The sequence below is a fragment of the Oncorhynchus mykiss genome, chromosome 5 (assembly GCF_013265735.2).
Source record: "Oncorhynchus mykiss isolate Arlee chromosome 5, USDA_OmykA_1.1, whole genome shotgun sequence".
NCBI classification, from domain to species: domain Eukaryota; kingdom Metazoa; phylum Chordata; class Actinopteri; order Salmoniformes; family Salmonidae; genus Oncorhynchus; species Oncorhynchus mykiss.
The window spans coordinates 28,358,592-28,489,420 of NC_048569.1; the positions used below are offsets into that span (position 1 = coordinate 28,358,592).

General features: G+C 42.4%; 9 protein-coding genes and 1 pseudogene across 13 annotated transcripts; 6 read left to right on the plus strand and 4 right to left on the minus strand.

Annotated features, from left to right (window-relative positions):
* Positions 1–1,887: 1,887 nt before the first annotated feature.
* Positions 1,888–4,312, minus strand: ndr1 (nodal-related 1). Its single transcript, XM_021602332.2, has 3 exons — positions 4,018–4,312; positions 2,717–3,483; positions 1,888–2,558 (listed from the first exon to the last, which is right to left on the minus strand). The coding sequence occupies exons 1-3, from the start codon at positions 4,310–4,312 to the stop codon at positions 2,406–2,408; spliced, it is 1,215 nt and encodes a 404-aa protein (XP_021458007.2). The 3' UTR covers positions 1,888–2,405.
* A 41,601-nt stretch (positions 4,313–45,913) lies between these two features.
* On the minus strand, positions 45,914–47,559 carry LOC110523544 (5-hydroxytryptamine receptor 1A-beta-like). Its single transcript, XM_021602333.2, has one exon. It carries the CDS (start codon positions 47,513–47,515, stop codon positions 46,238–46,240), a length of 1,278 nt encoding a protein of 425 aa, XP_021458008.2. The 5' UTR covers positions 47,516–47,559; the 3' UTR covers positions 45,914–46,237.
* Positions 47,560–48,132: 573 nt separating this feature from the next.
* On the plus strand, positions 48,133–57,817 carry rnf180 (ring finger protein 180). The gene is made up of 7 exons (XM_021602334.2): positions 48,133–48,269; positions 49,000–49,105; positions 50,895–50,993; positions 51,120–51,968; positions 56,238–56,451; positions 56,596–56,721; positions 56,994–57,817. The coding sequence occupies exons 2-7, from the start codon at positions 49,025–49,027 to the stop codon at positions 57,185–57,187; spliced, it is 1,563 nt and encodes a 520-aa protein (XP_021458009.2). The 5' UTR covers positions 48,133–48,269; positions 49,000–49,024; the 3' UTR covers positions 57,188–57,817.
* Positions 57,818–59,630: 1,813 nt separating this feature from the next.
* rgs7bpb (regulator of G protein signaling 7 binding protein b) lies at positions 59,631–65,356 on the plus strand. 2 transcript variants are annotated; one of them, XM_036977205.1, is made up of 7 exons: positions 59,631–60,481; positions 60,745–61,185; positions 61,681–61,853; positions 62,586–62,716; positions 64,004–64,148; positions 64,370–64,440; positions 64,541–65,356. In XM_036977205.1, exons 2-7 carry the CDS (start codon positions 61,036–61,038, stop codon positions 64,630–64,632), a joined length of 762 nt encoding a protein of 253 aa, XP_036833100.1. In that variant the 5' UTR covers positions 59,631–60,481; positions 60,745–61,035; the 3' UTR covers positions 64,633–65,356. The 2 variants fall into 2 exon arrangements, with proteins under 2 accessions (XP_036833100.1, XP_021458011.1); XM_021602336.2 differs by having other exon boundaries at positions 59,633–61,185; positions 61,726–61,853.
* A 7,098-nt stretch (positions 65,357–72,454) lies between these two features.
* c7b (complement component 7b) lies at positions 72,455–76,766 on the minus strand (the record flags this gene model as incomplete). The annotated part of the gene is given in 13 exon segments (NM_001124618.1): positions 72,455–72,859; positions 72,980–73,076; positions 73,213–73,401; positions 73,898–74,030; positions 74,149–74,236; positions 74,382–74,553; positions 74,736–74,964; positions 75,074–75,240; positions 75,460–75,573; positions 75,685–75,928; positions 76,031–76,159; positions 76,262–76,400; positions 76,609–76,766. Coding segments are annotated over 13 exon segments (2,163 nt in total), but the record flags the coding sequence as incomplete, so codon positions are not given.
* A 3,720-nt stretch (positions 76,767–80,486) lies between these two features.
* ghr1 (growth hormone receptor isoform 1) lies at positions 80,487–105,358 on the plus strand. 2 transcript variants are annotated; one of them, NM_001124535.1, is given in 9 exon segments: positions 80,487–80,748; positions 91,424–91,516; positions 97,815–97,956; positions 98,185–98,351; positions 99,062–99,240; positions 102,907–103,051; positions 103,168–103,258; positions 103,378–103,447; positions 103,614–105,354. In NM_001124535.1, coding segments are annotated over 8 exon segments (1,782 nt in total). In that variant the 5' UTR covers positions 80,487–80,748; positions 91,424–91,434; the 3' UTR covers positions 104,520–105,354.
* Positions 105,359–105,507: 149 nt separating this feature from the next.
* Positions 105,508–108,543, plus strand: LOC110523547 (coiled-coil domain-containing protein 152). Of its 3 annotated transcripts, none has more exons than XM_036976519.1 (8): positions 105,508–105,694; positions 106,027–106,132; positions 106,582–106,650; positions 106,783–106,847; positions 106,990–107,125; positions 107,468–107,595; positions 107,915–108,010; positions 108,173–108,543. In XM_036976519.1, exons 1-8 carry the CDS (start codon positions 105,632–105,634, stop codon positions 108,296–108,298), a joined length of 789 nt encoding a protein of 262 aa, XP_036832414.1. In that variant the 5' UTR covers positions 105,508–105,631; the 3' UTR covers positions 108,299–108,543. The 3 variants fall into 3 exon arrangements, with proteins under 3 accessions (XP_036832414.1, XP_021458012.1, XP_036832415.1); XM_021602337.2 differs by having other exon boundaries at positions 105,543–105,899; XM_036976520.1 differs by lacking the exon at positions 106,027–106,132 and having other exon boundaries at positions 105,544–105,694.
* A 6,412-nt stretch (positions 108,544–114,955) lies between these two features.
* Positions 114,956–116,947, plus strand: LOC110522905 (annotated as a pseudogene).
* A 1,191-nt stretch (positions 116,948–118,138) lies between these two features.
* On the minus strand, positions 118,139–119,773 carry gadd45gb.1 (growth arrest and DNA-damage-inducible, gamma b, tandem duplicate 1). Its single transcript, XM_021602339.2, has 3 exons — positions 119,533–119,773; positions 119,214–119,421; positions 118,139–119,096 (listed from the first exon to the last, which is right to left on the minus strand). The coding sequence occupies exons 1-3, from the start codon at positions 119,673–119,675 to the stop codon at positions 118,983–118,985; spliced, it is 465 nt and encodes a 154-aa protein (XP_021458014.1). The 5' UTR covers positions 119,676–119,773; the 3' UTR covers positions 118,139–118,982.
* Positions 119,774–122,840: 3,067 nt separating this feature from the next.
* Positions 122,841–124,794, plus strand: LOC110523549 (growth arrest and DNA damage-inducible protein GADD45 gamma-like). The gene is made up of 3 exons (XM_021602340.2): positions 122,841–123,390; positions 123,521–123,728; positions 123,846–124,794. Exons 1-3 carry the CDS (start codon positions 123,290–123,292, stop codon positions 123,957–123,959), a joined length of 423 nt encoding a protein of 140 aa, XP_021458015.2. The 5' UTR covers positions 122,841–123,289; the 3' UTR covers positions 123,960–124,794.
* The last annotated feature ends 6,035 nt before the right edge of the window (positions 124,795–130,829 follow it).

Sequence of the window (130,829 nt, forward strand, 5' to 3'; positions counted from 1 at the left end):
CACCAAGTCTAGGACCAAAAGGCTCCTTAACACCTTCTACCACCAAGTCATAATACTGCTAAAGAATTCATCAAATAGCCACCCAGACTATTTGCATTGACCCACACCTCCCACCCATTTTGTTTTTACACTGCTGCTACTCGCTGTTTATTATCTATGCATGGTCACTTAACCGGTACCCCTTGCATAAAGCGTCATTATTGTAATTTTATTGTGTTTTTTTTATTTTTTATTTATTTTTTACTTGATTTAATATTTTCTTAACTCTTTTTTCACAAAACTGCAGTTTTAGTTAAGGGCTTGTAAGTAAGCATTTAACGGTAAGGTGTTACAAATACAATTTGATTTGATCTGAGGTATGTGAAACTCAATTATAATAATAGTAAATACACTAATGTTATTATAAGAATACTCATTATTATATTAATAGGCCTAATTTAACATTATGTTCGGATCTTCTTCATCACCTCATTAGTAGGCATAGGCCAATGATAATGTAGGCCTATAATCTGTGTCAGCATGTATCCTTTCAGACATTTTCTTCAAAAAATGTAATGCAATGTTATGTATGCTTAATTAGCACCTTGTTTATCACTCTAAACTTCTATCCTATTTATATATTTTCTTCCACTGCCATTGACACACTATGGAAATATGTTGGCTTACTGTCAAGCACTTGGCTACCAAACAAACACTCAAAGTGCTAAAACCTTTCTCTGTGAACCTTTACAAGTTTCTGTATCCTGTTTAAGGCCCTATTTCAAGGTGAAAGACAACAGATATAAAGAATATAGCTCAGAGCATGGTCTCTAACCAATCCCCTTTCATTAGCAGGTTGTGGGAATGTTGGCACTTAACTCATCTGGCCACAAGCTGAACAGATAAATGGTGACTGGTTGTTGTAGCCTGACAGAGATCCAATGTGGGTCAGTAACACATTCACAGGTACACTGCTGCCATGACGTGAAACACAGAACCCTGTTTGTGATCTCTCTCACTGTCGATCGACCTCCACCAAACCCACCCAGGTACACAAAACATCTACGACCGGAAGTTCCTCCTGGAGTGTCAAACCTCCCCTCTGACATGCACCCCTCCCTGTCTTCCTGATATTCCAGGGGTAACCAAACCCCTCTCAAACAACACTGCGACTGACACAGCCCACCCCAAACAGACTCCCAACAACCACAATCCCCCAGCGGACAAGATCGCAGGTAAGAGTCTAAGGTTAGGTGTGAGTGTGTGTGTGATCAAAGGTTTATGAGATATTGTGTCATTTGTGATGAGTCTTTTCATCATGTTTTTGCTTTCATCTTGTTTTTGCAGGGGAGGATGCTCAATTTGAAATGGACATATAGCCATTTGATGGATCTGCTGGATCTGCAGCCTTGAGGATGACAATGAAAGAGGGACTCATGTTTAAACGGTCTTTTTGGAAACAGCACAGCATACTGAAATGAATGAGGACTGCATTATTGAAGTGCTGCATTATTATGTGCAGTCATAATTCTAATCGCTCAGGAAGAGAAAAAATGTACATACAATCTCTCCTCTATTGATTTAATATTATTTACTAATTGTTAGTCATTATCCTGTCTTAAAGATGAAACGTTTGAATGATATGTTTGAGTCTTCTCCAGTGGCATTTTGTAAGCATACTGTTCTCAGGCTTGTTCTTTGTCTGGTTCTTCGTTAAGTTGTATTCGTGTAATACGTTGCTGATTGTAAAACTAGGGCTACATTTTGCAGAATAATTTTTCTCCAGAGGAACTAATAAGAGACCAAACATACTTTTTACAATCCTTTTGTGTTACTATTAAATAAGATAAGAGTATGCAACTTTCAAAAAATACAAGTCCTGTGAAAACCATAGATGTAGACTGAAATAAATTGAGGATTTATTAAACAAAAGGTTCATGTGACATTTTACAGATATTTAGTCCTTTATGAAATAATACTTCTTGCATGAATATGTACTCTTTTTTTAAAACCATATGATTACCAAGTCACACAGTGGAATTAAAGCGCTCTAGGGGTCAGCATTGACAATGGCAACTTAAATTTGTCTCTATTGTCTCAATCAAGAGTCCTTATGCATAGTACATGTATGCAGTCAGGAGATCTCAGTTTAAAATCCTTTTGAGTGATTCTCTTGATCCTTTTCAGTGCTTGTGTTCAGAGTCTGCTTCAGTGTCCATCACATCCATATAGTTTAGCATGGCTGAAGGCAGCAGCTGCCCTACTAGAATAGCCATGAACTTTGAGTCTACACTCACAGAGTGAGCACACACATTTGCACCTCGACTGTCTTTGTGAGGCCTGTAGGCCAAGCAGAAACTGGTACAGAGTGATGTTCTCTGGGAAGGAAAGTGCCTATGGGGTGCTCATGTTGGCAGACACGCTGATCAGTGGCAGCCACACTCGTCCACCACCATGCCCTGAAAGTGCTGCATCAGCACCTCGCTGTTTTCGTAATACAACATGGACAGAGGGGCCAGGCGGGTGGGCACACAGGACGGGCACGGGACCCGGTCTGAGCGGTGAAGCTTCAGTAGACTCTGGAAAGAGAAGAAAAAGACATGTTAGTACAAGTGAACTCACACACAAACAGGAAATCATGCAATATTGTAATGGGAAACAAATCAATGGCACTATTTTAAATCTATTTCAAACATGTACATTTTCAGCAGTGATAATGTAATGTTGGTAGTCTTACCTGCATGTAAGCATGGTTGGTGGGGGTGACGGTCTCGTCCACTGGGGTAGGGCAGCTGCCCTCACAGCGGTAGGCGTTATAGCGCTTGGGGTAAAGAATCCACTCGCTCCAGCCTATCTGGTCAAAGTCCACCCACATGTCTACCTTCTTGCACAGCGGGCCCTTCCTCTCCTCCGTGTGGGCCATGCCAGGGGCCACCCCAGCCACTCCTGCTCTCTGGTGAAGCCTGTGCCTCTTCCTGCGCCGGGCTCCCTTTCCTCCCTCTACGCTGACAGCAGGGCCAGCTCCAGCTCGCTCCCGGTCCAGAGTGACGTACTTGGAATGTTCAGCGGTGCGGATGAGGGTGGGGGCCCTCTTCTTTGTCTGGTGCTTGGAGAAGACCACCATCATGACCCGGTCGGCTGTGGGGTGCAGGACACTCTCCAGACCCTTCTCTCTCTCTGCCCTTCCCTCTTCATGGCCAGGTGCAGAGCCTCCCTGGTGCAGCCAGTAGTAGCGGAGCAGGGTGGTGACGTTGAACACCCTCCAGTTGGATGTGGCAGTCAGGGAGCTGGGCTCTGCCCTCAGGCATCCCAGGAAGAGGCTCTCTGGGCATGGCGGGCTGGAGCAGCGGCCACTCTGGGAGTGGTACAAGTCCACAGTGACATGCTCAGAGGCAGAGAAGGTAGGCAGACGGATTCGCAGCTCGGAGCGCTTGATGTTGTCACTTGCAGAGATGGAGGATGCATCAAAGGTGACAGACCACCTCCCACCGCTCTGATGACAACCTGGAGAGATAACATAGAAAATATTTGAGCAAAGCAGACAGCAGACACAGATTATGAAAGTGTGCAAGCATGTCTCTCACCTCTGTGACTATCAGACTGTCCCATTCATTAAATCAATCACAGATAGTGTAAATTATTTTATTGTTGCCCACAGACAGCTTTCACACGCCATCTTTTGACATGCAATGAGCAGTTAGTAAAGTAGAATGTTGTTACTGTCGCATTGTGTATTGCTCCGTTCCTGACACACTTCTGACAGCCTGGGTCTAGTACGCGCTAAAGTGCCATAGCCTAGAGGCTCTTCACAATACGCATTGTATAAGGTTCCCATGCTAAAAAAAATTGCGAAGCACATAGGCGCAAAGTAATCCAAACGCGCTCTAGTAGCCTAAACATCACTCTTTATTGAATAAATGTAACTGAGAGTGAATTCGATTATTATAATGAACTAATGGTTAAAACATTACATTGCGTTTAATTAGTGTGCCCAATTGAATTGGTGCTTAAAAAGTGTTGCAAAATAAAGATACTCACTTTTGGCTACCAGACTGAGTACAGAGTCAGAATCGTGAAGACCGGAGATGTCCTCACTCTTGGTCGGGGCGGCGCTGACAGATGGCGGCGCCCTGAGTGTGTCTCCCTCCAGCAGAATCCGGTAGAGCTGCATCATGTAGAGTGGGAACCTGCTGGAGTGATGAACATGGTCCCTGTGACCTCCACTACTTCTGTGGAAGAAAGCCTCACGGTTCCCAGGGATATTCTCCGCTCCAACCACAGAGCACAAATCCACCAGAAGCACAGAAAATATAGCCTGGGTGAGTCCTTCCATAATTCGAAGTTAGTTAATCCAAGGTAGTATTCTCCTGTAAATCCAAATCAGTAAAGCTCTTGTGCTGAGACAGACAGGTGGGATAGAGCTCCTTCTCCCAGTTTGTCCAGTTGAGAACACCTCAGGTGAAATCAGCTGTCCGCTGGAGTAAGAACTATTATAACAACCCCGTGTCTTTCTTTGCATATTCTGTCATGCCACGGGTTTTTGAAGTGACGGCGTGATCAGCCGGAGAACAGACAGCTCAAAGGGTTAAAACTGTCCATGTGGTTGTGTATCGAAACCAACGGCTCTTTTGAGTGGGTAACGTGAAAACTTGAATACTTCTGCGTTGAGTGTTGTAAATTAGAGATCTCTCTGATAAGGAACCGCGACATTAAATTAAACAGATTAGAAATTGAACATTGCACTTTGATTAATGGGGACTAAACAACACGCGAGTTAATCACTCCATGCCACTTTTTTTTAGATGACGCGTCATAAAATAAAGTAATCTCTTTTTCACTGAGTTAGGAAATCGAGAAAACTGACAACAATTTACCCAACTTCTCTTTACGAAAATAAAATGTCAGGGCACAGAGTTATGGCCTACACTAGGCGTACAATACGATAGGCTAATTATAACCACAGTATTTATAACCTATTTTATCCCATCACAGATAAAATTGTATGGTCCTCGCATGACAATAAGACTGATCAGTGTTATCAACATTATAATCTGACTTTCACTGTAGCTTTCAGTTTTTCTTGCACGTTACAATGAAATGCGAGTGACAAAATGTAATTGGTCTATTTATTTTAGTAGGCTAGGTCTATTTAGTCTCATTGTGTTAGGTTATCTCTTGGCGCTTATCTTTATAGGCCTAGATGTGATTTGGCTATATGATTGATTCTCTCTGAAGAGGTACTACTAGCCTTACCACTCGTTTGGGGATTCGTTAGGCCGGAGCAAGGAGTCTGGGTAGCTAGGCAACTAGGCTATAGGGATCTACATTGACTGTACAGAAATCTTCATAGACCCTATCTAGCCTACTTATTTCTTAGATTAATCTGAAGAACGACACAACAAAGTATGCGAACTATTTGATGAAAAAAGGTGTGTAAGAACGATGGATGATATTTGGCCGGGCTTGCAATTTTATGTGCTTTCAAAAGATCTTCAAAAGATGCTTGAACTCGCCGACCATAAAAATAAATAAATCATTACGTAATTGCAACAACACTATGGTATATGCTAATTGTGCAGCGCTGATTGGGAAAAAACAACAATTAATTCAATAGCTGGTTAGGCTACATTTTATTTGTACTTAGTTTATTCAAAATGTATGCATTTCATGGATATAATGTCACCTTTAAAAATTATGTTTTATCCTTAACGTTTGGCATATAGTCCTGATAAAAAAAAATCATTAAAATTACAAATACATTTTTTATAGTTTATCTTGTGTTGGACTATATTTAATCAATGATCAAATCAACAATCTGCAATATGTGCTACTGTTCAGTGGACAATAAAAACTATTATTCATGGTCAATAAAAACAAATTCTAGGCCTAATTGTGATACAGGTATAGACGAGCCAAGGATACTTAATATGAGCTCAATAAATCATGGTAAATCAGTTTTGTGAGTTGTATGGTGAGAGGCTATTCTTTCACCCATAGGCCCACCTCACACACAGGCAGGCATACATGTAAACTACACCTTGATCTGAACGATTGTGGCATCTGATCCATCTATTATCAGATCTATCCAGCAGGGGGCAATGTGTGGCTATGAGTCAACAACAATCTAATGAGCAGTCAGCCACAGCCTGTATGTGTATTACTGCAGTCTGTGTGTGATGTTCTGTAATTTTGCACTCTTTTCTCCATAAACTGAAATCACAGTTCAGTTCATATTGGAATCGGGCTCGTGCGGTGGAGGAGCTCTTTGTTGGCTACACTCAACCTTGTCTCAGGGTAGTAGGTTGGTGGTTTTCTGCATATCCCTCTAGTGTTGGGGGGGGCTGTGCATTGGCAAAGTGGGTAGGGTTATATCCTGCCTGGTTGGCCCTTTCGAGGGTATCATCGGATGGGGCCACAGTGTCTCCCGACCCCTTCTGTCTCAGCCTCCAGTATCTATGCTGCAATAGTGTGTCGGGGGTCTAGAGTCAGTCTGTTATATCTGGTGTAATTCTCCTATCTTATCCGGTGTCCTGTGTGAATTTAAGTATGCTCCCTCTAATTCTCTCTCCCTCTCTCGGAGGACCTGAGCCCTAGGACCATGCCTCAGGATTACCTGGCCTGATGACTCCTTGCTGTCCCCAGTCCACCTGGTCGTGCTACTGTTCCAGTTTCAACTGTTCTGCCTGCGGCTATGGAATCCTGACCTGTTCACCGGACGTGCTACCTTGACCCAGACCTGCTGTTTTCTACTCTCACTCTCTACCGCACCTGCTTTCTCGAAACCTGAATGCTTGGCTATGAAAAGCCAACTGACATTTACTCCTGAGGTGCTGACCTGTTACACCCTACCACCACTGTTCGTCGGGGCATGGCCTCTACAAGGTGTCACGAGTTCCACAGGGATGCTGGTACATTTTCACTCTAATGCTTCCCACAGTTGTGTCAAGTTGCCTGGATGTCCTTTTGTTAGTTGACCATTCTTGATACACACAGGAAACTGTTGAGCATGAACACCCAGCGGCGTTGCAGTTCTTGACACAAACCGGTGCGCCTGGCACCTACTACCATACCCCGTTCAAAGGCACTTAAATATTTTGTCTTACCCATTCACCCTCTGAATGGCACCGCATACACAATTCGTGTCTCAATTGTCTCAAGGCTTAAAAATCCTTCTTTAACCTGTCTCCTCCCATTTATTTACCCTGATTGAAGTGTATTTAACAAGTGACATCAATAAGGGATCATGGCTTTAACCTGGATTCACCTGGTCAGTCTATGTCATGGAAAAAGCAGGTGTTCCTAATGTTTTGTACGCTCAGTGTATCATATTCATTACTATAATTAATTGTTCCTCTAGTGAATAACTGAGCTAATAAATATCACTAGGTGCCCCACTGTCACAGTTCTGTAGTGAGCTGAGATTACAGAGCTGAGACATGTTCACTACATGTACGTCCTCAACCCCAGAGAACAAACCCACTGGGCACACCACTTCATTTCAACATGGAGAATTGGGTAATATTTGGTTGGTACGTTGAATGAGATTACAACCTATTTTCACACACTCAAAAATAGTCAAAAGTTAGTTGAATTCCCAATGTGTTATCACTATGCTTTCAACTATCTAAAAAGCAAAAACAAATTCCAATAAAAAATGTGTCACGCCCTGACCTTAGAGATCCTTTTTATGTCTCTATTTGGTTTAGTCAGGGTGTGATTTGGGGTGGGTATTCTATGTTCTTTCATTCTATTATTTGTATTTCTATGTTTTGGCCTGGTAGGGTTTTCAATCAGGGACAGCTGTCTATCGTTGTCTCTGATTGGGAACCATACTTAGGCAGCCCTTTGACCCACCTGTCTTTGTGGGTAGTTAACTTTGTTTGTGGCACATAGCCCTTAAGTGACACGGTTGTTTTGTATTGTTTTTGTAGGTGTCATTTCTAATAAAAAGGAATATGTACGCTAACCACGCTGCACCTTGGTCCTCTTCTTCAGATGCCTGTGACACTGTCTGATTTTTGGTTTAGTTGTCACCTAAATGTGATATCACTGCACTTTCAACAATTTAAAAACACAACAATGTCAAAATCTGAATATAATGTTAGATATTTTGTTTATTTATACAATTGAATGTGTTATCACTGTGGTTCATCTAATAGCACAACCAAATGATCTGGATTGCAATTGAGATAATTTAGGTACAAGTGGTCAATGCCGTTTGAGATTCTACAAAGATTATTATAGCATTTGTGAAGATCTCCACAGACCCGCGACATTTGCAAGCTATGTTGAAAATGCACACTTTCAATGATTACATAAGACATTTATTGTTACAGTAACCTCAATGTGGCCAGGGATGTGTTACTCATTTGAAAGTTGAGTAAATACTGTTACATTAGTTTGTCAGATAGCCTTAACTTTAGGCGGACAGATAAATATCTAAAGCGAAGCAGGACGGGGCTTGGTTAAAAACCTGGATGGGAGACCAAAGAGTAGCTGTAGAAAGTTCAACTCTCCAGTCGGAGGTGCTGCCCTGCCTACTGTTTTTTTCTCATAGTGGATATTCCGTTGAAGATCTGACATTGTTTCAAAAGTACAAATTCAACATATTTTATACAAGGTTCGTCAATGTTGAAAATTGCTTACCATGGTGACATAATCCTGTCGTGTCACCATCAAAACAACAGTTTACATTGATGACTTTTATCAAATCCAATATATTTTCCATGTCACAATATATTGACAAATTACATTGAAACAACATTGATTTAACCAGTTTGTGCCCAGTGGGAAGTATCTTTCTTTGCCTCAGAAAAGTTCTCTGTATGCAGTTTGCAAGCAGAGTTCTGCAAGCTTTGCGAGACTCCCAGAAATGTTTCTGAAAGTTTTCTGAACTATTCCAGTCTTGTTAGTCCTGCCAATTGCCTTTACTTTTAATGAGTCAACAACCTTTTACGGCATCACCCATAATCCACAGCCCCCAGGCTGTACAATTTGCATTTATATTGATGCAAGGAATATGATGATTGTAGCAGTAGCATAGCTGATAGTGTCTGCAGTCTTGCCAAAGTCTGATAAGTGGTGTTTGGAGTGTCTTGGAGCTTCTTGGGGACACTGGTTGGAATCAAAACATGTTTTTCTCTCTTGTTGATCTATTTGGAGGGCTTTTGATGAAAATCTCATGGCCATTAGAGCAACCACGATCAGCCATGTGCTTAGTGTATCTCTTTCTAGACGGGCTAACAATGTTCTGAACAAACTAGTCTGACATGAGTCATGTTATGCCAATCTCGTTTATGCTTAACTTAGTCATATCCAGGCCCCCAGATATTAAATTATATGATGGTATGTCCGCATATCTGTGACATCACAGACTTTTTCACGAGACAGAGTAGTCAATACCATCTCGTCTCATTCATTTAATTTGTATTTTTTTCAAAGTGAGTAAGTTCAAATAAATTATTCCAACCAACCCTGCTTGGTGATCATTTATATTGGCTGTGTATTTATAGGAAAGGTTCCCAATAATAGACGAGGGGTCTATTGTAATTGTCCAGGTGGGTTGGACCTAGAGAGCAGAGACAGTTCAGAGAAAACACAGCGGGACTGTGTAAATCTCAAGGAGGAAATTGCAGGGAAAGGATATGTGTTAGAAACACTGTTTCACAGGAAATAGGTGTTTTTCTCTTTCAGTACATCCTGATTCATAGGGACCATCAGTATTGGTAAAAACAAGTATTTGACAGATGGTATTGTAAGGGAACTGTATAATTTCTTTGTATTCTTTTTAAATATATATTTCAAATTCAAAACAGATGAAAATGAATCATGTCTTTGTATATCATGCTGCTCTCCAAACTACTGCTGGTTAGAAGTTGATCCATAGTGGATCTATGGTAAAGCAGTCATATCTGTGCAGAGACGTTCTAATCTCCCTGGCACTGTCTGTATCAGGTCAGTCAAGATCATCACATGGATCATTAATACCTGCATTAAACAATGTTCTGATCTGGAGCCACAAGTTCCAGTGATATAGCCAAGCGGAGCAGGGGCACCTTAAGACCTGTCAACTCCTGATGAATTTGCTGCTGGGAAGGACTGGCCTGAGAGATACAGTGCCTTGCGAAAGTATTCGGCCCCCTTGAACTTTGCGACCGTTTGCCACATTTCAGGCTTCAAACATAAAGGTATAAAACTGTATTTTTTTGAGAAGAATCAACAACAAGTGGGACACAATCATGAAGTGGAACGACATTTATTGGATATTTCAAACTTTTTTAACAAATCAAAAACTGAAAAATTGGGCGTGCAAAATTATTCAGCCCCCTTAAGTTAATACTTTGTAGCGCCACCTTTTGCTGCGATTACAGCTGTAAGTCGCTTGGGGTATGTCTCTATCAGTTTTGCACATCGAGAGACTGACATTTTTTTCCCATTCCTCCTTGCAAAACAGCTCGAGCTCAGTGAGGTTGGATGGAGAGCATTTGTGAACAGCAGTTTTCAGTTCTTTCCACAGATTCTCGATTGGATTCAGGTCTGGACTTTGACTTGGCCATTCTAACACCTGGATATGTTTATTTTTGAACCATTCCATTGTAGATTTTGCTTTATGTTTTGGATCATTGTCTTGTTGGAAGACAAATCTCCGTCCCAGTCTCAGGTCTTTTGCAGACTCCATCAGGTTTTCTTCCAGAATGGTCCTGTATTTGGCTCCATCCATCTTCCCATCAATTTTAACCATCTTCCCTGTCCCTGCTGAAGAAAAGCAGGCCCAAACCATGATGCTGCCACCACCATGTTTGACAGTGGGGATGGTGTGTTCAGCTGTGTTGCTTTTACACCAAACATAACATTTTGCATTGTTGCCAAAAAGTTAAATTTTGGTTTCATCTGACCAGAGCACCTTCTTCCACATGTTTGGTGTGTCTCCCAGGTGGCTTGTGGCAAACTTTAAACAACACTTTTTATGGATATCTTTAAGAAATGGCTTTCTTCTTGCCACTCTTCCATAAAGGCCAGATTTGTGCAATATACGACTGATTGTTGTCCTATGGACAGAGTCTCCCACCTCAGCTGTAGATCTCTGCAGTTCATCCAGAGTGATCATGGGCCTCTTTGCTGCATCTCTGATCAGTCTTCTCCTTGCATGAGCTGAAAGTTTAGAGGGACGGCCAGGTCTTGGTAGATTTGCAGTGGTCTGATACTCCTTCCATTTCAATATTATCTCTTGCACAGTGCTCCTTGGGATGTTTAAAGCTTGGGAAATCTTTTTGTATCCAAATCCTTTGCTGCACTGAAAGTAAAGGGGCTGAATAATTTTGCACGCCCAATTTTTCAGTTTTTGATTTGTTAAAAAAGTTTGAAATATCCAATAAATGTCGTTCCACTTCATGATTGTGTCCCACTTGTTGTTGATTCTTCACAAAAAAATACAGTTTGATATCTTTATGTTTGAAGCCTGAAATGTGGCAAAAGGTCACAAAGTTCAAGGGGGCCGAATACTTTCGCAAGGCACTGTAGCTGCCTCTGATATTGCCTGTCACTGCGACCATGAGAGGGTCCTCTCTCACACCCTGGGGCACTCAGGCTGCCATCTGAGGGGACACTGTTGGAATGGTTGTTTATGAGAGGGATTTTGAGAACTGTAAGATTTGATGACATTTGATAAGGTCAAATTGTGTTGGTGCATCTTTTTGGACTTGTATGTGCAAGAATGTGGTCAGGTGCACATTAGTTTGTATTGTTGGGTTCTGAGAATATGAAAATATACCTATTCATGTCACTGATGGAGTGCTAAGGTTTAGAGGGTCTACACCAGAAGTTAAAGGTTCTAGGAGGAAGGTATATAGACTGTGCAACTGAGCTTGGAATGTGTTGAGTGCAGGGAAGCGATTACATGTGGCAGAAATTGATAAGGGGAGAGAGCCATGGATTAGTGATGGAGGGGGGTTGAGGTTAATGGAGAAAGAGAAGTTTATGGCCCATATCACTAGTGTCCTGCAGTAAAGAACACTGTTTGTACAGATGGGTAGGAGGAGACTCAGCCTAGGAGAAAGGGTTAAACATCAGTGCTTGTGTGAAATGTATTTTGTCTGAATCCAGCTGTATCGACCCTTTGGGAAGAATTAAACTTGGTCAAGCTTTTCTAGTGTCCGTGAGTAATTTACTCTGAAAATTAAAACCCAACAGTATGTACAGTTGAAGTCGGAAGTTTACATACACTTAGGTTGTAGTCATTAAAACTAGTTTTTCCAACCACTCCACAAATTTCTTGTTTACAAACTATAGTTTGGCAAGTTGGTTAGGACATCTACTTTCTGCATGACAAGTAATTTTACCAACAATTGTTACAGACAGATTGTTACAGACATTTATAATTCACTGTATCACAATTCCAGTGGGTCAGAAGTTTACATACACTAAGTTGACTGTGCCTTTAAACAGCTTTGAAAATTCCAGAAAATATGTCATGGCTTTAGAAGCTTCTGATAGGCTAATTGATGTCAATTGGAGGTGTACCTGTGGATGTTTTTAAACGCCTACCTGCAAACTCAGTGCCTCTTAGCTTGACATCATGGGAAAATCAAAAGAAATCAGCCAAGACCTCACAAAACAAATTGTAGACCTCCACAAGTCTGGTTCATCCAATTTCCAAACGCCTGAAGGTACCACGTTCATCTGTACAAACAATAGTACGCAAGTATAAACACCTTGGGACCACGCAGCCATCATACCACTCAGGAAGGAGACACGTTCTGTCTGCTAGAGATGAACGTACTTTGGTGCGAAAAGTGCAATCAATCCCAGAACAACAGCAAAGGACCTTGTGAAGATGCTGGAGGAAACAGGTACAAAGTATCTATATCCACAGTTAAACAAGTCCTACATTGACATAACCTGAAAGGCCGCTCAGCAAGGAAGAAGGCGTTGCTCCAAAACCGCCATAAAAAAAAGAGACTACGGTTTACAACTGCACATGGGGACAAAGATCATACTTTTTGAAGAAATGTCCTCTGGTCTGATGAAACAAAATAAGAACTGTTTGGCCATAATGACCATCGTTATGCTTGGAGGAAAAAGGGGGAGGCTTGCAAGCCGAAGAACTCCATCCCAACCGTGAAGCATGGGACTGGCAGAATCATGTTATGGGGTGCCTAGCTGCAGGAGGGACTGGTGCACTTCACAAAATAGATGGCATCATGAGGCAGGAAAATGATGTGGATATATTGAAAGAACATCTCAAGACATCAGTCAGGAAGTTAACGCTTGGTTGCAAATGGGTTTTCTAAATGGACAATGACCCAAAGCAAACTTCCAAAGTTGTGGCAAAATGGCTTCAGGACAACACAGTCAAGGTACTGGAGTGGCCATCACAAAGCCCTGACCTCAATCCTATAGAACATTTGTGGGCAGAACTGAAAAAGCATGTGCGAGCAAGAAGGCCTACAAACCTGACTCAGTTACACCCAAGTTAAACCATTTAAAGGCAATGCTACCAAATACTATTTGAGTGTATGTAAACTTCTGACCCACCAGGAATGTGATGAAAGAAATTAAACCTGAAATAAATAATTCTCTACTATTATTCTAACATTTCATATTCTTAAAATAAAGTGGTGATCCTTACAGGGAATTTTTACTAGGATTAAATATCAGGACTTGTGAAAAACTGAGTTTAAATGTATTTGGCTAAGGTGTATGTAAACTTCAGGCTTCAACTGTATGTGTGCGTCTCAGCTGTAGGTCTCACTCCAGTAGATTTTAATCTCTCACACTGAACCTTGATCTGACCACAACTGCCCACCCCTCCAGCACCACTGCAACACCCCTGGGCCCTCCTCTCTTTGCTTGTCAAAGTGATGGACATCCCTAAACATACACACTTTCAGCAAAACAGCTAACATGACTGCATCAGGCCAGCTGACCCTGGACAACCACACACCCATTATGGTTTAGCTCAACATCCACTTGATAATGCTTTCTCTCTCTTGTAGTATGGGTCTGATTGACATAATGGGAGCACACTCCCATGTGTCTGTGTTTTCAGACTCTTTTTAATGGCAGTTTGCAATGCAGACAGTACGGTATAGTCACCCTGGTAAACAAGCACCCCCACACCCTGGGATTCCCTCTTTGAATCTCTTTGATCTGACTTTCTAGTTGTAAGAGCTCTCATAATATGAGTCCTATCTGATTCCTGATTCTCAGCAGCACCTTTTGTAGATATCTCTCATTGAGATTTGAATCACTAGAGATGTTTGCCAATGGGTCGCTGTGCGCTGCACTGTGTTGTATGGACCAGAAAATATTAGTGATTTGATTTGGAAGATCTTCATTTACTTTATTTCCTATTCATCCACACCTGAGAATTTAGCTGATCTCCTACTATTTGTTTTGGGAGATGTAATGTCTGTTAAGGTGTCTTTCCTGTTGAATCTATGATGAAGAGCTCTGTGAGACTGTGTTAGGTTCATGTAACAGAGAGAACTGGTGGCTGACAGTGATACATGCATTTTCAAGACATCGCCATGGGAGACAGATGAACATGAATAAAAATGTCAGCGCTATGACATTTACGATGATGAGGATAGAGGATCTCACCTCTTCTACTCATCTATTTTTCAGTCGCTCAAAAAGGGAAAAAGATTTGTGACCTCCGAACTAGGAACTTCACAAGCCAAGGTTGAAAAAGATTGTTTGCTGTCAGTTGAAAAGGGGTCCGTGATGCGTATGTCTAGAAGTGTTGTTGAAAGTTTTTCTGTGTATGTCAATCTGGGTTATGTCTCAAGAGAGGTCAGTTGCACATTATTTTGAGGTTAGGCAAGGTACCCAATTTCAGTGCATTTATGGTGTAGACAAAGGCATGGTGTAGTTTTTGAAACACAAAAGATACACTATATATACGAAAGTATGTAGACACCCCTTCAAATTAGTGGATTCAGCTATTTCAGTCACACATTGCTGACAGGTGTATAAAATTGAGCACACAGCCATGCAATCTTCATAGACAAACATTGGTAGTAGAATGGCCTTCCTGAACAGCTCAGTGACTTTCAACGTGGCACCGTCATAGAATACCACCTTTCTAACAAGTCAGATCATCAAATTTCTTCATGCTAGATCTGCCACAGTCAACTGTAAGTGTTGTTATTGTGAAGTGGAAAGGTCTGGAAGTGTTAGGCCATAGAAGCTCACAGAATGGGACCGCTGAGTGCCGAAGCGCGTAGCGTGTAAAAATTGTCTGTCCTCGGTTGCAACACTCACTACCGAGTTCCGAACTGCCTCTAGAAGCAATGTCAGTACAATAACTGTTTGTCGGGAGCTTAATGAAATGGGATTTCATTGCCGAGAAGCAACACACAAACCTAAGATTACCGTGCACAATGCCAAGCATCGGCTAGAGTGGTGTGAAGTGGAGTGATGAATCACGTTTCACCATCTGGCAGTCCGACGGACTAATCTGGGTTTGGTGGATCCTAGAAGAACACTACCTGCCCCAATGCAAAACGGTATCTACTGGAAAGCCTTACCAGAAGAGTGGAGGCTGTTATAGGTGTATGCAACCATAATTTGCAGCCAGTCAAACTCCATTCAAGAACTGAACCAGAGTCAGGAATAGGCTTTCCACAAAGTTCCTCCAGTTTTACAGTTGAAACTGTTTAAAAATGCAATGCTTTACGAAGGTTTAACAAGAAGGATGGCAGAAGATAAACAGCAGTATTATGTCACTATTTTCCAACAATGAGGCCGAACTGCATAATTTCCTAATTCCTGTTTTACCACCAACAAAGAAGTAGCACAGCATGGTACATGTTAAGCTGCGGCTACACAAAACAGCCACTGGATGATGCCAAATCAAAAGGCGCTTGTCCAAAAGAATAGAAGGCAGAATACTCCCCATCTGGCTTCTGAAAGAGGCCACTATTAATTAATGTTACACACATACCTCAAAGACTAGCAACCTCTTAGTCTTCTTTGGCTAAAAGGAGTATGACCTCTGAGACGGGTCCCAGGAATTTATTGGTGGTCCCATGTGCAGTAATCTTGAGTTCCACTTTGCGCACCTGCACTGATGCCAACCTCTGCATTTGTTAATCTGGCCCGCCGTGTGTTCTGTGGGCACGTAGTGCCACTGCTCCGGGCGTGTTGATTGACAGATGCATTGGGCTCTTGCTGTGAACATACACATAGAAGAGTTTAGTCTCATTGTATATGTATCTATCCTATGACTACTTTACTGTCGCAGTAGAAGTTAACGTTGTTTGGTTTGAGGCCTATTTTGTCTAGGATGAGCTCTGCCATTTCTACTGCCAACACTGCTCCACATAGTTCCAGGTGGGGTATGGTAGGCTCCGATTGAGGAGTTAACTTGGCTTTTCCCAAAACCCACTTCACTTTGTCCGTATTCATCAGTGGCTGATTTACACAACTGCACCAATGGCTTTGTTGGAAGCATCTGAAAACACACATAACTCTGTGCGTTTCACCTTTGAGAGGGAGTTCTTAGTGTACTGTAGGTGCGTGGGATATGGAGCTACTTCAGATCCTGTAGTGAGTCCCTCTTCTTTTCTTTCAGATGAATGTAGCTTTGACATGGAGTGAGGAAGGAGGGCCGTCCATTCTCCAAAACGTTAGTTTTCAAGCTGTTCATGATTGGCTTGTGTGCGTTTTCCAGGCATACTTCGCCTACTAGGACCCAGCCTAAGTCGAGTCTCTGAGCAAAGGGGGCATTGTGTGGTCCATTGATTTGCTGTATCACTTTATGCACTCTGACAATTTCTTTCCCAAGCAACAGAAGGATCTAGGCACTTTGATCAAGCTCTGGAATCAAATTAAATCCAATTTTATTAGTCAAATATGCATGGTTAGCAGATGCGAGTGTAGTGAAATGCTTGTGCTTCTAGTTCCGACTATGCAGTAATATCTAACAAGTAATCTAACAAATTCACACCAACTACCTTACACACACAAATACGCACAAATGTAAAGGGCTGAATAAGAATATGTACATATAAATATATGGATGAGCGATGGCGTGAGGCATAGGCAAGATGCAGTAGATGATGTAGAATACAGTATATACGTACATGTACATATGGAATGAGTACTGTAGGATATGTAAACGTTATTAAAGTGGCATTATTTAAAGTAACTAGTGATACCTTTATTAAGTCTGTTTATTTAAGTGGACAGAGATTTTAGTTTGTATGTTGGCAGCAGCCTCTCTATGATAATGATGGCTGTTTAACAGTCTGATGGCCTTGAGATAGAAGCTCTTTTTCAGTCTCTCGGTCCCAGTTTTGATGCACCTGTACTGACCTCACCTTCTGGATGGTAGAGGGGTGAACAGGCAGTGGCTCGGGTGGTTGTTGTCCTTGATGATCTTTTTGGCCTTTCTGTGACATCGGTTGCTGTAGGTGTCCAGGAGGGCAGGTAGTTTGCCCCCAGTGATGCGTTGTGCAGACCTCACTACCCTCTGGAGAGCCTTACGGTTGAGGTCGGTGCAATTGCCGTACCAGGCGGTGATACAGCCAGACAGGATGCTCTCGATTGTGCATCTGTAAAAGTTTGAGAGTGTTTTAGAAGACAAGCCACATTTTTCAGCCTCCTGAGGTTAAAGAGGCGCTGTTGCACCTTCTTCACCACGCTGTCTGTGTGGGTGGACCTTTTCAGTTTGTCGGGGATGTGTACGCTGAGGAACTTAAAACTTTCCACCTTCTCCACTACTGTCCCGTCGATGTGGATGGGGGAGTGTTCCCTCTGCTGTTTCCTGAAGTCCACGATCATCCTGTTTGTTTTGTTGAGGGAGAGGTTATTATCCCGACACCACACTCCAAGTGCACTCATCTCCACCCTGTAGGCTGTCTCGTCGTTGTTGGTAATCAAGCCTACCGCTGTAGTGTCGTCTGCAGACTTGATGATTGAGTTGGAAACGTGCATGGCCACACAGTCATGGGTGAATAGGGAGTACAGGATAGGGCTGGGAATGCACCATTGTGGGGCTCCAGTGTTGAGGATCAGTGGGGTGGAGATGTTGTTTCCTATCTTCACTACCTGGGGGGCGGTCCGTCAGAAAGTCCAGGACCAAGTTGCACAGGGCGGAGTCGAGATCCAGTGTCTCAAGCTTAATGACGAGTTTGGAGGGTACTATGGTGTTAAATGCTGAGCTGTAGTCAATGAACAGCATTCTTACATAGGTATTCCTCTTGTCCAGATGGGATAGGGCAGTGTGCAGTGTGATGGCGATTGCATCGTTAGTGGACCTATTGGGGCAGTCGGCAAATTGGAGTAGGTCTAGGGTATCAGGTAGGGTGGACGTGATATGGTCCTTGACTAGTCTCTCAAAGCACTTCATGATACAGAAGTGAATGCAATGGGGTGATAGTCCTTTAATTCAGTTACCTTAGCTTTCTTGGGAACAGGAACAATGGTGGTCATCTTGAAGCATATGGGGACAACAGACTGGTATAGGGATTGGTTGAATATGTCCGTAAACACACCAGCCAGCTGGTCTGCGCATGCTCTGAGGACGCAGCTAGGTATGCCGTCTTGGCCAGCAGCCTTGCAAGGGTTAACACGTCTAAATGTTTTACACATGTTGTCCACGGAGAAGGACAACCCACAGGCTTTGGTAGTGGGCCGTGTCAGTGGCGCTGTATTGTCCTCAAAGCGAGCAAAGAAGTTGTTTAATTTGTTTGGGAGCAAGACATCGATGTCGGCGACTGGGCTGGTTTTCTTTTTGTAATCCATGATTGACTGTAGACCCTGCCACATACAGTTGAAGACGGATGTTTACATACACATAGGTTGGAGACATTAAAACACATTTTTCAAACACTCTACAAATTTCTTGTTAACAAACTATAGTTTGGCAAGTTGGTTAGGATATCTACTTTGTGCGTGACAAAAGTAATTTTCCAACAATTGTTTACAGACAGATTATTTCACTTATAATTCACTGTATCACAATTCCAGTGGGTCAGAAGTTTACATACACTAAGTTGACTGTGCCTTTAAACAGCTTGGAAAATTCCAGAAAATTATGTCATGGCTTTAGAAGCTTCTGATAGGCTAATTGACGTCATTTGAGTCAATTGGAGGTGTACCTGTGGATGTATTTCAAGGCCTACCTTCGAACTCAGTGCCTCTTTGCTTGACATCATGGGAAAATCAAAAGAAATCAGCCAATACCTCAGAAAAAAAATGGTAGACCTCCACAAGTCTGGTTCATCCTTGGGAGCAATTTCCAAATGTCTGGAGGTACCACGTTCATCTGTACAAACAATAGTACACAAGTATAAACACCATGGGACCACGCAGCCGTCATACCGCTCAGGAAGGAGACTCATTCTGTCTCCTAGAGATAAACGTACTTTGGTGTGAAAAGTGCAAATCAATCCCAGAACAGCAAAGGACCTTGTGGAGGAACAAAAGAAAAGTACAAAAGTAACTATATCCACAGTCAAACAAGTCCTATATCGACATAACCTGAAAGCCCATTCAGCAAGGAAGAAGCCACTGCTCCAATACTGCCATAAAAAAGCCAGACTACGGTTTGCAACTGCACAGGGGACAAAGATCGTACTTTTTGAAGAAATGTCCTCTGGTCTGATGAAACAAAAATATAACTGTTTGGCCATAATGACCATCGTTATGTTTGGAGGAAAAGGGGGAGGCTTGCAAGCCTCTCGGTCCCAGCTTTAATGCACCTGTACTGACCCCGCCTTTTGGATGATAGTGGGGTGAACAGGCAGTGGCTCAGGTGGTTGATGTCCTTGATGATCATTTTGGCCTTCGTATGGCATCGGGTGCTGTAGGTGTCCAGGAGGGTGGGATGTTTGTCCCCAGTAATGCGTTGGGCAGACCGCACCACCCTCTGGAGAGCTTTGCGGTTGTGGGAGGTGCAGTTTCCATACCAGGGGGTGATACAGCCTGACAGGATGCTCTCAATTGTGCATCTGTAAAAGTTTGTGAGGGTTTTAGGTGTTAAGCCAAATTTCTTCAGCCTCCTGAGGTTAAAGAGGCGCTGTTGCGCCTTCTTCACCACACTGTCTGTGTGGGTGGACCATTTCAGTTTGTTAGTGATGTGAACACCAAGGAACTTGAAGCTTTCCACCTTCTCCACTGCTATCCCATCGATGTAGATAGGGGGGTGCTCCCTCACTGTTTCCTGAAGTCCACCATCTTCTCCTTAGCTTTGTTGGTGTTGAGTGAGAGGTTATTTTCCTGGCATCACACTCCGAGAGCCCTCACATCCTCTCTGTAGGCTCTCATGGCTGGGTGGCCACAGACTTGAGGTGAGCGTGGTGAAGGGCCACCTCTGGGGTTGGTATTCCTGATCTGTTATTGAGGATCTCATTGCATTCGATGAGTGAAGGAAGGGCTAGGCTTACCCCTCCATTTACTGCCTTGATCTGGAAGCTGTCCGCCTTTCTTCCTGTTGTTTCCATGATGCCAGCGCAGGTCCTCAGTGAGTAGGCAGATGGGTTGCCCTGAATACTGAACAGATTGAAGAAGTCTGATCTTTCCAATGAGCAGTTGCTCTGGTCGTCTAGTATAAAGTACAGCTTGAAAGCGCTTTCACATTGCCCCTTGGGTTATACGCTCACTAGGCAAATCTTTGACCATGAACGGACCCTTACCACATGCCTCAGTACGTTGGGAGCTGATTGCCGGTGCATTGATTGGGTTTCCTTCCCCCTCCCTGCCATTCTCAGACTGGTCCAGGGGGCAGGGCCTGGATGCATTGTTGTGCTGTGCCATTAGCTTTCACACTCTTTGTATTTCAATGCTATGGTGCAGTCTTTTGCCAGGTGGGAGGATGAAGTACAGAAATTGAAGCATATTTCCTTCTCTTTGAGAAAGGCCTTGCACTCATCGATGAATCATTTGCATTTTCTGAGCAGATGTGGTTTATTGTGGATGGAGTAATCTCCTTTATTTTCTGTGGTTACTGTGTTGGGGTCAGCAGCGGTGGCAACGTCCGTTTTGTGTACAGATATAGGTGTTCTCGTGTTCCTCATGGCTGGGTACTTGCTTCTCGCAGGTCCACTGCCGCCACTATTAGAAGGCTCAGGTCGTTTCTAGTTCTTGCTTCATTGCATATGAACTTTGAAAAGAAGGAGAATGGAGGAAAGCACGGGTTGTTTTCGTTTTTGTACTTTGAACCATGGAAAATCCATCTTTCCTGAAGGCCGTGTGGCAGTTTTTCCACTATGGGGCTGATACCACGGGTGATGTCCAGGTCAGTTAGCGCATCTCCATCTTCTTTTGCAGACAGAACTTCCATCAGGAGATATCCAAGTTCTATTAGCTTGGAATAGTCTTTGCTAGAGATTCTGGGGAAGCTGTCCAACTTCTTAAAGAGTTCAGTTTCTATGACTACTGATGAGCCGTAACACTGCTTCAGTCTGTCCCAGTTCTTTTTCAGGGCTGCACGTTGACGTGCACTGAGCGGACCCTCTTTACATTGTGACGACTCCTTACCCAGCCATTTTGTTAGCAGATTCAGGTCCCTTGGTAGCATTGTTGAATGAGGAATGCCATGCCCTAAAGCTCTCAGGCTGGTCATCAAACTGTATGAGTCCTGTGTTTACCAACTCACGACGTGCTAGATATTTATCATGTTAGGAGCTTGAGTCTGGTCTCCTATAGCTGTGTTTTGCTTAGGGGTGTAGTAAATTCATTTGATTGGACATGATTTGGAAAGGTACACGGCTGTCTATATAAGGTCCCACAGTTGACAGTGCATGTCAGAGCAAAAACCAAGCCATGAGGTCAAAGGAATTGTCCTTAGAGCGCCAAGACAGGATCATGTCAAAGCACAGATCTGGGGAAGGGTACCAAAAAACCAGGAAGACTCTTCCTAGAGCTGGCCGTCCGGCCAAACTGAGCAATCAGGGGAGAAGGGCCTCGATCAGAGAGATGACCAAGAAGACGATGGTCACTCTGACAGAGCTCCAGAGTTCCTCTGTGGAAATGGGAGAACCTTCCAGAAGGACAAACATCTCTGCAGCACTCCACTAATCAGGTCATTGTGGTAGAGTGTCCAGACGGAAGCCACTCCCCAGTAAGAAACACATGACAGCCCTCTTGGAGTTTGCCAAAAGGCACCTAAAGACTCTCAGACCATGAGAAACAAGATTCTCTGGTCTGATGAAACCAAGATTAAACTCTCAGGTCTGAATACCAAGCGTCACATCTGGAGGAAACCTGGCACCATCCCTACGGTGAAGCATGGTGGTGGCAAAATCATGCTGTGGGGATGTTTTTCAGCTGCAGGGACTGGGACACTAGTCAGGATCGAGACAAAGATTAACGGAGCAAAGTACAGAGAGATCCTTGATGAAAACCTGCTCCAGAGCTCTCAGGACCTCAGACTGGGGGCGAAGGTTCACGGTCCAACAGGACAACATTCCTAAGCACACAGCGAAGACAACGCAGGAGTGGCTTCGGGACAGGTCTCTGAATGTCCTTCAGTGGCCCAGCCAGAACCCAGACTTAAACCTGATAGAACATCTCTGGAGAGACGTGAAAATAGCTATGCAGCAACGCTCCCCATCCAACCTGACAGAGCTTGAGTGGATCTGCAGAGAAGAATGGGAGAAACTCCCCAAATACAGGTGTGCCAAGCTTGTAGCTTCATACCGAAGAAGACTTGAGGTTACAATCACTGCCAAAGGTGCTTCAACAAAGTACTGAGTAAAGGGTCTGAATACAGTACTTATTAAGTTAATAAATTAGCAAACATTTCTAAAAAGCCATTTTTTTGCTTTGTCATTGATTGAAAAACAACAACATTTAATCACTTTTAGAATAAGGCTGTAACCTAACAAAAATGTGGAAAAAGTCAAGGGGTCTGAATACTTTCCGAAGGCACTCTACATCACTCCTTTCCAACAATGAGGCTGAACTGCATAATTTCCTATTTCCTGTTTTACCACCAACAAAGAAGTAGCACAGCATAGTGACAGGGGTGGGCAAATTGGGATTTTAAAATTCAACAGAGGGACACATTTTTGGGGGTGCAATTGTTTGTTAAAATCTATTAGCGGTGGCCTACCGAGTGGCGCAGCAGTCTAAGGCACTGTATCATAGTGCTTGAGTTGTCATTACAGACCCTGGTTCAATCCCAGGCTGTGTTACAGCTGGCCGTGACTGGGAGACCCATGAGGCGGTGCACAATTGGCCCAGCATCGTCCTGGTTAGGAGAGGATTTGGCAATCCCAGATTTCTTTGTCCCATCGCGCTCTAGCGACTCCTGTTGGGGGCCGAGGCATATGCATGCTGATGCGGTCGCCAGGTGTACAGTGTTTCCTCTGACACATTGGTTTAAGCAGGTGTTGTGTCAAGAAGCAGTGCGGCTTGGCTGTTTCGGGGGACGCGCGGCTCTCGACCTTTGCCTCTCCCGAGTCTGTACGGGAGTTGCAGCGATGGGTCAGTTACAGTGAGACTGTAACTACCAGTTGGATACCATGAAATTATGTCTCGCGGGCCAGATTGAAGTACTCAGCGGGCGTACTTTGCCCCCCTTTGCATAGTACGTTAGCTGCAGCTACACAAAACAGCCACTGGATGGCGCCAAATCAAAAGGCACTTGGCCAAAAGAATAAAACTCAGAATAATGCGCATGATTTTGGAATGAGATATTTGACGAGGAGGTGTACACGTACATTTGGTCATTAAGTATATCATAGATAAGACTAGCTTTACCTTAAGTACAGTACACTACTGGAAGAATGGACTGTGTAGTGAGGGGGATAGGTGGAACATCTAGTGAAACATCTAGTGGAACCTCTGGAGAAATCTCTCAGTATGTGTAACTTGTGACACTTTGTCTTTTGTGTGTATTTTGTATTTTTTTACAATATTTTATGTACACTCTGCTATTTCCCTGTTTTGCCTTCTTGCCAGGTCGCCCTCTCAAAAAGGTTTTGAACCTCATTGTATCTTACCTGGTTACCTTGCCTGTTTAAATAAAACATTACACAAACTACTACATGAATCATCACTTCGCACCTGTTTGTAAAAGCTTTGTATCTGAAGAGTGCCATATGAAGTGTAAACAGAGTAAGCATATATATCTTTGTATAACTAGGCAAGCCAGTTAAGAACAAATTCTTATTTTACAATGACAGTCTACCGGGGAACAGCAGGTTAACTAACTGCCTTGTTCAGGGACAGAACAGTCAGCTTGGGGATTTGATCCAACAACCTTTTGGTTATTGGCCCAATGCTCTAGGCTACCTGGCACCCCATATACTAGTAATCTAGAGTTCTAACCTCCTCTGAGCTTCTAAAGATGAAAGGACCCAGTCTATTTTCAAAACCAAGAGATTTATATTTCATTCAAACACTCTATCCAACCCAAATAGAGGAGCTTCCTTCTGAAAAATTGTCCCCTTCAGCAAACTTTATTTATCTGTTATTTGTTTAGGTATCTACAGCCTACCCTTTGTGGTGATCATCAAATACTATATATCCACATTCATTTTCTGTTTGTGTGTGTCTCTGTGTGTTCTGTATGTGTGTGTGTGTACAAGTGTGTTCGACAGAGAGATCGCCACAGAGCTTTGTCCCTCAATAAAATGACCAGCCACTGGGGCAGCACATCGTAAGACATTTCCAGTAGAGTAAAGTAACGATATAATATTATTTTTGTGTCATCTCATGGGCTTTTGATATCATTCACAGCATGCCTGATAATAATGACTTATGCAGTTAGAAAAATACAAATACTGTAGAGATGTAGGCCTAGACCTCAAATCTTGCCAGTGTTTGAAATGCATTATCATTTCCACAGACCTGTAAAACTCTTTAGGATTACTGGTGAGTCTATAAAATATTCAAACACCCCCTCATTTCCATATCCTGAGCAGAGGAGAAATTTCAAGTGACTTGGGCAACTTTGAGAGTAAAGTGAAGAGAAAATTTACCTGGAACAAAGGGGGTATATGAATTTGAAATGCTGAACGTAAAAAGTACTCCTCTCCAAGAAATCTTCCCATTGTCCCTCACCCATTGTCCCTCATTCTGTTGTCTGTCGACCACTGATCTTGGGTTGGTTGAGCCTCAGCTGTACAGTTCACGATGTATCCATTCACTCTGCCTTAAGCCTGTTACAATATCTCTCTTTGTGTGTATTTTCATTTTCTGAGTCGTGATTGTCTGCACTGTATTTCAATCTGCATGGTCCTTATTGATTGCTGACATATTTATTGTGACTCAAACCCATTTCTACCAGTTCACCACCCAACCACTGGGTAAGGAATTCCCTATGAATAGTTTATGCATGTTTATGCATGTGTATATGTACTGATAACTTCCTTTGATGATAAGCAGGCTAAAATCAATAAATTATGTCCCCTAACATGTTGTTCTTGGATGCTGCTCAGGCAAGCCAAAAGCTATTTCTTTTAGTCTTCATCACTCCGCTAATGACAGGAATAAAATGCCAAACAAACCTCTACAAACCTAATTAATATCTAACTGCATCTCAGCTTTCACTTAAGTAAGACTGCTAGCAGTGTGCTCATGTGCTTCTGATTTTCTCCATTGACAGCTCCTGACACCAGGGGTTTCTAATCTGCTCTGCTGTCAAACGCAAGTCAGAACCTGTGTAAACCATGATCCACATTGTCAGCAGTCAAAGAGAACATTTCCTCAGCTCTGCAGCACCTTTCTAAAATAGAACAATGAGTGCAAGCTTCCCTGTCTCTCTCAATCTCTCTGTCTCTCACTGTCACAGAGATGAGACTGTCTTAGGTGAGAATGGAGCATTAAGTTTCACACATTGATTTAATTGAGAGAACAGATTGTAGGTTTGTTACTTTTGTGTATTGATGTTGTGTGCATTTGCTCAATGAATAAACTATGAGAAATTGTGTTAACAGTCTACACACTCCCCTCTCTCTATCTCGGGCACACACACACACACACACACACACACACACACACACACACATTATTTCAGAAGACTATCATTACAGTACCTTCCAAGTAGCCAGACTCAGTCAGTGTTGGCGAGCAGTAAAAGGCCATGTCAGACACAATGATCAGCCTCTTCAGTGTCCTTTTCCTCCTTCTCCTGATTGCAGCTATCATGCTGGGCGGTGTGTGGGTGAGCTGCCGGACTCTCATCTCTTAAATTAGCATTTACCTGGGTTTATATTCAAACTGAAACTGCTTTGCTCCTGCATTCTGTTATAGCATATCTGTAGATAAAAGTAATGAGAACGAGGCTAGAATGAACTTGCTTCAGGTGTCTAAACATTTCTTATGGTAGGAACATTTAGGTTTTTGATGATGATGACTGGCATGTGGCAGGTCAGCGAGATGGACAGCCCAGGGGGTAAGAGTTCAGATGTCTAGTTTAATAGTTTAATCAGAAATACATTTTTTAAACTAAGGACAGAGGTGGATGAAGACCTGGTACCTGAGGGGAGAAGGGTCATGGGAAAGGAAAATCAATCATCATTCATGTGAGAGTGGATGTGACTTCCCTTCACGTCAGTCAACTGCACCCCAACAAACACACAGACGACCAGGGAGAGTGTGTGTGTGTGTGTGTGTGTGTTCCAGGTGAACACCTGCAGCTGCCAGCTGAGTTTTTGCAAAGTCGTTGTGACTGTATACTATCGGGATCTGTAGGGTTCATCATTTTAGAGATAATATGAAAGGCACAGCCTGATTTATGCAAATGTCATGTTTGTGCTTTCATTACTAATTTTGTTATGTGCCTTTGAAGTTTACTTATTCAGAGTGAGTATGCATTTATAGCTGTGTGTGTGTGCGTGTGTGTGTGTGTGCACGCGCACGCGGCGTGTGTGGGTGTGCATGTATGTCTGTGTGCGTGTGTGTGTTTGTGTAGATACAGGTGTCATGGTTGTCAGTCTCAGATCAGTGATAGGATCTGTCAGTTGTGATGACAGCCTAATTATCAGGCAGTGTAATGGTAAGAGTAGGTGAGTGCCTGTGGGTGTTACACAATGAAGCAGCGCAATCAGACCCAGAGGAATTATCAGTGATAACTGTCCATGGTAGCCATTGCAGTCTGGCAGCTCTTCAAACTCAACAAAGCTCACTAAAGCTTCAACAATTTGAATTACACCACAGGGGAAGAGATATGTCATCATTCTCCTGTTGCTTACTCATCTCAGAGAAAATTAGTTTCCTGTTCCTGGACACAGACAGCCTTTGACATTGACATCACTTTGTCTTTTTCAGTCACTCACACACTGTCAATCACTCAAACTTATTCATGGTGTATTTTGGGGGGAGATTTTCATGTAGTTTGTGGTCATTAGGGGCATTTATGATAGTTTGTGGTATTCTGTGGTGTTTTAAGGTATTTTGGGGGTGTTTTGGGGTAGTTTGTGATCGTCCAAACTTGAGCTAGGAGTGGCAGTCATGCCATCTCATTACCTGTAACAATGATATATCTCTGTCTTTCAGAAACAGGCCATCTGCTGAATCTTTCCAGACAATATAAAGGAACAAACTGTTCCACCCTGTCACCTCCCAACATTAAGAAATATCCTCTAGCTAACACAAAATACCCATGAGCCTCTGAATCCTTCCCTGGACTGCACTTTTGGATCGATAGAAAGTCTCTGTGGTATTAAAAGGTATATGCCAGTTTCAGTCCCAGATTAAAATAAATCTATACATTTTCAGTGTTTTTATGCTCTCTTCCCTCTATATTTACAAAGAAAGCTAGATCAATAGACACAATGGGTCAATGTTCTTGTTGTACTGTGACTCCGTTAGATAACAATGTTCTAGTTGTACTGTGACTCCGTTAGATAACAATGTTCTAGTTGTACTGTGACGCCGTTAGATAACAATGTTCTAGTTGTACTGTGACTCCATTAGATAACAATGTTCTAGTTGTACTGTGACTCCGTTAGATAACAATGTTCTTGTTGTACTGTGACTCCGTTAGATAGCAATGTTTGGGATTGTTTTATGGAGTGCTTTATTCTTTACTCATTACTCACAGTAACAATCTGTATTCTGTCCTGCTGATGAGACATTCATATAGCATTTGTTAATAAGATGTCAAACCTCCCTCTTGCATCATCATAATCCATTTTTTTGTTCATTGACCATCTGATTTTTCTCTCTCCTTGCAGCCCAAGATCCTTGAGTAAAGATACCACAAGTTGTTATATGAACGTACCATACTGAGAGATGTACACCTAGTACTGGGTCAAACACCCCTTTGCCACCAGAACAGCCTGAATTCTCCAGGGAATTCTACAAAGTGTCGGAAACGTTCCAAAGCGATGTTGGTCCATGCTGACGCAATGGCATCACTCAGTTGCTGTAGATTGGACGGCGATACATTCATGCTGTGAACAGCCCGTTCTCTCATCCCGAACATGCTCTATTGGGTTGAGGTCTGGGGACTGCACAGATCACTCACGTAAACTGAACTTTCTGTCATGTTCCAGGCAATGTTTTTTCACTCCTCAATTGTCTGGTGAGATCGTGTGTCCATTGGAGACACTCCTTATTTTTTAGCTGATAGGAATGGAACCCGCTGCGGTTGTCTGCTGCAATAACCGATCTGTAATCGAAAGGATCGAAAGTTGTGCATTCGGAGATTCCGTTCTGCACACCACTGTTGTACTGCAACGTTGTTGCTATTCTCCTTCGACCTCCCTCATCAACAAGCTGTTTTTTCGCCAACTAGGGCTGCCGCTGACTGGATGTTTTTTGTTTGTCGCACCATTATCGGTAAACCCTAGACTCTGTCATGCGTGAAAAGCCAAGGGGAGCAGCTGTTTCTGAGATACTGGATCCGGAGTGCCTGGCACAGATGATCATACCACGCTCAAAGTCACTTAGGTCTCTCGTTGTGCCCATTCTAAAGTTAAATTGAACAGTGAATATTTTTGCACGCCCAACACTGTATGTGCCCATTACAATCTATGCAAGAATCTGAATGCATGAGCTATCATGATTATCACGCAAAACATTTTATGATAGTGATATAGACCAGCTATATCTACTGTCTCCATTTCACTTTGGTCATTGTTGTGGGCCTGCCCTCCCCTCAACAGCCTCAAATAGGCTATTTCATGTGGGGGTGGGGTGGAGCGGTAGACACACGCATCTCGGCCATGCTCCCTCTAATCCACAATATGTATTAGCTGATAGGCTATTACATACAAACATACCCACAATGTATAGCCAACGTGTACTTTACACATTTCATTAAATTTGTATATATTGTTACTAAAAAATTAAAAAATCACAAATAATATTTTATATTATTAATTTCAAACAACGGCATTAGCATGAGAAGAACTTACCAGTCCAAAACGATGTCCTCTCCATTCAAAAAATATTCCTCCATTTGGGAATCAAAGCTATGCTAGCTAAATGAATCGTCCTCCAACAATCTCTGTCTCACTTTCCCGATCAATTTCTTCTAAAATTGTGTGTACATCTGTATATCTAGACTTAGATTTAGCTTTCCCTGACTTAGTCACCATACTGATTGATATATAAACAGCTGAAGATGCGCTTTACCAAAAAAGTGCTGTGCGTAACATGCGCTCCTTCCAGTATGAATCTTCAATGGCGAATGACCCTCTTTACGCCGGAGTTTACTACATGGGTTGGTCTTCCAACACATAACCATTACATATTGCCGTTTACCTCAGCTCATTGGCTATATACCCAGCTAGATTTCAAGACGATCAGTTGTCATTGGGTTAAAATAGTCAATCAACGAAACAGCGGTCATATCATTGGTGCACAATCATGTCATTACTTGTTGTCTTCAAATCGGTTTCTTTCAGTCAACACGTCGCGCGAAATGACCCATCAAGTTTGGTTGTGTTACAAACAAACCAGTTGAATGCAATAAAACCAAACATGACTGGAAAAGTCACGTTTAGTTGGTGTATTTACATGGAATGTGTCGTCGAAAATTGAATGAGACGGAATTCACGACACAAGCGGTTCACAAAATGTTTCATGTTAGGCTATAAAAATTGATTTTATCAAACAAAAGACCATTCATTGTGTAACAATGAGCATTGGGATTGCAAACAGAGGAAGATCGTCAAAGGTAAAGGTAAAAATTATTTTTTTTTGCAATTTGTGATTTTGTTATGCCTGTGCTGGTTGAAATAGTTTTTTTTTATCCTCAGATAATCGCATCGTATTCTTTCGCAGTAAATCCTTTTTTAAATCTGACAACGCAGTTGGATTAGCAAGATTCTAGGCTTTTGAAACATGTGAGACACTTGTATTTTCATGAATGTTTAATATGACTATTTATGTAGTGATCACCGTATGTTGTCGAATGTAATCCCGCTAACGGGTTCGGTGCGTAGAGAGGTTAAAGAATAACCAGGCATTATCTGCTGATGGGATGAGGTCAATGTCATTCCAGGATAACTTGGCCAGATCGATTAGAAAGGCCTGCTCGCAGAAGTGTTTTAGGGAGCGTTTGACGGTGATGAGGGGTGGTTGTTTGGTCGCAGACCCATCACGGATGCAGGCAATGAGGCAGTGATCACTGAGATCTTGATTGAAAACAGCAGAAGTGTATTTGGAGGGTGAGTTAGTTAGGATGATATCTATGAGGATTGTACCTGGTAGGTTCATTGATAATTTGTGTGAGATTGAGGGCATAAAGCTGAGATTGTAGGATGGCCGGGGTGTTAAGCATGCCCCAGTTTAGGTCACCTAGTAGCACTAGCTCAGAAGATAGATGGGGGGCAATCAATTCACATATGGTGTCGAGGGCACAGCTGGGGGCAGAGGTGTTTTTTTGCAAGTGACCACAGTGAGAGACTTGTTTCTGGAAAGGTGAATTTTTAGAAGTAGAAGCTCGAATTGTTTGGGTACAGACTTGGATAGTAATACAGAACTCTGCAGGCTATCTCTGCAGTAGATTGCAACTCCGCCCCCTTTGGCAGTTCTATCTTGGCGGAAAATGTTATGGTTAGGGATGGAGATTTCAGGGTTTTTGGTGTTTTTTCGAAGCCAGGGTTCAGACACGGCTAAGACATCCGGGTTGGCAGAGTGTGCTAAAGCAGTGAGTAAAAACAAACTCAGGGAGTAGGCTTCTAATGTTAGCATGCATGAAACCAAGGCTTTTACGGTTACAGAAGTCAATAAATGAGAGCACCTGGGGAGTGGGAGTGGAGCTAGGCACTGCAGGACCTAGATTAACCTCTACATCACCAGAGGAACAGAGGAGAAGTAGGATAAGGGTACGGCTAAAAGCTATACGAACTGGCCGTCTAGCACGTTCGGAGTTAAAGGAGCAGGTTTCTGGGCATGATAGCATAGATTCAAGGCATAGTGTACAGACTAAGGTAGGATGTGAGTACATTGGAGGTAAAGCTAGGCATTGAGTAATGATGAGAGAGATAAAGTCTCTAGAGACGTTTAGACGGCCAATTTTTCAGTTTTTGATTTGTTAAAAAAGTTTGAAATATCCAATAAATGTCGTTCCACTTCATGATTGTGTCCCACTTGTTGTTGATTCTTCACAAAAAAATACAGTTTTATATCTTTATGTTTGAAGCCTGAAATGTGGCAAAAGGTCGCAAAGTTCAAGGGGGCCGAATACTTTCGCAAGGCACTGTATGTGCCCATTACAATCTATGCAAGAATCTGAATGCATGAGCTATCATGATTATCACGCAAAACATTTTATGATAGTGATTTGATACAAATGGCATGTGCAGGCAGTCAATCACTTAACCTCGCACTCACACTGAGCAATTCAGTGATGTTGTTTATGTATGTAGCTAGTGAGATAAGCTGTAGCATTAGCAATGTCTTTCGAAAGGAGACAGCTTACAAATTAAATTCTGGAGATGTTTTAAAATTCTGACAATGAGTCTGAAAGTCAGGAATCAGATTCTGACAGTGACGAGCTGCCCCCCAGCCATTGAGAACCCTGAATCTGAGGACCCCCTTGTCCACTGACAAAGTCCCAGTTCCCTTTGAAAATGCTGGTGGTGATGGAGGCAGACCAACAGTGGATGAAGTACAGGAGTTCTGTGGTAGCTGGAAGGCTGACAGCCATTTCACCCCTCCTGGTCCTGCTGTTTGCTTTGATGAGTCCCAGTCTGGAGTGCAACGCCCCTCACCATTTCCATCTGAGGCAGAGTGCTTCAAGTTGTTTCTGACAGAGGAGCTGGTGGGAGACATAGCAGAGACCAATCACTATGCCTTGGAGCTACAGGAGAAGAGAGCCAGGAGTGGGGTGGAACAACCACAATTAGTGAAATGTATACCTTCCTGGTGACAGTCCTTCTCATGGGGATAGTAAAGAATAACTCCCTAAGAGAATACTGGAGCACAGATCCTGTGTTTGCAATTCCCTTCTTTGCCACTCTCTTTTCCCAAGACTGCTTCCTAGTTCTGCTGCAATGACTGCATTTCATCAACAATGCTACTGCCATCCTAAATGACCCATTACACAAAATAAGAAATGTCAACAGCTGGCAGTAAAGTGGCATGACAGCCATGTCCTCTCCACTGTCCATACAGCAACCATGTGGACCACCTGACGGGAGAGAGAAAAATCATACCAGACTGCGTGCTTGACTATATCCACTGCCCCCATTGAGGTTAAGGCAGACATGATAAACAGCTTTGTGGAATGCACTCAGAAAACAAGTGGTATAAGATTACGTTTTTCCATCTGATCAATGCAGCCCTTTGGACACATAGTTCACCGCCAACTAACCAGTTGAGATGATTACTGAACTAGGGATTTTTTTGTAATTGGACATACAGTTCACTTACAGAAACTGTTAACTTAATAAGGCACTTTGATAGAAACACAGCCTGGATTTGAACCAGGGTGTCTGTACTGACATCTCTAGCACTGAGATGCTAAGCCTTAGACAGCTGTGCCACTCAGAAGTCATAAAGCCAGGGTAGCTTCAAAATACAACAAGCCAATACTTGTGACGCGATTAGAATTGTTTTACAGAGCGAATAGAAGAATGTAGCTAGCTACATAAGCACGATTGAATATAACACCATAAAGGTTATGAAATGAGTAACATTACCTCACGTGTCCGCAGTTATAAGGAATATACACAAATATATTATGCTCCATACACAGTGAGCTACAGTATAACAAGACATACAGAAACTATTATAACGTAATAAAGCACTTACTTTGATAGAAATGTAGGCTGGATTTGAGCCTGGGTGTCTGTAGTGACACCTCTAGCACTGAGACGCTGTGCCTTCGACAGCTGCGCCACTTTTGAGTCATACGGCCAGGGTAGCTTCAAATTACAACACATGCTAATACTTCTGACGCAATTAGAATGGTTTTCCAGAGCTAATAGAAGAACGTAGCTAGCCACCTAAGCATTGAGTATAACACCATAAAGGTTATGAAACGAGTAACGTGTCCGCGGTTATCAGGAATATACACAAAAATATTATGCTACAGTAGAAACGACATGCAGAAACTATTATAACGTAATAAGTCACTTTGATAGAAACGCACACATTTCCAAAGTTATTATTGGCAATGAAAACAACTATGACTGCTATGTAGACAACAGACGGAAAATGTGAACACGTGTGTGCAGGACGGGAGATGAGCAAATGTCTGCAGACTTGAACTGCACAAACAATTGGGAAGTGTTTGGGGAATTTTGTCCGGGTCAGAAATGTCAATTTTTTAAAAATTGGTCCACAAAAGTAAAAAAAAAAAATATATATATATATTTATGTAAATGAATGAGGCAGAACACACCTCAATTCAAACTGTTCTTAGAAAATAAAAAAAACTTGTTAGAAAATAATTTGAGAAAACAGGCTGCGTACCTTGGTTTGAGGGCAGCGCGGATTAAATGTATTGTTGCGTAACAATCACATTCTTGAATGGAGAGAACGTTCTAACATCATGTGCATAAAAAAAACATTTTTTTTTAAAACACACTGGGGTGACAGTTAGAGATATTTGGAACTCACGCATGAAACTGTTAACTGTAGCTTCCGTTTTTTGAGGTAGTATTCTGTAACGTAGACACAGGCAGTCAGGAAGCAGGTGCAGTTAATAAGTTTAATAACAATGAACATGGGCCGATACAAACCAAGAGCAGCACATGGAAACAACCAATTCTACCTGCTGACTGATAACAAAAGAGTGCTAAATAAAGGTTTGGTAATAAAAGGAGTAATGAAGTACAGGTGTGACTGATGATGAGATGCAGGTGTGCATAATGATGGTTGCCAGGTGTGCGTAAAGATAGGTTGCCATGACTGGTGGTTAGTAGACTGGTGACATTGAACTGGAGCAGGGGTGGATGTGAAAATGGCACATACATGATATCTGAATATGTGAATTTGAGTTATTCATCATATGGTAGTGGTTGCATGGAGATTAGCCTACATCTAGTACAACCAATTGAGAGTTCAAAGAACCGTTTTCACTAATAGTCAAACTAAGACAATGACTTCTCTGGACATTGTTCTGTCACGATTCAGCAGTGTAGCGAATTTACATTTGGTTGAGTTTTCAACTAACGTGAATTCAACGTGAAATCAATAAAAAATGTCTCCATGTCATTGGATTTAGGTTAAAAGTTCGGTGAATAAAATATGAAATTCCCTTACGTTGATAACATTGATCAGTTTTTCATTGCAGATGGACATTTCAGCACATACTCAAACACTGGCCTTTGTCTCAGCATCAAGAATATAGAAATCTGCTCCGATTTTAGGAAGTTGATTAAAAGTTTGCATGAAGAGTCTGTGGCACTTATTAGACATTTTATTGGGACAACTGAAAGGCTTTTAGCCACCGTCTCGTCTTTGGGCTGAATCCAACGCAGCCTCACGACGACTGACGTGACAGTCAACATGCTGAGACTGAAAAAACTCCTCGCTCTCATCTCCTCGGATTTCATATTGCAGCTTTTTCTTCTCTTATTTAATGCCCTATACAGTGCGGTTTGATTCTGACTTATTAATGGACATGTTCACTATAGCTCGAGTATAGGAAAGGTCTGAACAGGAAATGAACTGTAGGATGTGGTGGAAACATAAAGACTAATAGAAGAGATGCTGAGATGATGCATGCTGTCTGGAGGGAGTTGGCTGTGTTTTAAGTAGGATAATATGCAATTGAATCTATTCCTTATTTCCTCTTGGATGTATCGAATCTGATTATTATCTGCACACACACACGCAGACAGACTGCTCTGACTGAATTTTGTGGACTGTGACTAAAGTGAGAAGGTGCCCTTTCTCACTGATGAGATGAATATGAATGAGCGAGAGGAGGAGAGGAGAAGAGGCAGCTGAGACATGACTCTGGACCCACTCCTTGACAAATCACGGAGGTCAAACACCCAGCCAGTGCTGACTCCATAGCCACAGTCACTGTGTGTGCGTGTGTGTGCGCGCGCATGCGTATGTGTGTGCACGTGCATGTGTGTGTGTGCGTGCGTGTGTTTGCCTATGTATGCATCTGTGTCTGTGTGTGTTCATTGAGAAGTAAAGTGGTCATCAGTTTTGTCCCTGTGGAGACATTTAACCAGCACAAACACACACACACATTTCCATCTAAGATTGCTGATTGCCACTAAATGTCTCAAATTGCACTCTCGTGTTCCTCTTGACTATCAAGTGTCTATTCTATATTCTCACCTTCCAGTGTTGGTCCTCATACTAGAATCAAAGCTGATTATTCATTGAAGGTGTATCTGCACAGCTAAAGTGACATACAGTACTTGGCTATATGCAGCTCACTCTACCAAGTTTCTTTAAAAATATTTGAATACAGTTTTGTATGTTTTTTTTGTTTCAAGCAGGAGTGGCCAACTCTGGTATTTGAGATCCACATGTTGTAAAGGATTTTGTAAAAGCCATATTAATGTAGTTTAGCTGTTTCATGACTGTATATCCGAGTGAGCGTTATTGCTTTGTCTGGATGGCTGCTGTCTTGTTTGGGGTTGTCAGGGTTTGGGCGGCTGGTGGTGGGTGGTTTGTGGTGGGTGGGTGGGTCATTGGGATGGAAGAATGTTAGATGGGGGCGCGTGCCCCCAGCCGGTGAGCAGTCAATGACTGTGTGAGGAATGTCTCCAGACAGCTGGGAAGCCGCTGGGCAGGCCATGGGTGCTCCTCTCATAACCTTGCTGTCCTGACTGCCTATCTGTTGTCTGTAAAGCTGATCTGACAGCACTTTGCTCCGAGCCCTGGGCCCACGTTTGAAAGCACAACCAGCAGGTCCCAGACAGACAAACAGCCTGCGGCTCCGGACAGAAGGACAGACAGACACACGTACAAATACACACACACAAACACACAGATAAATACATTTGTAAATACATTTCTAAAACCTGATTGTTAATAACCAAGGAAGGAATATTTTGTAAGGTATTTTAATGTCAGGGTTTTTAAATGTTCACTTTAATGTGCACTATAACCATCCTAAGTGAGACATACTGGGCATCCTCTGTTACATTGTCTCAGATTTTGATTGGTTTTTATGACATGCCACTGATTGACTGTGATGATGGTAAATCAATTAGGAACAATTGCAGTATGAGAATAAAAATTCACACTGCAAATTGAACATTCTAATTTACATGCTGCTTAATTAACTGATAGTTCAGACAGATTTACACAAATTAGTTTTGAAGGTTCTGTCAATCACAAGACAGACAGGCAGCAGGGTTTTGGCTGTCATCTAATTACAATACAGGTTGGAAGCCACTGTTTGCCATGATTTTGAGATAACACAACTTTTTAGAAAAGTTTAAATCAGATAAATCCTTGTAGATTACCTAAGAGACAGAGTGACAGACTTGTGTGGGTGTTCTCCCTTGTGATGAGTCCTTTGAGGATTGTGAAAAGGGATTATGGGGAGTTCACTGCTCTACTATCCACTCGCAGTCGAGAGGCTTTGAGATGTAATGTAGCTGAATTGCAATTGTCCATTTTTTGCTTAAATTTTGAATTCAAAATGGTTGCCTTAATCCATTTATTTTTGTTTTAAATTATGCTCTAAAAACATAAGTAATTTATAGGTCTACCTTTACTTCTTCCTTCTGTGAACTTTCTTTATCCTCCCTCGTCTTAAGAGAGAGAGACATTTAAAAATATCTTAAAGATATGTGGGTTTTTAGTAACGGAATTTTAAGGCACAAGGCTATGTTTCTTAAACTTACAGAAGGCAGAAAAATTATCAAATTTATTAGGCACACCCATCTAGAACCTCCCTTAGCCTCCAGAACAACCTGAATTCTCCATGGCAAGGAAACGTTGCTCAATTGGTATCACGGAACCTAATGTGTGCCAGGAAACATTCCCCACACCATTACACCATCGCCACCAGCCTGTACCGTTGACATGCAAGCTTCTGTTTGAAGATTAAAGAAATTAAAGCTGAAATAAATCATAAATCACATTCTTAAAATAAAGTGGTGATCCTAACTGACCTAAGACAAGGAATTTTTACTAAGATTAAATGTCAGGAATTGTGAAAAACTGAGTTTGAATATATTTGGCTAAGGTGTATGTAAACTTCAGACTTCAACTGTATGTGTCCCTTTCCTTGTGAGTGGTAGCTTTAGCACTTAGCCCAGCACATATATTTCCTGTATTCAATGGTTTTTGGTTTGAATGCATGCTTATATTCACTATGGGGACGACATTGTCTATGCACTTATTGATGAAACCTGTGACTGTTGTGGTAAACTCCTCAATGCTATTGGATGAATCCCAGAACATATCCCAGTTTGTACTAGCAAAATAGTCTTGTAACCTCGCGTCTGCTTCATCTGACCACTTCCCTATTGAGCGCATCACTGGTGCTTCCTGTTTGAGCTTTTGTTTGTAATTAGGAAGCAGGAGAATGGAGTCATGGTTAGATTTGCCGAAGGGAGGGCGAGGCAGGGTCTTGTATGCACATCTGTGTGTAGAATTAAAGTGGTCTAGAGTTTTTGCGCCCCTAGTGGCACAGGAGAGGTGTTTGTGTTTGTATTTGTATTCATTATGGATCCCCATTAGCTGCTGCCAAAGTAGCAGCTACTCTTCCTGGGGTTCAGCAATATTAAGGCAGTTTATACCATTTTAAAACATTACAATACATTCACAGATTTCACAACACTGTGTGCCCTCAGGCCCCTACTCCACCACTACCACATATCTACAGTACTAAATCTGTGTGTGTGTGTGTGTGTGTGTGTGTGTGTGTGTGTGTGTGTGTGTGTGTGTGTGTGTGTGTGTGTGTGTGTGTGTGTGTGTGTGTGTGTGTGTGTGTGTGTGTGTGTGTGTGTGTGTGTGTGTGTCACTGTTTGTGTTGCTTCACAGTCCCCACTGTTCCATAAGGTGTTTTTGTAAATCTAATTTTACTGCTTGCATCAGTTACTTGATGTGGAATAGAGTTCCATGTAGTCATGGCTCTATGCAGTACTGTGTGTCTCCCATAGTCTGTTCTGGACTTCTTGTGGCATGTCTTGTGGGGTATGCATGGGTGTCCGAGCTGTGTGCCAGTAGTTTAGACAGACAGCTCGGTGCATTCAACATGTCAATATCTCTCATAAAAAAAGTAGTGATGCAGTCAATCTCTCCTCCACTTTCAGCCAGGAGAGATTGACATGCATATTATTAATATTACTTCTCTGTGTACATCCGTTCTGCCCTGTTCTGAGCCAATTTGAATTTTCCTTAGTCCTTTTTTGTGTCACCTGGCCACACGACTGAACAGTAGTCAAGGTGCGACAAATCTAGGGCCTGTAGGACCTGCCTTGTTGGTGGTGTTGTTAAGAAGGCAGAGTATCGCTTTATTGTAGACAGACTTCTCCCCATCTTAGCTACTACTGTGTCCATATGTTTTGACAATGGCAGTTTACAGTCTAGTGTTACTAAGCAGTTTAGTCATCTCAACTTGCTCAATTTCCACATGATTTATTACAAGATTTAGTTGAGTTTTAGGGTTTAGTGAGTGTTTGGTTCCAAATACAATGCTTTAGGTTTTAGAAATATTTAGGGCTAACTTATTACTTGCCATCCACTCTGAAACTAACTGCAGCTCTTTGTTGAGTGTTGCAGTCATGTCAGTTGCTGCAGTAGCTGATGTGTATAGTGTTGAGTCATCCAGCATACATACAGTGCCTTGCGAAAGTATTCGGCCCCCTTGAACTTTGCGACCTTTTGCCACATTTCAGGCTTCAAACATAAAGAAATAAAACTGTATTTTTTTGTGAAGAATCAACAACAAGTGGGACACAATCATGAAGTGGAACAACATTTATTGGACATTTCAAACTTTTTTAACAAATCAAAAACTGAAAAATTGGACCTGATGGAGTCTGCAAAAGACCTGAGACTGGGACGGAGATTTGCCTTCCAACAAGACAATGATCCAAAACATAAAGCAAAATCTACAATGGAATGGTTAAAAAATAAACATATCCAGGTGTTAGAATGGCCAAGTCAAAGTCCAGACCTGAATCCAATCGAGAATCTGTGGAAAGAACTGAAAACTGCTGTTCACAAATGCTCTCCATCCAACCTCACTGAGCTCGAGCTGTTTTGCAAGGAGGAATGGGAAAACATTTCAGTCTCTCGATGTGCAAAACTGATAGAGACATACCCCAAGCGACTTACAGCTGTAATCGCAGCAAAAGGTGGCGCTACATAGTATTAACTTAAGGGGGCTGAATAATTTTGCACGCCCAATTTTTCAGTTTTTGATTTGTTAAAAAAGTTTGAAATATCCAATAAATGTTGTTCCACTTCATGATTGTGTCCCACTTGTTGTTGATTCTTCACAAAAAAATACAGTTTTATATCTTTATGTTTGAAACCTGAAATGTGGCAAAAGGTCGCAAAGTTCAAGGGGGCCGAATACTTTCGCAATGCACTGTAGATACTCTGGCTTTACCCAAAGTCAGTGGCATGTCGTTAGTAAAACATTTTAAAAAGCAATTGGTAGTGTTGGTAGAGGTGAGGTAGGAAGGTTTTAAGTCTCCCCAAGTTAAAATATCCACCCACCAGAAATGCTACCTCAGGATGTGGGGTTTCTTATTTGTTTATGGCCCCGTACAGTTGGCTGAGGGACAGAGTGGTGTTGGCTTGGGGTGGAATGTAGACAGCCAGGATGATTATGGATGAGAACTATCTTGGTAGATTAAAGGGTCTGCAGTTTACCATGAGGTACTCTATATCAGGTGAACAAATGCTCCATAAGGCACTGTTAACACTGATCCCAGAAGAAAGACACTCACTTAAATCCTGTCTTAAATCCTGTCTTTGTTTTAGTATGGTCAGGGCGTGGGTTGGGTGGGTTGTCTATGCTCGTTTTTCTATAATTTGGGATTTCTGTGTTCGGCCTAGTATGGTTCTCAATCAGAGGCAGCTGTCAATCATTGTCCCTGATTGAGAATCAAACTTAGGTAGCCTGGTTTCACTTTTGAGTTGTGGGTGTTTGTCTTCCATGTCAGTGTTTGTTACCACACGGGACTGTTTCGTTTATTGTTTTTTTCCAGTGTTCTGTTGTGTCTTGATTAAACATTATGGACACTTACCACGCTGCGCATTGGTCCTCCGATCCTTCTCGCTACTCCTCCTGAGAAGAGGAGGACGAGATCCGTTACAGACACCCTGGGTTCCCAAGGTGACAGGCTTTTCTGTGGCTTGGGGACACATATGAGCACTTTAAGAGGAATTTCCTGGGAGACAGAATTAACTCAGACCTTTGCTGCTGCCATGCAATATTAACTATATTTCATTGCTGGAGTCACATTATTTAAGACTGTTGGATCATTGTTCCAGGGGTCTGCTGGAGGAGCTGAAACATTTAAGTGACCAAAAAAAGTTGTTTAGAAAGGAGACGACAGAGACGACAGAACCAGAAACCATCTGGTTAGTCAGTGGGTGTGTGTATGTGCTTATGCATTATCTGTAATGAGATACGCAGCAATTTAACTTAATTACATTTGTTAAAAAACTGATTTGCGTATGTAGGTTCGTTGATGTTTTGATTAGGCTCTTTGACTGAATGATTATGGCAATTCAGTTGGTCCCTGCACTTACTATACTTTACACTAATTACCATACTGTAGCTTATCCTTAGTTTTAAGTTATAGTATGTACAGTCTGTACTAAAACTTAAATGACAGGTAAGCTACAGATAGCTTATCCCCTCATGTATTGCAACACATGAAAGAGTGACAGTACGCCTTTCTTAATACCTGGGAGACATTGGGTTAGTGTTTGTACTCCACTGTATGTGGGCAGAATTCCCTCAGTGCTGTTCAAATGTGAGCATCTTTTCAACTCTTATTTTTCATCGAGGCTTTTTCATCTTTCATCTGCTAGCCACAGGAGAGCCTCTCTGCTCTGCTTTCTTCTTAGTTAATGACTGGAGCGCCACTAATTTGTGACACATCAGAGTTTATCTCCACCTTCCCTTATTCAAATACTCTTAGATTTCTGTTATTATCAATTCATGGTTAGATCAGAATAGCCATCATAATTATTTGGCCTGTACAGAGAATTAAGTCAATGCCACAAGTCTAAATCCACATCTCCATCCATGGCTTAGGAATGGGCTGATTTTAGCAAGCTAGCTACTGCAGAACATCAAGACAAGCAGGCCAGAAACAGACACGTTTGTCTGACAATGATGACGTTTTGTTAAGAATGTGATTTGATTGGTGTGAAGCCAAATCCAAACTGTCCTCCGTCTGTGTTAATGATCCCTGTCTTATTGTGCTTGGAAGATGGGGGGTGAGGGACAAGTAACAAAATATGCAGTGTGTTGGCACGTTCCATATCCATCTGATAGAGAGATAGATAGATGGAGAGCCCACCTACAGGTATGTGCCTGTCCATCTGTTCATCTTCTGTCCCCTTATTCTGCACCTGCACCTTTTTCCTTTCTCTCCACTCTTTTGTGCTTTCTCCTTTTGCCCACCCCTTTCACGTTGTCCCCACCTTATCGTCCCTTTCCCAGTGCCCATCTTAAGGCCTGTATCGAAAGCAAATCCAACACACCCTTTTTCCACACGTGTGTATGTGTGTGCTTGTGTTTGTGTGTGTGTCCTCTTCTTCTCTTTCACTCTCTCTGATGTAATATATCTGTAGTCATCTTTAATCTTCCTGTCCCATTGTTCTCTATAGATTACAGGTGAGTGGGAGCAGCCCCTGCAGAATGACAGCAACTGCCAAAGGTACAAACAGCAACACTACAAACAATGAGCCTCTGTTTGATGTCAAGCATTCATCTGGTTCCTGCTCCTACAAATTGTAGCACTTGTGTGGGCTTAGAGAGAGAGAGAGAGAGAGAATCTCTCTTTTCCATCTATTCGTATGATGAGTAGCTCATGAATAGTTAATTTCATCATATACTTATGTTTTCATATACTGTAAAGAAAGGTGCTGTGACTAGCAAGCAGAGAACAAAACGGAAACCAGTTATTCAATGGGTTTATAGGTCTACTTGAAGGACTGTAAACTTAATGGTACAGACAGAAGAACACCAGGGGCTGTTCTTCACTTCCACGGAGGGAGCATGACTTTGCCACCAGTGCCCTCCACGTGTTCTCCAATCCACACAGTGATTTAGTGAGGAGTGCACTCTATATCCACTCACAGACCCAACAAGTGTCTCAACTGGAGATTGCATAGGAATCTGAAGGGCAGCCTCATGATTAATTCTCCATCATGGTTCTGTCTGTGTGAAACGATCTTCCGGCTATTTGCAACAGAAAGAGACCATTGTACAACCCACAAACACTGCTCATTGTTGGAAAATAAGAGGAGAATGAGTTAGATGTGACATGTTGATGGATGGTTGCGTGGAGGAGAGGGCCTTGGATATGGTTATATGGCCAGGAGATTTTCGATTCTTCTGATCAGAACAGGAACAATGTGGGCCCTCTGTTCCTCTTTATTCCTGTATTCTAGACGCCCTTTGATCAGATAATTGCCCCTCAGACCCGGAGTTTGAAGGCCCTGAGGGTCGCTGTGGCAACGTGGCTCACCGTCCTATGTTCCATTGAGTGGTCTTTAGTGGGCCCAGCTTGTGTGGGAAGGGGTGCTGTGTGTGCAGAAAGAAAAAGTGTGACAGGCTCCACGGGGCACACTGGTCAGTTTATATAGGTGGTTGCTTATAAACTCAGCAAAAAAAGAAACGGCCTCTCACTGTCAACTGAGTTTATTTTCAGCTAACTTAACGTGTAAATATTTGTATGAACATAACAAGATTCAACAACTGTAACATACACTGAACAAGTTCCACAGACATGTGACTAACAGAAATGGAGTAATGTCTCCCTGAACAAAGGGGGGGGCGGGGGGGGGGGGGGGGGGGGGGGGGTCAAAATCAAAAGTAACAGTCAGTATCAGATTTGCCAGTTCTTGCTGTGAGATGTTACCCCACTCTTCCACCAAGGCACCTGCAAGTTCCCGGACATTTCTGGGGGGAATGGCCCTAGCCCTCACCCTCCGATCCAACAGGTCCCTGACGTGCTCAATGGGATTGAGATTAGGGCTCTTTGCTGGCTATGGTAGAACACTGACATTCCTGTCTTGCAGGAAATGGCATTGTCATGCTGGAGGGTCATGTCAGGATGAGCCTGCAGGAAGGGTACCACATGAGGGAGGAGGATGTCTTCCCTGTAACGCACAGCGTTGAGATTGCCTGCAATGACCATAAGCTCAGTCCGATGATTCTGTGACACACCGCCTCAGACCATGACGGACCCTCCACCTCCAAATCGATCCCGCACCAGAGTACAGGCCTCGGTGTAACGCTCATTCCTTTGACGATAAACGCACAAAAATGTTTTACCTTAATTTAACCAGATAGGCTAGTTGAGAACAAGTTCTCATTTGCAACTGCGACCTGGCCAAGATAAAGCAAAGCAGTGTGACACAGACAACAACACCTATCCATCATCCCTGGTGAGACAAAACCTCGACTCGTCAGTGAAGAGCACTTTTTGCCAGTCCTGTCTGGTCCAGCGACGGTGGATTTGTGCCCATAGGCGACATTGTTGCTGGTGATGTCTGGTGAGGACCTGCCTTACAACAGGCCTATAAGCCCTCAGTCCAGCCTCTCTCAGCCTATTGCGGACAGTCTGAGCACTGATGGAGGGATTGGGCGTTTCTGGTGTAACTCCGGCAGTTGTTGTTGCCATCCTGTACCTGTTCCGCAGGTGTGATTTTTGAATGTACCGATCCTGTGCAGGTGTTGTTACACGTGGTCTGCCACTGCAAGGATGATCAGCTGTCCGTCCTGTCTCCCTGTAGTGCTGTCTTAGGCGTCTCACAGTACGGACATTGCAATTTATTGCCTTGGCCACATCTGCAGTCCTCATGCCTCCTTGCAGCATGCCTAAGGCATGTTCACACAGATGGGCAGGGACCCTGGGCATCTTTCTTTAGGTGTTTTTCAGAGTCAGTAGAAAGGCCTCTTTAGTGTCCTAAGTTTTCATAACTGTGACCTTAATTGCCTACCGTCTGTCAGCTGTTAGTGTCTTAACGACCGTTCCACGGGTGCATGTTCATTAATTGTTTATGGTTCATTGAACAACGGTGTTTAAACCCTTTACAATGAAGATCTGTGAAGTTATTTGGATTTTTACTAATTATCTTTGAAATACAGGGTCCTGAAAAAGGGACGTTTCTTTTTTTGCTGAGTTTATATGTCCTGTTTCACTGTATGTACAAGTGGGTAACCTGTACAAGTGTAAGGTTTGACATGTGTATTTTGCATATCCCAACTCCCCCTGAGACGCTCTTAAAGAGTGGGGTCACGACCATGGTGAAAGTTAGATCTGTATGTGGTAACAATACAGTTTCAGATTTAAAGTAAAGATAGGACAGTCTTGGGCAGAGTCTGTTGTATGAGTGGATTCCTTCAGCCTCTGGAGATTTGCTGAAAGTCACACAGAGGGATGTGTGTGTGTGTGTGTGTGTGTGTGTGTGTGTGTGTGTGTGTGTGTGTGTGTGTGTGTGTGTGTGTGTTTTGCACAGAGGAAAGCCCTGCTCTGAGTTGAATTGGTCTCTACTATGCTGTGCAAATATTTCATCTGTGTTGCTATGCTAATGCCCCACTACACACTATGCAATGACTCCCAGATGCAGAATGACACAATCACTCAAACTAGCATCTTGTTTTACAGCAGTGATCCGATCACAACCTACACATTGCACCATACTAGATATTTTCTCTTGCTCTCTCTCCCCCTCATCATTTATGTTTAGTGTTTGCACACACTCTTTCTCGATCTTTCTTTCTGTCTCTCTCTCTCTCGTGGACCGTGCAGGTGTAATGAATGAAAATATGTCCACCATTCATATTGGTGTGGCGCACACACACACACAAACACACGCATACACACACACACTTGCAAACATACAGTACAGTAGGGAATGGCTGTTGGTTTAAAGGTTGGTATTGTCGGGTTTTCAGCTTTGACTTATTGTGACTTGTTTTTAATTCATTTTTTTTAAATCCCTTAGTGACATGCCTCAATTGCAAAATACAATTTGGAATTCCTGAAATTATTGTATCTAGGATAGACTAAAAGCACAGGTCTGTGGTGGCTTTCAACATTACACTTTCAAATGTTTCCTTATCTGACCATGTACAATTTTGAACACGAGACCATCTTTGTGTGTGTAAGTAATTTGGGGATATAACAGTTGATTTCTGTGAGTAACTCATCCACCAGTCTGTTGTAAAATAATGTCTTCTTTGCTGGGGGCTGATTTGGGTATAATCCAAAACGTTATTATGGAAAAACGAATTATGCTTATTCTTCCATAATACTTTCCTTTGCTGTTAGATTTAGATTTGCCTCAACACAAAGACTATTTCTTCCTAAAATGCTATGGCAAATGCCCAAGAGGTAATATGAATCTCCAATTATGCACACATATCAACACAGTAGTACAGAAGTTTCTGAAATAGGACATTGTTTATTGAACACAACAAAGCATGTTTGACATGGGCATGAGTGGTCCGCTCTAACATCCAGCAATCTTGTTTATAAAGTTTCATAAAACTCCTGGTATAATAATACAAATGATTAATTATATAACAACACGTATAACAGTAATAATAATACAATTATTTTTATGAAACAACATTCCTATCAACTCTCCCACCTCTCAATAAATGTATATTTCACTGAGTGGTGGCACTGGAATGGTTGTAAGCTTTGTCTTCTACAAACTTCAGTCGGAAGTCCGCAGTCAAACGTTTTAGACCATACGAGGATGATGCTTATGCTTATGTTTTGAAGTAGTGACATTTTATTATTTTCTTAAAAGCACTTTGGAAGTCCTTGTTGAAGTATGCGTAAATTATGGGATTCAGTAGGGAGTTGGAATACCCGAGCCAGTTAATGACGTCCTCGAGCCACTTTGGCATTTGGCACGACTGGCAAAAGGGCATTACCAGGGCAACGATAAAGAAAGGCAACCAGCAAAATATAAAAGTGCCCATAATGATACCCAGCGTCTTTACCGTTTTGCGCTCTCTGGCCATGGCCATCTTTCTCTTTGCCTCCATGTTCTTATCGTGTCTGCTCTCAAAGAGCGGTTCAGATTTGGGGGTGTTGGGGAGTGGCAGGTTGTTTTTCGAGTTGCTGTGAACCTCGATGATCTCCAGCGACTCGCCTTCCTCCGCGTGCTTGACCGCGCCGTTTACGCACAGGGTCGGTTTGGGCTTCACGCTCCTCTTCCAGCTTTTACTCGGGTCCCCATTGGTCCTCTTGTGGAAAAGAGTGGTGGACAGTCCCAAACAAGAATCAGACACTTTCTTTTTATCTGTTTTACGCACGGTTCTCCTGATTCTAAACCTCGCGGCTTTGAATATCCGCCCATATAAGACCAACATGAGTATCAACGGAATGTAGAACGCGCCAAATGTTGAGTAGATTGTGTACCATGGGTCTCGACTAATAATGCATTGCTCGGGGTTTGCTATGTCCTCCGCCTTACTACTCGGCTGGGAACGCATGATCAACATGGGTGGAACAGAGATAGAGAACCCGACAAACCAAGTGACACTGATCAGAACCGCCGCTCTTCTGGGCGTCCTCTTCTTCATATACTCTATGGGTTCGGTAATGGCCCAGTACCTGTCCAAGGCGATGGCGCACAGGTGCAGAATGGATGATGTACAACATAACACATCTAAAGAGATAAAAATATCACACGGTACCTGTCCGAGAGCCCACCTGTTTAAGACTTGGTAAAGGGCAGCCATTGGCAACACCAGAACCGATACCATCAAGTCAGTCACGGCCAGAGACCCGATCAGATAGTTCCCTACATTCTGAAGATTTCTCTCCAGGGCGATAGCTGCAACCACACATGCGTTACCAAATACCGCACAGAGAATGAGCGCAGCCAGCAGAAAGGACGGGAAGATTTGGGAACTTAGTTTCACCTCCTCGGAATCAGCTGTCGAGGTTTCGTTTTGAAAATCAAATAGAAACCATGCGGCCGTCGAGTTGTTTCTTTCCTCCATGTTGATGAAAAAGGAAGCGCTCCTCAGTGACATTGTGTCATCTCCCGTGCCCAATAGAGCTCCACCCTTGGAGAGCGCGTTGTGATCTACAGCTGGACTCTGCGCTGCGCGCTCAGCATTGTATGCACTCTGTGCCGGTTGGTGACGACTGACGAGGGGGTTCATTTATACCAGTGATGGAAAATACGTCAGTTAGCTGTGAGATTGAAAGAGAGATGTTCTGTCCACACCAACAGTTGGACTCTCTGAGAGAGTGCGCGCAGTGAGATGCAGGTGCTATCATCCCTTTACCAACAGGATTTGATAGAGCACTAATAACAATTAATTGGCATAGAAACACACACACACACACACTCGTTTTCAATGTTTTTATTTGTATGATGCATTTATTATTCATTGTTTAGATATGAGCAATAGCCTAAATTATTATAGAAAACCACAGCTGTAACGGAAACCATAGGACTATGCCTGTCCTTTCTCAATTACGAAAATATTACAAACGAATCTGCCATTGCTGTTCTTGCTTTTAAAAAAAGATATGGAATCTGTTGAAGTTATTTCTCAGATCAGCACCATGGACAGCGTACCTCGCTGTGACCAGGTCTGATGCTGCCACCTGGCGTAGACCTACATGGCAGCGTGGATTACTTGTGAAGTTTGGTGCATCTGACGCTCCGTAACAAAAAGCAGTGACGTCATTGTCCTCTAACTTTCGGACAAATTTTTCTTCTATTAAATTGTTAATTAATCGTTTCGAAGGGAACGCATAGGAATTTGGAAATCCCAGGTAGGATATGTTACTTTTCAGTATGGCAATTGTTTCAAAAGCCATCGTCATAAACATTTGCATTTGTCAAAAAGAATGAACAGAAATGTTGAACTAGGAGCACACCGCCTCACGAGAGGAGAGGAGTTTCGTTATTAGATTTCTGCTTGCTAGATTCAGCTCAGCTGGCATGGCTAGTTTTGTATTTCACGCTATTAATAATAATCTTTGACATTTGAATGTTGCCTTTTTTATAGAATTGTTTATTTACGTAGTAAATAAAATACTATCTAAATAAAGCCTAAGTGTTTATTAGCTGTTATGTCATGAAATTGGCGTGACGCTGCTGAATAGGGCTATGGCCAAGCAAGGTTAGAGGAACTACATCCATGACCAAGGTTGAGTAGATAGGCCTACTGTCTCATTTTGGACTCTTAGTTGAATTGTTGTCAGTTATGTTAAAACGAAGGCTGTATACGAATATAGGTACACATACAGTAAACCGTTTTTCAGCAGTTTTTCTGAAAACCCAAGAGTCATTACCACATGGATCATATTGTGATTCAACCTCATTTGGGTTCATCTTCTAACAGTGCTTCAGAAAAATTCCCATTAGCCTTATCACCTGTGCTGAATGCATATCACATGTTGTGGTATCCTCTCCATGAGAGGAAATACATGCTCCCTGCCTATTTGTCTGTGTGTTGGCATTTAGCCTACTGTGCCCTCTTTTTCATTGATTCTGTGGCAGATGAGAACAGCAGAAATTGGTTTCTATGGACAACCCAGGGGCGGTGGCTATGCTCCGCTGCAGGAAGTGTCGTAAAGGCTTTGTAGACACAACATGCCTGCATCCGGTGAGTGACGGGGTTACTTTTCCAGCTAGTATAGTGTATGTAAAGCACATAGGAAAGCATTCTAGCTCTGACTCCCAAGGCAATATTTCAGAGGCTGTCCATCAAGCATCTCATGCTGTGTTCGCACAGGCAACCCAATTCTGATGTTTTCCACTAATTGGTATTTTGACCAATCACATCAGATCTTTTTCAGAGCTCATCTGAAGTAATCAAGAGAATTGGGCTGCCTGTCTAAACAAAGCCTCAGAGTAGGAATGCTGATCTTGGATAATTTCCCCCCAGTCCATGTAATCTTATTTATTGTCATCTAAAAGGCAAAACTGATCCTAAATCAGCACCCCTACTCTGAGACATTTCTTACACACAGCCCCCGAAGGGCCCTGCCTTAGACTGCAAAAACATCAAAGTAATCTTGAGTGTAGTAAAGGTCAGTGACTGCAGTCCAAACAATCCTGTCATGCCCTGTCATGTTCATGAAGTCATGACCTAACCTGGTGGAACAAGACGGTCCATAGCTCACATTCTGATTCGTGTTACTGTGACAGTGTTGCTTCCATCCTTCTCCTTGCCCCAACCAGGGTTGTAAAGAAGGAGTCGGCAACACATTTTATTTTGCCCCCCAAAGTTTTTAGAATGAAAAATGTATATATAAAAAAAATACTAAACCAACCAGGAATTCAACTAAAAGTCTGTTCCCAAGTGTTCCCACAAATACAAGATTCTCAATGAAATCAAGGTATGAAAGGATTGTTATTTTCAAATTCCATCTCTTTTTGAGTTTAGTTGTCAATATGCACTGTACAAGTTATCTTAATTATGTTCACCATCCTCTCTGACAAAAATCGTCCCGTAGCTGAATCTAGTTTCCTGCAGCTACTCTTCCTGGGGTCCACACAAAAGACAAAACATGAAATGCTACAAAACATCAAGAGACAATAACAACTCAAGGACATAACTACACGCATTTAAAATATGTACACTTTCATACACTAAGGCTACTGTACATCTGTAACGATTTTTGTTGGTGGAAGGAGAGGAGGACCAAAGTGCAGCATGGTACGTATCCATAATACTTTTCATCCAGAATGAATACACCAACAAAAACAACAAAAGATAAACAAACAGTTCTCACAGGTGCAACAAACACTAACCAGAAAATAACTACCCACAAATCATAGTGGGAAAACAGGCTGCCTAAGTGTGGTTCTCAATCAGAGGCAGCTGTCAATCGTTGTCTCTGATTGAGAACCATACTTAGGCAGCCTGTTTTCCCACTATGGGTTTTGGGTAGTTGTTTTCTGTCTTTGTATTCTGTACCAGACAGAACTGTTTCGGTCTCGTTCATTCTCTTTTGTTGTTTTTGTCATTCTGTGTTCAGTTCATTTCATTAAATTGACGATGAACACTTACCACGCTGCGTGTTGGTCCTATGATTCCTATTCCTCATCATCAGACGAGGAGGAGAGCCGTTACAACATCACTATAGACAACTATAGCTTTCACAACGCACAGTGCAGCTTTTACCTAAACTACTTAAGACACACTCATTCAACCAATTATACATTCACATTTACGCCGGCACATATACATTTCACTATTCTGCTTATGTGAAATAAACAAAACCGTGCATCAGACGGTGTTTCACCATAGGTCCTTCACTCCTGTTGAGTTCATAAAAGGAAAAGAGCAATGTTTCTTCAGTAGGGAGAGCCAGGCTGGTGTTATAACATATGGTTATGAGTTGACCCGGGTCTGTACTGGGTAAAGATGGTAGCTTATCTCCCTACAGATAGTGCCTGATGATGACACAACGGCAGCAGGTACATGCAGCGTCTGGCACATGAACGTTGATACACTGCCAGAGTGGATACTGACGTCAGTTCACCAGGTAAGGCTTAGTGTTTGTACAGGTGTGTGCTAGTGTTTGATTTGCACTGTGTTCTTTTGTAAATTTTGGATAAAAATTTAAGACAAGCCTATCAGTTATTTCTGTTCTAATGTCCTCTTTCTGCAGGCCCAGTGGACAGTGGGGAAGCTGAACTGTGAGAACTGTGGTGCTCGCCTGGGTGGCTTCAACTTTCTCAACAACACCAAATGCCCATGTGGTCAGGAGTCCACCGTGCACCTTAGCAAGAGTCGGGTTGACCAGGACCACAAACGCTACCTTCATGTGGTCAGACCGCAGACGACGAGAGGTAGGGGAGGACCGGGCTGCCTGAAGGGCGAGCCGGTGGGTTCTCACAGTGAGCAGTACAGGTCAGAGGTCGGGGAGGACTTTCTTGTTGGCTCACAGCTCTGCTGTACTTCTGTGTCCCGCCTTAACGCTGAGAGCCGACCAACCACAACACACCCAGATGCCTTTTTCCAGTTGGCTGACATCAGAGCCACCCAATCAGTTCCATTGAGCTCCCCCAGCATTGTTTCTCATACAAAGTTTGGTGCGAGGGGCAGGTTGGAACCCTCCTGTAGCTCTGGCTCCCAGACTGGCCCTGTTGAAGTGACTGAGGGAGAGGTGAGGACTGGGACAGAGCAGCTGCCCTATTCACCTGTTGTGTCCTACACCCCTCATCTATTTGCAACTAGTATTATTAGGTCACCTACCTGCCTATCACGTCTGACTAGAGAGTCCCCTGGTTCTCGTCTTCTCTCCCTGAGAGGGCCAGGTGTCTCCCACATCCCTGGAGAGCAGGAGGAGGCCGTGGAGGAGGAGAGAAGAGGAACCCCCACAGAGCTCCAGGCCCAGCTAGTAGCCAACAATGCTTCTCCAGCCCTACAAAGGTTCAGCAAGAAAGAGAAGAACCGGCTGAAGAGCCAGAGGAGGAAACAGAGGAAGAAAGAGCGCTGGCTCCACTCCCAGGAACAGGTGAGAATTGGTCATGGCCTCAATTGAGATCGGACGGTTATTTCCAGGTAGAGAGAAAGAGACATTTGCTTTGGCAATGTTAAAATATGTTTCCCATGCCAATAAAGCCATTGAATTGAGATAAGTGCCGGTAAGAAAGACATCTGGCTGTAACAGAAATGTCTAATGGAGTTATGCATGGTAAGTCAAACATTCATACAGTTTAGTTTGTCCAGTATTTTAGTTACATTGCATTTTTGTGAGATTATTCTTGACCATTTTGTTGAGCTGACAAGACGACCACAGTGGAGTCCCTGTGGTTGTTAGTCTGACACTGTTTACCACAAGCAGTTACAGTGGGGCAAAAAAACGATTTAGTCAGCCACCAATTGTGCAAGTTCTCCTACTTAAAAAGATGAGAGGTCTGTAATTTTCATCATAGGTACACTTCAACTATGACAGACAAAATGAGGGAAAAATTCCAGAAAATCACATTGTAGGATTTTTAATGAATTTATTTGCAAATTATGGTGGAAAATGCGTATTTGGTCAATAACAAACAAGCAAGATTTCTGGCTCTCACAGACCTGGAACTTCTTCTTTAACCTTTCTGATCTCCCCATCCCGGATCCGGGATCGTGAATACAGACTCAAGCTCATTACCATAACGCAACGTTAACTATTCATGAAAATCGCAAATGAAATAAATATGCTAGCTCTCAAGCTTAGCCTTTTGTTAACAACACTGTCATCTCAGATTTTCAAAATATGCTTCTCAACCATTGCAAAACAAGCATTTGTGTAACAGTATTGATGGCTAACGTAGCATTTAGCATTAGCATTCAGCTGGCAACATTTACACAAAAAAACAGAAAAGCATTCAAAAAAATAATTTACCTTTGAAGAACTTCAGATGTTTTCAATGAGGAGACTCTCAGATAGCAAATGTTCAGTTTTTCCTGAAAGATTATTTGTTTAGGACAAATCGCTCCGTTTTCTGCGTCACGTTTAGCTATGAAAAAACCCCTGTATCCAGGATTGTGTAAATCTATCAGCAAGCTCATTAGCATAACACAACGTTAACTATTTATGAAAATCGCAAATGAAATGAAATAAATATGCCATCTCTCAAGCTTAGCCTTTTGTAAACAACACTGTCATCTCAGATTTTCAAAATATGCTTCTCAACCATAGGAAAACAATCATTTGTGTAAAAGTAGCTAGCTAGAGTTAGCATTTCGCGTTAGCATTTAGCGTTAGCATTAGCGTTAGCATCCAGCACGCAACATTAACAAAAACATAAAAGCCTTCAAATAAAATCATTTACCTTTGAAGAACTTCTGATGTTTTCAATGAGGATACTCTCAGTTAGATAGCAGATGCTCAGTTTTTCCAAAAAGATTCCTTGTGTATTAGAAATAGCTCCGTTTTATACATCACATTTGGCTACCAAAAAAAATCCGTAAATTCAGTCCTCAAAACGCAAACTTTTTTCCAAATTAACTCCATAATATCGACTGAAAACATGGCAAACGTTGTTTAGAATCAATCATCAAGGTGTTTTTCACATATCTCTTCATTGATACATCGTTCTTGGACACATGCTTTCTCCCCTGAATCAAATGGTAAAGTAGAAGCAGCTGGCAATTGCGCACCGAATTCGACGCAGGACACCAGGCGGACACTTGGAAAATGTAGTCTCTTATGGTCAATCTTCCAATGATATGCCTACAAATACGTCACAATGCTGCTAAGACCTTGGGCGAACGACAGAAAGTGTAGGCTCATTCGTTGCGCAATCACAGCCATATAAGGAGAGAATGGAAAACAGAGCTTCAGAAATTCTGCTAATTCCTGGGTGATGCATCATCTTGGTTTCGCCTGTAGAATGAGTTCTGGGGCACTTACAGAGTGAATATGCATAGTCGAGCATCTTTTCGTGACAAAATATCGCGCTTAAAACGGGAACGTTTTTTATCCAAAAATGAAATAGTGCCCCTAGAGCTCTAACAGGTTAAGAGTCTCCTCTGTCCTCCACTCGTTACCTGTATTAATGGCACCTGTTTGAACTTGTTATCAGTATAAAAGACACCTGTCCACAACCTCAAACAGTCACACTCCAAACTCCACTATGGCCAAGACCAAAGAGCTGTCAAAGGACACCAGAAACAAAATTGTAGACCTGCACCAGGCTGGGAAGACTGAATCTGCAATAGGTAAGCAGCTTGGTTTGAAGAAATCAACTGTGGGAGCAATTATTAGGAAATGGAAGACATACAAGACCACTGATAATCTCCCTCGATCTGGGGCTCCACGCAAGATCTCACCCCGTGGGGTCAAAATGATTACAAGAACGGTGAGCAAAAATCCCAGAACCACACGGGGGGACCTAGTGAATGACCTGCAGAGAGCTGGGACCAAAGTAACAAAGCCTACCATCAGTAAAACACTACGCCGCCAGGGACTCAAATACTGCAGTGCCAGACGTGTCCCCCTGCTTAAGCCAGTACATGTCCAGGCCCGTCTGAAGTTTGATAGAGAGCATTTGGATGATCCAGAAGAAGATTGGGAGAATGTCATATGGTCAGATGAAACCAAAATATAACTTTTTGGTAAACTCAACTCGTCGTGTTTGGAGGACAAAGAATGCTGAGTTGCATCCAAAGAACACCATACCTACTGTGAAGCATGGGGGTAGAAACATCATGCTTTGGGGCTGTTTTTCTGCAAAGGGACCAGGACGACTGATCCATGTAAAGGAAAGAATGAATGGGGCCATGTATCGTGAGATTTTGAGTGAAAACCTCCTTCCATCAGCAAGGGCATTGAAGATGAAACGTGGCTGGGTCTTTCAGCATGACAATGATCCAAAACACACCGCCCGGGCAATGAAGGAGTGGCTTCGTAAGAAGCATTTCAAGGTCCTGGAGTGGCCTAGCCAGTCTCCAGATCTCAACACCATAGAAAATCTTTGGAGGGAGTTGAAAGTCTGTGTTGCCCAGCAACAGCCCCAAAACATCACTGCTCTAGAGGAGATCTGCATGGAGGAATGGACCAAAATACCAGCAACAGTGTGTGAAAACCTTGTGAAGACTTACAGAAAACGTTTGACCTCTGTCATTGCCAACAAAGGGTATATAACAAAGTATTGAGAAACTTTTGTTATTGACCAAATACTTATTTTCCACCATAATTTGCAAATAAATTCATTAAAAATCCTACAATGTGATTTTCTGGATTTTTTTTCCTCATTTTGTCTGTCATAGTTGGAAGTGTACCTATGATGAAAATTACAGGCGCCTCTCATCTTTTTAAGTGGGAGAACTTGCACAATTGGTGGCTTACTAAATACTTTTTTGCCCCACTGTACATGTATGACACACATTTCAAATTCCTTCACCTTACTTTGACTGTGTCTGGAAGGGGGGAAGTTATATCTTGCCTTTGATAATGTCGTCGCCCATCAGCTAAGCAAACACAAACACAGAAGATTAGTGAGTTGGGTGTTGCCTGCCAGGTGGGTGACTACATTTCCCTGTGTTGTCAGCAGTAGCAGAGAGATTGTTGGTTGACAGTGGCCAGTGTGGACCTACAGTGTATACGATTGAGAGACACTTACAGTACTGTGGAGTGTGGACTACAGGTACTGCGCTTGTTCTAGTCTAACTGACCGTAGAAAAGAACAACACCATGGCATTCTCTTGTGGATGAACCCATATTATAGGTTGATTTATGTGGTTTGATAAAGTTGGCTAATCTTGTGCCAAGATGAGTTTAATTGTTTTTGGTTGATAGCTTGTAAACTCAAGCCCTTCCACGAACCACTCTCGTCATGGTTACAGTCGGTCTCTGTTTTATGGGTATCTGAATTGGGGTGACTAGTGCATGTCAGTCAACAAGCCGTCCATTCTCCCCAAACCATAGACTCTATTGCCGGCCAGTATTCTCTCACAATGACACTCGACGGGCTGATTGGAGTCCTCTCATATCATATGTGAGCATCATGAACAAAGAGATGTAAAAAGCAACAAATGGGACAAATGTCCCCTCCTTTTCTGAAATTCAGAAGATGGAAGCACCTGCGAAATCGTGATTTGTCCAAAGGATCAGTGATGACAAATCAAAGTGCCAGAAACAAAGTTCCTCGCTAATCGTTGCATCCCACAGTCTGTTGACAGACGCTATGATACCATTTATGTTACTTGCGTCTGTCCACAAGAGATTAGTAGTGTTACTGTTAGATATTATTTTCCATATTGCCTCACTATTATTTTATCTTATTGTATATAGAGTGTGACAGGGCTGCTAACAGACAGTGAGGAGGTGGACAGAGAGGACTACACCTGTGCTGTGTGCCTGGATGTCTACTTCAGTCCCTATAGCTGTCACCCCTGTGGCCACATCTTCTGTGAGCCCTGCCTCCGCACGCTGGCCAAGAACCGGCCAGCCAACACCCCCTGTCCCCTCTGCCGCACCCTCATCTCACACACACTCTTCCAGAAAGGTGAGTTACGGCATCAATTTATGGTGCATACTCCTCCCAATGGTTCTGTTATTGATAACAAATAGCCGTTTTCTCCATAGCTGTAAATAGTAAGAAGCCCTTTGAGAGTTTTAACTAAATTGTTTAATTGCCTTTTGGTTTCAGAGCTCAACCAAACAGCTAAGACTTTTTTCCCGAAGGTCTACCACTCACGGAAACACAACTTTCAAAAAGCCAACTATGCTAAATTGCCTCTTCCCAACTGCCCAAAACGTTTCCGCATCTTTTGGGGTAAGGTATATTGTGGATGTGTTGCTTGCAGTAGATATCTGATCATCTGTAACTCAGTTTGTCTTATTTTTTGTGCAGTCTTGTAAGCTCTTATGCAACAAACATGTTATTCTCATGTAACTAATGAGTTTCTCACAAAGTGAATGTCTCTTTTAGTTAACTAGCATGCCAAGCTTGAGCAGTCCTAAACAAAAAACCATTATTGTAAATGTGTACACCAGGGACTGTGTCTGCCTCCCTCTCTGACCCCAGTTTTCCTGTTTGTATCCCAGGGTACCAGGGGCAGGTGGCTCCAGGGAGGTGGTGGCACTTTGCCCCAGCAGGCTTCGCCCTGGATGCCCTGGACCTGGCCGACATGCGCGGCTGGTTCTTCGATATTGACCTGGTCATCATCTACATCCACTCTGTCAACTGGATACTGGCCCTGCTGGTTCTTTGCTTTCTGGCATACTTCTTCTTGTCTTGAGTGCTGTTTGTGTATTTAGCCAGTGATGGCTGACCTCTAAAAATGGTACAGCTGAGGTTTCTGGGTGATGTAGTATTGTGCCTAATGGTGCTTACTGCCAGGAAATTCACCTGTCACCTCCATATGTTAACTTGAATCATGAGCAGTCCTGAGGGGAACTGGAACTGTGAGGTGTTTTTTTTGTTGCAGTTGGGGAGGTCATATATATAGAAATACCAGTACTCAAATGAAGTTGTGTAGATGGGCTTATTTCATATTTTGTGAGAGTTTTACATACAATCTTTTCACTGTAAATCCAAAATTGTTTTATGAGGGATAGAAGTGTAATAGAAGTGAAAACGAAAGACCAATAATTATTGTTGTTTAAAAAAAAACAGGTTAGGAAATGCACAGAGATCTCTAATAATAGCCCTATTTTGATAGATGTATGACCAGTGGGCCCGCTCTGTCAAGGACTTCCCTCAGGTCATCAACATGAAGGTAGCATAATCACATACAGTACCAGTCAAAAGTTTGGACACACTTACTCATTCCAGGGTTTTTCTTTATTTTGACTATATTCTACATTGTAGAATAATAGTGAAGGCGTCAACTAGGAAATAACATGTGGAATCATGTAGAAAGCAAAAAAGTGTTAAGCAAATCAAAATCTATTTTATATTTGAGATTCTTCAAAGTAGCCACCCTTTGCCTGGATGACAGCTTTGTGCCCTCTTGGCATTCTCTCAACCAGCATCATGAGGTAGTCACCTGGAATGTGTTTCAATTAACAGGTGTGCATTGTTAAAAGTTAATTTGTGGAATTTCTATCCTTCTCAATGTGTTTGACGCAATCAGTTGTGTTGTGACAAGGTAAGGGTGGTAAACAGAAGATAGCAAGTCCAAGTCCATATTATGGCAAGAACAGCTCAAATAAGCAAAGAGAAATGACAGTCCATCATTACTTTCAGACATGAAGGTCAGTCAATACGGAAATGTCAACTGCAGTTACAAAAACCATCAAGCACTATGATGAAACTGGCTCTCATGAGGACCGGCACAGGAAAGGGAGACCCAGAGTTACCTCTGCTGCAGAGGATAAGTTCATTAGAGTTAACTGCACCTCAGAAATTGCAGCCCAAAAAAAATGTTTCACACAGTTCAAGTAACAGACACATCACAACATCAACTGGTCAGAGGAGAATGAGTGAATCAGGCCTTCATCGTCGAATTGCTGCAAAGAAACCACTACTTAAGGACACTAATAATAATAAGAAGAGACTTGCTTGGGCCAAGAAACACAACCAATGGACATTAGACCAGTGGAAATCTGTCCTTTGGTCTGATGAGTCCAAATGTGAGATTTTTGGTTCCAACCACGGTGTCTTTTTGAGATGCATAGTAGGTGAACGGATTACCTCCGCATGTGTAGTTCCCACCGTGAAGCATGGACGAGGTGGTGTGGGTGTGCTTTGCCGGTGACACTGTCTGATTTGATTTAGAATTCAACGCACACTTAACCAGCATGGCTACCACAGCATTCTGCAGCGATACACTGTCCCATCTGGTTTGCGCTTAGTGGAACTAACATTTTTCAACAGGACAATGACCCAACACACCTCCAAGCTGTGTAAGGGCTATTTGACCAATAAGGAGAGTGATGGAGTGCTGCATCAGATCTGATCTGGCCTCCACAATCACCCAAACTCAACCCAATGGAGATGAGTTGGACTGCAGAGTGACGGAAAAGCAGCCAACAAGTGCTCAGCATATGTGGGAAGACTGTTGGAAAAGCATTCCAGGTGAAGCTGGTTGAGAGAATGCCAAGAGTGTGCAAAGCTGTCATCAAGGCAAAGGGTGGCTACTTTTATATATATTTTGATTTGTTTAACACTTTTTTGGTTACTACATGATTCCATATGTGTTCTTTCATAGTTTTGATGTCTTCACTAGTATTCTACAATGTAGGAAATAGTACAAATAAAGGAAAACCCTTTAATGAGTAGGTGTGTCCAAACTTTTGATAATGTACATCTCATATAACTATAAACTTTTTATTCAATATGCACTACATGACCAAAAGTATGTGGATACCTGCTCGTCAAACATCTCATTGCAAAATCATGGGCATTAATATGGAGTTGCCCCTTACTGCTATAACAGCTTTCACTCTTCTGGGAAGGCTTTCCTCTAGACGTTGGAACATTGCTGTTGGGTCAAGGGCGTTACAGAGGTCGGGCACAAATGTTGGGCATAGCTCGCAGTTGGCGTTCCAATTCATCCCAATGGTGTTCTAAGGGGTTGAGGTCAGCGCTCTGTGCAGGCCAGTCAAGTTCTTCCACACCTATCTTGACAAACCATTTCTGTATGAGCCTCGGCTTGTGCACTGGGGCATTATCGTGCTGAAACAGGAAAGGGACTTAAGTTGGATGCACAGAATTGTCTAGAATATCATTGTATGCTGCAGTGTTAAGATTTCCCTTCACTGGAACTAAGTTGCCTAGCCCAAACCATGAAAAACAGCCCCAGACCATTATTGCTTCACCAAACTTTACAGTTGGCACTATTCATTGGGGCGTTCTCCTGGCATCTGCCAAACCCAGATTTGTCAGAGGGACTGCCAGTAAAGTGTGATTCATTACTCCGGAGAACGAGTTTCCACTGCTCCAGAGTCCAATGATGGAGAGCTTTACACCACTCCAGCCAACGATTAGCATTGCACATGGTGATCTTAGGCTTGTGTGCAGCTGCTCAGCCATTGAAACACATTTCTTGAACAGTTCTTCTGCTGGAGTTGCTTCCAGAGGCAGTTTGGAACTGGGTTGTGAGTGAACAGAACAGATTATTTTTACGCACTACACGTTTCAGCACTCGGCGGTCCCGTTCTGTGAGCTTCTGTGGCCTACCACTTCACGGCTGTTTCCACTTCACATTAACAGCACTTGACCGGGGCAGCTCTAGCTTTGAAGAAATTTGACAAAATTACTTGTTGGAAAGGTGGCATTGCTATGAGGTACTACATTGAAAGACACTGAGCTCTTCTGTAAGGCCATTCTGCTGCCGATGTTTGTCTATGGAGATTTTATACATCAAATTTATACACCTGTCAGCAACAGGTGTGTGCGATATAGCCGAATCCACTGATTTGAAAGGGTGTCCACATACTTTTGTATATATAGTGTATTTTAGTACTGTTGCAATTTTGTGTGTTGCAGGGACTCATTGTAATATTTTGTCTTACCAGTGTGTCATTCAGTGTATTACCAATGATAGACATCTTTTATACATTTTACAGAACAAATTGCCAAATCTCTGGTAAGTTATGTGTCAAATGTACAGTTTTCATTGGTTGGCAATTGTGGTGACAATAATACATTGGTTTGCTTGCAGCCAACAGTAGCCTGTATGTCTGTATTCTGTATCTCACATCGGTCGGGGAGGCTGTGATGTGCGTAAATTGATGAGATTTACTTTGAGCATTCATATTCCTGCTGGTCTTTGAATGTGCTGTTGCTCATACCAGATACGAATCATATTTGTAGATATTTGCGTTTATTCTCAATACTTTCCTGCGACAGACCCGCTTGCTTTGGAGTCGTCGACGCCTCAACAGTTAACGGGATGCCGGAGCAGTGACAAATGGTTGGCTCAGGCTCCCCATGAATTCGCTTCTCAGGTGAAAGCACGACAGAAGACCGTTCAGCCGCAGTTGGCCTTCTGCTGGGGTGAAGGTGACTCGTTTCGCCGCTGAGGAGAGAGATGCAGAGAAGAAGCTGCGAGCCGTCCACTACTTGCTGTCGTCCTGCAAGCTGAACATACGAATATTATAGATAGGCTGGCCGTGGGATTTTATCAGTGACTGTGTATGCATGTGTTCTGCACCGAACGGGCGCATTAACCGCCCCAGATCCGCAGCGAACATTTTCCAGCTCGGCAAACCACCGCAGAGGGACCCCGAGCGCCGGGAGAGCACCGAGAGCGCGCGGAAAGCCCAGCGGGCCGTAGGCGACTGTAGGATGGTGAGATATGATCTATCGTGCATTATTGGTAAAAGCAATGGAGTCATTTCTGTCGTACTAGTATAAGAGCAGACACTATCCTATATATATTTTACCCACAACAAATTAAAATGCGCAACGCTAGATATTCTAAATGTAATTATCCAGAGACATTTTCTTACCAAGCTACATTTATCTGCCAACTAAGTCCTAGATGGGAGTCCAGGAGCCATAGAGAAATTCATTTAAGAATGTCCTTGAATGTTTTCTTAACGCTTTAAGGTGCGATAGACTAATGTATGTTGCACTCAGAAGGGCATGCCACAAGGATAGCTACTACAATATTACACCAATGTGCCACAATTAGTAGTTGTGTGTATATATCTATGTATATATGTGTGTGTCTTTATAGTGCAATAGTGTTATTAAAGTTTAGGCCTATATTGGGCCCTTGAAAACCTATGGAGCTATGCATTGACTTGCTGAAAGGGGTTATGTGTACATGTTGCTTCTCAGACTGTCCAAGAATTCAACACTCTTGTGGCGCTGTACCGAGAACAGGTCATCTCTATTGGGGAGATTTCTGCCGATTGTCCCTCTTTACGGGCCGTGCTGCACCGTACCAGGACCAAAGGATGCGCTATGGCCCAAGCTGCCCATCAGAACCTCACCGTGATATCTGGGTCTGGGTAAGGAATCTGCGTCTACGATATACGGATAGGCTACAATTTAATGAATGTGATCTGTTGACATCTTCAGTCGTCACTGGAGCTGTCCACGGTGCTAGTGTGTCAATCCAAGCCCTGCTATTCGACAGGATATTTAAATACAGTAGCAGGTTTGGGTTCAATTCAATTTAAATTCAGAAAGTAAACCAAATTCCAATTCCACGTTTTACTAAAACCAATTAAAGAGAATTGATATTGGAATTTCAGTGTAGACTACTTCCTGAATTGACTGGAATTCAAATTAAATGTACCCCAAGCCTGTACAGTGGGCTACTTGGAATCTGTGATACAGTCACTGGATATGATATGTTGATGTCTTCAATTGCTGCTGGAGCTGTCCTTGTTGCTAAGTGTAATCTACTCATAAATGATCTGCTCTTCTTTAGCCATTAAAGACCCCTCACACCTCCAGTCTCTTTAGAGCAAGGATGGGCAATTAGCGCCTGCGGTCCCCCTTAAGTGGGCCCATGGATCAACAAAATGTTACTTAGGGCCTTATCGACTGCATGGATGTGGATATGCAGACCCCTAAGCCACTATCACCCCCCATGATGAGTTCTGATTTTTTTGTGGTCCTCACCAAAGTTGCCCACCCCTGCTTTAGAGCCAGGGGGTTTCACGAAGGGCTAGAATAGGAGCCAGTGATAAGATTTGAAACAGTCCATTCTCCTACTGTATGTGTATGTGTTGTAGGCCAGAGGATGGGGAGATCCACCCAGAGATCTGCCGGCTCTTCATCCAGCTGCAGTGCTGCCTGGAGATGTTCATCACGGAGATGCTCAAGTCCATGTGTCTATTGGGGGTACTGCAGCTCCACAGGAAAGGTGAAATACCAATCTCAACCAGCAGAGGGCAGGATAGTAGCTACAATATTTTGTATTTATTTTTTTATTTCGCCTTTATTTAACCAGGTAGGCTAGTTGAGAACAAGTTCTCATTTGCAACTTCGACCTGGCCAAGATAAAGCAAAGCAGTGTGACACAGACAACAACACAGAGTTACACATGGAGTAAACAATAAACAAGCCAATAACACAATAAACAAATCAATGACACAGTAGAAAAAATAAAGTCTATATACAGTGTGTGCAAAAGGCATGAGGAGGTAGGCAATAAATAGGCCATAGGAGCGAATAGTTACAATTTAGCAGATTAACACTGGAGTGATAAATGAGCAGATGATGATGTGCAGGTAGAGATACTGGTGTGCAAAAGAGCAGAAAAGTAAATAAAATAAAAATAGTATGGGGATGAGGTAGATAGATTGGGTGGGCTATTTACAGATGGACTATGTACAGCTGCAGCGATCGTTTAGCTACTCAGATAGAGTTGTTGTTTAAAGTTGGTGAGGGAAATAAAAGTCTCCAAAAAGCGATTTTTGCAATTCGTTCCAGTCACTGGCAGCAGAGAACTGGAAGGAAAGGCAGCCAAATGAGGTGTTGGCTTTGGGGATGATCAGTGAGATATACCTGCTGGAACATGTGTTATCATGACCAGTGAACTTAGATAAGGCGGAGCTTTACCTAGCATAGACTTATAGATGACCTGGAGCCAGTGGGTCTGGCAACGAATATGTAGCGAGGGCCAGCCGACTAAAGCATACAGGTCGTGGTGGGTGGTATAAGGTGATTTGGTAACAAAACTGATGGCACTGTGATAGACTGCATCCAGTTTGCTGAGTAGAGTATTGGAAGCTATTTTTTAGATGACATCGCCGAAGTCGAGGATCGGTAGGATAGTCAGTTTTACTAGGTTAAGTTTGGCGGCGTGAGTGAAGGAGGCTTTGTTGCGAAATAGAAAGCCAATTCTAGATTGGATTTTTGATTGGAGATGTTTAATATGAGTCTGGAAGGAGAGTTTACAGTCTAGCCAGACACCTAGGTATTTATAGTTGTCCACATATTCTAGGTCGGAACCGTCCAGGGTGGTGATGCTAGTCGGGCGGGCGGGTGCGGGCAGCGAACGGTTGAAAAGCATGCATTTGGTTTTTACTAGCGTTTAAGAGCAGTTGGAGGCCACGGAAGGAGTGTTGTATGGCAGTGAAATATGCCATACAATATGAAATACATGGCATCACAGGTTACCCAGTATTATATGTTGATCATATCCCAGGAAAGGATTCATACCCGGAGCCCAGGCTGGACTTCAAGATGGATGAGAGTTCTGATGTACCCATCCTGGAGGAGCGCTCCTCCTCACCTGTGGACTACCAACATGAGTCCTGGCTGGTGTGCACCGATATTGAAAACATAGAGAGGTATAGTGTAATACAATATGCTTACACACTCATGGTCTCTCATGGTCAACAGAAAGCTCAGGCCACATAGTACTGTTTAAGCCATACATGAATAGGATTATCAACAGATTGGACATTACAAGTTATAGTAGACGTTCATGTTTCAGTTTGTGTATAGGCTTCCTCTGTGACCATGTAGAGGTGGTAAATGGATTTACCCATGATTCACCCTGTCTCCTCAGGGACATGCGAGAGATGAGAAACCTACTCAGCAAACTCAGGGAGACCATGCCTTTACCACTAAAAAACCAAGGTAAGTAGCATTTGTACTGTAAGAGTGTGTTAAATCATGAAAGATACACAAGATGGAAGGCACTGCACTGTACTCAGGTTCCTCTGTCTGTGTTGTCTAGATGACAGCAGTCTGCTGAATCTCACTCAATACCCGCTAGTCAGGCAGAGGAAGAGGCGCTTCTCTGGGTTCTGCTGCCTGGTGTCTGGCTGAGTCAGTCGGGTCCTGCAGGCAGCAGCAAGGGCAGCACACCAACCCTACACAACACCTTACATGTTATTACTGCCATTTGGGGAAGGAACTTTCTGATCAGTCTGTCTTTATTTTGTAATATGATTATATGTAGAAAAAGCTATTCAAATATAATGTTACAAACATGCATATTTTGCTATTATATTATTCAAGCTGTCTCTCTTTGTAGAAAAGGAGGACCCTTAGGTCTATAGACGAGCACAAACGGATGTGCCAAACTGATGCCATGAGAGATGCATTATGTTGGTAGACAGCTTTGCCTAATCTTTGCCTTCAGACATCTTCCTCAGAATGTCATTATATTTCTTCACTGTGCGATGCTTCTTTTGCAGTCTTCCATGAAAAGGAAATCTGTCTCCAACTTACTTTTTCCATCACAAGGGCTTTGCAATGCTCCATATCAAAAACATTTCTCATTTCATGTAAATACAGTATATAAATGGTGGTAAATGTTTTGTATGAAACTTTCTTTGAATAATGTAACTATAGATTATCTAAAGATTGAATGTCTAAATCGTTTGCATTGATTTATTTTGATGTCTTGGCCGAAAGTGTACAGCATGAATATTGCTATTTGTACTGTGGTAGATGTGTAGTGTATAGATGTTGTGCTATAGATTGTTGTACGGCTGACAGTATGTATAGGCCATTTTATAATGTGAATAAACTTTTTGTATTTAAATAATCATTTTTGTCTGGTTTATAGAGAGGCTGTTGTTTCTTGTTGGTTTCAGAGCCCACACATGATGTCCGCTTAAAGTATACTTCACATGAAGGAGACAAATGGACCTATTCTTTGTAGCCGTGGGTACTTGCAAAGCTATAAACTTCATCAATCACAACATGAAACTATTTTATGTTTTATCAGTGTGACAGGAACTCAGTGTTCCACCCATGACCCCTATTTCCACACTCAAGGGAGTGTCAAGGTCAGAGTTGTAGAGACAACTTACAACTTGGTGAATGTTACTGGAATCTGGAATTTCCAGACACTTCTTCCAGTAAGGGGACAGGATGGAAGGTTGCGAAAGGAGGGTTTGGAAGACTTGGGAACTTTGAACTTTGTGTTGTCATGGCTTACAGGCTGACTACACCGCTCACGTTGCGTGTTGCAAAATACATTTTGAAATCTATGTTATTCAATTATTGTACCCACACTGCTCGCACGCACCAACGAGTGTCTGCGTTGCCAAGGGCTAAAATAGAAGTCAGTTCTATTTGTGACGCAGATAGCGCTGCAAGTCCTGCCTCTCCCATCTCCTCATTGGTATATAGAAGTAGGTACCCACGTGGGTGACTGAAAGACGAACAAGGTCGGTGGCGGCAATGCACCTAATTTCTGAAAGTTGCCAATCGCAATATCAAGTCCAGAGAAGAAATAGCCTGGAATGAGGAGAGATGACTAGAAATGATTCGGTTGACCGTTTTATGTGTGGATTAATTGTCGGAGTAGAGGGCCTTGTGCATTTCAGGTAAAATAACAACTCAATGTTTATATCCCAGGACAAATTAGCTAGCAACAGCAAGCTATCTAAATAGGACAAATTAGCTAGCAAGTGCAAGCTAGCTAAATTGCCATAAATGTTAAATGCTTTTCGACCTGTCCCCAAATTAATGTAATTGGTTCAGAGTTTGTTTTGATATTTTAATCTGTGTGTTGTGATCGCGTTTGGTGTGGGGGGACAAAATAAATGTATGCACGATGGCGCATGATGGCACACGCGCACAGCCGGTTTGGGTTCCCTGTTAGAGTCTATAGTCTTTTTTTGTCTTATCTATTAGGCTCGGTTTGTGGCTGATGCAGGAAGGGGGTGTCTTCTTTGACAGACAAGTTAAATAACCAATCATTTGTGAGGGATATATGAAGTCATACCCATAGACATACATTGCCGTTCAAAAGTTTGGGGTCACTTAGAAATGTCCTTGTTGTTGAAAGAAAAGCACATTTTTTGTCCATTAAAATAACATCAAATTGGTCAGAAATACAGTGTAGACATTGTCTATGTTGTAGAAAGAGGAGTGGGAAGCCCCAGTGCACAACTTAGCAAGAGGACAAGTACATTTAGAGTGTCTAGGTTGAAAAACAGACGCCTCACAAGTCCTCAACTGGCAGCTTCATTAAATAGTACCAGCAAAACACCAGTCTAAACGTCAACAGTGAAGATGCAACCCCGGGATGCTGGACTTCCAGGCAGAGTTGCAAAGAAAAGGCCATATTTCAGACTGGCCAATAAAAATAAAAGATTATGATGGGCAAAAGAACACAGACACTGGACAGAGGATCTAGAAGGCCAGCATCTCGGCGTAATAAAACATCTGCATTAAAAAGCACAAAGCAGTTATAAAGAATAAGATGAGATCAAGATTATGGTTCAGGGGCCTGCAATTAAAAAAATATTGTTTTAGGATGGAATGTCTGCTCATCCCGGAACTTTGGGGGTACTATTTAATGATGCTGCCAGTTCAGTCTGTTTCTTAAACTAGACACTCTAATGTACTTGTCCTCTTGCTCAGTTGTGCACCGGGGCCTTCCTCTCCTCTTTCTATTCTGGTTCGAGACAGTTTGCTCTGTTCTGTGAAGGGAGTGGTACACAGCGCTGTACAAGATCTTCAGTTTCTTGACAATTTTTCTCATGCAATAGCCTTCATTTCTCAGAACAAGAATATACTGACGAAATTCAGAAGAAAGGCCTTTGTTTCTGGCCATTTAGAGCCTGTAAATACTGATGCTCCAGATACTCAACTAGTCTAAAGAAGGCCAGTTTTATTGCTTCTTTAATCAGAAAAACAGTTTTAAGCTGTGCTGACATAATTGCAAAAGGGTTTTCTGATGATCCATTAGCCTTTTAAAATGATTAACTTGGATTAGCTAACACAACGTGCCATTGGAACACAGGAGTGATGGTTGCTGATAATGGACTCTGTACGACGATGTAGATATTCCTGCCATTTCCAGCTACAACTGTCATTTACAACATTAATGTATTTCTGATCAATTTGATGTTATTTTAATGGACAAAAAATACGCTATTCTTTCAAAAACAAGGACATTTCTAAGTGACCCCAAACTTTTTAACGGTAGTGTGTTTACTTTTCCAGGGAATCACAGGGATCTGTGCCTGGCCAGGTGTCCGTAGTATATACATTGTGTATTACTCATTGAAGAAGAACTCCTCATCCAATTTGAGGTGAGTAATCCCAGTTCTGATGTCCAGAAGCTCTTTTCGGTCATAAGAGACTGTAGCAGCAACATTATGTTCAAAACAAGTTACGAACAACGCGAAAAAACTAACAAAATAGCATGGTTGGTTAAGAGCCGACGGCAGCCCTACCCTCCGGCGCCATCATTCCAACTGGAATTCCATTCCAACATACACTTAGTATTACTTTCTTATTACTTTCTTAGCTTACAGTATACAGTGGGGAGAACAAGTATTTGATACACTGCCGATTTTGCAGGTTTTCCTACTTACAAAGCATGTAGAGGTCTGTAATTTTTTTTATCATAGGTACACTTCAACTGTGAGAGACGGAATCTAAAACAAAAATCCAGAAAATCACATTGTATGATTTTTAAGTAATTAATATGCATTTTATTGCATGACATAAGTATTTGATACATCAGAAAAGCAGAACTTAATATTTGGTACAGAAACCTTTGTTTGCAATTACAGAGATCCTTCAGGTTTCGGGGCTGTCGCTGGGCAATACGGACGTTCAGCTCCCTCCAAAGATTTTCTATTGGGTTCAGGTCTGGAGACTGGCTAGGCCACTCCAGGACCTTGAGATGCTTCTTACGGAGCCACTCCTTAGTTGCCCTGGCTGTGTGTTTCAGGGCGTTGTCATGCTGGAAGACCCAGCCACGACCCATCTTCAATGCTCTTACTGAGGGAAGGAGGTTGTTGGCCAAATCATCCCAAAAGAAAATCAAAAATTGCAGAAAATCATCCCAAAAGAATGATGTTTCCACCTCCATGCTTCACAGTTGGGATGGTGTTCTTGGGGTTGTACTCATCCTTCTTCTTCCTCCAAACACGGTGAGTGGAGTTTAGACCAAAAAGCTCAGTTTTTGTCTCATCAGTCCACATGACCTTCTCCCATTCCTCCTCTGGATCATCCAGATGGTCATTGGCAAACTTCAAACGGGCCTGGACATGCACTGGCTTGAGCAGGGGGACCTTGCGTGCGCTGCAGGATTTTAATCCATGACGGCGTAGTGTGTTACTAATGGTTTTCTTTGAGACTGTGGTCTCAGCTCTCTTCAGGTCATTGACCAGGTCCTGCCGTGTAGTTCTGGGCTGATCCCTCACCTTCCTCATGATCATTGATGCCCCATGAGGTGAGATCTTGCATGGAGCCCGAGACCGAGGGTGATTGACCGTCATCTTGAACTTCTTCCGTTTTCTAATAATTGCCCCAACAGTTGTTGCCTTCTCACCAAGCTGCTTGCCTATTGTCCTGTAGCCCATCCCAGCCTCGTGCAGGTCTAAAATTTTATCCCTGATGTCCTTAAACAGCTCTCTGGTCTTGGCCATTGTGGAGAGGTTGGAGTCTGTTTGATTGAGTGTGTGGACAGGTGTCTTTTATACAGGTAATGAGTTCAAACAGGTGCAGTTAACACAGGTAATGAGTGGAGAACAGGAGGGCTTCTTAAAGAAAAACTAGCAGGTCTGTAAGAGACGGAATTCTTACTGGTTGGTAGGTGATCAAATACTTATGTCATGCAATAAAATGCAAATTAATTACTTAAAAATCAATCAATGTGATTTTCTGGATTTTTGTTTTAGATTCCGTCTCTCACAGTTGAAGTGTACCTATGATAAAAAGTATAGACCTCTACAAGCGTTGTAAGTAGGAAAATCGGCAAAATCGTCAATGTTTCAAATACTTGTTCTCCCCACTGTACATATCTCCCTGGCATATTACATCATTTATGCAGCAGCATACAAGACATTTTTGGACTCACCTTTTTGTGCTGTGCTCACTTGAACAGGAAGGTGGCGCGTGGCATTCCTTTGTGGGCAAATTTTGTCTTCAAACTTTGTCATCAAAGTCTGTCTTTCTCTGGATTTATGGTGCTTTCAAAACAACTGGAAACTCCGAAAAAAAACAGGGTCGAATCATGATGACGTCAGTGATCTTCAGGTCGTAGTTCTAGAAAGAGGCTCAAGTTCCTGATTGACAATTCCGAGTTGGGTGACCGTTTAAAACGTATTTTCCCAGTTGTAGCTAGTTTTTTCCTGGGTTGTCTTGAACTCACTGAAGTCAGACTTCCTAGTTCTGAGTTAACAGTTGTTTTGATTGCGGCAGAAATCATTCTGGATTTACAGCATGACCAAAGTTGAATGTTTATCATTTTAAAATATTAAAAGAGAACCTTAAAATGATAATTGGGATAACACACCCACTCCACTGAATTGCAGTTAGCCACTGATTCCTTCCAAACCACATTGTTGAATTTGAGATTTCCAACTTGTTGTGTAATGTTTATGTCCAATGTCCAATGAGCACCGATACGTTTTATCTGTAATTTCTCTTCATTATTTCTCTTCATATGACAAGGATTAAATAGGATTTGCCAGTACATTGTTGACTTGATTTATAATAACTGCTAGCTAATATTTTGAAAGTATGATGTTGACATGATCAATCCAATTAAAGCTACTGTAGATATAACGGGATTTGACTTAATTTTATCTGTGGCCAATGACCTTGAGCCTTCTTGGATGGGCACTTCTAATGTAACTCTATGGCAGCACCCAAGGGGCTTGAATTTTCGAGCTCTACACTTAGATTTGGCAGTGACGTAGTGTCCCCATGAGTGACAGAACACTGAGCCAATCACGGCGCAACTAGTGAACATTATCAACCCCTACGCTTCGTATTTTCCACTGGCTGCCCCACCACCCCAGAAAGCATTGAGCTAGGCTGAAACTCCTGCATTTTGGAGCTGCCTTACTCAATAAAGCAAAAAAGAAACCATGTTTGTAAAGAGGCTTTCTTAACTCAATTATTTTAAAGTAGTGCAAGGTGGGCTACGACTGCACTGACAAAGGCATGACACTGTCAGGGCGGGGCTTCTAAAGCTTTTGCAAGAGTCTAACCTGGGAGCCTTCACATCCCGATGACCTGCACTGCAAAATCGGTGGAGACTGTCTCAAAAGGGCTTTGAAGAAACATTAGAGGATGTTGGTGTCCTTTTTAAGTCATCATATAGTTTATCGACAATTAAGTTAAGATCACATGATTGACAATAGGATTCAATTACATAATGACGTAATTGGATTTTTGTTCTGTCTGTGTGTCTGTCCAGATAAGTTGTTTGTTTCTAACACTCAATGTGGGGGTGGAGAGAGGCATGATAGTTCCAAATGTATTTGCGTGGCGTGAGAGACTTGTATGTGAGTATTTTCATTTATCAATCTTCATTAAGTCATGAATAATGTAATATTAATGGGTTGTTAAGTGCCTTTTAATGTTAGCTCTACTTGGATTGATCTATGGTTTCCATATCTGTGTGTGCTCCACATTTGTGTGTTGTGTGTATTGCAGCTCATACAAAAACGAGTTCTGCATCTTCAATGTTGAAGTTGGCAGTGGTATGATGATGTCCTATTGTGGTTTCCACCTGGGTTGTTGCCATGGTGACCAGCTCTTCTCCATGAATGTGGGTCCATGTGACAAGGATGTGGTCAGCCTGGACTGGGCCAAGTTCAGTGCCACCATGTCTGCCAAGAGCTCAGTCCAGGAGCCCTGCAACTCTGACATCTGTTACGAGTGTAAGAGCTGCACCGGCAACTCTGACTGGCCACACATTCCCTCTATGAGTCAGATAGCACTTGACCCCGTTCAGCTGAAATAACCTTTTCTGAAAATAGTTTTAACTAGTTAAGATGCAATACAATTAATTATTTGTCAAATATACATTTGTTGATAGAATTTCAACATAGCAAAATCATTCCATGTACTTGTTGCTCTTACTTACCCTTTGACTTTGTGCACCCAGAGTACAAACAATGTCTGTGTGAAGCTGCTGAAGAACCAGAGCAAGAGGAGTATGGCCCTGTGCTCCATGGCTGCCATTAAGTGTAGAAAGATGGTGTTTGAGATTCTCAATGAAGGCCTGTGTGAATAGTCCACATAATCAGGTCCTGCTGTACCCATCCTCTTCCCATATTTTATCACTCTCTCCTTGTCCATAATACCATAGAGCACACATTACATTTAACTGTAAAGACTAACATTCAGAAGGAGCACGTTTTGTCCCGTTTCAGTTGGTTCAACTTCATTTGCTAAAATTTAGATTGTTGTTAACTTGTTGTTAAAAAATGTCTCTTAATGCAATCAACTCTATTGTGTCACAACGTAGCATTTATTTGAAATTAACAAAAAATGTAACCTTTTTTGTCTAATGATCTTTTATTTACAACTTGCAACAATCCCAGTCATCTTTTAGACATTTTCCAGACGTTGACATAACGTGCATTTCCGGTACTGAATTGAAAGGTTATAATACATCTTATTCAGACGTCAAAAATACGTATTTTCCGGACATTGAAAATACGTACTATCCAGACATTGAAATCAGGTGCATTTTAGGTGCTGAATGAAAGATAAAATACATATTTTACGGAAGTTGACAAGGTGTCATTTACAGACATTGAAATGTTTTTCGTTCATTGATTCTATGGCCAAATTTCAACCAATAAAGGAAGTCCAAAAAAGTTGTCTGAAGTCAAAAGCTTAGTGGCATAGTTCTCTCCATTACCATGTAGAGTAGAAAATGGATAGCTCTACCTTGATGCACACTTTATTAGAATATAAGGGACTACTCTCTTATAAGTAAAAAAAACAACATTACAATTATGGGTTAAGAATCATGTTTTAAAGTGCAGAACAGGCCTTGATGCTGACCACATCAAACTGCTCCCCCTGGCACCTCCGAGCCCCCACCTCACATTCTGACATTGTCACAGCAACAGCACTGTCTGGTAGTTTGACACAGAGCTGGACAGAGGTGTCAAAGCACTCCTCCTGGCAGGAAGTGAGCCCCTGATCCGACCAATCACAATCACTGTCCTTTACCAGCTTGAAGCTCCGCCCCAGACACTGCAGAGCTCCAAGTTGACACATACCCAATTTACTTGTTCTGCCTGTGTGGAGGGTGGCACATAACTGCAGGGAAGGCCTTTAAAGAGAAAAATAATCAGATTAAAATATCTTGTTAATTTCCAGGGTTGTATATACTTAGTTGTATTACCCTGTCAAAAGTCAAGAAATTTGAAAAGACTGCAGTTAAAATACTCACTGGCATTGGTATGGAAGCTTACACACACACTGACTCTTTCCTGGTGTTTCCCATAGTTTGCAGTTCAAGCCAAGTGGAGGGGTGGGGCCCTTTGGCACTGGCACACACAGAATAAACACATCAACATTAATATTTAATGGAATGGGATGCCTCCTCATTTAATTTCAGAGCAAAGATGGTAAGAATTTGCTTTCTTTATTCCCATGTAGCAGTTGAATCTCTGGATCTCTTACCTTCTCTGCACCTTATGCTGTCTGGGGATGGAGACCACTGCAGACTGGAGCTGCAGACGATCTCTGCCATGCCCTCTCTCATCATCCCAACAGGACAGGACAGATACACACTGTCCCCAATTTGATAGATCACTTTCCAAGGAGTGCCTGTGACATCATTCTCAAGGGACGGAACATCACATGTTGCACCTAGAATAGAGTTTGAGCAAAGACAGTACAGTATGAAGATAGGCTAAAACTGCTTCTCCAATAGAAATCCCCAATCAAACTTGTTGGCAATGTCATGGCGACGTTGGCTAGCTAAGCTCATGCGTAGAAACTCGTAATTTGGTCTAACTGTTGTCTCGCGCGAAGCTGTGCATTTGCAGTCTCCCAAATCAACGGCACGAAAATGAAAACGGGTCAGCTTGTCACTTTTGCGAAGTCAGAGTAATAACATGTTCAACTACTTAAGACCTTGTCTCAAATCTAGGTTGTGCCTTTACATTTTGAGAAAATTAACATCTAAAGAAGAATTGTTCACTTCTCTCATTGACTTCTCAAACCCCAAACTCCAGCCTGGTCTGCTTCGCAAGCGTTCCCGGGAAGTCTTGCGATGTTGCGCCTCTGGGTTTAGAAACTCTGTGATTTGAGTGAGTCAGATCCAATGGCAGTGTTTTAAAAAGTTAACCCTTTGAGTACCTACTCTTGCACTCCAATGGTCCTCTGGTCCAGCTGTTGTTGTCAGTGCACTCAGCCACAGTTTCTCCAGTGATGTAGTGGCCCTCTATGCAGGAGTACTCAATCTTACTGCCTACAAGGTATACATCTCTGGGGCTCTAGATGCAAATACACATTGATGCTTTTTCACAACATACAGTAGACAGATTCACACACACTTCCTTGAAGGTTATTGAATTCTGCAATAGATAACAGGAATGGAAAGGTGACCATTACCAGGACAAAGCCATTCCTCAAGGCTGGCGGGGCTCTACATGCCTTTGGTGTACTTATAGAGAGACCAAAACACTGAGGCTCCATCATCCTGCAGACAAACACACAGTCAACCCCCATACTCTGAAGCAGATGTGGCAACTGTTCAAGTCTACTGAGGTTATTGTAACTGTAGCTACTGTGCTAAGGTGTGCTGTTGTTCACAGCGTATTTGGTGAGAGGTTAAGTTTCCTCACTTTAAATGTTGTAGGTCTGACTCTTCACAGGAAGTATGTTCTGTGGGCAGCCCCACACAATGGAGGCCCCCTCGCCTGGGGGCAGGGTTAGTGCAGGTCCTAGACCTTGACATTTTACTTTGAGAACAAGATCCCCATGACGACCAGCAGCTCCAGCTCCCATGGATCACCCCTTATAAAAGACAAAGCCAAAATCTCACATTTATAAGTCAATCATTATGGATAAATGTACAACAACATCATACATTGATCTTACATCTTGCTGGCTCAGTGTCAGAGGCAAGGGGCCGGTAGGAACAATACAGTGTCAGTGGACAAGTCATTACAGGAAGTGAGCAATTTAGGTTGTTTTACCTGGCTGCTCCCCTATAACAGTGCCACTTTCACAGGCAGGGCCCGAGGTACCAGGCCTGCAGACACATTTACACTCTGTGCCAGTCAGCAGGGGCTGCCCGTTGTTGTGGCAGGGCCGGCAGTGGCAGGGATGCTCCTCTGCCAGGTACTCTTCTGTAGCTCTCTTCAGATGGAGCTTCCTCAGCCCGGCACACTGCACTTCCTTCACCAGCTCATACAGAGGCCGCAGCTACAATATGGATGGACTTGATACAGTATAACATGACGGCATCCCAAAAAATATGATAGAAATTGACTAAAAAGTTTATAGTTATATGAGATATATGTGATTATGCTACCTTCATGTTGATGACCTGAGGGAAGTCCTTGACAGAGCGGGCCCACTTGTCATACATTTGTCCATTGGCCTCAGGGTTCTCCAGGTCCAGGACACTCAGGCCAGCTATGAAGGATGGGTCTCCACCGATGACATTGGTCTTAATAGGCAGCTTGTTGTTGTTATACTCTGCAGACAGGATCATGGTTGACAGAGGTGATTACATACAGTACAATGCATCTGTTATTGTCACTTCAGACCTATTCAATTCAGTACCTTTCTATTCTTAACAATTCAGACTAGTTGATATTTTCTAATACTGTGTTGTTTTTGAGTCATTGTAGCACTCGTGGTGCATACCGTGTATATAAGGTTTACTAAGGGTGACATAGAAACTTGTAGACCTACCTTTAGAGGTCTTGAGAGAGTCCACCAGTTTTTCACATGTGGTTTTGACCTTTTTCCTGAACAAGCGGCGCTTCTTCTTCGTAACACACCGTTGGTACTCTGTATCTGTTGTGCCTTCAATCAGAGAAAGAGGAAATCAAAAATAATGTGTAATGTATTCAATGCAATGAATACCATATTTAACAGTTATGTGTCTCTATCTGGTGAGAAAGGGGTCCTACTCACTGGTCTCTTTGAGGGCCTCGTTGTCAAACTCCAGCAGGGCCTGGTACTGGCCCCCCAGGGCCCCCTCTGACAAGTAGTGGGTGCCATAGGTCTGTAGGAGGGAGCGGTAGGCTGGGTAACTGTACGTGGTTGGGAGGGAGGACAGCGCCTTCCAGAAGCCCTCAGCCAGAGTGACGTACTGGGGCACGGTGTTCTGGAACTGGGCTAGCTCCACCTGATTCTTTATGATCAGCAGCCTGTGAGACTGGCAGAAGAGAGGGACACGCATATAAGACCTAACCATCATACTCTACATACTCACACAGGGCTATATTGTCATCAACCAGCTATAGTCTCAGTGAGTCACCTTGTCTTTGTTGAGCTCTGTGTGAAAAGTGCGGCGATCATGTCCCCATAAGGCATTGTCCTGGATGTGCTTCATGTAGGACCAGGAGCTCTCGTAGGCCTCATCGGTGAAGTCATTCTCAACCACCACCTAGGAAGAGATCTCACAGATTGTAGTTGTATTACTTCCCCAGTAAGTTACTACCTGTTACTAAAACAAACCTGCAGTCCCATGTAGTATAGTATGGCTCACCTGGAAGGTGTACCTGAGGATACTCTGAGGCAATCTGTAGAAGGTCTTGTGGTCTCCACTGAAAACCTTCCTGCACTGCCCTCCGAAGCTTAGTGTGTTAATGACACCAGACCTGAACTTCCCTGTCAGCACATCATACCTACAGGGGACAATACAAACCTTAACTCGGATACCTATCTGCACATCTTCAACACTGGATTATCACATCAACATGTTGGGAAATACAGCATAGCCAATGCAAAGTGACCATTAAGAAAAACACAAGCAAAACTCATCACATCAAATTTGCAAGATGTGTTGTACTATACATGTCACATGATGTTAGTGGTAGAGGGGGGCCTGCCTACCCTTTGCCAGTGTGGTCAGAGTTGGGAGGAGTCTTGTCCAGGTCACACACATAGTGGCTATTGTCAGCATCACAGTGTCTCTCGTCTGTCCCGCCCTCCTCACAGTCCTGGTCTCCGTTACATACCAGAGAGAGGCTCACACACTGTCCTAAGATACACATACAGTACATATGTTGTTGTTGTTTATGAATCATATATGCACATACATACACATCGGTCACCTGTCTGAGATGAAAATACACATACTAAACAATACACTAATTCAGTACAAAGTGCACAAATAGACAAAAATTCCGTATTTTTACTGGTTTCATGTGGATTTTAAAAAGTACCTGCAGAACAGCGGAACCTTCCTCCACAGCCTGTGCCCAAGGGACATCCTTTCTTGGGGACACACTCTTGACTCTGAGAAGCCTCCCCAGAGCATGGACTGCCCTGATACTGGGCAAACACCTCAACAGTTCGTGTGCGGACCTGTAAATATTCAGAAAACATCAATATTAATACATGCAAGTTTTAAAAAATACCTTCCTTTCTTGAAGTCCATGCAATTAAGTGTGTGTGTGTGTGTGATTGACTGTGTGTACCTGTGTTTTTGTGCAGCCATCGCATTCAGACCATTCCCCATAAAGTCCCCATCTGCAGTTCACAGGGCGCTCACAGCTAAGTGGACGGATGGAAACAATCATGTTCAGCTTTTACATAGAATGGTAAATGTCAACCATGAATGTCACATTCAGGTTCTCAGTACATACCGAATGTGAGGGAGAAGGGAGAGTAACAGACTCAGACAGGACAGAGTTACATCCAAGTTCAGCTAGGAGAAATAATGACATTCACAAGGTCAGATTGAGTTATAGTAATCATCATTCATGTTGAGAGGATAAGTGAGAACTCCTTACCTTCATAATGCACACCACAGAGACAGACAGGTCTTTTCCTCTGGCCCAGCACAGTGAGCCCAGCTCATATAGCCAGTGAAGAGAGAGCTTACTCAACAGCACCCAGAATTCAGGACATTCCACACTGGAGAAACACTCATGTTCTTTCCCCCAGCCAGACAACAATAAGGACCCATTTCCCCCTCCCTTGCTTGATGCGTAATTAATGGGGGCCTTGTAGCCCTGTGCCAGCAACAAACCTAATCAGTATATTTCTATCCATTTTGCCATGGGCTTTTATTCATTTCTAGCAAAAGTAATGGTGGTGTCAAGGTTTTTGTGATGGTATTAGGTAATACTGCATGTACAATCATGAAATAAATGTGCTTTTGTTCAAACAGCACCTGAACTTTGTTTCTGAGTTGGGAGGGAGTTGTTTCTGAGTTGGGAGGGAGTTGCGCAATCATTGTTTTTCCAGGATGAGTCTCTCTGCTCCACACAACTGGTGCAAAGGTCACAAGCCTGTATTTACCCAAGTTAGTAGAGCCAAATTGTATGAGTTTTTCTACTCCAGTTGCTCCCAAGCAAATGTGTATGTAATGTATGACTGACTCTATGATATCAACCAGACACAATATAGCAGCTGACATACTGACATACATCATCCCATACTGAACAAAAACAATTGTATGTTTAAAAAATGATAATTACCAATTTAACATGTCAATTTACACCTTTAAGATCTGATCACAATCAGACCACAATGTGTATTTTAATCATGTACACCTGTCTAAAAATGTACAGGACAAAGGAAACATGTTGAGACCAGGTATAAGGAAGGGCTTAAGTGACACAGCAACATGGATGGTGCTAAACACTTATCCCACAGGACACCATTACAAGAAAGTATGAAAATGTATGCACTCCTTACTGTAAGTCACTCTGGATAAGAGTGTCTGCTAAATGACTAACATGAGAAATAGAAATATGACTAAAAAATGTTTTTACAATATGCACAGTGTAATCACACATTTATTCCACCAAGTAATTTTTTAAGTTTAAGCTAAAAAAGTGCAGCTAGGTCCAAAAAACCCACATATCAGACATGGCATTGCAGTAGGCCTATTCTGAAGCTAGCCTACTGAGATGATTGAAGGCAGAAATTGCTGTTGTATTGCAGCAGGAGGACATGCTGTAGATAAGCATCAGACATCCTGTTTCGCTGAGAGGTAAACAGGTTTCCACCATAGCTGAAAAGGCACTCAACTGGGGCACTGGAGGGCAGTGTAGTATTGCACTTCAGAAAACAGTTCCGAACTACCGGGAACGATTTCAAAGAGTCCAAAGACTTGTCTTTTTCTTGTATTTATTTTATTTTATTATTGTTAACCCATCCACCCTCTTCAGAGGACAAGTATCTTGTTTGTTTTTACAGCTTTTCTGCTACACATACATTTTACATTGGAATTTTACATAGACATTTTTTGTACACATTTTGCATAGTCGCATTATACGGGCCTGCAAAGTGATGTGTAATTCCTATTGGAATCAAAGCAGACTTTTTTAATCACCCACAACCTGCATTCAGAACGACTGCCAGGGTAGGGAAGACCATCTCCTTAACAGATGCAATAACTCCATCACGTTGGATTAGTTTAGAAAACTGTATGTAATTTATCTTTGTGTAGCATCAAATGTATCAACCAATCAACGTGATATTACAGCAAAACAAGCAATTCTGAGAATCTACCTGCAATAAGGCATGCTGAGAAATATTCTATATGGTTCTATGTAGAACCTTTCTTGCCTGCCAAAGAATCATTCTCGCCTTCCAAAGAATAATTTATTCTAAAAAGTGTTATTTGGATGTTAAAGGTTTTAGGTAGAACCCTTTGCCTTACAAAGTACCCTTGTCTACCAAAATGGGTTATTCTGATCCAATCGGTTCTTGGTAGAACCCTGTCCATCCACAAAGAACCGTTTTGGAACCCTTTTTTCTAAGTGTAAACAGTATATTTGACCTTTCAGCTTCCAGACAACCTAACAATGACAAATGGTTTGATGAAGAATGCAAAAACCTAAGAAAGAAATGGAGAAACTTTTCCAAGCAAAAACAGAGACCGAGAAAACCTGTGCCTATGCCTTCAGCATGTCAGAAATCAACTCAATGGGATTGAAGAACCCATATAATCTAACCACTTCTGGGAAAATTGGAACACACTAAACAAACAACTATACGAAGAGCTATCTACCCAAAATGGAGATGGATAAACCATTTCTCCAATCTTTTTGGCTCTATAACAAAGAACAAACAGCATAAACATAGACATGATCAATTACTAATCTTAGAATCAGACAATAAGAACCCACTGGATTCTCCACTTACATTGAATGAACTACAGGACAAAATACAAACTCTCCAACTCAGAAAGGCCTGTGGTGTTGATGGAATCCTAAATTAAATGATAACATACAGTGCCTTTAGAAAGTATTCACACCCCTTGACTTTTTCCACATTTTGTTGTTACAGACAGAATTTTAAATTGATTGAATTGAGATTTTGTGTCACTGACATACACATATTAAACCCCATAATGTCAAAGTGGAATTATGTTTTTAGACATTTAAAAAACATTAAAAAACAATGAAGAGCTGAAATGTCTTGAGTCAATACAAATTCAACACCTTTGTTATGGTAAGCCTAAATAAGTTCAGGAGTGAAAATGGGGTTAACAAGTCAAATATTAAGTTGCATAGACTCACTCTGTGTGCAATAATAGTGTTTAACATGATGAATCACCTGACGAAGCTATGACAACGGTTTTTATTCATGTCTGAACTGCAGGCTATGTAATTTTGGTGCTTAAATGTGTAAATAACTATTTGTAGTCGTGTATGTTATATCAAATATTTACCAGGAGGTGGCGCTGTAATGTTGGCTCTGGCAACTTGAGCGCGCCTAGGATAGACGACCAGACATCCCCCACCATCCTCCGCAGTCCACACTAAAAAAAAGCAGCTGCCTGCCAGAGATTTTTAGAATCTCTGTGCAAGACAGAAAAAGCTATGTGTCTTGCTACAAGTTGCAACCTGTTCTCAACATTACATATGTCGAATATTGCCACGTTTAAATTGTGTTTTTTTTAAAGCCATGAACGTTTTTGGTTGTGGTCTACCAAATGCAAGGATTCCCGTCTTCAGCCGAGACGAGCGTTTCGCCTTTGAAGAAAACAACAGCGATATACAACTTGCTGATACGGTGAGTAGTTTGCATAGATATTAAAACCAGGGTTAGGTAGTATGCAGTATTTTGTTGTTCAAAGAAGTTTATTCAATCTAGTCTACTGCATATGCCCACTTTCAGTTAAATTGTGTGTGTATGGGGAGGTTTAATTGAAATATTTTAAAGATTTAAAGTCACTTTGTATATTTTAAAGTCTAAAACACATGACTGTCCTCATAAAATTAAGAATATGATGTTTGTTGATATCTTCTTCAACAATCTGTCTAAATGACAATGCTTCCTCAGATGTGTATGTATTAATGAACATACTAAAATTTCAATACGAATACGTATACATTTAAACACTGGTAATCAAATACACACTTTGGATTGAAATAATTACTTATCTACTGAAAGGTCTTCTCCCCCTTTGAACAGATTTGACCATTTCCTTTAGTGTAGCTCAGTGGCGATTTTAGCATGTAAATCTTGGTGAGTCAACAACAACAAAAACCTGGGGTGAATGCCAGCAAAGCCACTACACAACACTAACCAATGCATTAATTGCACTATAATGGTGACAAACGGAGTCCCAACAGCAGTCCCAACAGCAGTCCCAATACCTTAACACTGCTACACCTGGCTATCAGCGGAGCCTTGTCTGGCAGCGAAACAGTTAATTCAGCCTCTTACTGGCTGACTTGCTTAAACAAATGTGGTTTCTACTGACAATTGAGATGTACAAACTATGGAATACCGGGACAATGAACGGATAAGAGGCAATCCGTAATTTCGATGAAGACATTAATGAGCGAGCTAGGACGGATGTAGTGAATATAACTATTTGTTCAGCACTTTTGAAATGTACAGTTACAGAATTCAGAACATGGGCCATTCTTACAGTGTTCTCCCTGTACACCAAGTCAGAACCGTAGGATAAATAAATGGGGCATATGAAGCAGACAATGAAAGCTCTTACAATATTCAATGATTATATTTCTCAAAAACAGGTTATAGGCTACATGTGCACCACCAAGTCAGAACAGTAGCTGAAATTAAGAGATGAAAATAGACCAAATTATTAGGGTGAGGCACATGCGCTACTAACAGCTTACTACACAACATACACTTAGTATTACTTTCTTAGCTACAGTATACATATCTCCCTGGCATATTACATAATTTATGCAGCAGCATCAAGACATCTTTGGACTCACCTTGTTGTGCTGTGCTCACTTGAACAGGAAGGTGGCGCGTGGCGGTCCTTTGTGGGCAAATTTTGTCATCAAACTTGTCATCAAAGTCTGGCACTCTCTGGATTTATGGTGCTTTCAAGACAACTGGGAACTCGAAGAAGAAAAAACATTGAATCATGATGGCGTCAGTGATCTTCAGGTCAAAACTCTAGAAAGAGGCCCAAGTTGGTGAAAGTTCAAAATGTATTTTCCCAGTTGTAGCTTGTTTTTCCCGAGTTCCCAGTTGTCTTGAACTAACTAAAGTCAGATTTTGCAGTTCCAAGTTCCGAGCACAAATCATGCTTCATTGACAGTATGTCCAATGTTGAATGTTTATCATTTTAACTTCTTACCGTCTCACCTGGCCAACATCCGGTGAAAATGAAGATTGCGAAATTCAAACTACAGAATTATAAATATTAAACTTTCATAAAATCACAAGTGTAATACATCAAAATAAAGCTTAACGTCTTGTTAATCCAGCCGCTGTGTCAGATTTCAAAAAGGCTTTACGGTGAAAGCACACCGATTATCTGAGGACAGCGCCCCGCATACAAAACCATGAAAAACATATTTCAACCAGGCAGGTGCGACACTAAAGTCAGAAATAGAGATATAATAAATGCCTTACCTTTTGATGATCTTCTTCTGTTGGCACTCCAAAAGGTCCCAGTTACATCTTAAAAGTACGATGTTGACATTATCGAACAAAAGGACCATATGTTCCTTTTGTTCGATAATGTCAACATCGTACTTTTAAAATATTAGCTAGCAGTCATCATCATGAATCAAGTCAACAATCTACTGTCAAATCGTTTTTAATCCTTGACATATGAAGAGAAATACTGAAGACAAATTATAGATAAAACGTATCGGTGCTCATCAGTCATTGGACATAAACATTACACAGTCAGTTGGAAATCACAAATTCAACAATGTGGTTTGGAAGGAATCACAGGCTAACTGCGAGCATTGCAAAGCAATCATTAGCCTGCTATTCAGTGGAGTGGCTGTGGGGTCCCAAATCTAAGATTAAGGGTATCTTTTCCTAGTTTAACCTCTCTTACGTAGGGGGCAATATTTTCCCGTCCGGATGAAAAGCGTGCCCAAAGTAAACGGCCTGTTACTCAGGCCCAGAAGCTAGGATATGCATACAATTGGTAGATTTGGATAGAAAACACTCTAAAGTTTCTAAAACTGTTCAGATGATGTATGTGAGTATAACAGAACTGATTATGGCAGGCAAAAATCTGAGGACAAACCATACCCCCCAAAAAATAATTTCAGCCTACCACTATTTTCAATGGCTGTCAATTTTATTATAATGCGAAGTCCTCCCAGATTGCAATTCCTAGGGCTTCCACTAGATGTCAACAGTCTTTTGAAAGAGTTTCAGGATGTTTTTTGGAAAAATGAGCCAGAAATTGTAGTTTTTCTAGGTGGCTCCCATTTTGGGTGTAGTGTTTCCAAGCGCGTGAATGAGAGCGCGTTCTTTGGTATTTTTCTCCGGTAAAGACAATAACGATTGTCCGTCTTAAATTGTATCGTTTATTTACGTATTAGGGTACCTAAGGTTTAATTATAAACGTTGTTTGACTTGTTTGGAAAAGTTTATTAGTAATGTTTGGGATTAATTTTGTATGCATTTTGATGGAGGGAAACTCGGTGGATTATTGACTGAAGCGTGCCAGCTAAACTGAGTTTTTATGGATATAAAGATTATGGCAGTACCCAAGAAACTTGAATTTTCTATCTCTACCCTTAGACTTGGCAGTGATGTAGTGTCCCCATGAGTCACAGAACACTGAGCCAATCATGGCACAACACTCCGTATTTTCTGCTGGCTTGCCCCACCACAGATTTGTGCACCAATATTGCATTTTAAAAGCATGTTATATTAAATTAAGTGCCCTTTAATATAAAGCACATGAAGAATTAAATGCATATGTAATATGAAGAAAGACTTGCAAAATAAATGGCTAGAAATGTTTTAACTGTTTTTTGGGTGAAGCTTTCATTAAATTACCCCTCCCTATTGGACATAACAAGCTTCCATTCTCCTTGTCACAAGGGAATTCATTGTTGATTTAAAATGAAATCATCAACCCTGTTACGGTCAACCATGTTACTTTATTTGGTGCCTAATAGGTACTTACTATAGTAATTTTTTCTATCTAACCTCTTGAGATGGGAGTGTTTTTTATGAAGTTGAACATGTGCTCTTTATGACAGAATGCTATAATTGGGTGAAATCAAACTTTTTTTTTTACCAAGTTTACATTTTTCAAAAGCACTGAATTGTTGGAACGACCCTTTATATTTTTCATAGAGAGGGAAAAATAACTGGAATGGGGCCAGGATGTAGGAGGGATTGATTTCATAAACCCTGGACACAACTCAGCCCAGAGTTGTTGACTGCAGAACAAATGTCATGTTCAACAGTGGACTGTTGACTTTGTCAGGTTTCAAAATGTGGCCGAACAGTCAAATTCAATACCCCCCAGGAAAACCAGGAATAATGAACAAAGTAGACATCATTTTTATAATTTTAAGAAATAATTTTGTTTGAATTATTGTGTCATCCAGGTTAGTCAGGGCTTGGCAGGCAGGGATATCCTTGTCTGACCAGGTCGCCAGGTGTACGGTGTTTCCTCCGACACATTGGTGCGTTAGGCTTCCAGGTTGGGTTGTGTTTCGGAGAACGCATGGCTCTCGACCTTCACCTTTCCCGAGTCCGTATGGGAGTTGCAACGATGAGACAAGACAGTAACTACTACCAATTGGATACTACGAAAAAAGGGGGTAAAAAAAAAGTTATCCTTACTGTAATGTTCATAACCTGGATTTTGTTTATAATATGGGTCGTGGTGTGTAGATTTGGTGTCCGAAGGCCATTCATTTAACATAAAACTATAAATATGTATAAATATAATATTTAATCACTCAACACTCACTCAATCCTTCTTTTGACCCAGAAATATTTGTGTTGCAAACTATTAAATTAAGGGAGTTATTGATCTCTAAAGTGTAAAAAATATCCTTCAGTGTCACTGTCCGGGTTAAAATTCTAATTAAAAAAGTGATTTTAAATGTAGAAATTCATCTTAAAAATATAAATGAACACCCATGGCATAATTGTGTTAGTGCTTGCAACAATATATAGAATAAGGGGTGATATACTGTATCTAAGAAATATTTAAAAACTTGAATAACTTTTGTCTGGACTTTTGCGCTTCATCAATTACATTCAGTATAACAAGGGTAAAAAGCCATGTTAAAGTATATCACATGATGGTAATCATGTGACAGTGTGTGACATCACAAAGAAGACCCATTGAAGACCCTCTAGCAATGTGATGAGGTGAGTAAATCTCTGAAATATTTGATGATTTCACCTTTTAACCGTCTAGTAACATTTGTGACAAAAACACATGTCCTTCAGTACAACACGGAAAATATACTTTTAATGTTATTTTATAAAATGCTATATATTAAATATGAAAAGTAAGGATAATCTTTATAGGTCAAGGTCATTACTTTATATAGGTGGCCAAGGAAATGGTTAAATATGTTTATGTATGAAATCCGTCCTTCAGTATCATGCTTTTGTCCTTCAGCACAACAAAAGTTTCATGGTATACCACAATGTCACCCATTATGCTGAATGACAGTAGCTTTGTTATCCCATGTTTTCATTAGTTACAACATTTAGTCATGCAATTCATATTTACTTGTATAAATACGGAATATTATAATTTTAAATAATTTTATGGCATTTTAAGGTATTTCAAGGCATTGTCTTTATACTGTATATGTCGTTGTCTAATAAGAAGAGGGCTGCACAGCACAGACAAAATATTAATGCAGATCCAGTTACTAGGGAGGAAAGACTAGCCAGAAAAAAAGCAAGGTATTGTTTTCATGGTCTCATGCTACTGTCAGCAACAGAATAGGATGTACTAGGATATAAAGCTAGGTGGATAATACTTAACATTAAGTTGCACTTTTGCACTGTAGTTCATGTTTAATTTCATTGCATTTAAGGTATAACTGATGGATTATATTAATTAATATAATATTACACACGCACACACAATTATGGATAAAAACTGGATAATGAATTATATTAGTTCATAGCTGCTTCACATTTGGGGCACTATATGAAAAATCAAGCATGTACTAGTTTGATTTGAAGTAGTTTGATGGGCATTTTATCTATTTTGTGTAGGTATCTTGAAATTGCATTTGTGTACCTGCATTAAATAGACATTTACCCGTTACAGTGTAACAAAGTATAATTACAACATTAACTATCATGTAATAATTGTGTAATAATGCAATTTAATGCAACGTAAATTGTTGCTGCAGGCTCAAATTATAGTAAAGGGATTATTATTAACATTAGAAATTAAATAGTAACAAAACATGTTTGGGAGAGATAAGGAGATGGAGTTGATTTAACTTTTAAACTTTGATTAAGTGTTTTCATTGTATGGCCTATTATTAATAGACTACTAATAACATTTAATGGATGTGAATCCTATTCTGTGCCAGTGTCATAATGATTACATTTTCATTTTTTAGCTATCATAGATGAAAGAAGGATGTCAATCCTGTTCATCCACCGATCCATACAATGACACAATCTGAATCTGAAAAAAAGTGGGAAAAGTGGAGATTGAATCAGAGGAGGCGCCGTGAAAAAACTTAACTCCAGTATCAACTGAAGGAAACTCATTATTGTTATTGCTGAAGGAATCACATTTAATCAATATTTGTGGGCCTTAGTGATATGTGTCATTCAGGGTGCAGTATAACATCAGTATTTTATATTAAAATACAATATCTTTATTTTGTTGACTCAGAGAGACAAAAACAAATCTCAAAGGAAGGAGTGAAAGATATTTTCAAAGATTTTAGCATTTCTTTCAGTGTAAGGCGGAAAGTTTTTGTAAAAAACCTTCAACAAATTATGAGTTGTACCTGTGACAAATCAAATATGTGCTATTCAAAATAAAAGAATGTCATTTTTTCTGGGTAGTTACATTTCTGCCAGTCTAAGCATGAATATATAACTAGTGATTATGATAAATGGGCATACAATGACATAAAAAAACACTTAATGTTATACTGAATTACATTTTACTAGGGCACATTCATACAAATCACAATAAAAATGAATGATTGGCTTTATTCTTGAATATAACTAATGTAAGGGCATAGGTAACACTCCAATGACCATAAGAAAGCTTTTTAGGGAATTGTAATTGCTGTTTTTTTTTTTTTTTTACTTTGAAAACCTTTTGTCTTTGACCCATATATGTTTTAAACTATTATTAATATAAAAAAGTACATAAATTTAAACAGCACATTTTATGCAAAGCTCAAATATTTAGTTTTCAGTCATATTTTTCTATGAATATTTTATCATTGATGATGCATTTCGGTCATCTACCATGTTATGGACCACATTACGGTAATGAGCAAATGAGCAAATGTTACTTCATCAAGAGCAACAAATATAATTTTGAATCAGTTAACCATCTGAAGCGTTAAGAACAACAAATGAATCATTAACTTCCCACCAATGCCCAGCTCCAGCACATCCCATTCCCCCTCTCAGTACTTCTTTTTTTTTGTGTTCTTTAGGAGTCAAGACTGCCACAGACTTAAGAAGTCAAACCAAATTAGATTTTTCACATACGCCGAATACAACAAGTGTAGACCTTACTGTGAAATGCTTACTTACAAGCCCTTAACCTCTCTGGGATAGGGGGACGCAAATGTCCCACTTGGCCAATTGCCAGGGAAAACACAGAGCGCCAGATTCAAATAAAATCATATAAAATTAAAACTTTCATTAAATCACACATGCAAGATAGCAAATTAAAGCTACACTCGTTCTGAATCCAGCCAACATGTCAGATTTCAAAAAGGCTTTTCGCTAAAGCATAAGAAGCTATTATCTGATGATAGCACAGCAGTAAACAAAGAAATAAATTAAAATACACATTTTAACCCTGCATGTGCTACACAAAATGCAGAAATAAAATATAAATCATGCCTTACCTTTGACGAGCTTCTTTTGTCGGCTCTCCAATATGTCCCATAAACATCACAAATGGTCCTTTTGTTTGATTAATTCCATCCATATATATCCAAAATGTCCATTTATTTGGCCCGTTTAATCCAGAAAGAAACTGCTTTCAATTTGCGCAAAGTCACCACAAAATATCTCAAAAGTTACCTGTAAACTTTGCCAAAACATTTCAAAATACTTTTGTAATACAACTTTAGGTATTTTTAAACGTTAATAATCGATCAAATTGAAGACGGGTCTATCTGTTTTCAATAGAGGACAAGAGGAAATGAACGCTACTTTTCAAGTCTTGCCCAACTCTCAACAGCGTTACCCTTTTCCAAGATGGCCGTACTTCTTCATTGCACAGGAATGAGGAATAAGGAATAACCTCAACCAAATTCCCAAGACTGGTGACATCCAGTGGAAGCGGTAGGAACTGCAAACAAGTGCCTAAGAAATATCGTTTCCCCATGAGAACCCATTTAACAGACAGTGACCTCAAAAATAAATCATTCTGAATGATTAGTCCTCGGGGTTTTGCCTGCTACATAAGTACTGTTTTACTCACAGACATGATTCAAACAGTTTTGGAAACTTCGGAGTGTTTTCAATCCAAATCTACTAATAATATGCATATCTTATATTCTTGGCATGAGTAGCAGGAGGTTGAAATTGGGCACTCTATTTATCCAAAAGTGAAAATGCTGCCCCTATCCCAAAGAGGTTTTAACCAACAGTGCAGTTCAAGAAGAGTTATGAATTTAAAAAAATATTTTTATAAAAAGTAACACAATAACATAACAATAACAAGGCTATGTACAAAGGGTACTGGTACCGAGTCAGTCTGCGAGGGTACAGGCTAGTTGATGTCATTTGTACATGTAGGTAGGGGTGAAATGACTATGCATAGATAATAAACAGCGAGCAGCAGCAGTGTACAAAGAAAATGGAGGGGGTGGAGGGGGGGGGGGGGGGGGGGGTCAATGTAATAGTCTGGTGGCCATTTGATGAATTGTTCAGCAGTCTTATGGCTTGGGGGAAGAATCTGTTAAGGAGCCTTTTGGTCCTAGACTTGGCGCTCCGGTACAGCTTGCCGTGTAGTAGCAGAAAAAACAGTCTATGACTTGGGTGACTGGAGTCTCTGACAATTTTATGCGCTTTCCTCTGACACTGCCTATTATACAGTATATGTCCTGGATGGCAGGAGGCTTGGCCCCAGGAATGTCCATTTCACTTTCACTTTTGATACCTGGAAATATGGAAATTAATTAAATCACATTTCATGATAGCCACTCTCTTTTTTATGAACAGTCCCTACTTATTCCTCTTGTGTAATTACATAAACTTCATTAGTTTGCAATGCAATAACATGATTACAGTGTTACTTGTGTAAGCTAACTACAGTGTTACAGCCAGTGATGATCAGTATTGCTAATCGCTAACTAGCTAACTGGCTAACTAAATGCCATTTAGCTAAATGCACTATCTAGGGCAAAGCAAACGTTAGCTCTAAAATTCTATTTCTATGATTCAAACACCTAAATGTTTTGATCTCTATCTCAAGTCAAATCAAGATCTTTAGTTGAAAAATCACGATTAGATTTTTTGCCCATATCATGCAGCCTGGTAACTTTACCAGTATATGCAAACATTTGGTGGCACAGAAATAGACAAAAGTTATATCTTCTTCAGGAGATGTGCTTTAAAAATAAGTAGGTAGAATATACTATATTAAAAATAAGCTACATAAGTACATTCTACACACATTTTACATACATGCCACAAATATATATAATATACATACAGTACCAGTCAAAGGTTTGGACACATCTACTCAAGGGTTTTTCTTAATATTTTCTATGGAATCATGTAGTAACCAAAAAAGAGTCCCAACAAATCAAAAACATATGTTTTATTCAAAGTAGCCAACCTTTGCCTTGATGACGGCTTTGCACACTCTTGGTATTCTCTCAACCAGCTTCATGAGGAATGCTTTTACAACAGTCTTAAAGGAGTTCCCACGTAAGCTGAGAACTTGTTGGTCTCCTTCTTGGTCAAATAGCCCTTACACAGCCTGGAGGTGTGTTTTGGGTCATTGTCCTGTTGAAAAACAAATGATAGTCCCCTAAGCGCAAACCAGATGGGATGGCGTATCGCTGCAGAATGCTGTGGTAGCCATGCTGGATAACTGTTCCTTGAATTCTAAATAAATCACAGACAGTGTCACCAGCAAAGAACCATCACACCTCCTCCTCCATGCTTCATGGTGGGAAGCACACATGCGGAGATCATCCGTTCACCACTCTTTGTCTCGCAAAGACGCGGCAGTTGGAACCAAAATTTGGACTCCACAGACCAAAGGACAGATTTCCCCCATTGCTGGTGTTTCTTGTCCCAAGCAAGTCTCTTTTTCTTATTGGTGTCCATTAGTAGTGGTTTCAGTCTCCTCTGAACAGTTGATGTTGAGATGTGTCTATTACTAGAGCTCTGTGAAGCTTTTATTTGGGCTATAATCTGAGGTGCAGTTAACTCTAAGGAACTTATACTGCTGAGATAACTCTGGTTCTTCCTTTCCTGTGGCGGTCCCCATGAGAGCCAGTTTCATCATAGCACTTGATGGTTTTTGCAGCTGCACTTGAAGAAACTTTAACGTTCTTGACATTTTACAGATTGACTGACCTTCATGTCTTAAAGTAATGAGGGACTGTCATTTCTCTTTGCTTATTTGAGCTGTTCTTGCCATAATATGGACTTTGTCTTTTACCAAATAGGGCTATCTTCTGTATACCACCCCTACCTTGTCACAACACAACTGATTGGCTCAAACGCATTAAGAAGGAAAGAAATTCCACAAAATAACTTTTAACAAGGCACACCTGTTAATTGAAATGCATTCAAAGTGACTACCTCATGAAGCTGGTTGAGAGAATGCCAAGAATGTGCAAATCCGTCTTCAAGGCAAATGGTGGCTACTTTGAAAAATCTCAAATATATTTTGATTTGTTTAATACTTTTTTGGTTACTACATGATTCCATATGTGTTATATCATAGTTTTGATGTCTTCATCAAAAATGAAGAAAACCCCTAAGTAGGTGTGTCCAAACTTTTGACTGGTACTGTATATATAATTTGATATCTGATTAATCTCTTTTTTTATTACCCTTTTTGTAGTTAATAAATTCAATTTGAAAACTAAAATATCCTTAACTAGCATTGAAAAAGTGAATCGTTATTCTATAATTAAACATCCCTCCCTAATTTCCAGACTGGACTTATATAAGGGTATGGGAGTACAGTACCTTTATCTGGTCCGTTTTAGGGTTATGGTTCAGTGGAGATGATACAGTGAAATAACTCATATAACTCAATAACTCTCCTGTCATGTTTTTCTAGGGTCAAACATCATGGCAACCTCCCACATTCTCTTCATCTGCCTCGTCCTCATCCTTCCAGTTTTATCGCAGGAGCCGCCCACCTCTAAACAAGGTACCTTTTGATCAATGAGGAACCAGACCAAACTAGAAGGGCTTTCCTTTCACAGGACTATCAATACTGACCTAACATATAAGTCAAGTACTTCCTTTGCATGTAGAATTCCTGCTAAGGACAGTATAGTATGTACACTATATAGTGCTGGATGATATACTGTATGACACTATGGGTACACGTTATGGGTACATACCAACGGGTATCATCACACTATGGGTACACGTTATGGGTACACACCAGGGGGTATCATCACACTATGGGTACATGTTATGGGTACACAGCAGGGGGTTTCATCACACTATGGGTACATGTTATGGGTACACACCAGGGGGTATCATCACACTATGGGTACATGTTATGGGTACACACCAGGGGGTATCATCACACTATGGGTACATGTTATGGGTACACACCAGGGGGTTTCATCACACTATGGGTACATGTTATGGGTACACACCAGGGGGGTATCATCACACTTTAACTGCGTGGAACACATTTAAGTTAACTCTTAGAGGAATAGATTACTGATATACAATATGAATGATCTCATTACACACTCTGGTTTAAGTGTTACATTAAAAATACATAAATATAATGCTTATTTGTGAAAACTCTGTAATATGCTTTATGAAAATGCAATGGCACTGTGTAGTTTATTATACAGACTACTACAACCTCTTAGAACACGTGCTCTAAATAAGCATGCATGCATGGGCACATATCGAGTTCTTCCCAGGAACAGGATTTCCAGGAATTCTGGAGGGGGCAGTGGGAGCAGTGAGTGGTGCACTGTGGGAAACGGTTTAGTTATTCAGACTCCCCCTCTCAACAGATGCAGCGTTGTAATGTACAAAGTTTGAGTGCAGAACGTTCTATTCCTAGGTGGTTCAGGCCTTTATGATTAAGTCACACAGTTCTCCTAAGTGTTTCTTCATGTTATGCAACATTATACACGTTATATAACTCTTTAGCGCTGACGTATTGAATAGAAGCTTTCACTCTACCGTAAGTCTCTTTTGTCTCAGATTTTTATAAGCTTTGGCAGTGGTGCTTTGACAGAGTTATTCTGTTTCCAGTAAGTGGTACTTCACACTCTGTCAGAATGGGTGAAAGGGTTTGAGCGACCAGCAAAAAATATACTCGATTTTATTTTCTGAGAATCAGCAGGACCCAGCCAAAAAGGTTACTGTCTGAGTGAAACAGATGGACATAGAACAGTGCAGGAGGAGAGGACACTGCCAGCTCACGCACACAGACAGAAATTACACATTTTCAATGCTTCCCATACTAGAGTAAACCAAGTTTTTGTCTCACAGAGCTTTAAAGATGTTCAATTGAAGGGGACAACCTTGGTTGCAGCTATTGCTTTAAAGTGTCTACTTAAGTAGCTACAATATATAACACCAGCTGTCCTTCACGTAAGCTTTTCTCTACCATAAATGGGAAAAATTGTACTTTTCACATGTAATTGCTTTTGATTTCTGGAACAAACAGAATAGGTAAAGACTCGATGTACATTTATGTTAGGTACATATTTATTTTTAAACACCATCTTGTGAATTACTCTCTGACAGTAGGACTGAAAAGTCAAAACATTCATCCTGACTTTAATCAAAGGGAAGGAGAGGGTTGTGTTTGTTCGGCTGCTGTGTAATAGGAGAGATGGAGGAAGGAAATGGGTGTTTTAATGCGCAGGGTATTTTAATACACACGTTGCACAAACATCACTCCAAATGAGAAGAAACATCGAGAGGTTGGTAAGGCAATAGCACCATCCCTTTCATCTGTATAATTGTGTATGTGTATCTGGCATACGTCAGTGATGCACATAGGAGAGAGAAAATAGTGAATTAGATTCTATAAAGCACGTGTCAAACTCATTCCATGTAGGGCCGAGAGTCTGCGGGTTTTTTGCTCCTCCCTTGTACTTGGTTGATGAATTAAGGTTACTAATTAGGAAGCAAATCCCCTCACCTGGTTGTCTAGGTCTTAATTGAAAGGAAAAACCAGCAGACTCTAGGTCACGGGGTGGGCAAACTTTTTGGTCGAGGGCTACATCAGGATTATGAAATGTAATTCAACGGAGGGCCGCATTTTTGGGGGGACCAATTGTTTGTTAAAATCAATTTGCGGGGACCTCCCGAGTTGTACAGCGGTCTAAGGCACCGCATCGCAGTGCTTGAGGCGTCACTACAGACCCGGGTTCGATCCCAGGCTGTGTCACAGCTTGCCGTGACTGGGAGACCCATGATTTGGCGCACAATTGGCCTAGCGTCGTCCAGGTTAGGAGAGGGTTTGGCAGGCTGAGATTTCCTTGTCCCATCACACTCTAGCGACTCTTGTGGCGAGCCGGGTGCTTACACAGTCGCGAGGTGTATGGTGTTTCCTCCGAAACATTGGTGTGGCTAGCTTCCGGATTAAGCAGGCATTGTGTCAAGAAGCAGTGCGTTTTGGCTGGGTCGTGTTTCGGGGGATGCAGGGCTCTTGACCTTCGCCTCTCCCGAATACGTACGGGAGTTGTAGCGATGGGACAAGACTGTAACTACCAATTGGATACCGCGAAATTGGGGAGTAATAATGTCTCGCGGGTTGGATTGAAGTGCCCAGCGGGCCAGAAATGGCCCGCGGGCCTGTTTCTGCTCTAGGCCCTTCATGGAACGAGTGACACCCCTGCTATAAATCATCCAGTGCTAGCGCTCATCATCATGTGTACTCTACAGAGAATTACTTTATGCATTTAGAAACCCCTTGATTAAAACACCCATTTCCTCCCTCCATTCCTCCTAGTACACAGCAGCCAATCAAACAACCCTCTATTTCCCTTTCATTAAAGTCATAATGAATGTTTTGAATTTTCAGTCCTAATGTGAGAGATGAGTAGACTAATTTACGAGATAGTAGAGGACATTTTGTATCAGAAGTGGGGGACATTTTTGTAAAAGAGTTCACCTTCCAGCGACTGGAACACTAGAATAACTGGAGCCCAAAATTATATTTGACCCTTGTTTTCTTGGAAAGGTCTGTTTGAAATTTGAGCTTTAACGTCCTGTTGGAGCCAGTGATATCTGCTGTGCACATGGTGTGAAAAAAAATGACCTCAACTTGGCAGACTGCACTTACTCACGTGGACATTCAAGAACATTCACAAGTACTCACATACATGTGCATATTTATATTTTGAAAATATTAAGTCAAAATGGGGAGTCTGGATGTAGAGTCACAATTTGTGCACAGCACACACACACACACACACACACCACCTGTGCTGAATCCTCACCAGTCACAGGAAATTGAGCAAGTATGAAACACTTGAGCATTGCCAATTATTGGATTGATTTTTCCTTTTCATTCCGAGGAAGTTCCTGGTAGAAAAGGATCTGGTAAACAAGTTATTTTTAACCTTTGGCCACCCTGATGAGCTGCTAACCAAGCCAGTGGTATGCATCTCTCCTCAGAAGAGCCACACAGCTGTGAATTCTCCCTAGGCGCCAGAGCCATTCTACCTGCTATTGTGCTGTCCCTCTCAGCGGTGTTGATGTGGCACATTATGGGAGATGGTACTAATTACTAAAGGACCTAAGTGCCTCTTCAAGGCTATGAACAAATAGGACTGTTTACCGAAAGCTCCCCTCTCTCTGGGAACACATTCATATAATCATGTACTATAGTACAGACAGACCTGGACAGCGCTCGCCTGATACAGTGGGGCAAAAAAGATGAGAGGCCTGTAATTTTCATCATAGGTACACTTCAACTATGACAGACAAAATTAGAAAAAAAATCCAGAAAATCACATTGTAGGGTTAATGAATTTATTTGCAAATTATGGTGGAAAATAAGTATTTGGTCAATAACAAAAGTTTATCTCAATACTTTGTTATGTACCCTTTGTTGGCAATGACAGAGGTCAAACATTTCCTGTAAGTCTTCACAAGGTTTTCACACACTGTTGCTGGTATTTTGGCCCATTCCTTCATGCAGATCTCCTCTAGAGCAGTGATGTTTTGGGGCTGTTGCTGGGCAACACAGACTTTTAACTCCCTCCAAAGATTTTCTATGGGGTTGAGATCTGGAGACTGGCTAGGCCACTCCAGGACCTTGAAATGCTTCTTACGAAGCCACTCCTTCGTTGCCCGGGCGGTGTGTTTGGGATCATTGTCATGCTGAAAGACCCAGCCACGTTTCATCTTCAATGCCCTTGCTGATGGAAGGAGGTTTTCACTCAAAATCTCATGATACATGGCCCCATTCATTCTTTCCTTTACATGGATCAGTCATCCTGGTCCCTTTGCAGAAAAACAGCCCCAAAGCATGATGTTTCCACCCCCATGCTTCACAGTAGGTATGGTGTTCTTTGGATGCAACTCAGCATTCTTTGTCCTCCAAACACGACGAGATGAGGTTTTACCAAAAAGTTATATTTTGGTTTCATCTGACCATATGACATTCTCCCAATCTTCTTCTGGATCATCCAAATGCTCTCTAGCAAATTTCAGACGGGCCTGGACATGTACTGGCTTAAGCAGGGGGACACGTGTGTTACTGATGGTAGGCTTTGTTACTTTGGTCCCAGCTCTCTGCAGGTCATTCACTAGGTCCCCCCGTGTGGTTCTGGGATTTTTGCTCACCGTTCTTGTGATCATTTTGACCCCACGGGGTGAGATCTTGCGTGGAGCCCCAGATCGAGGGAGATTATCAGTGGTCTTGTATGTCTTCCATTTCCTAATAATTGCTCCCACAGTTGATTTCTTCAAACCAAGCTGCTTACCTATTGCAGATTCTGTCTTCCCAGCCTGGTGCAGGTCTACAATTTTGTTTCTGGTGTCCTTTGACAGCTCTTTGGTCTTGGCCATAGTTGAGTTTGGAGTGTGACTGTTTGAGGTTGTGGACAGGTGTCTTTTATACTGATAACAAGTTCAAACAGGTGCCATTAATACAGGTAACGAGTAGAGGGCAGAGGAGCCTCTTAAAGAAGAAGTTACAGGTCTGTGAGAGCCAGAAATCTTGCTTGTTTGTAGGTGACCAAATACTTATTTTTCACCATAATTTGCAAATAAATTCATAAAAAATCCTACAATGTGATTTTCTGGATTTTTTTCCCCATTTTGTCTGTCATAGTTGAAGTGTACCTATGATGAAAATTACAGGCCTCTCTCATCCTTTTAAGTGGGAGAACTTGCACAATTGGTGGCTGACTAAATACCTTTTTGCCCCACTGTATGTCATATTGCTGTCATAAACATGATAGGAATGATCATTTATCTTTCCTACAGCTTATTTATAGTTTCCTTAATTGACCCCTAGGAGCAGAAGGTAATAAGATGCAGCATATTACAGCTTTTCAGGTGTAGTAGTAATTGGCTTCGGAGAAAATACTCCCAATTGCACTATTTTATTGCCAGCTGTCATTTTCCTGCAGATACAGCAGATCTCTGAACACTTACTATGAGTGTAGTTTTCATGCAGTGTACTATGTAAGTGCAGTTCTGAGAACAGATGACAGCAGATGCAGTGTACTATGTACGTACAGTTCTGAGAACACATGACATGACGGCAGATGCAGTGTACAATGTAAGTGCAGTTCTGAGGACAGATGACGGCAGGGTTTTCCCCGATATTCCTGTGGGCGGTAAAGTCTGGCTGACAGATTTAGAGGTATGCGGATACTTCCAGGAAAACGTAGCTGTCCACCATGCGGCGTTATGTTACGAGGATGAGTTATGTTACGCTCAGTTTGTCTTACACTTGAAGAGCAACTCAGCCCTGTAAATGGTATCAGCAACAGGCGTAGATAGGTTGACTAGACTGGGTGTGTGTTCATGTTTAAGTTTGACTTTTGACTTTTTTTGAAAGTCTATATAGACTTTGTGTGCTCACCTCCTCTCACGCTTGTCATAGCTGGAAGAAGGTGAGGACCAATGCGCAGCGTGGTAAGTGTTCATATTATTTAATAGAACTCAGAACACTAAAATACAAAACCAACAAGAGAACGAAATTAAACCGAAACAGTTCTGTCTGGTACAGAATATGAAAACAGAAAATAAACACCCACAACGCAAGGGTGAAAACAGGCTACCTAAGTATGGTTCTCAATCAGGGACAACGATTGACAGCTGCCTCTGATTGAGAACCATACCAGGCCAAACACAGAAATCCCAAATCATAGAAAAAAGAACATAGACTGCCCACCCTAACTCACACCCTGTCCATACTAAAACAAAGACAAAACAAAGGAACTAAGGTCAGAACGTAACAATCCTTCTCTCTCTCCCTCCCTTCTCTGCCTCCCTCTCAGCCCTCTTCCAGATCCGCCCCCAGATCACTGGCTGTGTCTCCCATGACATGAACACATTCCGCTGCAGATGGAATGTCGGAGTTTTCCAGAACCTCACAGAACCCAGAGACCTGCGGATATTCTACTACATTAATGATAGGAAGTGAGAGAAAAAATATTCCCAAATTAAGGGAGAGATAAACATTCTGGGGCTGAAATTAAATAAATTAAATATTTGAGAGCCAAATAGTTTTTCTTCTGAAATAATTTGTAGTTCTTAACTGTATGGGAGTCTCTCCCTCTTATCTAAATTATGTCAGGTGCATGATGTCAGTCTTTCCTGTCATCAGCACATTATTAAAACCTCTATGTTGTCTCCCCTTGCCTGCAGCATATCTCCCAAAGAGTGGGGTGAATGTCCTCGCTACGTTGACAGGACAAACGAGTGCTTCTTCAATGAAAGCTACACGAAGGTCTGGATGACCTACAGTGTCCAGCTCCGCTCTGGCGATCAGGACATTCTCTATGACGAGGTCATCTTCACTGTGGAAGACATCGGTTAGCCTGGCCCCTGTATTCCTAAACCACAGTTATTCCTCCATTCATAGCTACCTATAGCTACCCTACACTCACCTGTGTGTCCTCTGTCTGCCTCCACACATCTCCCATATTTTAAACCCTAATAACTTTTTTATCATTTATCATTTTATCACTGAATTTTATACACCGAACATTAGGAACACCCCCCCCCCCCCCCCCCCCCCCCCCCAAAAAAAAGCGTTCCACAGGGCTGCTGGCCCATGTTGACTCCAATGCCTCCCACAGTTGTGTCAAGTTGGCTGGATGTCCTTTGGGTGGTGGACCGTTCTTGATACACACGAGAAGCTGTTGAGCGTGAAAACTCAGCAGCATTGCAGCTCTTGACTCAAACCGGTGTGCCTGCCACCTACCATCAAATGCACTTAAATATTTTGTCTTCCCCATTAACCCTCGGAATGGCACACATACACAATCCATGTCTAAATTGTCTCAAGGCTGAAAAATTCCTTCTTTAACAAGTCTCCTGCCCTTCATCTACACTGATTGAAGTGGATTTAACAAGTGACATCAATAAGGGCTCCTAGCTTTCACCTGGATTCACCTGGTCAGTCTTTGTCATGGAAAGATCAGGTGTTCCTAATGTTTTCTATACTAGAATATACTACATTTTTGATGTGCCATTCTGCATTTCAAGTGGTGAATCTAATGTGGTTTTAAATGTGTTCCAGTGGAACCAGACCCTCCAATAGCGCTGAACTGGACCCTGCTGAATGTGGGTCTAACCGGGAGCCACTTTGATATCATGTTGAGCTGGGAACCGCCACACTCTGCAGACGTGTCGATGGGCTGGATGACGCTGCAGTACGAGGTGCAGTACCGCGAGGTCAACTCAACACTGTGGAGGACGGTGAGTCTACACACCCTAAAACAGGGGAAAAAAACTCCTAGCCCTGGCCTTTATGCATAGGGCTGGGTTAGGAGTTCTTCTTGACTCTGTGATTAGACCAGGAACTCTCCTGGCACCACCTATACCCATTCCATGAGGACTCTGTTTGACTATTTCGTTCACACTATTGCAGATCATTGGGTCATTTCAGAATCTTTACATTGGCAATAAAGATTAAATGCAGTTGTCATGCCCTGACCTTAGATAAGGTTAGGTCAGGGTGTGACTAGGGTGGGTACTCTAGGTTTTTGTATGTCTAGGGTTTTTGTATGTCTATGGGGTTTTGTATGTCTATGTTGGCCTGATATGGTTCCCAATCAGAGACAGCTGTTTATCGATCATATTTAGGCAGCCCTATTTCCCACTTTCTGGTGTGGGATCTTGTCTACAGTTAGGTGCCTGTGTGCACACTAGTAGCTTCATGGTTCATTTGGTTGTTTGTTGTTTTGTTCAGTGAGTTTCAGTTCATTAAAAATATGTGGAACTCTATTCACGCTGCGCCTTGTTCTAATCATTATGACAATCGTGACAGCAGTGTTCCAGTGTTCACATAAACCTTTCTCTGGACATACAGTACCTACTGAGACTATGCAGTAAAGATTATTTTGACCTGACTAAGGTTTACTGTATTTGTTTTTGCGTGGATTCCGCGATGCGTTTAGCTTTTAACAGCTAGGAAACACCTCTAACCAAACAACAGTGCTAGGTGGCTGTACTACAGACACCGGCCATCGTCGTGGGAAAGACACATTTTGAAAAACTTTTGAAAAACAACTAGTTGCAGGAATGAGCCAACCTGGATACTAAGGAGATCCTGAGGGTAATCGACAAGTACCAATAGCTTTAATCTATGGAGGAACAACATACTCCATCATGGAATGATCCTACTACCTCACAAAATAACTCTAACCCGACAAAAAAAAGAAAAACAGATTAATCTACAGACACGGACAATTGACTTACCGTTGAAGTATAGGCTAGTGTTCTGGCTGGAATCCATGCAACACTGGAAAAGTTGTGTGAGGAGGTATTAGGGCTGAGGGGGAGTTTGGAGTTTAGCCAGAGGGAAATTCTCACGCTCGAAGGAGAGAACAAGGCACTCACAGCCAAGGTGAAAATCCACGATTCTAAAATGGATTGTCTACTCAGGGAAAACAGGGTGTTGAAGGAGTCGCTGCTAGACATACAAAGTCGTAGAATGCGTGAAAATCCAATATTTTCTGGGATTCCTGAGGACGCAACCAAAATTCAGAGGGAGCATTCATGCAATCCGCCTTGAAATTTCCTCTAGAGACTGTAAACCAGGTGTTTTTCCACCGTGTACACAGACTTGGAGCTCAAAGCGACAAGACCAAGGGTCCCTGGCCAATCATTGCAGAATTTGAACACTAGCAACAAAAGGAGCTGATCAAAAGCAGGGGAAGGGAGCTTAAAGAGACCAAATTCGGTCTCAATGACCAATTTCCATGTGAGATAAACGAACGTCGCAAGAGACTGTATCCTGTACAGAGGAAACAGAGAGAGAGGGGTAACCGTGCCTTTCTCATTGTGGACAAACTCTTTATAGATGGACAGCTATTCCGAGACAGCTCCATAACTCCATGGCTGTACCAAATTCTACAGGGACTTCAAGTTACGAAAAAAAGAAAGTATGGGAACGGTAAAAATATCTGAACACTATAAAGTGGATATGAACACACACATACTCAATTACATGTTCACTTATACATATGGACTAATATACAGTACCTGTCTATTTATGGAAAAATTGCCCTGATTAACTCCTTAGTCATATCTCAGTTTACTCACTTACTTATTTATGGCGCTGCCTACTCCTGATGATTCGTTTATGAGCCAAAAATATTTTGGTTTATCTGGGATGCTAAACCAGACAAAATAAAGAGTGCCTATCTATATAATGAATAGGAATTTGGTGGGTTGAAATGATTAAATATAAAAGCACTAAACCTCTCCCTAAAAGCTTCACTCCATTCAAAAGTTTTACTTGAACCCTAAATGGTTCTCAAGTAGATTACTAAGAAAAGCTCATCCATTGTTTAAAAATTACCTTTTTGCCTTTGTGCAGATTGCCATGTCTCATTTTCAATTAATTAGTATCTCTCTTTTTTAAACGAGCATTGCAGAGCTGGCTACAATTTAAATTTCACCCCCCTGAAAAGATAGAACAAATATTACATCAAATATTATGGCTGAACTCAAATGTGCTGGTTGATAAAATACCTGTATTCATGTGAAAGATGTTTGAAAAGGGTATTTTGTTCTTAAATTATATTGTAAATTGGAATGGTAGAGTTACGTCTTTCATGGAGTTATCAGAATTGTACAGGAAGGTCTGCTCAATCCAAGAGTACAACCAATTACAGCATTACCCCAAAAATGGAGATGGCAGGTGGCAGCGGGAGGAGGTAGGGAACTGGTCTGTCTGCCAAATATAAAGGATCAAAACTGGCGGAGGAATAAAAATAGCATAAATAGGAAAGTATACCAGTTTCATTTGAGGACCAGTATGTTGACAACTGTGACATACAGATTGCAAAATAGTTGGGAAGAGATTTGTGATGTAATGATTCCATGGTACAGGGTGTATGAGTTGCTATATAAAACGACGCAAGATTCAAGACTTCATGCTTTTCAGCTAAAATTATTCTATAGAATTCTTGCCACCAACAAAATGTTGAATATTTGGGGCTTAAAATCATCAAAGCTCTGCAGATTTTGTTGTGAGGATACAGAATCAATAGACCATTTATTTTGGTATTGCCCTCAGGTAGCCTGTTTCTGGTCTCAGGTTCAGGAATGGCTGAAAATGCATAACATTGATCTAAAATTGACCCTAGAAATAGTCATGTTAGGAGATCTGTAGAGTCAATTATTAATATAATTATACTCTTAGTAAAAGTATTTATCTTTAACTCGCAATCTGTGGATTCTATTCGATTAGATAGATTTAAATCTTACGTTAAACATCACAGCATAGTTGAAAGATATATGTTGTGTAGAAATCCGAAGAGGGTGGCCAGCAGAGAAAGATGGGATGGGCTGAAGGAAGCTGGGGGTTCGGTTGTGGAATTGGAAACAAGTGGGAGTGGAGTTGCTGGGCGGAAGATAGAATGATGGTCAAAGATAAAGTATAACAAGTATAAAAAATAAAGTAAAAATAAAACATAATTATAATAAGAAGTAAGATTTGTTGACGTGCCCTTGAGCAAGGCGTTGACCCTGGATGCTTTTGTGTGTTGCTCTGAATGGGAGTCTGTTGGATGACTGGTGTGGTGTAGTTGTTAAAATAAAATAAATAATAAATGAATAGATTTTCTGCATTATTTTAAGATCATTTCAGTGAATAATAAAATGACCTAATAATCAAGACTTATGCCTCCTCCCACATTGTAATTTAGAACAAACTGCCTCTTTCCAAGGGCAGTTTGCCCTCTCATTCTCCCTCTTTCACGTTAACTCCTTCCATGCAAGGGAACATGAATCTTTGGGGTAATCTACCAAGGTGACATACCAAGGCGCTATTGCTTTTAAGTTGATTCATGTCTTTATATGACATTATATATTTCTCAAGGTGATTTATCCTCTCTGTTTTGACTGCAACCCTAGGTGGACCTTGAAAAGGGAATGCAGCGATCGCTATACGGGCTGCGCACCAACACAGATAATGAGGTCAGGGTGAGGTGCAAGACGCTAGCATCCCGTAACTTTGGGGAATTCAGCGACTCCATATTCATACACATCCCTACTAAAGGTACTGATGTATTGTTTTTTAAATACTGTCATATAAAATGTTTGCTGTTTATAATATGTATGATGTCTCTGTTTTGAATCGTATTAATTGCTTTCTATATATCCATATGTGCTCAGAGTCGAGACTTCCAGTTACTGTCCTGCTTGTCTTTGCTGCTTTGGGTTTGGCAGTCATCCTAATGCTGCTAATCTATTCCCAGCAACAGAAGTAAGAAACTTTTACGTTTTACCTTTCACTTTGTCTCAAAATACCAAACCTCTTCATAAAGAAATGTACAGTCTAATGCTACATGTCTTTTAATAACGCTTCCGCTATCTTTCTTCAAGGTTCATGGTGATTCTCCTGCCTCCAATTCCTGGTCCCAAAATCAAAGGCATAGACCCAGAGCTTTTTAAGGTATTAACTTCACACAATGAAAAATACCTAGAATGATTTACTTGTACCATTAAAACCATTGCCACTAGAGTTTTATGGGGAGGCAATATGAATTACCAGCAAGGTTGTAATAAGTGTATGTTGCCCCTTAAACTAACTCTAAGGTATTATCTGTTGTTTACCATAGAAAGGTAATTTGGCTGAGCTGACCTCCATCCTGGGCGGCATCCCTGACTTGAGGCCAGACCTGTACAGCGACGACCCCTGGGTGGAGTTCATCGAGCTGGACATGGAGGAGCCCAACGACAGGCTGACTGTGCTGGACACCCAGTGCTTGATGGACCACTGTGCCTCCTCAGACTGTCCCCCTATCACCATTGGCTTCAGGGATGATGACTCGGGCCGGGCCAGCTGCTGTGACCCTGATCTGCCTGACCCAGAGGCCCCCTTCCACTCCCTCCTCCCCAACACCAGCCGCGCCCTGGAGCCCTCTTGCCTGGCCAGCACTAAGGCCAGCTCCCCAGTCCAGACCCCCACCACTGAGGATTCTCCCTGGGCTTCACCTGGCAGGGAGGACCTCTACACCCAGGTGAATGAGGTGAGACTAACTGGTGAAGTGCTGCTGACACATGAGGAGCAGAGGAATGTGGATGAGAATTCAGAGAAGGATGAGAAGGAAAAGGAGAAAGAGAAGAAGAGGAATGAGTTTCAGCTGCTGGTGGTGAATGCTGATGTGGGAGGCTACACCTCAGAGTTAGATGCTGGGAAGATGAGTGCCAGACTCCCCACTGGGAGAGCCAGCCAGCCTGCTCCAACAGAGGACAGTAGTCTTGTGCAGGGACAGCCCTTCGGAGAGTACCAGAGCCTGTACTTTGAGGCTGAAATGCCCCCCATTCCACCTGCCTCTCCTGTCTCCCCACTGCTCCCTGTCTCTGCCTACACCATGGTGGAGGGAGTAGACAGGCAGAACAGCCTCCTTCTGAAGCCTGGACCCACACCTGCACCCCAGCCAGATGTAACCAAGCTTCCCCTGCCCACACCTACACCAGAGGGGTACCTGACCCCTGACCTACTGGGCAACATTACACCATAACAGAGGTATAGGGACTATGCCAGTCATTTGTGATTGGACACAGATCAGAGGGGGCATGGGAATTCAGTGCCTGAGTGACTAAACATCAAAAGAGTAGGGTCCCAAATGTCATACCTACAAAAATGAGAGGGTTCCCTGCCTGCCCCCCCTCTTCCCGTTCCTTCTCCCAACATGACAGCTGTAGACATTTTGAGGTTTGGTAAGGTGTATGGTGAGTACAGGAGAGGGGTCTGTTCTTCAAGGTGCCACACCTGTCTGCAAAAACTTAAACAAAAACTGAGTGAACAAAGGAAATAGGGAAAGGACAAGAAGGAATTATGGTCTCTCACAGGAACTGGCCATATGAACCTCGTCACATATTATGAATGTGAAATAAAAATATATATTTTGAAGAACATCACCTACATGTGACTTTAAATGCCATCACAAGGAAAAATACTTAACTTAGTGTTGTTGTTGATAATGTTGTTTACAATAATCCCAATAATTGGTCTTTACAACTATGAAAAGTATTTACAGATCTCAATATTGTGTCAAAAGTGAAGTATTTGGTGACCAAGTGGGAATCTACCATATGTGTTCTGCTGATTGACTGTGGCTTTTCAACAAGTCTAAAATAGTAGGACATTGTGCTTACTGGATGTTTGCTGTTATTTTGCATATATACAAAATGTGTGATTATTAAAACAAGAATAAAGAATTCTGCTTACTATATTGTAGCTACCACTTACAAAAAGGGGACTATCAAATGTCAGATTATCCTTCTGGAGATCTCTAAATGCTAATGGTTCTTTATTGTACAGCTATAATGTTACTCATAAACATCTTTCACATTTAAACTGTACTGAGTCCATTCATTTGATATAGTACTAATGCTTTTAAATTGCTTCCATAGGACTACATTTGATTTTACAGCGTCAAGAAATAGCAACCGTTCGATTGGTGGACATCTTGAGCGCACGTACCTGCAATACTGAACACGTGACACGTGCAGACAAGAGTTCCCGCTGTAGTTTAAAATAGACGTTTAAACTGTTGTGATGTATATGGTATACACCTGCCAGGTAGCTAGCTAGCTTAGCATATTGAAGAATAAAACACTGAACCTAGAGATGAAGAAATGTACAGTAGTAAATCTGGACAAGTTTATTGATGATTTCACTCATCTGGAACAGGTAACTTTAACATAAAGTAGGAGGACAGCTAGTTCTTCAGGTAGGTAAGTTAACGTTAGCCCGCTAGCTAGCCAGTAACTAATCTAGCTAGCTAGCTAAATAACTTAAAATAGCCTATGAGCAGGCTATGCTGAATTTGCCTTAAATTAATCCTGTCATGAAAGTGGCAGTAACAACAGTTCCACCACTGCCTGAGGATTTCAATGTAAGTTATAGGGCCACAATTAACGTTACCCTTTACTACCTTCATCAATTCTTCATGAAATCTGTTTAAAAAGCCAGGGGCATATTTATTCAGTCCTTTTATAATTTATATTTATTTGTTTTAAAAGAAAATTACAGAGCTCAAGGGTAAAAACAACATATTGGAGATCAAGTTGGATGAGACCAACAGAGTTCTGAAAATTTCTCAGACCAAAGAGAAGTGCTTGATTGAGGGTGAGGACTCTTATACATTCAAACTCTTTTGTCTATGATCTCTAGCCAGCAGGTAGCCTAGTTTGATAAGAGCAGTGGGCCAGTAACCTACTAGGTGTAAAATCTGTCTTTGCCCTTGAGCAAGGTTTACTTACTTAACCATAATCGCTCTGCTAAATGACTGAGATGTTAAATGTCATTTAAATTGATTTTACAGTAACCACGCATCTGGATTGTGTTATCTTTAGTGATGGGTAGCACTTTGGTCTGGTTTGAAATGCCAACAAAGTGACCAATAGGAACTTTTACAAATGTCCAATTCCAATCTAAAATTTAAAGTATTGGATCTTCTCAAGGTATGGTGAAGAGGCCTAAAATTCTAATTTAAAAACTATATTTATAGTGTGTGTCTCCCTCTAGTGGTCCTGTAATGTAACATTAGTCCACCTGATTACGTCATTGTCCCACAGAGCGAGATGGGATGTTGGGGACAGTGAAGGGACTCCAGCAGACTCTACTGCAGCAGTGTGACCTCAGAGGTAATAATCTCCTCTGCAAGGCACTCTGGTCAATGCATCTTTAGTGTACACTATTTCTATTGTCTGAATCCAAGATGTAAACTTGTAATAAACGTATAATTCAATTGTAATAAACACCCTTTTATCTTACAGTGGAGAATGAAAAGTTGAAAAGCACTGTGTCAGACCTAAAAAGGCAGAGTGATATGACAGTAGAGGTGAGGGCAGAATGATTGAATAAACTGAATTTGAACATTTCATTCTTGCACAATAAAATAGTTTGGATTCAAAATTGACATAATAGAACAGAGAAACGGAATATGTTGCCATTGCTTCCCCCTTGTGGTTGGTTGAGGTCAGGAGCGGGAAGCTGAGATTCAGAGGCTGGTGGCAGAGATGAGAGCTGTGGGAGAGAGATATCAGAAGGAGTTGGAATCTCTGAGAGACCAGTGCAGGAGAGGGGTGGAGGACACTCACAGAGAAACACAGAGCAAACGTAAGAACACATTACACAAACCCTTCCTTTGAGTGACTGGCAGTGATCATCAATCCTGCTCATAGAGCTGCAGTGTTGAAGGTTTGTATCCCAGATGAGTGCAACCTCACCTGATTCAATGTATCAACTGATCTTCAACACACCTAAAGCTGAAGCATGTGTCTCACTACTGAGCAGGGACAAAAACTTGCAGTATGGCAGCTCTGTAGTAGTATTGAGGATCACTGGACTGTGGCATTCCATCTCTGAAACAGAATGACCTACCACAAAATGTCACACATATATCATAATATTACATATTTAGGGCTGCCTGTTTGTCTTATGTTGTGTTTTTGTATGCAGTTGAGGCGAAAGATGCAGAACTGAAAGAGGCCCTGGAGAGGAAGGAGTCAGATATGGCAGAGATGAGAAGGAGAATGAGGGACCAGGAGAGAGAGAGGCAAAGTGAAATATTAAAGTTACAAATGGAGGTATACAGACTGGCAACAGTGCTAAATTGAATTGAATTATGTGTGTAACCTGTTTTTGATTGACAGATCAGCAGATATCTATTTGTAACTGGTTTTATAGTAATAGGCAAAGCTGCTCTGTGTAAAGATGACTGCTATTTTAGTCATCTGATACATACTGTAGGTAGACCAGCTTGCAGTCACAGTGATTTACTTCTGTTTTTTACAGGCAGGATAGTGCAAAGGTACATGTGGTTTTCATTTGCCGCTTGGGGTAAAGATGTACATGACGTGAGTTTGATGGACAGATCAATCCTAACACTGTTTCTTCTGCTGTCAGTTTGGTGCTAAGCTTGCCAGGGTGCAGAGTACCACACAGAGGATCCAGCAGCAGCCCCAGGGCTCAGGTCTTTTACCTCAGAACATCTTCAAACGGGTGAGGAGCCTCTGACCACGTACTAAGCCAACACTTCACACAGAAATACGAGTTTGAAGCAACCTGTGCCCCCTTGTGCACACTTGTTTGTTGATGTTGCATGTGTTTATCCTGTGTTTCTGTATTGATGGCCTACCTGTGTGTTTGTTGGTGTGCTCCCAGAAGTTCCAGTTCCTTCAGGAGGAGAAGAACAGAGAGGTCGAGGCCCTGCGCCAGAGAATCAAGGAATTGGAGAAGCAGCACGCCAGCGGATTCAGTGACTCCCGTCTAAAGAGAAAGAAGATTTAGCATATTTAAAATATGCAGGAGTGAAATTCATCTACAGTTGTGCCTTTGTATTCTTTTTGGTATAGTGTTCCTGGTGTTTGCTCTCAAACAGTAGTTGGGTCATTCTACGAAATGAGTGCTTTTTCATTGTTTAAATACAAATTGTGCACCAATATTGAATTTTAAAAGCCTGTTATGTTAATTGATGTGCCCTTTAATATAGACCACATGGAGAATTCAATAAATCAGATTTTATTTATATGAGTAAAGACTTGCACCCTCTGTGACTTCTAGGAAAATGTTAAATCCACTTAATCTCAACATTTCGGCACATTTTCACCATCATTGTAAAGCCCTAGTTATTATGTTGCTTTGACAAAGTCATTTCTGAAGAGTATTATTTATTTAATGTGATTGGTGATTAATTTACATCTGTCCCTCATTTTAAGGTCAACACTGTTACGTGAACTGAACTCTTGTTTTAATGTGGTGAAACTTTAAAAAAAAAAAAAAAAATCAAAAGAAACATTGAACATCTAATAGTTCAATCATAGTGTAAAAGCAGGTGAGTTGGTGCTGCAGACAGATATATTTGTTGGCTAATGCAGGACTATTAAAGGTCCAGTGCACTACCTATCGTGAAAAAAATATTTTGATTTTTTCAGAGGGTGCTACAGCACCCATACTTCCTGTGACTATGCACAGGGGCAGTACACCTGAAAACCAGGGGATGCAGCTGGGCAACCTATTAGATTTACTGTTATCTTTTAATATGTGGCGTGCTGTAGGGAGCAGGCTGAGCTAATCTCCCTCTGGGAACATCCCCCTGATCCTCACGTCTCTCGCTACAATCAAGAGGTGAACCTTGTGTGACACGGACGGCGCTTTGGTTACATAGAACTGGTGTACTCTAACCTACAGTCAAGGCCAAAGGGTCCAAAAATGCACATTCCTTCACCTTTCTAAAACCCTAGTGCAGTGCCCATACAGTGTTAGGCAAATACATTTTTTTTTTTAGATTCTTCAAAGTAGCCGCTCTTTGCCTTGACAGCTTTGCACAGTCTTGTCATTCTCTCAACCAGCTTCATGAGGAATGCTCTTCCAACAGTCTTGAAGGAGTTCCCACGTATGCTGAGCACTTGTTGGCTGCTTTTCCTTCACTCTGCAGTCCAACTCATCCCAAACCTTCTCAATTGGGTTAAGGTCGGGTGATTGTGGAGGCTAGGACATCTGATGCAGCTCCATTATTCTCCTTGGTCAAATAGCCCTTGCACAGCCTAGTGTTGTGTTTTGGGTCATTGTCCTGTTGAAAAACAAATGATAGTTCCACTAAGCGCAAACCAGATGGGATTGCGTATTGCTGCAGAATACTGTGGTAGCCATGCTGGTTAAGTTTACCTTGAATTGTAAATAAATCACAGACAGTGTCACCAGCAAAGCACCATCACACCTCCTCCATGCTTCACAGTGGGAACCACACATGTGGAGATCATCCGTTCACCACTCTTTGTCTCACAAAGACACGGCGGTTGGAACTAAAATTTGGACTAATCAGACCAAAGTAATAATGGACTGTTGTTTCTCTTTGCATATTTGAGCTGGTCTTGCCATAATATGGACCAAATAGGGCTATAATTTGTATACTAACCCTACCTTGTCACAGCACAGCTGATTGGCTCAAACACATTAAGATGGAAAGACATTCCACAAATTAACTTTTACCAAGGCACCCCTGTTCATTGAAATGCATTCCAGGTGAATACATCATGAAGCTGGTTGAGAGAAGGCCAAGAGTGTGCAAATCTGTCATCAAGGCAAAGGGTGGCAACTTTGAAGAATCTGAAATATATTTTGTTTAACACGTTTTTGGTTACTACATGACTCCATATGTGTTATTTCATAGTTTTGATGTCTTCACTATTATTCTATAATGTAGAAAATATCAAAAATAAAGAAAAGCCCTTGAATGAGTAGGTGTGTCCAAACTTTTGACTGGTAGTGTATGCGTTATGATCCCTTTTACCCCTCTCCTTGTTCTGGCGACGTTCGGCGGTCGACATCACCAATCTTCTAGCCATCGCCGATCCACCTTTCATTTTCCATTTGTCTTGTCTTCCCACACACCTGGTTTCAATTCCATCAATTACATGTTGTGCATTTAACCCTCTGTTCCCCACATGTCCTTGTCCGGTATTGTTTATTGTTAGTGCTTGTGCACGTTATGTCTGGGTTTTTTGTCCCATTGTATATATTGTTTTTGTTCACAGTGATTTTTATCATTAAACTGCGCCGTTGTAACACAGTCTTTGCTCTCCTGCACCTGACTTCTCTACCGCCAGTACGGACGCCTTACAGAATACCGGACCCAATTTATGGACTCAGCAAGAACAGATACCCCGGGTATAGGGGTGGAGCGCGTCCGGGAGCAAGCAGCAATGCTCCACCCTCTTGGCACTGCCATGGACCGCGTTGTCCAGACAATGGACTGCTGGGAGAGACAGGGAGTTCTCCCAGCGCCTCCACCAGCACAACCGGGGTCTCCACTACGCGCCCCTCCTGGTCCCAGTGTGATTCGTCTCTCCCCCAGGAATATGATGGGACGGCTGCGAACTGCCAGGGGTTCCTACTACAACTGGACCTATACCTGGCAACCGTCCACCCGGTTCCTTCAGGCCGTGAGAGGGTGTCCGCCCTCGTCTCGTGCCTCACCGGGAAAGTTCTGGAGTGGGCCAACGCCGTGTGGAGAGAGGGAGATGCGGCATTGGACCAGTTTGAGGAGTTCACCCGCCGTTTCCGGGCAGTCTTCGACCACCAGCCTGAGGGTAGAGCGGCAGGTGAGCGCCTCTTCCATCTGAGGCAGGGGACGAGGAGTGCCCAGGAGTTTGCCCTGGAGTTTCGGACCCTGGCTGCCGGCGCGGGATGGAACGACAGGGCCCTGATCGACCATTATCGTTGCAGTCTGCGCGAGGACGTCCGTCGGGAGTTGTCCTGCAGAGACACCACCCTCACGTTCGACCAACTGGTGGACCTGTCCATCCGGCTGGATAACCTGTTGGCTACCTGCAGACGTTCAAATCAGGGTCTGTTGGTTCCATCCCCTTGCACTCCCTCTCCAATACCCATGGAGCTGTGAGGGGCGGTGCGCAGGGAGACCAGAGGGGGTTCCAGCACGAGCACCATCTGTGGCCGCAGAGGTCACACTGCCGGTCCGTGTCGGTTTGGTTCCTCTGGGTTTCGAGGCAGCAGGCAGGGCGCTCTGGCGCCACCCCAGGTGAGCCGGTACCATTCTCACCCAGAGTCCTCTATTGCATAAATGTTTGTGTATGTCACTTTCCCTGAGTTTTCCTCGCATTCCCAGCATAAGGCGCTCGTCGATTCAGGCACGGCTGGGAATCGTTCGCCCATAGTTTAGGGATCCCTGTTGTTCCCGTGGCTGTGCCCTTCCCCGTTCACGCCTTAGATAGTCGACCATTAGGGTCAGGGTTGATCAGGGATGCCACCACTCCTCTGAGCATGGTGACGCAGGGGGGTCACAAGGAGAGAATTTGGTCTCTTCCTTATTGACTCTCTTGCGTTTCCAGTGGTGCTAGGTCTACCCTGGTTAGTTTGTCATGACCCCACTGTTTCTTGGCCACAGAGGGCTCTCACGGGGTGGTCGAGAGAGTGCTCAGGGAGGGTTTTAGGGGTTTCCTTTGGTGCTACTACGTGGAAAGTCCAGACCAGGTCTTCTCCAAAAACAAGGCGACTCAATTACCACCCCATCAAAGGGGCGTTTGCGCGATAAATCTCCTGGTAGACGCTGCACTTCCCAGGAGTCACGTGTATCCCCTCTCACAGGCGGAGACGGAGGCTATGGAAACATATGTCTCTGAATCCCTGCATCAGGGGTACATTCGGTCACCCACTTCACCCGCCTCCCTGAGTTTATTTTTTGTGAAGAAGAAAGAGGGAGGTCTGCGCACGTGTATTGACTATCGGGGTCTGAACCAGATCACTGTGAGGTATAGTTACCCGCTAGCGCTCATAGCCACAGCGATTGAGTCAATGCACAGGGCACGCTTCTTCACCAAACTAGATCTCAGGAGCGCTTACAACCTGGTGTGTATCCGGGAGGGAGACGAGTGGAAGACTGCTTTCAGTACCACCTCAGGGCACTATGAGTACCTCGTCATGCCGTACAGGTTGATGAATGCGTCATCAGTCTTCCAGGCCTTTGTAGACAAGATTTTCAGGGACCTGCATGGGCAGGGTGTAATGGTGTATATTGATGACATTCTGATATACTCCGCTACACGCGCCGAGCATGTGTCCCTGGTCTCCTGTTGGAGCATGACCTGTACATCAAGGCTGAGGAGTGCCTGTTCTTTCAGCAGTCCGTCTCCTTCTTAAGGTACCGCATTTCCAGCTCAGGGGTGGAGATGGAGAGTGACCTCATTTCAGCCGTGTGTAATTGGCCGACTCCCACCACGGTAAAGGAGGTGCAGTGGTTCTTAGGGTTTGCCAACTACTACCGGAGGTTTTTCCGGGGTTTTGGTCAGGTAGCGGCTCCCCTTACCTCACTGCTGAAGGGGGCCCCGGTGCGTTTGCAGTGGTCGGCTGAGGCGGACAGGGCTTTTGGTCACCTGAGGGCTCTGTTTACCTCTGCTCCCTTTTGGTCACCTGAGTGCTCTGTTTACCTCTGCTCCGGTGCTGGCCCATCCAGATCCCTCTTTGGCGTTCATAGTGGAGGTGGACGCGTCCGAGGCTGGGATAGGAGCTGTGTTCTCTCAGCGCTCGGGTAAGCCACCGAAGCTCCACCCCTGTGCCTTCTTCTCGAAGAAGCTCAGGTCGGCGGAGTGAAACTATGATGTGGGGGACCAGGAGCTGTTGGCTGTTGTCAAGGCTTTGAAGGCATGGAGACATTGGCTTGAGGGGGCTAAACACCCTTTTCTCATCTGGACTGACCACCGCAATCTGGAGTACATCCGGGCAGCGAGGAGATTGATCCCTCGACAGGCAAGCTGGGCGTCTGTACGTCCCGTCTGCTGTTTGTGACCGGTTGATCTATTGGGCCCACACGTCACCCTCCGGTCGGACAGTGCGCTGTTTGAGCAGGAGGTACTGGTGGCCTACCTTGGCTAAGGACGTGAGGGTTTATGTTTCCTCCTGCTCGGTGTGCGCCCAGTGTAAGGCTCCTAGGCACCTGCCCAGAGGGAAGCTACACCCCTTACCCGTTCCACAGCGGCCTTGGTCGCACCTGTCGGCGGATTTTCTAACCGATCTCCCCCATCACAGGTTAACACCGCGATCCTGGTCTTTGTGGATCGGTTCTCGAAGTCCTGCCGTCTCCTCCCTCTGCCCGGTCTCCCTACGGCCCTACAGACTGCGGAGGCCTTGTTTACACACGTCTTCCGGCACTACAGGGTGCCTGAGGATATAGTGTCTGATCGAGGTCCCCAATTCACGTCGATGGTCTGGAAGGCGTTCGTGGAACGTCTGGGGGTCTCGATCAGCCTTACTTCAGGTTTTCACCCTGAGAGTAATGGGCAGGTGGAGAGAGTAAACCAGGATGTGGGCAGGTTTCTGCAGTGCTATTGCCGGGACCTGCCGGGGTAGTGGGCGGCGTTCGTGCCCTGGGCCGAGATGGCACAGAACTTGCTTCGCCTCTCCTCCACTAACCTCTCTCCCTCCAGTGCGTAATGGGGTACCAGTCGGTTCTGGCACCTTGGCATCAGAGTCAGACCAAGACTCCTGCGGTGGACAACTGGTTTTGGATGCGCGGAGGAGACATGGGAGCTGTCCGTGTTCACCTTCAGCAGGCCGTGCTGCGCCAAAAGGAGAACGCAGACCACCACCGCAGTGAGGCTGGGTCTGGCTCTCGACCCAAAACCTGCCCCTCCACCTGACCTGCCAGATGTTGGGTCCGCGGTTTGTGGGGCCATTTAAATTCCTGAGGAGAGTGAACGAGGCCTGTTATAGGTTACAGCTTCTCCCCGATTACTGTATTAACCCCTCGTTCCATGTGTCTTTCCTCAGGCCGGTGGTGGCTGGCCCGCTCCAAGAGTATGGAGGTGCAGGAGGTTCCTCCGCCCCCTCTGGACATCAAGGGGGTCCTGGCGTACTCCGTTCACTCCATTCAGTATCTCGTGGAGTGGGAGGGGTACGGTCCGGAGGAGAGGTGCTGGGCTCCGGTCGAGGACGTGTTGGACCCTTTAATGCTGCAGGAGTTCCACCGTCTTCATCCGGATCGCCCTGCGCCTCTCCCTCCGGGTCGTCCCCGAGGCCGGAGCTGCAGGAGCCGCGCGTCAAGGAGGGGATACTGTCAGGACTTCAGTTCATTTGCATGGCAAAGAGGGACTTTGCAATTAATTGCAATTCATCTGATCACTCTTCATAACATTCTGGAGTATATCCAAATTGCCATCCTACAAACTGAGGCAGCAGACTTTGTGAAAATTTATATTTGTGTCATTCTCAAAACTTTTGGCCACTACTGTAGACCTTACAGTGAGTGAAATGCTTAAACTTAAACTTTCTTTGTAATACATCAAATGTTGAGCAACTATTATTATAGTATAATTCAGTTATGTCATCATACTATTGACTATTGGGTTCTCAAGGTGACTTGATACAGTATTATATTTCCTTTCTACAGTCAGTTCCTTTCCATTACCTGCCATGCCCTGAGTAGCAGTAAGGATGCCAGGGGGCCAGTACCAGATGTCCTCCAGGAGGCCGTGCCCCAGCCTCTATAGCCTGTCAGTCAGCTCAGAAGGTGGGCAGGACGAGGAGGGGGCCGACCCTCCCCAACGCCTCACCCCCCTGGAAAGGCTCACCACCGAAATGTGTCAGTATGAGTGGACCATCAAGGAGCTGATCGTGGGCCGTAGGATTGGCTTCTACAAGGTCCGTGGTGCAATCGGATATGGAACCTTTTCCCGCGTCAAAATGGCCTTCCCCGTCCTCACCAAAGGTAAAGGTCACACTGCTGACCATACAGAACTTCATCAACATCTTGGATGAATGTATCATCCATGTAATGATGATAACAGCAAAGCAATTCATTAGTGTGACTGTGAAACCACCACAGTAAAGCATGTTGAAACTGAATTGAGGAAAAGACCTGTCTCAAGTTATCCAACATCTGACTCTCTCCTTCTCACCCCCAGACAAGGTGGCCATCAAGGTGCTGGATAAGACATGGGTGGATGTTTAGGTCCAGAGGCTACTCTCCAGGGAGATCTCCTGTCTGGAGGCCCTGCAGCATTCCAATGTTTTGCGTCTTTACGAGGTGGTGGAGTCACACAGCCGCCTCTACCTGGTGATGGAGTACTCTGGGGGTGGGGACCTCCATACACACATCTGCTCCGATGGTAGGCTGTCAGAAGCAGAGGCCAAGATCACCTTCGCACAAATTCTGTCCGCCATCAAACACATGGTCAGTAATATTAAATTGAATTCACATATAGAATCAGCAATATTATCACAGGTTTTAATAAAGTCCAGTACAGAATTAATATAAAATATATTATTTCAGTCAATGTGAATAGTCAAATTATTTCATATAGCATGTCAATTGTTTGTGTTTGCAGCATGACAAAAACATCATCCACCGGGACCTCAAGGCAGAAAATGTACTGTACACCTGTAATGGCTGTGTGAAGGTGGCTGACTTTGGCTTCAGCACCAAGGTCATCAACCGCAGCGACACCCTGGACTGGACACCTTCTGTGGTTCTCCCCCTTACGCCGCTCCTGAACTCTTCAGGAACGAGTGCTACGCGGGGCCACCAGTGGACGTGTGGGCCATGGCCGTCCTGCTCTTCTTCATGGTGACCGGCACCATGCCCTTCCAGGCTGACACCATGGGCAAGCTGAGGCTCGCCGTTATAGAAGGGGTCTACACCCTCCTGCCCTGGGTACCAGGCCCGTGCCAGCGGCTAATTCGAGGCATCCTGAAGCCTGTGCCAGCGGATCGCTACGCGGTGGAGCAGATGTTGGGCTGTGACTGGCTGCTCCCTGTGGAGTACCCATGGACAGTGGTGCCACCGGTCCCCCTCAATCCTCTGCGCCTGGCAGATGCAGAGCCTGGAGAGCTGGATGATGATGAGGCGGAGATCAGGGCCTCCCTGGAGGAGCTGGGTGTCAACATGGAACATATACGCAACAACCAGGGTAAGGGCAGCCGCAGCCCCATCACCGGACTTTACCGCATCCTATTACACCACGCCCAGAAGAGGCGTGGCGCAGAGACTGTGCCTATGATCAGAGGGTTGGTCCAGGATCCTAAGAAAGAGGGCCTCCTAACCTACAGAGGTCTGATGCACTCCTCCAAGTGATGTGTCCTTCAGTAAGTGACCAGCCTGGACATGGGTCCCTATATAAGCCTGCTTTAATCCATTGAACATTCACTCAGCATCATACAGCCACAAATGTTCTATTGAACTTGAATACGGACATTTGTGGTAACACACAGGTACTGAAACATTGGCCTGAAGGACTAATGTCTTTAACAGGTATTTGTGTTATTTTGTTATCTATTGTTTTATATCAACTCAGCATTGCTTATTCTCTTTTTCTATGATCTACTATTGTCTACTGTACCTCCCCACATTCTGCCCTGTGTTATATTTCTTACATTGCTATTGCACTGTTGCTGAAGAGTTTGCAAGTAAAGCCTTTCACTGTTTTGTTTACATCTACTGTCTACATCGACTGTGTTCTGTGCACATGATGAATACGCTTTGATTTGAAGTAAGATTGTTATAATACAATAATAAATGCCATTTAGCACACACTTTTATCCAAAGCGACTTACAGTCATGCGTGCATATATTTTTCACGTAAGCCTATGGGTTGTCCCGGGAATCAAACCCACTATCCTGGTGTTGCAAGCCCCATGTAAGACATGAAATAGGGGTATAAATGTTCCTGATGAAATGAGCCCCATCAAAGTGAATTTAAAAAGCAACCTTATGTGATATGTATACTTTTATTCATATCACAATAGAATGCATGAAATATGAAGAATGTGCTGAAAGAGTATTGCTTAAAGACACTCCTTGGTTGTTTGCTGAGATCATAGATAGTCTCTGAAATCCAGATTATTTTTTGTCATTGTGATTTTTTGTTTAATCTGAGAAAAGATTGATTTTACACAGGTGCTTGTCTCTGTATTATATTTGACCACCAAATTGACATTCTACCATTGTGAATGTATTAATCCTTGAATACCTAAACATTTTCGAAATATAGTGCTATAAAGACCCAATTGACATTCACGTAGGCTTGTTTTGTTAATCTGAAACAGGTGTGTTTCAAATATAGGATAATGCCTATGCAATCAAATGTAGGGTTACTATCAAGCCTCTTTGTATGAAGTGCTTCCAAAAGCCAATGTCCTGCTCGACCCCATGTAAACAAAAGCCCATACCATCTGGCAGAGCAGCAGATGATAGCCAGACCCTATCCAAGCACCCAAACCAGTCTATACCGGTCCCCTTTGCACTCAAACTACCCTCTACTCCTCCTCCGTCCGACCCCCAACTGCAAAGAGCGGCAGATGGCGCAGCGTGGCTATGGAGACATCTGCCGGTCCAGCGACGTTCATACAATAGACCCTCTGTGTGGACCGCTGGATGTGACAGCAGAGCGCGCGCAGCTATTGTGCGCCCCCTATACACATGCAGATCAGCCGAGAGGAGGCGGATGGAATACAGAATTTTACTGAAGGGATAACAGTGAGCAGATGATAGACTTCAGCGCTTGCTATGCAAATTTTCCCAAAACCTTTGTCAACCCAGTAACCTCCCCACACTCTGCCCTCATAAGTAGGCCTACCGTCCAAACTTAATAAAGAAATTGAAAACACATGACAAAAAAATATAATATGCAGTTTTATTAGGTTATTGTTTTTTTTCATAAACATTTCTTAAGTTAAACATTGAAAGAATTATAAATCTATGTCTTATTTTTTATTTTAAACATAATGAAATGTTCTTAAGTATAAACAGTGAGAACATTATAAGTTAATATCTTTATTTTTTATTTTTACAAAGTTAATAAACACATTCTAAAGTGAAACCCTTAGAGCATTATACGTTGCCCAATTTATTAAATGTGTATTGGTTTTGACAGCGTTAAACGTTCTAAAGTCAAAACTTCAGAGCATTAGGCCTAGGAGTTAATACCTTTTCTTATATTTTTAAAAGGCTATTCTTTTTTTGCCATGATTACATTTCTAAAGTGAAACCTTTAGAGAATTAAGACAATTCTGGAAAGTGGGAAACATTTCGCTGAATGCAACAGTTGTTATTGCTGCTCAGCAAGAAGACATTTTAAAAAGTCCCTTTTTAAGAACGCTTCTTCTTGGCACCGCTTCTTCTCCTACTGCGCGTGCTTCAACGTGAGACGTTTGCTCTTTGGACCACAAAATGCAGAACTCGCTTCTCCTTTCTCTCCAAACCTCATCCGCACAATGAATGAGGGCCATCTTTGTCGCTCTCGTGGCATACCTGACCTCATTCACATAAAGAATGGAAGTCATCTTGGTATGGACCGGACAAGAGACAACGAATCGCGGGGGCCACTCGGGCCGGCCTCGCGCTGCCTGGAACGGAATCCTCCTCAGGAGTATCCAGGGATGAGAAACAGTGTCATCCTGTAAACGGATGAGTATTTCCTTATAGGTTGAAGGTTTACAGCATCTCAAGAGAGAAGAGTCAAGATCAGCGCTCAAGAAGGGTGATCTCTGGAACCCAGTCGTTCAGACTGTGGCTCTCCTCACAGAACAGGTGCAGCTTCTCCAGAGCAGCGTCCTCCCAAGAACCATCAGCTGGGTTCTGTTGACAAACAAAAGGGGAAAGGAACATTAGTCACATGGACACAATGAGCAGTTCATAACATTCTATATTATTCAATGTTTGAATTAAATCACTTTGAGTTGTAATATAACATACCGTGATAAGACAGCAGTGGGCATCTTCAAGCTGGCCAGTCTTGTCCCCAACAATCTCGGCCAGGCGCTGCATGTCGTTCACTCTGACGATGCTGATGTCGTTGTCAAAACAGAAAGACTGGATGAGGGTGAAGTGGATCTGGAGAGCAATGTCACACTCCCACTCCTCATCAGTGGCCAGAACGCAGAAAGACACGCTGTCTGGGTCACTGAAAGAAAAAATAGAAGCACCATAAGTATATGCAAAATTACTTCAAAATTATTAAAACATAGATAGAAATTATACGTTTACATTAGCATTTCAAGAAACTTATACTTACACATTCATAACTTTAGCAGACTCGTAGACACCAACCGTCAGGCAGTCATTTTCTTTAGCAGAGAGCAAAACTTCCTCTAGTGCGTTGCCGGTGCACTGGGCACGCTCAGCGAACTTCTGGATCAGAACTTCCTCAAGAGTCATGATGATGCAGAATATTTCAAAGGGAACTTCGTAAGTGAGAGGTAGTGTAGTTGGAGGATAAATCCGAAAAGATTGGTGAGTCTGAAGAGACTGTGCTGCGTTTTAATACCCTTGGGCTCGTGGCCCCTGTAAATACACAGCGCTCTGATTGGTTGACCTGAATGGTGCATTGGTATGCTAATGTCATTGTCCCACTCTAGCTCATGGCAGATTGATAGGGGTCATTACGGCACGTCTTTTTCTGTGCAAGGCATGCTCTCCAACCGAAAATAAACTATGTTGCATTACGTTCATATGCATTTATAATATTTCTAATGTTATACATGTTTAAAAAATAGAGATTTGGGCTGTCATATTTTGCATTGCAAGTTTACTTGAGTTTTTATAGTTTCAAATGCCGCACTGATGCCAATGGCCTCGAAAGATGCTTTAGGGGTCATTGATAATTTATCAAATCAGACTATTCCCTACTGAAACTAAACATCCAAAGAAGGGCAATTGAATAAGAAAACTGCGCAAAGTGCTTAAAAGTGCCCGAATTGTCTCTGATTAAGATTATGTAGACTGATTTCAGTTTTAGGTGAAGGTGTCCGAACACCAACAATAGCATAACATGGTGAAAATAAAGTGTGCATAAGACGCACTATCCCCCCTTTGGAGAAGGCAGGTGGCAATCCGTAGAACCTGATCAAAAACGGACCCTATTGTGTCTGCAGCAACTCATATTATCACGCTCTCCATACAAATGCAAATTAACCGCGCGTGCCAGGACACCGTGTGTGCCTCACAATATGCACTGCTGGCCTATACTGACCACGTGATCGACAACTCTCTGCATGGTTTTATTTATTTACTTTTGACACATGGACCAATGAAGAGCCATGCTTTTCCATAAAAGTAATTCTAAAAGTTGAGCAAGCCTATGCCCAAATCCAGATATTGCACAATTTATTAATTATCCTTTATTAGAATATAACTGTCAACAGGTAGCCTACGTTTAAAGAAACACAGGCATATTTCAAGCCACTGCATTTGGACATGGGCACAGTTTGGCCCACTTTTATCCCATTTGGTGACATTTAAGGTGCATAAAATAATCTAGAATTGGCTTGAGTAATTCTATAATTCTAGAGGGTCAGTGATTGACTCAGCGCCATTGTTTGATGGATAGCAGCGCAGCAGATGGAGGATTGCTATGAGGACACCCCCTGTCACCCTGACTGACCCCGACCCCGAGGCGAGCTGCTCCTGTTGTCCGCGAGTCTTTACATTCACTGGACGAAAAAATCTGTTGTCTGAGTTTTGATCCAATTTAAATGTGAATAAAGCGAGCGTATGGTCAAAAAAGAGGCCACGAGCCTAAATTGCAGCACAGGGTTGAATCATTCCGAAATGTTTGGAATAAAAACAAAAATATGCTGTTTTGATCAAACAAGGTTATTTTGCTACAAAACAAACTAACTGATTGTGGCAATCATTGGTTTATTATCAGGCAATCATTAGTTGAGTTTAAATTAATTAGTTTAAATGGCTGATGCACGACAACAACCCATAGCTTGCATAGGTTAGTGCACAACAGTTTACAAACATAACATATTGAGTTCCTTGAATCAGAGTTTGATTCATCTAATAGCAGCTCAAAGACTAGGCTCTTTTTTTGGAAGGATCAACTCAGCATAGCAACAGGGCAGGCGCGAGGAAGTCGATATGCAACGCATTGTTCTTGAAGTAGCACATCTGTCGGACGGGGTCCCCCTCCCCAGTAGCGCTTGACAGGTGTTCCTGGCTCAAGTCATGGCTTGCTCGGGCGAATGACATGCTGCACGTTGAGCCATGACTCAAAACGTATTTGTGCAGATGCAAATTAGCCAAAGCACACAACCAGACAAATCATACTTTCCATTAGCAAATAGCAAACAACGTTCTATTAATTTAGTAGTGGCTGACTGCTGGTAGCAATCATGCTGGTTCTTAGGAGCCTATACTAAATAATCAAATGGGGCATGCAAGATTAAGTTGGGCATGTTGAAACACCGTGGTCACAATGTAGGATGCTTTGTGTATACAATGCAATACAATAATATAGGGGAAGCTGTGAGACTATATTACAATCTCCAAGCTATTGTGTTTGCCTCTGTGCTTTTTAAAATAAAATCATAATCAAATCAATGTTTATATGTCCATACACATATTTATCAGATGTTATTGCGGGTGTAGCGAAATGCTTGTGTTCCTAGCTCCAACAGTGCAGTAATATCTAACAATACACACTAATCTAAAAAAGAATGGAATTAAGAAATATATACATTTTAGGACACGCAATGTGGAGTCTCGAGTATAACTATATATAGCCTACATGTGATATTATGTATAGACATTGTGGACAGTATGTGGTTAGAATATGTCTGTATAGCCTATCTGAAGAATATGTAGGACAGAACTGTATATGTACAGCAATAGTTGAATAGGATGTCCTTGACTAGAAAACAGTAGGCCTATATACATCAGAAATGGGTAAAACAGTATGAAACATTATTAAAGTGACCAGTGTTCAATTATTAAAGTGTATATGTATGCAGGACAGCAGGCTCTAAGGTGTAGGTTTGAGTAACCAGGTGGTAGCCGGCTAGTGACAGTGACTAAGTTCAGGACAGGGTACTGCGTGGAGGCCGGATAGCGGTGGCTATTTATCAGTCTGATTATCTATTTAGTAACGCGCTCTAACAATTTCTTATTCTGACAAACGTTTTATGCTGTCTATGCATAATAGCAGCAGCAAGTCATTGTCCATTGTGCATTGCGGGTGCAGAATTACCTCTGCTTTTATCACGCAGAATTACCTCTGCTTTTATCACGCAGCAGTAGTTTTCTTTGTTGACCCCTCACCTTCCCCCACAGACAGATGGGATCTTGTTGCTATGGAGAGAGATACAGGCATCTGCAGATGCCACGCGCCTGAAGTGAGCCCTGCAAAGCAGCGACGCATGCCATAATCGGATGCAAATAGAAACGTTGGGCCAATTCTGTTCTCCAATAAATGCCTATTCAGTTATCTGGATATTAAAGTAAGTAACACAATAATATTTTGCGTCTAAATAAATTTAGATTTCCAGAAATCTTTCTGACTACATAAAGTTGGTATTTAAATACATACTCTATTTGAATCATGAAGGGTGCATCAGAAAAACGGAACAATTGTAGAAAGTAACGCTGTAGCGATATCTTCATGTAGTTTGGAAGCCCTTAGTGTTACACTTGGATATGGTTGTGGATTTTACAGTTGGTTAATAACCTCATCATTCAAACCGACCCTGCACGAGTCTGAATTCATTAATCCAGTACATCGGATGAAGGTCAGGGAGTTTCGTATTTGATCCATTCAATCGAAACTGCCCTTCCTTTCTTCAATAGTTTTGTCTATAGACACGCGCCTGCTAGGGCGGGTCACTCGTGCATTGTCGCCCAGCAGCCAATCACAGAACGCGTGTGTGCCGGGGTCTTGCCTATAAATATTATCTGTTTCTCACAAACAGCACAAACATACTGTACTTCTGTTTTATCCTCATCAACATCTTCTCAATTTAGCTCTACAAACGTAACTATCTATCTTCAAGATGGAAGCTATTGGCAAATCTCTGAAGGAAGCTCTCAAGTCTGCCCAGTGTGAGGATCGCCTCACTGTTGGTGTCTATGAGAGTGCCAAAATAATGAATGAGTAAGTATTTTATCTACTAAACGTGTGCTTTATTTATACCTTTCTTGACATTTACTCATTTATACCGACACAATTGTGTTATTTTATGATAATATTGACCAATGAAAGTACATTTTTTCTATCTCAACAGTGACCCAGACAGCGTGTCTCTCTGTGTTCTGGCCACCGATGAGGAGTGGGAGTGTGACATTGCTCTCCAGATCCACTTCACCCTCATCCAGTCTTTCTGTTTTGACAACGACATCAGCATCGTCAGAGTGAACGACATGCAGCGCCTGGCCAAGATTGTTGGGAACAAGACTGGCCAGCTTGAAGATGCCCACTGCTGTCTTATCACGGTATGTTATATTACAACTCAAAGTGATTTAATTCAAACATTGAATAATATAGAATGTTATGAACTGCTCATTGTGTCCATGTGACTAATGTTCCTTTCCCCTTTTGTTTGTCAACAGAACCCAGCTGATGGTTCTTGGGAGGACGCTGCTCTGGAGAAGCTGCATCTGTTCTGTGAGGAGAGCCACAGTCTGAACGACTGGGTTCCAGAGATCACCCTTCTTGAGCGCTGATCTTGACTCTTCTCTCTTGAGATGCTGTAAACCTTCAACCTATAAGGAAATACTCATCCGTTTACAGGATGACACTGTTTCTCATCCCTGGATACTCCTGAGAAGGATTCCGTTCCAGGCAGCGCGAGGCCGGCCCGAGTGGCCCCCGCGATTCGTTGTCTCTTGTCCCGTCCATACCAAGATGACTTCCATTCTTTATGTGAATGGGGTCAGGTATGCCACGAGAGCGACAAAAATGGCCCTCATTCTTTGTGCGGATGAGGTTTGGAGAGAAAGGAGAAGCGAGTTCTGCATTTTGTGGTCCAAAGAGCAAACGTCTCACGTTGAAGCACGCGCAGTAGGAGAAGAAGCGGTGCCAAGAAGAAGCGTTCTTAAAAAGGGACTTTTTAAAATGTCTTCTTGCTGAGCAGCAATAACAACCGTTGCATTCAGCGATATACTTCCCACTTTCCAGAATTGTCTTAATTCTCTAAAGGTTTCACTTCAGATGATTTAAATATGACAAAAACAAAAAACAGAAATACATTTTTAAAAATGTACTTAGAATACTCTAAAGGTTTAACTTTAGACCTTTAACATGAGATTTATTAACATTTTTATGAAAGATTATTTCAGTTGTTATTATCGAAAATGTTACAATATTGAACTCATGATTATGTCAACAACTAAAAAGAAAGATATATTACATTTGTTGTTCTCTAAAATGTTTTGCTGTTGAATTCTTGATTATGTCAACAAATAAGAAAGAAGATACATGAATGAATACATTTGTTATTTTCTAAAGGTTTCGCTTTAGACATTTCTTGTACGACAAAATTATTAATAAAAAGTTCAATGTAAATCTTGGGTCTTGAATGTTCTATACATACTAGACACACATTTAAGTGTGGTAACAAATCAGTCTCCCATCCAGCATTTGTAAATAAACATTAGCTCTTACACACTGTTTGGTGCTCTTACCAGTACCCAACACTTGTACATCCCATAGGCCTGATGTACTGTGGTCTATCCTAATTGCCACCTGTCATCATGGCCTGTCATAGCCATGTGTGTGCAGTGTCGTTGTTTACAAACTACTGCCCCTGCAGGCCCATGTCTATTCTAACCTCTTGAAGCATCTACCTGTGAGAGGCATATCACTGTGTTTACAGCATCCCAGGTTCAGTTGAAGGGATGTTCATATATGTTAGCCCTAACTTTCAGACCTCTCCTCCACCAACATACAGAGCTTCAGTGATGGGAAGTAGTGAACTACATGTTGTTCAAATAGTCGTTGAATTACATTTGGCTGTAGCTTGGTGGTAGTTGAACTAAATTGAAATCTTGGTCGTGTTTTCAGTAGTTAATTACTTTGTGCCAGTGTAGCGGTGTAGCTAACTACCTGAACTACCTTATACTTTTATTTTCAAAAATAACAGAAAATATGGGTAAAGTAGGCAAGATGTACGTTCTTTTTCAGCATCAGACCTGCCTAACTCTCACTTGAAACATAGTTTTTGTGTTTAATAAGCTAAATGACAGATTTTGTTAACATCTGACTCCAAGACCTTAAGACCCACCACCACACACAGCTTAGTAGCATATACAGTATAGCAGTACAGGAGAACAATTGGAGTTTCTGTCCACTAATCAAATGGCAGGTAACCAGAGTGATTGATCATTAATACATTGATTATATATTGTCACTTGATGTCCTTAGCCACTTAAGAGTTGAGATATGGTTGAATGCCTTAATCATTGTCTCATATGGTAATTAGGCACATCTATTTACATTGAATTCATCATCAAATTTCCTGACAGTGTTTAATGATGATGATGGTGCATAGCATTCACACCGACTTCCAATTGCATGTTGCAGAAGGATTAGGATTATAGTTATTTTGGTGCTGTGAACTAGAGTTTGCACCTGATTCTAACTTCTATGGTCAAGGTGTGTTTAGGTGTTGTGCCTCAAATCAGTCCTGTGTGTAGACTGCTGCATGTGGTAGCTTTCAATTTTGGGGGAAGCTACTCTTGTAATAAAGTTTACCAAGTATAATAGTATAACTTTAGTCCTTCCCCTCGCCCATACCCGGGCCATTTCACATCGACACCCCCCTTTTGACCTCCTCCTTTTCCGCAGCAACCTGTGACCCGGGTCAACAGCATCAATGTAACAGTATAACTCTAGACTGTCCCCTCGCCCATACTCGGGCGCGAACCAGGGACCCTCTGCACACATCAACAACAGTCACCCACGAAGCATCGTTACCCATCGCTCCACAAAATCCGCGGACCTTGCAGAGCAAGGGGAACCACTACTTCAAGGTCTCAGAGCAAGTGACGTCACCAATTGAAACTCTATTAGCGCGTACCACCGCTAACTAGCTAACCATTTCACATCGGTTACACAAGCTACCAATTTCTTAACGTTGGAAGTAATTTAGCCTATTAAACTCAAAAACTGTTTCAAGCGAGAATTAGGCAGGTCTGAGGCCGAAAAATAAATGAAATCTTGCCTACTTTATACGTATTTTCTGTTATTTTTGCAAAACGAAATTTAGACTGTAGTTCCAGTAGTTAGCTACACTGCTACCTGGCAACAACTACTGAAAACACTACCAAGATTTCAGTTTAGTTCAACTACTACCAAGCTACAGCCAAATGTAATTACATGTAGTTCACTACTCCCCATCACTGGTAGATTTAGAGGCAGTGGATGGAGGATAGGGGTGTTGCTAAATGTCTTTTGAAGATTCATCCAGATCAAGGGTTCTACTTTTTTGGTGCGCTGCCTCATGAGTCTCCCGGACATAGCTGTGACACTTCCTGGGATTCAAACCAGGGTTGTAGTGACACCTCACATACTGTGATGCAGTGCTTTAGACTGCTGCGCCACTCAGGAGGCCAGGTTATACCTTTGTACTGGAGTGTTGATGTGCTGTAGAGGAACCTTTGGTTGTTATTAGCTGACTTATCTATTAAGTTCACTCCTGACCTATGTGTCAGCGTGCTGCCAAATGCCTGCACCACAAAAAGGCATGTGCAGTCCATGTGGTGTGTCTGCTTGAAACATTCAGTTGTCACTCTCAAATAAGGAGCAACATATCCTACGGGTGTTTTATGCAATAGTATAAGAGTGACTGAGTAGCTTACGGAAACACCTGAAGATGACATAGAATTACAAAACCACTCCTATATAGTCATTACTCCATGCACAGGTTTGTATGTCACAGCTGAACAAAAGAAACAAGAAATATATCAAGCTTTTCACTGTGCTCTTTTGCTCCTGCCACATGCCATTTGTGAATTAGCTGTCTTTCATTGGAAGTTCAGAACATTCTGTGGCTTTTTGCTATTGGAAACAAACTGTGAAGTCATTCTGACCCAGCATGCTTCATGTCATTCTTAAGCATTGTGCCTCTCTGTAGTAGTCAACAGTTGCCCCAGCCCCTCATGCCCCAACTCTGACCCTCCAGATCTGAATACCCCTCCTCTCCATCTCCTCCCCCTTCAGTAGCCCTCCAATCTGACCTCCAGATCTGAACACCCCTCCTCTCCATCTCCTCGCCCTTCAATAGCACTCCAATCTGACCTCCAGATCTGCGGCCCTGCACTGAGCTGCCAAGTGCAGCCATGAAATCAGCCCCCCAGAATGGTTTGTTTAATTAGTGACCAAGCGCAGTGTGTGTCAGTGTGCAGCAGGCGCTATTGTTCCCCTTCAGACAGCGAACGCCTGCAGACTACAAACCCAACCGAACCCCCCAAAACCTACTACCAATACCACAAATATGCCCGGCAATCAGACCACAAACACTGATTCCATCTGCTTCCCCACATAATGAGACAGAAGAGGGAGGAGAGAGGAAAGACGAGGAGAATAAAGAGGGGTAGGGCACTGTGCCTGGCACAAGCCAGCTCTCATTCATCCATTCAACCCCTTCCCCCATCTTTTCCACTAACCCCCCCATTGAAGAAACAATATAGAGGGTGTCCTTGCAGGAGAAAATCAGAACATAGCTGTAGTAGGAATAGTAGGCTGCTTTATCCACATATCTGCACGGAGAGAGAGATTGATGCCCAATGCAATGTTAATAGCAATATCCCCATGAGGTTCATGCACTCATATGAAAGCATGTGCTCTGCAGCTATTCATCCCAACAAGGCTGGTGCTCTCTCCATCTTTCTATCTCTGCACTCCACAGCTGCTCTGATATGTGCAGTGTATATGTGTGGAGGGGGGTGGCAGAGGATACTTTAATTGCCCTGTGTCACAATATTTCATTATCTGTCCCCCTTCCACCCAACCCCAGTTGCCCCCCGTCTCCGCCCGTTTTACAAGGGCTCTGTTCCAACCACATGGCTCTTCTCAAGTGTCTTTTCAACACTAACAGCCCCCTCTCTCTCTTCATAGTGAGCTGAAGATGCCCCTGGAGCAGCAGATGGTGCTGAGGGAGGGGGATGTGACATCTTCCACTACCCCTAGTCTGCAGTACCAGTGAGTTTCTGTTTGGTTCTATTTTTAGGGACAGTCAATTAAATGATTTGATTGGAATTATTAAATGGTCAATGAATGACTACCTTTTAACTTGATAATCTTAATCCCATGGACTACAGCTCTCTCATTGCACGTGGTGCATTACTCAGGGGCTCCTGAGTGGCGCAGTGGTCTAAGGTACTGCATCTCAATGCATAGAGGCATCACTACAGTCCCTGGTTTGAATCCAGGCTGAATCACATCCAGCTGTGATTGGGAGTCCCATATGGCGGTGCCCAGCATTGCCGGGGTAGGCTGTCACTGTAAATAAGAATTTTTCTTAACTGACTTGCCTAGTTAAATAAAGGTGAAAATATTTTTGGCTTGCCTTGTGCATTTAGAGCATCACAACAAAGTGTAAACATTGCATCCTCTTGCCAAGTTGTTCATCCTGATTTGAGCGATGTGGGTAAAGCTTCCCATAGAATCCAAAGTGTGTTGGGGAAGTATCAAAGGAATAATCCTGTTCCTGAAGTGTTACCTTGGGACTCAATGTGTTTTTACTGCCATGGTGGTGGTTGTGATGAAACTAGTTGTGTCTGGAGGGATGTAAGGTTCAGCTGGCTTTTTCTGTAGTGATATGTTGTCCTCTAGTCTGCTGGCTATGCTAATATCATTCCTTACGAACTTGCTGCTGGGGTCAGAGGACCAGAGGTCAGGACTCTAACCAATAAACGTGTGCACACACAAGTACACACACACACACTCTCGCATATGCGCATGTACACACACACATACACACATATACACACAGACACTTTTCTCTGCCTACTCAGCTATTCATATGCAAATCACCAGTGGTTGGCTTTATCTCATATCGTCTTTGAATTCATGATTAATCTGATAATTAATTTTCATATTTCACAACATAAAGATATGCTAAATCCTCTAATTATGTACTGTGTATAATACGGGTCAGCTGCATGACTGCATCACTATCATTTTTATAAAAACGATTTATCCTTATCTTGCTTGCCTGTGCTTGAAATTCTTCCTAATTTACTGGGTTGTACTGTACATCCAAACACCACTATCTCCCAGACAGAGCAGAATGGCAGCAGGTGGCAGGTGAATGCATTGGTTAAGTGAGTATGTGTGTATGTTACAGTGTATTCAGTACCAATATCAGTGTACGGGTGAGTTTATAAGTGTTTGATGCCGGTGTGCGTGTTTATGTGGTGGGGTTTCTAGTTCGGTCATGTCTAGTGCTGTAACCATGGAGCCCAGTGCTGACATGTTGTCAACTGTTGCCAAAACATGGCTCCTCAACCAGACAATCCTGAGGCAAATCTGAAGCCCCCCCCACACACACACGCACACACGCGTACACTCACTCCTGAACCCCCCTATCCCCTCTTGTAACTCTCCTCAGCTCTATATCATTGCTGTGTGTGTGTGTGTGTGTGTGTGTGTGTGTGTGTGTTTGTGTGTGTGTGTGTGTGTGCAGTGTTGGGAGGGGAGGGGTCTGTAAGGATTTGCTGAGGAGGCTGGGCTTGCCAGCTGTGCTCTGAGTGCTGCCTGAGGGGCTCCCGTTGGTCTTGGCCCACATTAGATGGCTAATGTGGTTGTAGGCCCCCCCCCAAAAAAAACAAAGATCAGCCACCACTCTTACACCCTCGTCAAAGGGTAGGGTGCGGAAGAGGGGCATTGCACAAAGGTGCATTGATACCCACCTTTTGTTTCAGCTCTGAAAGAATGGTGAGGTCCAGGAGCAGCTGCCGTGGCTGCAGAGGAGATTTGAGACGGTCCTTTTCACAAACACAAAGTCTAGACCAGAGTGTGCAGGGTGGAGGGGTGCAGGGAAGGAGGAAGAGGGGGGTAGAGTAGAGGGCGGGTGGGGGATGTATGTACAAAACGAAAGGCACACTTTGCCAGGACAATGTGGGCTCTCCATTGAAAGGAGAGGGGGGGAGCAGAGGGATGGGTGGAGCTGCTAGTATGGGTTGGGTTGGAAGAGAAAGAGCCTTTAAGGATGGTAGGCATTAAGGGGAGCCCATCAGTCACAGCACAAAGGATTCCCAGAGGACAGCCATATGGGAGCAGGCATCTCATCTGTTCAAGGATCACTATCACTAGTCTAGTAGAGGCAGGCCTTTACTAACCAACGGCAGCTCAGCCCCTGCACCCATTGCACTCCTCAACTATAACCAATACCACTGGTTCTGATTGGAAATGGATAAAGTGTTTATCTGCTCTTAGTAAAGCTCCTCTTCAATTAGTTGAGCTATCATGTACCTTTAGTTGGTGATTCATTGTTTTAATTGCCTCCCTTCATTTTAAGTCTTGTAGTATTCTTAAAAAGTAATGAAAGTCAGTTGTCATTTTTCCTCTTTTGATATTTAAAGTGTTGTACC

Coding starts and splice junctions, on each gene's coding strand:
- ndr1 (XM_021602332.2), bottom strand. CDS start 4,312: ATGGAAGGACTCACCCAGGCTATATTTTCTGTGCTTCTGGTGGATTTG. Junction 3,484..4,017: donor ACTCAGTCTGGTAGCCAAAA/GTGAGTATCTTT, acceptor TTATCTCTCCAG/GTTGTCATCAGAGCGGTGGG. Junction 2,559..2,716: donor CCAACCATGCTTACATGCAG/GTAAGACTACCA, acceptor TTCTCTTTCCAG/AGTCTACTGAAGCTTCACCG.
- LOC110523544 (XM_021602333.2), bottom strand. CDS start 47,515: ATGTCACTGAGGAGCGCTTCCTTTTTCATCAACATGGAGGAAAGAAAC.
- rnf180 (XM_021602334.2), top strand. CDS start 49,025: ATGGACAACCCAGGGGCGGTGGCTATGCTCCGCTGCAGGAAGTGTCGT. Junction 49,106..50,894: donor ACACAACATGCCTGCATCCG/GTGAGTGACGGG, acceptor ATCTCCCTACAG/ATAGTGCCTGATGATGACAC. Junction 56,452..56,595: donor ACACACACTCTTCCAGAAAG/GTGAGTTACGGC, acceptor TTTTGGTTTCAG/AGCTCAACCAAACAGCTAAG.
- rgs7bpb (XM_036977205.1), top strand. CDS start 61,036: ATGTGTTCTGCACCGAACGGGCGCATTAACCGCCCCAGATCCGCAGCG. Junction 64,149..64,369: donor GATATTGAAAACATAGAGAG/GTATAGTGTAAT, acceptor CTGTCTCCTCAG/GGACATGCGAGAGATGAGAA. Junction 64,441..64,540: donor TTTACCACTAAAAAACCAAG/GTAAGTAGCATT, acceptor TGTGTTGTCTAG/ATGACAGCAGTCTGCTGAAT.
- ghr1 (XM_021601256.2), top strand. CDS start 84,686: ATGGGAGTTGCAACGATGAGACAAGACAGTAACTACTACCAATTGGAT. Junction 103,052..103,167: donor CATACACATCCCTACTAAAG/GTACTGATGTAT, acceptor ATATGTGCTCAG/AGTCGAGACTTCCAGTTACT. Junction 103,259..103,377: donor ATCTATTCCCAGCAACAGAA/GTAAGAAACTTT, acceptor TCTTTCTTCAAG/GTTCATGGTGATTCTCCTGC.
- LOC110523547 (XM_036976519.1), top strand. CDS start 105,632: ATGAAGAAATGTACAGTAGTAAATCTGGACAAGTTTATTGATGATTTC. Junction 105,695..106,026: donor ATTTCACTCATCTGGAACAG/GTAACTTTAACA, acceptor TTGTTTTAAAAG/AAAATTACAGAGCTCAAGGG. Junction 106,651..106,782: donor GCAGCAGTGTGACCTCAGAG/GTAATAATCTCC, acceptor TTTATCTTACAG/TGGAGAATGAAAAGTTGAAA.
- gadd45gb.1 (XM_021602339.2), bottom strand. CDS start 119,675: ATGACTCTTGAGGAAGTTCTGATCCAGAAGTTCGCTGAGCGTGCCCAG. Junction 119,422..119,532: donor TCTGCTAAAGTTATGAATGT/GTAAGTATAAGT, acceptor TTTTTCTTTCAG/TGACCCAGACAGCGTGTCTT. Junction 119,097..119,213: donor CCCACTGCTGTCTTATCACG/GTATGTTATATT, acceptor GTTTGTCAACAG/AACCCAGCTGATGGTTCTTG.
- LOC110523549 (XM_021602340.2), top strand. CDS start 123,290: ATGGAAGCTATTGGCAAATCTCTGAAGGAAGCTCTCAAGTCTGCCCAG. Junction 123,391..123,520: donor AGTGCCAAAATAATGAATGA/GTAAGTATTTTA, acceptor CTATCTCAACAG/TGACCCAGACAGCGTGTCTC. Junction 123,729..123,845: donor CCCACTGCTGTCTTATCACG/GTATGTTATATT, acceptor GTTTGTCAACAG/AACCCAGCTGATGGTTCTTG.